This window comes from Vanellus vanellus (genome assembly GCF_965231255.1).
Source record: "Vanellus vanellus genome assembly, chromosome: 8".
Classification (NCBI taxonomy): domain Eukaryota; kingdom Metazoa; phylum Chordata; class Aves; order Charadriiformes; family Charadriidae; genus Vanellus; species Vanellus vanellus.
This window is the reverse complement of record NC_138913.1, coordinates 5,699,531-5,843,353: the sequence shown is the minus strand read 5'-3', so window position 1 is coordinate 5,843,353 and position 143,823 is coordinate 5,699,531. Positions and strand designations below refer to the sequence as shown.

Genomic DNA, 143,823 nt, shown 5'->3' with positions numbered 1-143,823 from the left:
TGTGCATGTCCTCAGTTCAGCGCTTTACTACGTAATCTTTGGTATAATAAGAAGGATCTTTGACATCATACCGTTTGTTTGAACTAGCACTCTACCTCAGCCATTGAATTTCTTAAAAGAATTAGCTGGGCTCAATTAAGTATTCTAATAAATGTTTTTGACATGCCAATTAATCAGTAAACAGCACTAAATGATGTGATAGAACACGTAGCTGCTCAGTCGAGAGAGGACGTGTGTCTGCTCTCGACGTTTGCTTGGTAGGTAATGCTGGAAAATTGGATGTACCTTTTCCAGACTTTGATAATTCATAAATCTGTTGAGCAAGGTATGTTCCATCATTAACCTTTAATCTTTTAGAAACAAGTTGGCTGGAATCTATTTACTTTAACTAGCTCGTTCGCTGATAATGCGTGATTTTTAAATTTCCTTTTGTGCATTCCTTAGCTAAAGAAAAACACAGCTGTGTGTGAGACGAATTCTATTTATTTTCTCGTTAAGAAAAGTACAAGAAGATAGTATCATTGGAAAGCTAATAATAAAGAACTACTAAAGAACGCCCTTCATCTGTTTGCTCTGCCACTTTACGAAGGCTTTCCAAACAATCTTTTCAGATGTATTAGTAAGGAAAGATATCTTAAAAGTCAAGGGAAGACAAAGTTAATGCATTTATAGAAGTACCATTTCAGATAACATTTTACCTGAGTGTTTAGATTAGTTAAATATTAGAAAGGTAGAGATAATAGCGTTGTTTGTATTCATAAATGTGGAAAGTTGCATTTTCGGGGCAGTGAAGTGTAAGACATATCAAAGGTTTATCATCCTGGAATGTGTGGGGAGCTGCGTGCGCATCCGTGCGGGGGGCTGCAAGGTGCTCCCTCACCGGAACCCGGCGAAGAACACCCATGCTTTGGCTTGCATTGTTAAATCGCTCTCCCCCCAGTTTTCTATCCGTAGTTAAATAGTGGGAATTAGGGAAATTAGTTGGTGTCAGTTAGGTGGCTGCCTGGGCCCAGTGAAACTGTGCAGGCGCTGGGGATGTTCTTGGCTGAGGGAGATTCCCCGATGCATCGCGGAAAATGAGACCAGGCAAAAGTCTGGTCATTTCCAGGGCCTTCTGCAAACCCCATTTGTAGGATAACACCTTCTCTCCTGTAAAGAAGATACAAGGTTAACATTCACAAAGCACCCTAGAGCTTGGAAACGGCTCAGCACGTTCTCCTCTAGGTTTGGGCAGTCACGTGTGTGTCCAGCCCACAAATACACAGGTGCGCGTGGTGGCATGAGATGGAGAAGGCATGGCCAGCACCCACCTGCATCCACGTGTGCACGCAAATAAAACTGTGCGTTACCATCCCTTCTGGGCTCACCCAAATGCGAGGAGGAGCCCGCAGCCTGGCAGAGCTTACCGGCGGAAACAGCCGATACGCAAACTTCTTCCAGAGGGGTGCAGCAATCCTGCCAGCACTCCCAGCCCGTCTTTGTAGTCTCGTTACCATCCTCACAGTCAAATCTTCAAATATATGTGTTGAAATGAGCTGACAATAATGGCCCTGGCTAAAATATTATGTTGTTTTGACTGAATGTGGTTTAAACTGCCATCTGCTGGCTTGTACTTTTCAGGGCCAATATTAAAAACAATGTTCCCTCTTACAGTATCCCTCATTCATATGAAAATAAAGCAGGCTGAGTAATACCTTCCCGCAATGTACAGCTGAAAATTGCACCGAGGATTACAAATGTGACCGAGTGCAAAGGTAAATCCTGGTGCTTATAGGTAGATTCCTCAGGGATGTTTTTGTTCAATTTATAGCTAGAAGAGAAGTTTAGTTGCAAATGCATGCGTGCGACTTCCCCCCAAGTCAATGAAAGACGCACATACACATGGCGAGCTGAGGCAGTTGCGTACGGTTTTTTTATGCTTATAAAGGCAGCTTCCTGGAATATTACCCGGGATTTTTGCCAGAGCAAGGACCAAAGATGGCCTAGCTCATTCTATTCAAAGTTACTTAAAAATAATTAAGCTTTTCTTTTTCTTTCCTTTCCCAAACTGCGAGAGGAAACTCCAACTATTTGGCTTGAAATTTGGCAGTTACTTGAGAAGGAGGAGATTAATACCAATAGCTGCTTTGAATTATTTTCCTATTAGACTTCTTTTAAAGCTTTTGAAATATCAGGGCATCACTGTCAGTCGTTACTCAGAGGCATTGGCAGGTTCTCTGGAGGACATGACTAGCGATGGGGCGACGTGCAGGACCGTGACATGAGCTCCGGCTGCCTGTCCCTACCGGGAAAGGAACAGGATGCTCAGCTGGAGGCTGGAAGCACTCAGCGATGGGGAACGTTACTGCCTTGTGTGTCTCTGCTCTCCAGAAATGGAAAAAAAAAAATCCCTGAGCAGAAAAAGGAAAGGGGAAAATCTAGTATTTCTCGCGTTAAAACCAACAGAGCTTTCTTCTGCAGTTTTAGGGAAAGCGGTGTATCCTTGAGAGAAACAGCTAGGGGAGGAATGAGTGTTGGGCTCAGAGGCAGGCCAGGCCAGATCTGCAAACACCACCGAGGACCGCATTTGCAGAGTCCTCTACCAAGCCCACAAGTCTGTGGAACACCTTGCCGTGTTTATTCATGGTGGCAAAGGGAACTCGCAGTATGGTGGGCCACGCAGGTGTGCCGGCATCCTGCAGCCCGGTCAATGTTTGACCCTGGTTCCCATCAGCAAGTGCAGGGTTGTCCCACACCGCCGGCACGCCAACGTGTGCTACATGGGCACCTCTGAGGAGCTCAGGCCGTGAGAAAGCCCCTCCAGGTCCAGCATCGCTGGCTTCTCGCACCTCTTGGTTGACACAGGCTGGGCAAGCCAAGAGGGGATTATAAAACACCTTTCATCTGGGGGATCTCAAGGCGCTTTGCAAATATTGAGTCATTAATTCCCCCGAGTGCCCCTTTGAAGTTGGCAGGTAGTATTGGGGCAGCAGAAGAGAGAGCATCGGTGGCTGCGCAGCGGCCGTGGCAGAGGAATGCAGTGACGACATTGATGACATGACTAATTTATTTAGCAAACTGAGTTTAGCATGGTAATGAGGATGTATTTGCCATCGTCCCATCATTCATCAGATTTATGAGGCTCTTTAAGCAATGAGCGCTGCTGTGACTAAGTTTAGTTTGATTTGTTCAATTAATTCCTCTAATTCATTTTGACTGAAGAAAACCCCGTAAGATTGTTTGGCAGGTTAGAGGGACCCCAGTGTTACAAATGCGTGTGTGCTCCTGCCTATATGCATCTATTTATCTACAGAGAGACACATGGCTAGGGGTGTCTATGGCTATAAAGTGCATTAAGGTTTACTTTAAATCCATTTACTATTTTTATTTCTTGCTTTTGACTCCATAAATACTAGTGTATGTGGTCTAATCTAGACCATTTCAATTCAAGGTAGAGTCTTTTTTATTTTTATTTTTTGGCATAAACAGGCATTACAGCAAGGCTTTGGTAGCACTCCTGTTCTTTCTTTGGGGGTAATTGCCCATCTAGGCTGCTCAGCGCAGTAATATCTAAACACTCAGACTTCTATGTCCCATGAAGAGCAAATGACATCACTGCGCCTGGTACCAGAAACATCATGTGGCAGAGTCATGGCATCACCAATGTGGCTGAGGCTGAAGGGGCCTTTGAAGCCCTTTGGGCCAACCCTCACTCGACACAGGTGCACCACAAATTGGGTTGCTCAGGGTCTTGTCCGGCTGAGGTTGGGGTGTCTCCAAGGACTGGAGATTGCCCCAGGGCAAAGTTTTGAAAACATATCTCCAAATATCTACTTGCTGGTGAGACAAACTGTATCTGTGGCCTCTTGTCCATAGGGCTGCTGGGCAGCCCAGACGAGGATCCTGGTTCCCTGTGCACCCTCCCAGGAGGTAGCTGAAGGCCACAATATGCCTCTTGTCTTGGTGGGTACCGAGGACATGACACATTACAATCATAGCAAACAACAAAAGCGGTGGAGGGTGGATGATGCCCTTCCTGCTGAACCCTTCACACTGATGTCTTTTTCCATTCTTTCTCTGCTTGTTGATCTCTGGGACAACTGGTGTATTAGGGAGCATTGATTTCCCAGCGTGACTACAGCTCCCAGCAGCCTTTTCCTCCAGCTTTGAGTAGTTAATTGGGTGTAAGATGATATTGAAACTAATGGATTTTGGTATTCAAAGGCTGAATGCACACCTGTAGTTGCTTCGGATATTTAGCCAATAGGAAGCTGGTTTTCCAATTTGTGTCCAGGATTTATTTTTCTCTTGTTTTTCCCCCTTCCTTTCTTTTTTTGCCCTTCCCCACTCATTTTTATGCTCAGCCTATGCCTAAACGCAAAATCTGGTGCTCAGGAGCGTCATGTGAACTTACAACAATCCTCCCATGTTGTGGAATCCAGAACCAATGAGTAGATTACACCAATCCATAAATGTCATTTTATTTCAGCTGTGACTAATATTGCTCCTTTGTCTCTGGGGCTTTCGGATACCGCCTGGGAGAGAGCAGGGCTGGGCTGTACCGAGTCCGAGCCAGATGCCAGCACCAGCAGCCTGGGTTTGTGTCACTGCGGGTCGCTGCTCGTGCGGTGGAAGCATCTGTGCTTCCCAGGCAGAAATGAAGGCTCAGCTTGTTGGTTACTGCACAAACCCCAATGCCATTAGAATTTACCAATTCTGCCATGCCTCTTTTTAAAGTCAGTTTAAAAAATTTGCCTGCAGAATATTATTGACTTTATCCCAAGGAAAGGCATACCATGGGAAAAGAAAGTGAAGTCGTGGTGCAAAAGCACCACCTCGACTTTCCTCTGATGCTGAATTTTGAACAGGGACAAGAAGAAAAATTTCCAGCCCTGCTCCCAGTCTCTTGTGCTGGTTTAAATAAATTGTGTGCTTATATACCTTTTGGGTTTGTCGTCTTATGCACCAGCCTCCATCTGCAGCGTGAAGCATTTCACCTGTTCCAAATCAGCCAGATACAACTGGGGAAACGATAGCCAAAAAAGCATGCCAAGACCTGTCCGCAGCCGTGGATTCACCCAGCCGCTGTTTGTGGCAGCGGTGCAGATACGCAATGCTGGTTTTATAGGCAAATCTGTTCCAGAAGATTCAGGGGAACCTAAAAAGCAGATTCTGGTCGGGGGTCTCACCGCTGGAGCTCAGCATGGATAGTCGGCAGCTCCTTAAACGGCAGATTTCTGCCCTGCGTATAGCCTTTAGCTAAGGAAACATATGGAGCCTGATAAAGAAATCGGTCTCCAAGCCGTGCAGGATGCTCTAGCAGGCAGCCAGCAGCGAGGAGTGGAGGTATAATTTTCACAGATTTAACCAAGAACAATGACACTATTTGCAACCAAGGGGCACAGCCAAAAATTATTTGCTGGAGTGCCAATGCGTGTTCCCTGGTGGGTAATTGGAAAATGAGAACAACCTGTCAAAGATTAGTCCAATTTCTAAAGCAAGCACAAGATGGTCTGATTTTGTTTATGAAAAAGGGGCATCTAATTAAAACTCAGATTTGGGTTTCAAAGTTAGTTAGTTAGAGCTTTTGACTTGTATGTACACACTTATTACCGGTGCGGGGTTGCAAAGCACGGCTAGATTCCAGTCAAGGTGGGTTAACCCTGAGAGAGCCGAGCACAGCATCTCCCAGGCTGATGTCTATCTTCCCCTAATATCAACACCAGCTTTACAGAAAGCAGCTGCTAATGCTCGTAGGTTTGAGGGCTTCGGTAAAAACGGTTTTCATTACCATGTTTATTTTATGAGATACATAGTATATTCTGATGAGGGCTTCTGGTAGTAAATCTTCAAGTTTTGGCCTGGGTTGTTTCGTCGCGTGCTGTGATAGGACTTGGGGAGAAAGCGTGCCCCTGGATCTCATGGAAGGATGGGGAAAGAGAAGACAGCGAGGGGAGGGGCAGAGCAGGGGTTGGCCCTTAGCAGCGTTTGCAGCCCAAATCTGACCCCTCCCAGAGATGTTAACATGGATTTACATCCATAAACTCATGTCGGCAGTGGAGTTGTGTGGTTAGGAGCCAAGGGAAAATGCGATCCTGCCCTGGCGAAATGCCCGTTGCCTGCTGCTGAGCGTTGCATGTGTCCGCGGGCGGTGTGAGCTCTCCGCGCCGGGTGTCACTCGCCATCACATTGATTTTGGTGGCTGATGGCAGCACATCACTTCCCACAGTGGAGCAGCAGTGAAGGACAATGCTTTTACACCCCAGAAAATGAAAACATGTTATTTTTGTGCTATTTTATATTCTCCTGTCCATTTAGGGTGACATCCAGTGAAGGGTGTATCTGAAGGGGAACACCCCCATTCACTGATGATATACTTTTTTTTACCTGGTGCCTGTCAGCATGTAGCTACATGGAATATCCATATGTCTGCTCACAGATGCTTCTTTACTAAGTCACTTTCTGTTTTCTTCACAACCCATTGTGGAAAGTGAGAAAGGGATGGTGAAATAGAATCATAGAACCATAGAATGGTTTAGGTTGGAAGGGACCTTAAAGACCATCCAGTTCCAACCTCCTGCCATGTGCAGGGACACCTCCCCCCAGCCCAGGTTGCTCCAAGCCCTGTCCAACCTGGCCTTGAACACCTCCAGGGATGGGGCAGCCACAGCTTCTCTGGGCACCCTGCGCCAGGGGCTCACCACCCTCAGAGTAAAGAATTTCTTCCTAATATCTAATCTAAATCTCTCATCTTCCAGTTTGAAGCCATTCCCCCTCATCCTGTCACTACATGCTCTTGCAAAAAGTCCCTCCCCAGCTTTCTTGCAGGCCCCCTTCAGATACTGGAAAGCTGCTATAAGGTCTTCCCGGAGTCTTCTCTTCTCCAAACTGAACAACCCCAGCAATGTCCACGAGGAACATCTCCTTTGCCGCGGATGTGTTTCTCAGCCAGTTGACGGCAGCTGTCCTCCCTGATGGTCCTATCCTCCCAGGCTCCCAAACTTTTGAGTGAAAAGGAGCTTTTTCTGCAGAACATTTTGCCTTCAGTGGCATTTTTGGTACAGGGCAGGTCACAAACCCTCAGCAAAGGGAGGTGCTGGGGCTGCCAAGTGGGTGCTGCCTCTCACCAGCAGTAGGGGAGTTAGTAAATCATATCACACGCTTAAAAAATGTTGTGAGCAGAAAATGGGGTGACCCTAGGTTGTCAGGGGGACCTAGAAATGTGTCTTATTTCCATTGAAATGGGAGACCGCATTAAAAAAATAAATTGGTAGAGGTATCCATTTTCCCTGTCTAAACCACAAGTTCCTCCTTATATTCATGCGCAGTCTAAAAGACTTAAAATGATTGTAAATGCTGGGGACTGTCCTGGGCAGCAGGTCAGCAGTTTGTGAGGGAATGAAAGCCTTCCCTTGCAGTGACCGCCCTGGAAGGGCAGTGCTGCTGAAACTCCTGGCAGCTGGTAGCGTGCAGACGCAGGATGGCTGTCCCCATCACTGGAGGTGGCCGTGGCTTTGGCTCGAGTTGGCCATGTCGAAGTGGTCTCTCTCTGGAAAGAGAGTGAAATGTTAGAGGGGAAGAGCTAAACGCAAAATACTGGCTCTCATCTTACTAATTTTGTTATTAAAGGCACCCAAAGTGGAACATAAACCTGCCTCCTCAAAGGCTAGTCCAGCACTGGGAATGTCATGCCCGCCCCGCTGTGCCCTTTGAATCACATCAAAGTCCAGTGTGAAGCAGTGCCGGCTTCCACCTTTATAGGACAGGCAACCTCGGCAAATTTTGCAGTGAGACAGAAGCAAAAGGATTTTGCTTTTGCTGCATGTTCCACTTCTGGTGTGGTCTTTATGCCCAAGCTGCGGTGCCCTCAACCTGCCAAGGGGGGTTTGCTCTGCCTCTTCCAGAGCAGCCACCACCCCCAGCTCAGCCAACTCACCCCGTGCACGTGGGAGGAGAACGGACGGCTCAGTCCCCCCATCTGTGGATGGGTGGGAGAAGCCTCCACCAACGTGCCCGTGCCGTGCTGAGCCAGCCCTGCTGCTAGGCTGCTCTCTGCAAAGCTAAACCTATCGTCTCGATGAAACATCTCCTCCTGCCAGCCCCAGCCCCGGCACTTGGAATCTATGTGCTTGTCACCTGAGCTTTTGCACATAACAATACGATGCATTGCAACTGCGTTATAAGAATCATAAAAAATCCCGGCACGCATAACCCATTCACTTCATATAAATATTTCCAAAAAGTTCAGTGATTGAAGACTCAAATCAGATTGCAGTGCAGTCTTGTTTATTCCATAACATTATTTTTATTGCAGGATGACTTATACATAACCTTGAATTCCAAGTTCGGTAGAACAGGCAAAGTATTTGTTTAGAGGGCAGGACGATTAAAACCATTTTTTTCCCTGTTTGAATTGCATAAAATCGTAATATATCCTTTACGTCACAGTAGCACCCTAGTGGTTATCATGTTGCATTAGTTACATGAGTTTTCAGTGAACATTATACAGTATATACTACGTTCAGTAAATAGACCAGTCATGCTTATAGTTACATGGAAAACTCCAGGAAATTTGTGATGACATTCCCTGCAGGTTAGTAATTCTACCCATTATTTATATTGGTTTGATTTGAGCTTTAAAATAATCTGGTGAAACTAGATAAGGCTCAATGTTCTGCAAAAACTTTATTCCATGCAACTCTAGAAATAATTTAGGCTAAATATTTGGGATTTACCAAATTCTACCGTCAAGAATTTTCTCCTCTATACCTTAGACACCACAGATAAAAAATCCCCCCAAACTCTCTGAGTAAACATAATTGCTGATTGTTTTTTACAGCCTTGTGCATCATTAAAAATAACACGACCTTACGTTTAGAGCAAAAATTTGTTTTCCGAGTGGGTTGGAAAGCGCAGTCCCTCCCTGTTACCAAATCATTCCTAATCCCGCACCGCGTGCTCTCTGCATCGCCGGCGTAACGTACAGCAACATTTGTGCTACAGCCCATCTTTAGTGAGCGACCACCTGCCCCAAGTAACCATTACAAATGGTATTGAATAACCACCTCTCCAGCGTGACCAGAGACCACCCAGCGTTTGGGCAGCAACTTCTCAGCATCAGGTTTTATTGCCCCGTGCGGTGCGTGCACGCAGCTCCCTGTGCTCCCCGGGGACCCACCTGCGCGCACCCACGGGTATCAGCCAAAACCTGCCGGGGTCAGAGTTTGTGCACAGGATACGGGCACTTTCCGTTATTCAGCATATTCACCAGAGGTTTTACATGAGGCAACAGTTAAATAACACTGCGCACTTAACACATGTCTGAGCATGTCCATCCTGATTTTGCAGAGCTCTTAAGTATCTGCTTAAATTGATGCATATGCTTAAGCTTATCCCTGTAGAGTTAAGCATGAAAAGTATGTATTTAACCTTAAACATATGCTTAAACGCTTTGCGGAATGGAGACCATAAGGCCTAATCCAGTGATCATTTAAACCAATATCACATTATTTCGGTGGCTGCTGTGTGCGTCCGTTCATCGTATGAGTACTGTAGATAGATGAAAAAAAGGAACAGATGTATCAGTGTTTCGTTGACATGAAGCCCTTTATGTGCAAAACCCTTTTAATTTTAAGTATTCTGCTCAAGCCATTTTTTAATGGACAGACAGTGCCAAAATCTTTTTTTTTTTTCGATAGTGGTAATACCCTAGTATCTTTTTTCAGTTTTTCTGGTCTGTCTTACTCCGCATGGCCTCTGCGTTCCTACACACAGCATCTGAGCTCCTGCTCACCCCTCTGTAATAAAAAACCTGTCTGGCTGTGGAAGAAACTATTTGTTAGTCCTGCGGATGTCTTACGGTGTGTGGTTTACTGACAACTCCAGCTGAAGCAGGTGACTTTCCAACTGGAAAAGAAGGAGAAAACAACCCCCATGGCCACCTCTGCCTCCATGCAAAGCCGAGCCCCTCTCCCTGCCTGGGGCTGCGGCGGGCGCATGTGGGGGTTTCAGTTTGCTGGTTCTTGAGTCTTATTTTTTGCGACCTGTACATTTTTTTAACAGATATACGAAGCTTTCCCTTCCTGCTGGCTGTTTTTGTCTCCCTCATCCCTGCTGCCGTCCCCCCTTAGCCCTGCCAGCAGCCCTGAGCCTGGGGACCGGTCCTGCTCCCCGAGTGCCTCTGCACCTCCCTGCCAGCCCCTTGGGCAGCCCCGGGCAGCCGTGGAGCCCTGCACATGCAAAAAGACATAAGAAAAGCATAAAGGGATAAGAAAAGGCTCAACTCGTGTCTAGCAAAAAAACCACCCATTCCCCTATCTCAGGTAACACCAGTAAAAGATGCTGAGGAACGTGACTTGGATGAGGATGGAGCAACCCTTCCTTTGAGCTACTATTTCGGTTTCCATTGATCCAAGGCGGAGGTGATACCTTTCATTTTAGCCCTGCGTGCACTCTGTGTCCATTAGCTTGTCTAATTGTCTCTCTTTACGGATTTCTACTGAAACTTCACGTTGTGCCCTACTCTATGCTGTAGCTGTGAATGCTCATCCTAATTTATTTGCTGGCAGTGGAGCCGGGTCCGTCGCTGTGCCGGAGCAGTGAGCTGCCCGCCAGCAACCGGGGCAGCGGCACTCAGCCCTCCTTCAAACCTCCTCTCCTCCTACCGAGCAGAGGGTAGAGCAGCCTCAAGGGAACTCGGCCTTCTTGTAAAATAAAGTTACGTATAGATGTGCCCCTTCTCAAGTGCTTTGGGACTTACAGTGGAAAGGAAGTTACGCCGTGTTATTGTTTGTTTATTGAACTGATCGGTCAATATTTGGCTACCAACAGGCTGGGATGCTCAGAACTTGGCTGAGGTACTCCATAAAAACAAACAAACAAAAAGGCTTTTTTGGCTTTTTCCCCTCCCTGTAATTGTCACCAACGGCTGAGTGCCTAACTGAGGCAGGCTGGCGAAATTTCTCTGATTCCTCTAAAATAGCCAGAAGGGGATCATATATCTGTGTGGTTATAATTTAAATTTTAAAAAAAAAAAAAAAATTCAGCAATTTATAACTTGTATGTTGAGGCCATGGAAAACAGGAGGAGAACGTACAGCTCTGTGTCAGTAGAAGCTCCTGCTAATTTTGCAAACCTCCCGGGCTCTTCCCTATGTTAGAACAGAAAGGGACATAAGCCACGTTTTGTTTGGGTTGACGAAGTCGCTCGCTGCCAGCCTGGGAAGCTGTACGCCAGCTTTCGGGCTGAAGTGGCTTTTTTGTGGCTGAGATATAAACCCTTTATAAAGGTTTGCAATGGCAATGCTGACAAACAGCACAAAAAGTGGCGCTAAATGAGCAGCCTTATAATATATTGCAACTTTATAGGAGGTTTATAGATAGCGGGTAGTGAATTAGGCTGGCTGGAAAGAGACTTTTAGCAAACCTGGTTCTCGTATCCCTTTGGTGCGTGTGCATCATTTCCAGTTCAAAAGCAGGAGCGGGAGCTGCGGTCCTGCCCCGGCGCGGAGGCTGGCCCCGTCCCCAGCCTGGGACAAGCACCGCTGGGGTGACTCTGCTGGTGGCTGGAACTAGCAGCTCCGAGACAGGCCGCCGCTCCGGCTCACTCCCCTGACCTATAAAATCAGGTTAATATTTCTCTGTCTCTCACTGGGCTATTGTAAAGCTGAATAGGGCTGCCATAGTATGGTAGCTTTTACACCAGATACCTAAAACTTTCTGATGATGTTGTTTAATACATTGTTTTCTTTCATGAGGTTTCCTTCCGTGGCAAGAAGCATCTTCACGCTCTTAATTTTCCTTGACGTGTTGGATATATTTTAGCACGTGACGTACCTGTTAATTATTTTGTATGTGGATGACCACTGAGCACAGCATTTTATAAACTAAAAAGAGCCTCTAGGTGAGTAATGGGGCTAATCTACCTCCACAGGTAACTAAATATTTAGAGGGGAGGATACTGGGTTGTACAGGACAGGCACTGCTGGTTAGGAAGTGCGCAGCGGGATGCTTTTGCTCCCACTAAAATCAATAGCCGGTCTCACGGGTTTCACCGGGAAGAGAGATGAATTTTTAAAATGCCCCATTAAGAGCCCAATCCTGCCACCCCTGCTCACATGGGAAATCCCATCGATATCAGGGACTCCATTTGCCTGATTAAGGACTAATTCTGCGAATAAGGATTTGCAGGAAACGGCCTTATCTCCTCTGCATACCACAGACCCTGCTCTCTAAATGTGTTTGCTGTAAGCGCTTATCGTTTATGTAAGTGCCCTTCAATGGACATTTATATAATGGGGTAAATATTTAAAAAGTTGTGCGGTGCGTTAGCTATGCGGGGCTGAAGGACGTGAATGCTGCTGGCTGGAGCGTCAGGCACCTTCTCCCCAGGTGCCAGGAGTTATAAAAGGGGAAACCGTGTGACTGCAGCGAGGTTTGGGAAACACGGTGCCGTGCGAGAGAGATCTAGATTTTAGCATTTTTTTTTAAGTGGTATTTATTAGGGTAGAAAATACACCTCTGCTGAAAATGTGAGTAAAACCAGCTCGGAAAGAACGTAGTCGCTTAATAAGAAAAGGTTTGTCGTAACTTTGCTTTCTGGTGAGCCGTCACGTGAAACTTCAGCATTATAAATAATGGTGTTTCAAAAGGAAATCAAGAGGGTAAAACGTCGTGAGGAGATCGCAAAACCCTGAATAGCGTGTCTTTCCCTGGAATATAGATATGCCATTATTTATGAACGTTTCTGGTAAAGGGCGTGCAGTGACTAAGAGAGGTCGGTTGGGGTTTTTTTAAATTTGAGTAAACTCTTTTCATTGTTTGTCAATCAGCAGCAGAAACTACAGTTAACAAATTAATGAAAACCAAGTGATGCCTTTGAAGAATTTTTAAATGGACCTTAACAGCTGCCTACGGCGACTTGCTCAAAGTGAAAAAAAAAAAAAAAAAAATTAAGGTGAACTAGCCACTGTTACTAAGAGTCAATTGACAGAAGGCATGGGTCATTAATTTTGTGTCCTTTGTTTTGTCAGTTTGTTTTCGTGAGGCCTGGTAGAGAAAGTAAAACCAGTCAAGCTGAAAATTGTCTGCTCCGTAGCTTATTTCCCCTCCCAGCGCGGCCTGAGCCCTGGCAGCGGCCTGCGGGGCCGCAGCCCTCCCGCCCCTCCGCGCGCTCCCTGCCCCGCGCCCCCCGGCCCAGGTAGGGGGTTGTTAGGGGGAAGGGTTAATTCTGCCCCAGCTCAGCTTTAATCATCTGCAGGTTGCCGACGTCGGGAGGAATGAAACGTCTTCCCGCATGCGATAATTTTAGCGAGGGAAAAAGATGCCCACGGTGCTTTTGGCCTTAAAGTAAAATCTGACCGAAAGTCAGAAGAAAAAAAAAACAAAAAAAACAACCAAAAAAAGCTGTGACCAAAGGCAAAAATAAATATATTATTAATTTTCAGACATCCTCACAATCATTCCTTGGCCTGTTTCTCCTTCACCTGTATATCCTTCCCACCCAGGATGCCAGCGGGGGGGGTTGTGGGATGCTGCAGCGTAAGGACCGCAGTCCCCAGCCACCGCGTCCCAGTGCCTGGATGGGATTGCTTCTCCAACCAACACCCCGCATAATCCCTGTGAACCTGGACTCTCTTATATTTAGGTAAATCCTGAATACCTCCATTAAAAATAATCACAGCTTGTCCAATTGTATGTAGATAGGTTTGGTTTAGCCCTCTGATTGTGGTGGGATCAGAGGTCCTACAGCTGGCACAGACCGTGTCCCTGCGTGGTCCACGCGCAGAGGAATGCATCCCTCTGCAGACAGTTTTCCCCTTAAACCCCCAAAACGGTTGGTGGGCTTCAAAGAAAGCAAACGTTATGCACTTGCAACCAAATCCCATAAAATTAGCAACGAAAATACTTTCCGTGCTGTACTGGAGATGCGGTAGGTGATAGGTAGGCATCGGCTACGCCAGGCAGATGCTCGTCGTTTTACTTCTCCCCAGCGAGTGCGCCCGCGTGAGACCCAGCAGCCCTCCAACGTGACCAGTCACTTCCGTGGCTGCCGAGCTGAACCCCCGTAATCTCTCCCTAAGATTGAAAAGATAAATGCGACCCTTTGGTACATCGTTATACCAAATTAACTTGTTCCTCCGCGCCTGTGAGGTTTAGGCGGATAATTGAATTCCTCTTCGTTTTTGGTTCGAAACAATCTTTTTCATCATTAGGCTGGTTGCCAGAAGTGGGTGTTTGTGGCCGGGTGTTATTGCTGGGGCTGAGGGCCAGTGTGCTCATAAACAGAGAAGTGACATAATGTCTTTGGTATAATGAGACAGCTTAATGCAAAGCACCGCAGGAATTAGGGGACACGCTTCGGGAATGGAAATAAAGCGTATGGAAAATGTGCGTTTAGTGCTCTGTCAAAAAGACACTAGGAAAAAAGCCCACCTATTTGATTAAATACTCTTGGAATGTAACGTTGGATGTATTACGAAACGCGAGTACTTTAGCTCCATTATCTTAACGTTCATTGGAAATAAATTGCAATTAATCGAGTCGCCTTTAAACCAACAGTTAAAATTGATTTTGACACATGTCAAAACCTCACAGTTTTGGCATTGTCTTCTGGACTCTGAGTGTTGGTGGGAATGTGCTAAAAAGGTCTTTCTTCCTGTTGAGAGATTGCTAAAGTTTTTTTGTTGTATGATTTAGTAGTGCTGTTGCTTAATATTTGTTTTTAAGAGACCAAAACAGTTTGCTGAATCACTTTCATGGTTCATTAAAGCAAGAGCTGCAGCTTCTGTTCTGACTGCCTAGATAACATTTTCAGATAAACACAATTTCCTGGAGTTTGTGCTTTTTTTGTGGTGTTTTTTTTTTTTTTTTTGTTTTGCTTTCTCCTAGGTCAAGCCCAGAACTTTTACCTTTTGAAACAGATTACGCTTTCAAAATATTGTATGCTAAGTGTGTGTTGTTGCTTGTTATCTATAAATCAGATGCAGAATCTTAATGCCTAAGAATGTTCCATTAACTCTAAAGAGAAACATTCACTTTTATATAGGAAAAAAGTCTTGGCAGACAAGTTGGAAGTACCAGATGGAATAGGTTGTGCCACACGGATTATAAGATTTCCCCCCTCCTCCCTTCTTATTGATGTCTTAAATTGAACATGTTCCATCTGTCTGCCCTCAATAATGAATAGTTACTTTTTTTTTTTATTGTAAAGGTAACAAATTCCATATAGAATAAATTAATTCAAGCATGTAATGAAATGTGCTAGGAGTGTGTGTGCGCGTTGGAATTACGTGTAGAAATCTAATCTAGTTCGTGAACTGCAGCAGGTAAGACTGGTGGCAGAATTGACAGCAGCGCAGGGAAGGGCAGCTCAAAATTGCTCTTAAAAATGACGCTAGGAGGAGTTTGCAGCGAGAACCTCGGGATCTCCTAGGAAGAGAAATTCAGTCATGCCACAAGTGTTTATTCTATTTAATGGTACTTGGATGTAGGGCTTTCAGTCGAGTCAGGTCCCCCTCCAGCATGAAGGGGCTGTAAGTGGGCAGAAATGTGGTTTTTACCTATACCGAGACCTCTCCGTGCCGCTGGAAGGAAACGGACCATAATGTCCATTAGGCTCCAGTTCCCTCCGCGTCTTCTGAAGAGGATGCACATTGTGCTGTTAGACCAAAAGCATTTTTAATTTCTCCTCACTGGAACAAGTCCAAAGGATATAAACTTAAACCAAACTCAAGTGCTCCGTACACTGAAGCAAAAACAAAGTAACCTTTTAATGCGGTGATGAGCTGTTGGGTTTCAGAGACTGATATGTTTGGTTTGAGATAATTCCCTGCTCCTGCTCAAGAGTGCGTTTTACTTTCTCTTCTTTACTCTGCAGTGGCTTGAGATAAAGGCGCTGTGCCTTTTTTTGCACGTGTTGCTATAAATAGAGAATTAAACACAGAGTTTTTAATGCTAAAACAGGCACACTTTGCTGTTAAAGTTGACCTTGTTTTCGTACGAACACCCAAATACATGTATTTTTGTTCTCGTATCGATGAATTTCAAAAGGCTGGCTCCTTGAACTGTTGGGAACAGTTGGTTTTGATTTTGGATGTAATAATCTTTTCTTTCTGTGACAAGGGTTTTTATCTGGAATTGGAAATTACTCTTTCTTTACTTACAGATAATTGATGCAGACCGAACTTGTTAAAGTCAAAACAAACAACTCGGTTCTTTATTACATGCTTATGTGCTTACTCACCGACTTTATATTAGATTCTGCAAATGGTACAATTTATGCAGTGACATGTCGGAGACTTAATGCTGTAATTTTCCTGTTCCTAATGGAGAATTAAGAACCTAGAGAAGCTCGGAGGTTCACATGCGCAGAATCCCTACTGCTCGGGTGCAGAGGTCTCGCAAAAATTTAGTAAGTGAGAAGGAGAACAAAGATCCTTAGTTGGGGGAAAAAAAAAACTGGATCGCCTGTGGCTGAGAAGCTGATTGGGACAGGTAGGCACAGTGGGGCGCGGGATAATGAGGCACATGGCAAATGTGATGCACAGATGTGAAGCCAACTGTAGCTTTGGTTCCAGGAGCGGCGCATGCCACAGCGCTGCGCCTCGGGGCTATGTCTACACCAGAACATTTGGAGCAGTAAACGACGGGCAACATTAGGTTCAAATTAATCTATTACTCCAGAGCTGTGAAATGTTGGTTGCTTGTTGCGGAATTACATTGCCTCTGGGTGAAATGTTTTAGGGAGATTTTAATGCATGCTCATGGCTCGCAGAGCAGATTAGGAGGAGAAAGGGAAATTAGAAGGGTTAGGAGGGCTGTTGAGGTGCACATTTCTGGTTAAAGTATATGAAAAGAGTATTACATATTTCGCAAACAGGCCTGCTCTCCTGTTGGCCACCTGCTGGGGCTGAAATATCCTACGCCGTAATGAAGGCAGGTTTACAGAAGCCTTGTAAATAGTTCAGAAAGCAGATAGAGGCGATGCCGGCCTTTCCGGAAAATTTGGGAACATTTCTTCTCTCCCACTTCGGGCTCCCTGTAGGCCTGACTGAGACAAAGCCAAACTTTGACTCCCGGCTATTTACCACTTCAATTTTGACCGTGCCGCTAAATGACAGGTAGTCTCCTAAAGTTTCACAACACGTTATTAGGATTAAGTAATCAGATCCAAGCTGGTTTCCCCTGGTACCTAAGCGGCCCTGGAAGGCCCCTTTAGACAGACCCGCGGTCCAAACGGACGCCTAGTCCAAGCCGTAGCGTAAGATATTCTAAGTCCTCGTCAATTAAATAAACTTTATTCGATCGGCGCAAACTGTTTGGACCCATCTATAAAGAATATATTTCTTTTACTATATTGTTGCTTTTCTTATAAAAACACTTAATTGAAATGCCTAAGAGCTGCCCAGCACAAAAGTCAATAAAAAGCCTAGAATAGAGTTTATAGGGGTTGTCTATGTACATAATTAAATCCTTCAGGCACTTTAAAACTCTGCAAAATAAATGGTTATGCAAGAATGGCCTGCTGAGAGAAGAAATGCTTGTATCAGCTTTAAGCAGCTGCGCTCTGCTCGGTGTTTCTGGGCTGGAATGAGAGAGCTATTAGAAGAGGGGACGACTGCAAGCCCCGTACAAATCATCTTTGTTACTGACACTTCGGGGAGTGCTTTATGGTGGCTGTCAAACCCAATACGGGACTCGGGCTGTGCCTGCAAAATTCACGTGGCGTTATTTAAAAGGCAGACGGTCGTGACAAACCCGACGTCTATGCCCAAATAGCGTTAGGGGCCGGGCTGGAGGGGGCTGAGCGGGAGTCAATGCGGGCCGCGGCGAGGCACCGCCGGGCGAGCGCGCGGCTGAGTCCCGGGTCTGATGGAATAACAGAGGTTAATTGCTTGCAATGGTCTCTTGCTGTAATAGGAGTAAAAGGGGAGGACTGTACTTAGATTTGATTTCACTGTTCTTTAGGGAATACAGATCGAGGGGGTGGGATTGTTATTAGGGGCAAAGGAAGTAGTGCTAAAAAAAGAAGAGTTTAATGAATGTAACCAATAGAAAAATCGTAGGTTTGTTTCTCCCTCTGGCCCTCAAAGTTATGATAAATGATAGCACAAGGAAAAGATAACCTACCATGAGAGTAGGATCACCAAGGCCAAATACTAAAACTCCCAGCTGACCGCCCCATACACTGCAGCCTCTGTTCGTGTTTATTTTTTCTGCTCACTCTTGGTTTCGTCAATCAGTATGATAGACGATAACTCCTGACTAGAGCAGCCTGTGTCCTGCTCTCTCACGGTGGGTAGCATGTTGTGGTTGGCGCCGTGCAGTCGGAGGATCACCCGCATCAGAAGCATCAGGGGATGAGGTAGGGAGCCGTCTTCCAGCAGCCCAGCTCCTGGGAGAATAGCAGGCAGCGGTGTTATCAGCACACAGCCGCGCTGCCAAGAAAATGACCACACATTAGTAGCTTTGTTTGGGTAGAGTCTAGGGGGGGACGTCGCTCGCAAAAATCGCGACGCTCTCTTTTCTGTTAAATCATCCCGGTTGCGAGTGTTAAAAGATAGCTTATTCCAAAAGAAACCATACGCGGCTCGCCCGAGGCGAGGCCGCGACAAGGCTGCAAGCAGCCAGGAATTTGTAATGCTTTATGTCTTGGGAGGCAGACACACACACACACACACACACACACACACACACACACACACCCTTTCTGTCTCGAGACAGCAACAGGTTTGCCACTGGCTCCTGCGAGCCGCAGCATCTTCTGCCCCGGCCCAGGGCAGCCTTGCCTCCCCTTTCCCAGCGCCTTGCCTTGCTTTTCCTTCGCCCCTGCCTTGCCTTTCCTCCTGCCCTTCCAGGAAATCTGTAAAAAGAGAAAACGGGCTTTTGCTGGCCGCTGACATGTGAAAAGCTGCTCATTAAGCCAACAGCTCATCAGATGGATGGAATTTCCTGCGCGCTATCGGCAGATCGCTAGCGTTGTTTATCTCCTCTCTCAGCGCTGATGTTCGCCGTGCGTATTGTCATCGAAGGTTTTGCTCCTATTTCACTAATTAAGGAGAATAGAAAGCATGTTTACTATTGCTGAAACCTCAGCTTTTTGGGGGTTTGGTAGGGCCTCTGGGGCCATTTTCTTTTCGAGCCGAGCACACCCTGCCCCCCCCCCCCAGCGAAGGAAGTAGCCAATGTGAAATTCTTTTGATATCTTGTGATGTAGCAGTGGTCAAACATTTCCTGTTCAACATTTTTTCCAATGTATTTGTGGTTCTTTTCCCAGGAACAAATGTTTCAGGATTTTGGTGGACTGGGCTTTACCAGACACTTCAGGCAAAGCTGATAAAACGCGTCCACCTCGGAGCCGGGCAGCCGATGCGAGCGCACTCCCTCGGAGCATCCGAACGGGCTTGTTAGGAAATAACCCTGTGTGCGCTTTCCCGCTCGGCGTAAATTTCTTAAATGAAACACATCTTTCCTCATTCTCGCTGGTCGCTCCCTAATAACTGCTGCTCTGTGTTGAGGTGAAATTTAACACTAGAATATTAGTTTTATTCCAGGTAATTATGTTACTGCTCATGAACCCTTGGATTTAGGGTTGGTCTGTTTCTAGTTATCCTGCCAAGTTTTTTACTTGACGGAGGGGGTCTGTTTCATACTACTTGGCCTCCCAACCTTTGTAACCCCTGGTTTCCTCTCTTTTCTGAATCTCAAGTTTATGTTCTCCCCTTCTGTGAAAAGATTGAAAGCTTGCTCCAGTACAAACTGACCAAAAAGCAGTAGTAATTTTTAGTAGATCTATTCTTAGCAAAATATTTTTGCTGAAAAATAAGGTAAACGCAGTTGTGACTGCTGATAGAAAGGAATCCAACTATTAATAGAAAGCAGAGAGGGGGTTTGAAACAGGGCTCCCACTGTTACAATGGAGACACTTTCTATTACTTTATTTAGTGCAACACCTGTGGCTGCTCGCATTGCTCGTGGCTGAAATAGTCCAGGTCTAGGCAGAAAAAAATACTGCAGTTTCATTAACTTATTTGTACTTTATGTCAGTGCTGTGGCGAGGGTTGGGCTCACAGGGACCAGGTTTGTGGAGGGGGCCCTGGGAGCCAGAGCCGGTGTGTGACGGATAGGACCTGGTGAACAGGGGTCCCGCGCTGGGACTGCTCAAAGAATGCGTGGATGACCCCAGATCCCGTGTGCCACGCGTGAGTGATTGCTCGTGGGACCTACCTGCCACGAGTGGGGTCCGTGTGCGTGCCCACCCCGAGCATCCGGGCTGGTCCCCGCACTGTGGATGCTCCACTGCATCCGCACGCCTGCGCCCAGGACCTCGCTGCCTCCTGGCATGGCTCTGCCTACAGCTGCAGCTCTGATCGGAGGGCAAAGTGGAGTAAAAAGAACAGCAGATGATAGAAGAGAAAACTGTTAGGTATTTGCGTGCTCAGATCATCCCAGGAAATACCCGTGAATGATTTAACTTCCCTAGTTGAATCACTTTGTGTTCCTGCTTGCTATGAAAGAGATGCTCAGTGCTTTCCAAGTCAGATATTGCTTCTTAAACTGAATCAAGAATATGGTATCTGCGTTTTGACCTCTCTCTGCGTGCACAGACCTCTGCCCTGCTCCTGCCACCATTCCTGGCTCAGGAAATCGTCCGCAGCCTTCTGCGGGCAGCCATGCAATTAACGTCCACCTCCCTCCCAAGGACAGCCACGTTGCCTCAGCGAGGTGTAAGCAAATGGATGTATTTGCTAAATCTCGTGGTTTCTTTCTGCCAACCAACATTCCCATTAGGTTTTAGTAACTGGCTTCCCAATATTCATCCAGACTGTGGCTTCGTGTACTGTGTCAAAAAGCTGTAATTGCCCATTCTACATGAAATACTGCTGCAGAGGATCTGAATGTGACATCTTCGCAGTCGAGGTGCGAGAGGCATATGGCAGCGTTTATGCAACAAGAACGAACACTTTCTTTTAAATACTGGGAGCAAGAGGAATTCAGATGTGTATCATAAACGTTAGATCCTAATTGCTCCGAGCATAGGAGGAACAGCCAATGGTGCTTTATTTGTTTTTGGATGAAAGTGGATTTTGAGCATATTCAGGAAGTTTTAAAAAGGCAAACAGGACTCAGGTGCTTACAGGCTTTAAATGGGCCTCCTTGGACTCTTCTCTTGGTTTCCATAAAAGTTAACTCCTGAGATTTATCTTGGACATAGAATGACGTGTCGAACAAAATAATTTACTTTCTGCTTGATAAATATATAGACAGTAAAACGCTGCTAAGCTGGTCATTGAAATTAGGGGCAGGAAACAGGATTCCAGTCTTTTGACACCGTAGTGAAAGAGCCGCTGAGTCCAAAGCGTGGGAAAAAGTTGCTTCGGCCCTTTACTTCTCCATTTCTATAGGCAAGAAGATTTTTAACAAGCAGGTTTAATCACAAGAAAACAACATAGGCTCACTGAAGCTAAATTAATGTATGTTTAAAAATTACATATATCCAGCACTTAAACTCAATTAATTGCCTTGACCGACCTAATTCTGCGATATGCACTTCTTTTAGCTCATATTTCAATACGAGTTTTATTGGCCTTTTATAGCCCTGCTCAATTCAAACCAGAACGTGCTGGGGCTTTCCCAGCCCTGATTCCTCTGGGTCCAATTCTGTTTTTCTTCTTCAAGATCTGATTCTGCTCCCATTGTATTTCAGGACAAAACCTCCAGTAATGTCAGGAAACCAACAGCCTTTATTCCCACTGAGGCTGGTGGGAAGCAGAGCTGGGTAAGAATTGCCAGGTTCTTCTGTTTTCTTAAACTAAACAATCCAGGCTCCTTTGGTTCCCTCTCACAGACGATCTGTCCGAGCAACCCTATTGTGAACCTGTTCCAGTCTGAATTTTATTCAACGTGGGTGACTCAATTGCGTGTAGTGTCCCTGAGATCCCAGCAATGTGTTGTGCAATAGAGTGAATAATCTCTTGGCTTAATTTGTCGGAGGCACACTTTGGCCCTTATCGAGGTGTGCCTCGTTGATACCGTGTAGTCATCCCTAATCACCGCTCCATGAGCCTTTCTCAATCCTAAAGGGTGAAGGACGAGTTTCGGGTTTGTAACAGATAACTTGTTATTTGTATTATTAAGTGTCAAGCAATTTCTTCCCTTTTGATTTACACACCCCTACTTGCCGCGATAAAATCACAAATGAAAGCGTTTAACAAGCACCGTGAGAAGATTGCCCTATAGGAAAGTCCATTCATAATCCTCCTTCAACCCATACCACTCGTCTTTTCCTTCCAATAACTTCCTGACATTTCTGGACAAGCTGGAAGACAACTGAAAATCACGTAAGAGAAGAGCTGGAATAAATGCAAGTGTTGCATAGTCTTCAGCATCAATTTGCAAAGCCAAGTGTGCAATAAGCTTATACTGCAAGATTTAAAAAGTGAGAAAAGCCCCACCGGATCTGACAGTCTTCCTGAACAAACAAAAAAGCCTTGAGGTTTCCCTAAAAAAGCTAATGAAAAGACTGCATTGCTGGAAAAGCAAAGTATATCTTTTATTACTTTGCAAAGTGACTTTATATTAGAAAGTCACATAAAAACTATTCACCTACAAATGAGGAGCACTTCTCCCTTTGTGCAACAAAACCTTTGTTCCACATGACATGCAAAATTTCAACTTAAACTTTGAAATCTTTTCCTATAACTGAAGGGACACAAAGATTTGACCGTCCTCTCTATTCAGTGGCTTTCTCTGCATAGTCCTTCTTCCCATGAATTTAAAATAGTTTGCTTCCAAAATGTAAAATCACGCTGAATTCAAGTAAAGTGACAGCATGCACTGGTTCATTACGTTATGTGTCAGAGTAAATCAGTGGTCCCCCAGCTCCTTTTTGTTAGAGATCTCCTCTGCGATGGCTTGGCAGATTGGCACTGCTTCTGTCTATCTCCCGTGTCACCTTGTTTCCTACTCATGTACAATTACACTCTACATATGAGCTGCTTTTGCCACTTGCTCTGGTTTAGGTCCCTGCAATACCAAAGAGAAGCTGCTTTGCTTTCAAGGCACCGGCCACGGGCATGTCCTCGAATCTCTTTTACAGCTTTCCTCTGATCTCTGTCTTTCCCTCTACCGAGATGAGGAGGAGAAAATACGCAGTTTGGGGTTTGCTCTGCGTTAGCAGTTCTATGAGTTGTGCATACAATGTCTGCATTTTTCTTCTGAGGATTGCTGAAAAGAATTGGGAGTGCGAGACAAAACAAATGACGAGACTATCTGCACACTTTTAGGTTATTTCTGCATGAAGATGGATGTGCTTGAAGTTTCTCTGAAGACATTACCCTTATGTAAAGCTTTATCTAGCTGTAAGATTTCACCTTTGCTATGGCTTCTTATATGAAATTCATTTATTTTGCAAAAAGTTGCTAACTTCCTTTGGCTGTAATCTTTGCCACTATTTCTGCCATCCAACACGCAAACCCTGCTATGGATTCAGTAAAGACAGACCTGTTCACAGCTGAGAACGTTATCTCACCCAGCTGACTTACCCTGAGTTTCCTTATCGCATGCTCTCCCACTGCATTGAAGGCTGAACGTCGCTTTGCGCCTTTAGGATTAGTATCGACAAGGAGGGGGAAAAGGGCTCAGGGGAGGTTTGTTAGGTTCCTCTTGTGGTGAGGATCCAACGCCTATAGCAACAGGCTTCTACTCATTTTGGTGATTTTATTTGATAAGACCCTCCCCTGAACTTTAGAGATGACGATTAATTCGCATGCATTTGTGGATGAGGATCTGCCGAGTTGAATTTTTTGGTCATAGCAAAGTTGGAGGCGGTGGATCCCTTTCCACTGCCACAACACAACACACCAGCGCTGATGTATGGTCACGGCGGAGTACAATGCTCTTCACACGGATTAGATGCTGGTCCTGGCTGGAACAAAAGGACATGTCCACGGGGAGAGGCAGGATGCCGGGGCTGGGCTCCTGCTCCCCGGCCCCTTGGGCTTCATTCAGCAGCAGCGTCTCGCGGCCGCTTTGTTTATTTGTTCCGCGATTACGTGTATGAGCTTCCAGAATTTATGAGATCAGAGGTCAAGTGAAAGGTCACAGTTCACAGGTCAAGTGAGAGGCTAAAATTTGTGAAACCAAGGAAATGACAGGACAGTGCCAAGTGAAAGGTCAAAAGTCAAGTGAAAGGTTCAGCGTGGATGAAAGTGAGCAGCCTGCACGCCGGCCGGACCACACACCCAAGCGGGTCCATACCAATGTCCTCAGCATCAAAATGCGGCTGAAATTTCATTCCCTGGCATAGACCCGGGACAGGAGATGGGCTGAGCAGGCATCGCTCAGATCAGGCTCCAGCGCTGGCTGTGGTGGTGCAGTTTGAGGTTAATTGAGGTTGATTCAATCTTGGGCTTGAATAGGTATTGACAGCGAAGAATTTTGAGATTTTCTCACAAAATTTCCATCAGATCCTCTCCTCTTGCCAATAGTTCTAGTTTCATCTCTCTAGTATAAGTCAGTGTCGGTTCATCCTCCTCACCTCTTCTGCTTCTGCTGCCCTATTTACATGCAAAATTATTCTTGCATACATATAAAGAAGATCAATCAAGATACTGTTCCAAGTTTGAAAAGCTTTGCATCAGAGAACAATCTGATTTTCATTTCAGCGTGCTTTCCTAACAGCAGCTTGAGCCAGCAGGGCCCATGCTTGCTTCAGGCTCCTGGTTTGTCCCTTTGGGATCTGTAATTGTACGTGCAAAGCTTTCCTATCTGTTGTTGTTTGTTTTTTTTTTAAATAAATAAAAAACAGAACTAAATGCAACGTTGGTAAAAAACATCAGTTTGTCTAATAGCCACTTTTAGCCTTGCCACTGTTTTGAGGTGACTTTTGTCCTGTTTGTGTTTCAGAGTCAAGGAATTCATAGCGTTCTCATGAGCTGAGAGAAAGAAAAAAATCCAAAGAAAAATCATGTCCCCCTTCCTTTCCTCCAGTCATCCCTTTCTACAGAAAGACTTCAAACAAAACAATGAAGTCCAGTTTTTAATGCAAGACACTAACCAATTAGCAGAACAAAGTTAGCATTGGCACACTTTGTAATGGTGTAAAGGACGGTTTCAACGGTTAGGCTCTATATTAAAAAAATGAGAGACCTTCTTTCCCTTCCTAACCTGCTTCCTTGCTTTCATGACAGGCCACAGTACCCGGTGACATGACTCCTGGAATTTGTCTTCCAGTTACTTCGTGTTGAGTTAGGTCTCTGAGAAAGGGACTCATCTCCTGGTCAGAAAAAAAAGAGGAAAAACAACTGTTAATTGAGACAGTAGGGGAACACAAATCAGTGCTTCAGTTCCTCAAGTTGGTAGTCCTCAAAATGCTTTATTTTGCCTATACTATTTGCATCTTTTCTAGATTGAACTTCAGTTTCCCAATGTTTTTCCATCTTTCCACCCTCTCAGAAAAGGTGAAACATGGAGTGAGACATTGCGTGCTTAAAGAGAGAGATGGAGATCTTGATGCCAACCCAGGTCTACTCACAATCTTGCTAGATATTTATGATGATTAAGAACAAAAAGAGGTTCAAAACCGCAAGAGGCCACCAGTGGGTCTTTGATTTAAACCCAGGTCCACAGAATGATTTAGGTGCTGCAGCGCTGAGGTCTTCAACACCTAATCATTAAGCATCTGGCTCCAGCAATAGCTTTCCTGTAGCTACATAGGAGTAATCTGCTCCTTTGAGCAAAGTGGCCCACCTCCCCGAGACCCTCCTAGGTACCCCAAGTTGGGGTTGGCAAAGCCAACATGCTATACCCATCTACATTCACCATCAGGGACCACAATGACATGTATGACATTTTAAATCCCTCTCCTTTGCCGCCCAGTGGAGAATGTGTAGGACGAAATCGGTTTAAAACACTTTGACTATATTAGTTTAATGTTTGTTCCGTGGGGAACGCGGTCATCTGCTGGCTGGTATTCCCCTTCTCCAAATTACATGGAGCGTTACTTAATCTTAAGAGCTGTTGTCTTGTTAGGAATTACCGTGAATCACATCACTGTTCTCATTTGCTGCACATTTGTTATCTGCCTTGCGTGGTTCCCAGCAGCGTGGGGACAGTTTGGTGAGTGGCGTGTTAATACCATTTATTTTTTTAAGCCTAACTAGGGGTATAAAATTCCTAGTCAAAATTCTGTCACGTTCTCTGAGCACTGGTAAATGAGTATCTCCTTACAAATGTTTTCTTTCTAGCAGAAAAGTATAACTTGGTGTATACACGTAGGAGCGTTCAGTGTTCTCTGGGAAATGGGACTGACAAAGAAACCTCTGAAGTCATCTAAGGCCAAATTCTTTCCACAGAAATCTGTATGCATGGGACCCGCTGAACTCGCACATGTATATCTGAGGGCAGATTTTGACCTTAGGTAAGCAAACAGCTACGACCAAAGAGTTGTTTACTTTTCCTAAGTTTTGCCTTTCCTGGGTATTAATATTACTCTCATAAATTTTGTTGAGCTACACTTTCAAAAGTTAAGACTCCAGGCCCCAGAGGATGAAATACAGCAGCCCAATTACACACCACCAGAGCCAGGCTCTAAAAGACAGGAGTTTTTGAAAGACATGAACAATATTTAGAGAGCTGGTTAATATTAATTCCTTTGGGAACTATAAGTCTGGCCATTAATAGGCTTAGAGTGATAAAAATGGCAATATGGTGCGCACGTATAGATGATATTGTCAAAGAGAAGCAATTAGTAGCAGAGAAAGCATATGCACATATGGCGAGCAGGTTGAGATGAGAAATACTGCCAGCAATATGATAACAGAGTTAATGGCAAAAGAAGAATGAAACGGCGGTAGCACAATTTGTTCCTCACCTCAACAGAGCTGGGACTTTTTCATCCAAACAGATTTTCGTTCTCATTCTCTCTGGCTATCGCTAAGGTCCCGAGTCAAGACATCACATAAATGCTTCTTGTCTGCCTTCCTACGCGTATTTGACTGAGACTAGAGAATGTGATTATTTGCCGGGGGATCTCTCAGAAATTGGGGTTGAAAGCCACGATCTGAGTCTCTCCGGAGGCAGTAGAAATACTGGCAACGGCATCCCAATCTGAAACGTCCCCCCCCCGCCCGGGTCTAACTTGTCAAGTGTTTTAAATTGGCCAAATATTATGTTCCCTACCAACTCTTCCAATCTTGGCAGAGGCACCCAGGCTTGCAGACTAATGAGCAATAAAGATCGTGATTTCAGTGGTGTTTCAAGCAGGTACCAAAATACCGGTGGATGCTGCTCACAGGCTGTATAGAGCCCGTTCTGATGTTACAGATAATTGACTGACTTATCTTCCAAGTGCGTTCAATGCCTCGTACGCTTTCATCTTTATCTCATTACGCTCTTTTCAGGTTAAAAACTAGGAGTTTACAGGGCAGCTAAAATGCTCTCTGTATCCTTGAGGGGGGAGGAGGGGAGGGGGGGGCGAAAAAAAGAGTTATCATAAACACAGCCCTGCCAGCCTTTGAGCTGGGTGAGAGCTTTTGCGTTTCGGCTTTGGAAAGGTATACACCTGTCACGCTAAAATGGAGCAGATGTGTTATAATCTTATCTGCTCACTCTAGATTTGTTGTCAGAGGGAAGTGAGGTAAGGGCAAGTGGTAAACGCAGTGCAGTTTATCTGCGATGGGGGCTACGCTTTCCCCTCAATGCATTGACGGAAGAAATTGGTGAATTGGGAACATTTTGACTTCCCCTGAACAATTGCATTCTCAATTCTTATCTTACGTTGTTGAACAAATAATTGATATTACAGAAAGAAAAGACCCTGAAGACAAACTGGCCCGTCATGGTTTCTTGTAAGTTGAAATGTTATTTTGATTACTTTTCTCATTCTTACTAGTATGCTCTGACCTGTTCACTACACTGACTGCTAGTGAAACGCCCTAGAATTTGTTAAATATTTTGGCAAACCTGCTGCCTCAGATAGTGCTACTCTCTTCTTTTGGACATACTTCATGAGAAAAACCTGTACAACCTGTGTCATTTCTGGTAAATAATGACTTTTTATTAGTATTGGCTGCTGCTCTGTCCTCTTCCGTTACTCTCTTTCTTTTCATCCTACTAATTATTTAGAGGTTATTGTGCAGATAGTAGTAATTGAGTAACACGCATAGAATATAAAGAAGCCTCTACAGCAGATATGTGCTCTTGGCGCTTTTGCCCCGGGAATCGTCTGATCACGCATCCGCTATGTGAAAACTACTTGTGCTTTCCTTAAGGTTTTGTCTTCTAAAAATTGCACATAACTTTAGGGATCCAGGTCTGATTATAGGGTCAGCAAAGGAAAGGGTAAGCACTCAAGCTTCAGTGGGCCTAATCACTCCCTGTGGAGTGATAATTATTGTCCTTCACCACGCTTAGACTGCAAGCAGCGTCTGCTCTGTCACATAGCTTTACTTGCTTCCTGCCCTCTATTAGGATATTAAATCCTCCAACTGGCAAACCGTTTTGACTCTCTAGAATGAAAAAAAAAAAACATCGAAAAAAGGTGCTGTCCATTGAAGCAGAAAGACGAGATATTCACGCAATTCACGCGCTGGGAGAAGCATCCGGAAAGCTTCCAGCGTGAAAACTACCGAAAGCTATGTCAAATATGGGCATTTATCATTTATGTTTAGAAAACAGGAAATGATTTGGCCCATCTCCTCCCGGCTGGAATGTGGAAGACAAATCTGGGACCGCAGAGCGTAATTATTTACAACTCAGAATATGAAAACCTGCACAGCACTACTGAAAGCAGGCCAGGAAATAGCTAAAATATCAAAATGATCTGAAAAGGAACAGAAGGTGCCAAAAGGTTGAGAGCTTGTTAAAAATTGACCTGCACTGCAGGGCTTCGTAGAAAATCTAGAAAGGATTGGAATCAGTTTGGGGGAGTTAGAGGAAAATATAAAACCATTTTCCATCTTGGCAATTGGAAAAGACTGGAGTAAGCTGGAATTTGTATTTTTTATCTACTGGAAATATTAGATAGCACGTTGGTATGTTTATTTTCTAATTTCAGTAACACAAGAATGGCAGTAGTCTCCCACAAGCAGGGAATGCCTGCACGCTGGAGGTGATGCTGCTCATATCCCAAGCATTTGCTGCTTCTTAGTTTTGGGGGCTAATCTAAGGGCCACTGGAGTCAACAGGAGTCTTTCACTGGGATTTGGATCAAACTCTTCAGTTCTATGTTCACATAATTGTAAAACTCTTATGTTGGGAACAGTTCAATAATGGGAGAGCACAAGCCAAGGTTTTCATAAATCCTTTCTACTGCCTATTTACAGAAGAGATTTCTCCCTGCCGTCCCAGCTCCACTTTTGGCATTTTGCTCCATCCTACAATTTTTAGGTTGTCTGATGTTTCCAGGTCCTGAAGAATCAGTATCCTAGCTGCTAAAAGCATTTGTTGTGGTTTGCCCGTAGCATGCTTTGGAAAGAGAGCAAACAGCAGACTTGAGGACTGGAGCTGGTGTTTTACAAAAATATCAATTATACTTTCCAAATATCTCATAGATGTGAAAGAGTCTTGGTATGGCACGATAGAAGAGGTGCCACCTTGCTAGGCTGCAGATGTGGTTGCTGATACAAGTAGATGCTGGAGTAATCCCAGGGATTTTCATGCTTGAGTCAGGAACTGAAAACCCGTGAAAAGGTTTAGGGTGGGCTTCGCTTTTGGGGAAAAGGACATGAGAACTGTTAGGAAATGCACCAAAAGTTTTAAAAATGGGTGCCTGAAGTTAGACTCCTACACCTGTATTTAGGTTTCTGAATGGGTTTGGTCTGATTTGCAAAATATGCCGGCACCGGGGATCAACACGCCCAACTAACAACTCTTCCCACTACGTTTTAATGAAAAAGTAAAACCTAAAAACTAGATGATGTCCTTCACAAAGAAGCATCTGTAAGAGAAAGACTTACTCAGCAATGCAACTGCTAGAGCTGCAAAATGACCTTAGGAATACACATACTGCGCGTAAATATTTATCGCCGTTAAAGGGTTGGCCCCCAAAGCAAGCATTCATACTCTGGCCAACCATGTGGACACTGAGTTCATGCACATGTTGTCAGCCATAGGCCCCGCACCACATCGTTAATCTGCGATAAGTATTTGGGAGGAAGAGGCTGGGTGTGCGGGGAGGCTGCGTGCTCGGTCTCGCCGTGTGAAGGGGATCACCTAATTACAGAAAAACAGAGTGGGTGTCACAAAAAACAAGCCGCTTACCTCCAGCAGCAGTTACATTTATAGTAAATTTTCTCTTCTTTCTCTACCCGACATGAAAGGAATGCTGCAATATAGATAAATATTATGTTTTGTACAAATATCTGCTTTCATGGCACCCACCATAACACTTTAATTAGTATGTCCTCCTCTGAAGGACCAGAGCAACACCTCCTAAAACTTCAGTTATGTCCTCACCACCTTTTCCCTCATTATTTACATATTTATGAGATATACTTTTAGTTCTGGCATTAATTGATAAGCTTCACGTACGTATTATCGTAGATGTCTTTAAAATTGTAATAGAATTTTTAAAGTCATTTCATCCGACTGTGAGACTGTTGATTACCACCTTTTCATGAGCAGCTGGAAGAACTAATACCACTGGCAAAATCAATGAGTCCAGATTTTAAAAAAAAAAAAAAAAGTAGTTAAAGAATTGTACTAAAATCACCTTGAACTTTTGGAGTTTCTTTGTACTTTTTAGGAATTTGACTCAAAATTGATTAAATCCGAGGTTAAGGTTTTGCAGAAGCCAAAAAATATATCCCTGAAGTGCTAAATTACCTTTCTTCTGAGTTAAAGCAATTTATTATGTTACCCAGAAAAAAACCCATGCCATTTTGGCAGGAGGCTACGTAGAGTATGCATTTATTGTTTAAGAGATTTTAAAAATGGTGGCTATGGGCTGCAGCCCGAGGAAAATGGAAGAGGACAGTTTTGTATTTGCTCATATGTATCAATACTACCATATTTATGGATTACAACTTACGTTTTATGGAAGTGTTAGGGCTGAACCCAAGTCGACCAGTACAATAAGAACTGAGAGCCGCGCACATAAGCCGCACTCTATATGGTGTCCAAAGCTCTTTGGTATTTATGGTAGACTCAGTTGGGTGAATGAAGGATACAATATTAAATTTAAAGTTGAGTTTTCCTGCACTACTACTGCTTTTCCTTTTCTGGTTGGTATTGTGACCATGTACTAATTTCCGTGGGTATCTGTTCTCTATCATTAGTAAGTCTTTCTGGTGTTTTAAAACCCATTTCCCACGAATTCCTCATCATAATGAGTGCTTTAAAAAATGAATATTTTTTTTGACCAAAAATCATTATTATTTGTTCATACAAAACCTATTAAGGATTCCTTACATGACAGACCACTGCTATGAGAAGAGGGTTTTTTTCTGAGCCACCACAGCAGAAGTATTTGCACAATTGTTAATAATCTATCGGTGTGTGATCTGCCATTTGCAGCAGCTCTTTCCTCCGTCAGCCTGAATTATTAACGCTGCCCGTTGGCCAAGGCAAACACCCTCCCAAACATCTCTGGAGGCCTCATGCAGGCTTTTCTAACCTCTCCATTTTGGAGTTGAGAATTTTAAGTGGTTTAATCCAACACAAAATAAAAACAGTGAAAGGGTTTGCACTCATTTCAGCGAGAGCCGAGTCTGGCCCTAACCCTATACAATAATTATTTCCCAGTTTCTCCCAGCGAGGGCCTTGCAGGTTGCCCCCCATGATCAATACTTGCTACGAAGAATGAGTTCAGGGATGGAAAGTTGCAATCCGAGACGATTTATTCATTGCCATTGTGATTGGTTAGGGATAAAAGCTGGTGGAATACAAAACCCTTCTGAGTCTTAACTACAGTGCTGAACACTATAATTATTTTAAAATATACATATCCTGACTCTGCTTAGAAGCCTGTTTGCTATAATTCACCCCTGTGTTAATAGCCTCCTAACATATATGAATGTATGCTAAAATGGGTTTTAAACTACCAGATTTATGGCTTGGCAGACTGGTAAATGCACAATTATAGTTCATAATAGGTAGGTATCTGCTGTCCATTGATTTTCCTCTTGTTCTATTTCCTTCCAGAGTGATGTCATTAGACATTACGCGGATGACTAATAGTCCTAAAGAACGACATTCACGTGCCAGAATGCCACATGTCGGTGTTCCCGGAGGGGCTCCGGCACAGTCCGCCATAAGATGGCAAAAACACCCGGAGCGCTGCTGCTACAGCAAATCCCTGGCCTCGCCAGATCTGTGGCGGATCGGCAGCGCAGAGGCGATTCAGCCAGGGAATTAAAAAAAAAAAAAAAAAAAAAAGATGAAACCGCAAAAGCTGTTTAGGAGCTCTGGATATCTTTCTAATCAGATTGCTGGGAGTGCGTTTGGACTTGTATCTATTCATTCTGCGGTGACGGAAGTAAAGGAACTATCCAGTGAGCTATCTGGTTTTCCCAGAATTGTTTGTACTGCTGACCTTTATATCTACTCATTTATCCGAATTGTTTTTAGCTGTTTGAGGAAGAATCTCAGATGAGAAAAGCAACTCAATATGTATCAGAGATCCTATCTGCTACGACTTTTGTTTTAATTTAAAGCAGACCCAGCATCATTTTGTGCGCCGGTTGCATAGTACCAAAGGCAGGAATTTGTTGTGGGATTTTTTAATAAAATCGTAGGCTCAAGACAGAGGTCCCTGGACACAGGGAGTGTGATCTGGGGAGGTGGGGTTGCTTAGACGCCTCTTGCCCAAACGCATTTCCTGATGTTCTCCGGCTGGGGCAGCTTTTGATGTGGTACTTTCTTGTGGGAGAGTGGGGAGCACCATTTTAGGGAGGTGGCCAAGCTGGCTCCGACAGCTTCACCTGAGTCCAAGATAGGAGAAATCCACTGCCAGAGTGTTATAGCGGGAAATCTGGCTCTCGACATCCATAAAACTCCCTCTCCAAGTGGAATTTCCCAGATTAAATGAGAATATTGAGTTTTCTCAGTATCCCTCGTTTGAAATTGGAGTTGGGCAAGCTTCGCTTCTTCCGGGGGATGTATTAAATCTATAATAGTCGTGTTTTTCTTCCTCCTTCCATCAAATCCCAGCCTCTTGGAAGGGAGTGGGAGGCTTGTGACATATACAAAGTGTTTGCTGATGGTTACTAGAAAAGAATCTGGGTTATCCAATAAACATGCCCCAAACTTTCAACTCATAGGGAGCTTAGGTTCAAACAGTAGCTCTGACTACTGCAAAGCGGTTATGGAGCAAAATAGCAAAGCGATATGCAAAAGCTCACACTAAGTATATCACTTTGCTGCAGAATTCCTGCATTTACTGCTAATGCAAGAAATAGCCTTTGAACTCTAATCTGGTGTCGCCGGAGTTGTTCATAACCGAAGGCACTTCTTTCATCGTAACGGGGTGACAGTGATCCAGACTTGCAGAGCATTTGGTACGGTCCCAAAGCAAGATAATAAAGAAGATAATACTGTAGGCTTTGCGTTTCTGAGCATACCAGCCTTCTACAAAGACGTTGCAAGGATCCCGCCTCGCAACTTCCATGTGACATAAAGAAGTATTAGTGTCATTGTCCCACGCGAAGAAATATGGATATCATTGTCTCGCGTACAAGGAAAAATGGAAACATGGCATTTTTGTGACTTTCCCTCGGTTTGTGCACTAAGCCACCAGCAGAACTATTTCTGCAGCGTTTTTGAAGACAGAGCAAGACCAGAGAGCAAACTGTATGTTTCCACACCGCTGCAAAGCAATCGCCTGTAAGGAATATTTTACCTGTTTAGACTCTCAAGTTAGCCAGTGGTTATTGTCACCAGGGGTGGTCGTGAAGTAAGATATTGGTCTTAACCACCTAGGACCTAGGAGAGCTGGATGTTTCTAATACTTAGTTGAACTGGCCTTGAAGAATCATAAAATATTATGACACGGCCCATTTGTTCTTTCCAGGACAAATCCATTTCCATCTTCACTTGTAAACTGTTTGGTTGCCTCGGTTCTGGTAGCAGACACCTCATTTTGCTCTTGGCAAGTGTTGGGCTGTCCACTGGAGCCCTTGGCTCGTGGTCCCCAGGCTCTGCTGCCACTGCACACCTACTGTAGAGCTACTGAGAAGCTGCTCAGCTGCACCCCGGCATGACCCTGTGCTGGACATTAAGTAACGGTCCACCTGGAAAAAACACTGAGATTTTAAATAATTATGTGAAAGACCTGAAATTAGTCTTACACAACACCAGCAATGTTTTTCTAGTCCTTTCAACGGGGTGTAGCCTTTCTGTTTTCATGAAAAAGATGTTGTGATCTCACTGTTTAGTTGGGTAAGACAGAGTTCCTCCATAACAGGATTAATTTTTTATTCAGTTTTTATGTGTCCTCAAGTTGATTATGAAGACAATAATTTAATTTGAAAAACCTTCCTTTTTTTTTTCAGCTTTAGCAGTGCTACTAAATGTGGGTGTAGATAAATGACCACACGAAAACTTCACAAAATTAGTGTTTACACTTAATCTGGCAATGAGCTATAATTTGATTGGTAAAAAAATCATTTTGTGTACCTCTGCCCCTATTCTGCCGGATAATGAAAATTTATATCTATGTTTCAGACATCTGGGGAGGATGTGACAGCTTTGGGGCTGAATGAAAGATTATGCCACAGTGACCCCTGTCAGCATTTCCTCACGGACTGGTTACCCGAAACCCAGCAGCAGTTAGACTACTTTTTTCTTTTTTCTTTTTCTTTTTCTTTTTCTTTTTCTTTTTCTTTTTCTTTTTCTTTTTCTTTTTCTTTTTCTTTTTCTTTTTCTTTTTCTTTTTCTTTTTCTTTTTCTTTTTCTTTTTCTTTTTCTTTTTCTTTTTCTTTTTCTTTTTCTTTTTCTTTTTCTTTTTCTTTTTCTTTCTTTTTCTCTTTTTCTCTCTCTTTCTCTTTCCTTTTCTTTTTCTCTTTCTCTTTCCCTTTCCTTTTTCACCAGAGCAGACTCTTATTTTATTTTGGAAGGTTAATGACACTGTAAATCTAATAGGCCATTTTAGTGCCATCATGTGGGTATTAAAAGTCATGTGACTGGTCAGGGTCCCATATGGAGTGTTTTGGGGTTGTCTTGCGTAGGAATGGGAAGGCTCCTATATGGCTGTAAGAGCTGGGTATGTTTTCAATTACTTTCTAGGACAGAGCTCTTGGAAATTAATTTAAAATCTTTGCTTATGGTTGTGTTTGCCACCTCTCAGATTTTTCTCAGTAGAAGGTCGTGTATCTAATTCACCTTTGATTTTCTTTAGAGATAATCTGTGCTGTTTAATTTATTTATGCCTCAGGAATATGAACAAATGTGTCTTTGTGCTCAAGGCGCAGAAATGGATCAGAAAGGAGGGTTTTCCCAAAGTCGGTGTATTCCTCTGTCTGTTCCGGGGCAGAGGTTTCCCTGCTCCTTGTGCTCTCTTTTCTGCGCCCAGACCAGCGTACATCGCATGTACTACTACGCTAACACCCCTTAAAGGCTGTGATGTTTCCCAGTTGCACTGGTAGAGACGTTTAAGGTCTTCTGAGATGTACACAGGCTCTGAAAGCAAGAAGGAAATGAAAGAGATAGGTGGGAAACAAATAGAAACATGGCAGCTAGAGAGTACTAAGAGCATCTTGTGGAGAGAGGTGAGTCCTGAAGACCCTGTGGGGAACCGCTGTGAGTCCTGATTTGGTGCAGATAACCGCAGACCCGGGTTCACTCTTGTGTGCGTGGTTCAGTTGCATAAAACACATCCAGATGTTTTCAAGAAGTGACGGGTTTTAATGAAGGATTTGGGTGCCAAGGCTCACCTTCAAAAATTGTGATTCCCTCCTGCCAACAACAAGATATTGAGACTGTGGACATTTTAAATGTATTACATTCATTTGAATGACACAGGCCTGTTCCAAACTGTAGGGTTTTCTTCCCAAATGCCTATTTTTTTTCAAATCACTTTGTCTGCCACAAAAGATTTCCACTGAGCCCCACCAAAATTTGTTTACTTTGGGAGGAGAATCTCCTAAAGCATAAGGATGATATAGAGTTCAAAAATGCAAATGATGTCGTAACAGAGAGAACTCCCTCGTGCATCGTACATTTGGATATTTCGAAGAGCAGTGACTGTATCGTTTCCCATGGATGCGGCTCCAGGAAATGAATAATGCTCAGGAACAGTCAGAGATGAGCCTGCAAAGATTCACCCATCTCCTTAGCTCCTTTGCTTCTCCTTCCCCTCCACTTTGCTTTGTTCTTCTGAAATATGTTTTTCTATGGGAAAAAGACATCTAAGGAGTTTGGAGCCTGGGGAGTGGGATGGTTTCTGAGATCCCCTGAGTGTTCCCACTCTTATCTCTCTCTCTTTTGTTTCCTATCTACATGTGGGTGCACAACCGATACACTGCAGGTCCAAAAGAAGGCTGATTCCAGAGCTTGAACGCTTCTGACCTGGGGGCTTCTGCACCACCTTTACCCAAAAGATGTGCCAATTTGGGTGGTTATTTAGCAAACATACTGCTTGGAAGAGGCAATTTGTTTTTAACGTGCCAACTCTTCTCTTGGTCACTTGCAGCCTTCTGTGTCCCCAAAGGGAGACAAGCCCAGGCTTGTTCCACCAGCATGTGCTGGGGCTGCTGGTGAGTTCATCCATCAGGGAAGTCAGAATAAATGTCTTGCTTCTCAGGCAGCTTAAGGTGCCTCCTGTAAGGCTGGCCTTACTTTCAGCCAACATCAATGAATGGCAAAGGTCCTTGTCCCGCGGTTATCAGGTCTCCAGTGGAGCGTCCCGTTGCTCCCAGGGGCCCACACAGCCGGATTTCCTTTCCAGAAAAAACAAAGAGCGGAGACATGGGATACGTCCTGTGTCTTCCCTGATATACTGCAGGATCACCCACGTTAGAAACAGCCGAATAGCTCTTCAGCAAAGACACACGCAGTCCGAAATAAGAGACCTGATGGTGTCTCATATGTTGTGGACGAAGGGAGAAAGCTTCCTTCTCCGGCAACCTCTGGGGTGGCTCTGGTTCAGCAAGCCCATCCCTTCGTCTCTTCTGCCTGCTGTCCCAACAGCTCCTGTGCAGCTCTCAGCATCTGCTTTTCATGTTCACTCCTTGTCACCTGCCTGGAGGCTGCTGCCTCTACCTCCAGAAGGCCCAAGAGCTACGGTATGTGCACTGGAAACGAACATCCCAAGGAGACGTCCAGGTCTTCCTGCTCTTTTGCCTTGACCCTACCCACAACTGGTCCTGGATAGTCATATACTGCATTGCTCCAGTGGGTCTGCAGCGCACTTAATTCTGTCTGTCTTTCATTGTGTGTAACATTTAAATCTCGATCCCCGAGTGCAGTTCCAGCCTCATTGAAGTAAATCAGAATTTTGATAGTATTTATGCTAGAAATCCTTGAAATGTTTTTTTTCTGTCAAGTACACGTTATCTATACCTCTCCGGCAGCGAGAGCAATGGTATCTCTTCATTTAGGCATTCCTGAAATCCTTTTAGTGGACTAAAGTTTTCAGAGAAAGGACCAGTGGCAGTGGTAGTCGCTGCCTCCTCACAGACCAAATCTGTGACCTGAAAAAATTAGCAATATCTGTCATAAAACTGCCGTATTTGAATGCTCATTTGTCGTTTTCTTTTTAAGCTTTTATTTCTGCAACCTCTTTCAGAATGAATATCCTTCGCTTTCACATTCACAGCCTGTGGTACCAAATTTCATCTTAGTGTGACTTAAATATTCACAATATCAGGTCCATAAACACTACATCCACATTTTTTTTTTGGGGGGGAGGGGGAGGGGGAGGGGAGAATATCCAAGTTATAAACCATAGAAAAATAGGGTTTGTAATGAAAATGCTGACAGCACCTTAGCTGTGGCTGGGCACTGCTATAAACAAGCATTATGTTTATGTGCACGAGAGAAAATTCATGCAGCGCTGGGCTGTACCAGCTTTAGGTACCAGCAGCGCACACTTATACAACTTTTTTTTTTTGTTTTTCATTAAAAGATACTGAATTGCAGTATTGCATCGCAATATGCCGCTAATTACCCACTGCTCCGCTGATATGGCAACTAACTGGCTCGCTGTATGACTAGATTGGCAAGTTGGAATCTGGAAAGCCACAGATGTGGTTTAATTGCTCTCTTAAACTGCGGAACAATTAATTGTTCTGTAAGCAGTGATCTATTCCTCATTTTCATTTCTAAATCAGCTCTTGCGATGCTTTTTGCACCGGGAACCTGGCATAATAGGCAGTACTTAATGTTTTAACGATGCCCGTGAATTTAAATCTGTCATTTTAAACTTCTCCCGTCGCTAATGTTACGATTGGGAAGGGAGGTTCTGCTCCTCTGCTAAGGTGGTGGAGCCTTAGAAATCCTGGGGTGCTCTGAAGGTGCTTGAAGTCAGCTCCTGCCAAGGTCGGGTCCCCAAACACCCCTCAGCTTTTGGGGAAATCCGCCCGTTCACCGACAGGTATCCCCCCTCCCGCGGTGGTCAGCAGAAGATGGGGTTGGTGCTGGGCTGGGAGCTAATGGGAAGTTCCCCCTGTCCTCCAGCTGTTTCCACAGCTGGGGCTCTGTGAGATGTTTCCAGTGCAGCCAGAACCACCTCCCAGCTGCATATTTTGGGGCAAATATCTCCTGCTGGGAAAGGTGGTGGCTGTGTCCTGGTGCGAGCCTGGCCTGGGAAGGGAAACCGTTCACAGGTCATTGCTATCCTGCGTTGTCAGAACTGGCAGGAGGAGGAGAAATTTTAAAGAATCAAACAACCACACAGAGGAAGAACTCGCATGAAACAGCACAAGGTGCACGGGGCAACTGAATAATTCGGTATTTACATGTACGTTGCAACAAATGCCCCGTAATAACAACATTTTTTTTTTTTTTTTTAGCTCTTTAGGTTTTGTGTTATGAGAAAGTATGAACCATAAATCACAGGGAGCTACTCCTGGCCTTAAGCCTTCAGGATGCATTTGTTTGAAATCAAGAGCCAAATTCCCTGGATCGGAGTAAACTCTTAGGTGCCAACTGGGGCGAAATGCCAGCCTTTGAACTCCGGCACATTATGGCTGATGTGATCCATATGCAAGACTCGCGTCTTTTTCCAAAGTGGTTTCTTTTAATTGATTTAGCAAATTAACAATATTAGGCCTTCTGTAGGATAGAAAGTACATTACTCACCGTGCCCTTATATTACCCTGAAAGGAAATCTATTGTTCTTTTGTAATGAAATGGTATCACAAGGAAGAAAAAAAAAAAAGGTAGCAGTAGCAGGTAAAAGGAATCACATTCAGCTGTCAAGCATGTTTAATGAGGAATTTTAATTATGAGGCTGGAAATCAATGAGCATAACTTTAGCAACGAAGTCTTAAAGGGAAACTAAATTGCTTTCTATCTTGCAAAGTTTACTGAAGCGGCTTGAGTGGCTGCCAACCATCATTGTTCTGCGAAAAGGAACTTGAGGAAATTGCAAGTCACACTGTAGCGTTTATTGTAAGAATATTTAACAACAAAAAAAGGAGGATTTCCATGGATTCATGTTTAATGGGTTCTTCCTAACTGATTCATCTCTGCCTTACGATTCGTAACGGCCTTTGGTTTCGTGTACCAAATAAAATCTGTTCTTCAGAAAGCATGGCTGAAAGGCGATTGGTTGCACTGAAAATGGATAGTTTATGATTCATAAGGGGTAAACATTACCTTATTTGTTCCTTAGTCTTTGAGAACCTGGGCTGTGAGGAACAGCATGGCCTGAATACTCAGTGCAGTGGGAACCTAAACCTCCAAAACCAGAGCTAACGGAAACAAATGATCTTCAGGTCTCTGTAACGTGGGGCTGTGCCTCATGAGCATGAGCTGGAGCGGTTCTTCGGGATGCTACTATGAAGCCACGTTGGCGTTTCCAGTGCAACTGAAACTTTTGGAGATTTGTAGCTGTACCATAATGTTTTGTTAAAGCTACAGCACACCATGGAAGGCCAAATCCAGTGGCTAGTGGAAAATGGTCTCCAACATAGATCTCAGCAGCACCTGTGAGGCTGGGCTCCGCCGTCCCAGCACAAACCCAAGCTCTACAGTCCTACGGTTTGAGGTAAAACAGAACGCTAGCTCTTGCTGGAGAAACTATAGGGCAGAATTAAGCCAAAATGCTTTGCAGTACCTACAGACGTGCCCACCACAAGAGGTAGTTTTGGAAAGCCATTTTTCCATCTCCGTTTTAGGCATATTTTGATTCCTCATTAAGCTCTGAAAGCTGCAATTTATCAGCATTAAATGAGTCATTCCTTCCACTGCTGCTTGTTGCTGCTCTTGTTTGGGGGTGTTGCGTTGCTCCCCGCTGTCGTTTAAATCCAGGCACATCTCTGACCCCCCCCGCTGTCCCTCGGAGCCCCACCGCCACGCGGGCGCCCAGCCTTCCAGTGCCCGTGCTTGGGAATTAATGGTCTGAATTAACATTTGGATATTGCAGCAAAGGGTGTTCGACAAACCCTTAATGCGGGTAGGGGAGAAGTAGTATTGAAACCAATCTAGTTGCCATTCCATAGGAAATCCAAGTCATAGATCACGGTTATTGGTATTTTAAAAGTGGCAGTGCCTGTTAAAGGCTGGCTATTCCCTAGAATATAGAGGTATTTGGGGTTGCAGTGGAGACACATTGGCAGGGGAGTGGAAGCTCTGAACTCACCTGCCAACGCTCTGCCTGGCTTAACTGCTATCAGTCGCTCACTTTCATGAGTCTGAAATTCATGCAGCCCCAAAAGAAAGATAAATAAGAACAAGTCAGTTTTCGCCCTCCAGATACAGGCCGAGGAAATTATTTCAAATAAAATATATCATCTCGAGCAGGGGCAGATGAAATAGTTTTCTACTAAAGTTGTTCTCCCAGTTGACAGACCAAATTACCGAATTTCCTCCGCTGGATATATTAAGTATCTTTTCTAAAATCATAATTACATTCAACTCTTTGGCAAAAGTATCTAATTCTGTGTTTGCGGTAAGCTGTTTAGTGATGCCTAAAAATCTTCCTGGTGAAAGATAAAGGCAACTTGTGACCCAGCGACTGTTAAATACTGTAAATCAGATCTTTACCAGATACCTCATTGATTTAATAATGCTCTTCATGGCCTCAGTGGAGCTATAGTCGGTGATACAGGATGAGGCTTCATCACTGTAGCAAAACTCCTTTGAGCTAAGTGGGAGCAGAGCCAGGCCCACTGTTTGTTCTTTACTACCATCCACTGAAACCTAGGCCAGCTTTATTAAATAAGAAGTACTTTTAAAAGTCCTGTGTAGAACCTATTCCAGGGTCATTCCAATCTGGTTTAAATAATTTCAGGGAAAAAAAGCTCCTATATCTATGCTCCACCAACTTGGCTGCAGCCAAGCTGGAATTGAAGGCGATAAATAAAAGAGCAAAAAGGCATTAAAATCCTTTCACAAAAATTGAAGATATTCCCTAAAATCAAGTACATTAAATAGAAACTATTAGTGGTCTTCTGCACAGCTGAGAAGCTTTGAGTTTTGTCACTCGTGACTGCGGAGCGGTTTCCAGCCCCGGGAGGATCCAGCTCTGCACGGCCTCGGCACGGGGACCACGGGACCCGCTGCGGGGCAAGGGCTGCGGGATGCCCAGGCGCCTGCGGGAGCTGCCGGCTACATGAGCCTGGCATGGTGGGTACCACCTCCCCGGGCTCCCTGCGACACTGATTTTGGAGGGGTATTTTGGTCCGTGCCCTAGGGAACAAGGCGGGCTGCTCCCTTGCCATCAGTAATAAAAGCATCACTTGCAGCAGTCCTCCTGAGGGAACACTGATGAGCAAATTTCCCCAATGAATTGGTTGGTTTAGCCATGGTGTCCATAGCAGGGGACTAATTTTATTGAGATCGGTGGCATAACATGCAGTTCAAACAACACAAGGATTCCTGGGAAGTTCAGAGCTTTCCTCTATCCCTTTTACCTTAAGGCAATTTAGGATCATATGTTTACAGTACACATATTTAGCTTTCTCTGTCTCATGTGGGAACCGCTCACCTTGACTGTCAATATATTTGTGATAAAATTGAGGTAGAGATGAAGCAGACTATATTCTAAGAGAAATCTCACCCACTATATCTATAAATTCTCTCTCTCATCTCCTGTGAGTGTTGAATGAGCCGTCAGGTGTCCAGCGCTATTTCTCTTATGGTGCTCCAAGAGGCCACATGAGATTGAACAGGGGCTGCAAAGCCCAGAAAATTTTACTATGGTCAAAAATAAACTCCTGCTCTCCTCTCCCATGCCTTCACCCTTCAAACGCAAGTGTGTTTTCTCATTACTGATGCATTTTATGCTCTTGGATTTATAGTGAATATAGAAATTCATGTCGCTTCAAAGAAAAGATTTTTCCTTTGAAAAGGTTGAGATAGGTTGTTTTCAAGCATATGCCTTTCTTTTGTCATACTGGGCTGGCAAACCATTGATGTGTACATAGCATACACCCAAGCGAGACCCAAACATCTCCAAGTGAGGAAAGGAAAAGTGAGCTCCTGAGGGAGCTGTAACAGTGGAAATGTATTTTAAAAATATTTTTAATTGCTGAAGGGGTGTTTGTTGCTAAACATTCACATGCTGAGTGATGTGTAACTCTGTACAAATTTCATTCAACGTCAGTTGTGAGGCCTGTTACTACATTTTGGCTGATTCCTTCCATCCTTCTGTGCAACCAGTATCCAGGGGCTGCTGTGGAAATATGGTGGTCAAACATGGTGCACATCCAGAGCCAAACACTAAGTCGTTGGGTTAAGGACAGGTTACTCTAAGGATTTAGTAACTTTGCTATCTTTTCACGGTCTTTCTGAACCTCCCTGTTGCTTGTCCTCCCATAGAAGTATATATTTTATGTGTACAGACCTTTATTTTCCACTATATTCACTTGTTGACAAGTCTGTTCTGTGTCTGTTCTGCCCTTCTTGGCAATTTTGCTGAAATCCACAAAATTCATTCCAGCCCATGCCATCGACCAAAATCCTCATCAATTTTTCAACGAATTTCTAATGCTATCGGAGGGTTAATATATGAGATGATCCCAGTGTTGTGTCAGACGAAAACCTTTTGAGCAGCGGATGGATGTATAGTACGGCATGGCATATAAATCATTTTCAAATTAGTATTCTGTACATCTGGAGAAGAGTACATTTGTGTGCCTGCATAAATTGCCTGTGAACACATTTCAAAACCCTACGCTTAATCTTAGCAATGAACATTTCAAAAAGTAAATTAATATCTCCAAGGAGAAGAAATACAGTATATTAAGCAGAAGCCCACTGGAAACTGTATAGTTAAGAATCTGTCAGCCTTTCCATTATAAGCCCTGGTTTTTGAGGGGTTTATAACTCAGTTATAAAATTTCACACTAGGCTAAAGGTTGGCACGTATCGTCTCAGTTTGGCAGGGTGACATTTTATTAGCTCTGAAGGAGTTTTGGATCCCACGTCAATGGGATATTATTTTAAACCACAGAAATGAAGTTTAAATAACTTGGGGTATGACTTAGCCGTAGGAAGGTGAGATGAGCGAGACTGAAGCCCGAAGCGACGCTGTTGACTCGCGGAGAGGTGACACCGGAGGTGCCACCGGGCTGAGGGTGGGATCACGCGTCAGCCCCAACGCCAAATTTCTTTGCTTTTGTCTGTTCCCCTTAATGTGACTTTAATTCACATCTTTATGGTTAAATGTATATTGTGCTGAGGTTACGGGTCTAGTTGGCAGTTTATAAATTAGGTTAATTAACATTACAATAGTACTTTGTGAGCGTGCGAGTGTGTTTGCGGGTGGATATGTGTGTGTGCAGACAAGAGCGCTCCTTGGGAGCAGAAACAGGATTAAAGTGTCTGCGGGAATTGTAAATTTATTGTGTAAATAGCTTTATGATTTGTTGTGTGTTTGGATTAATGCAATATATATCCATTTTAAACATTGATCTTTAAGCGACTAATGTAATAAATCTGAATATTCCTTCAAATTACTGTTTACACTGGCCATGCTGTAGATTAAAAGAGACAGTTGCCTTTATAAATTTACTTGTAGGGTACACGGGTGCGTATAAATACTTCTGCTTCCAGTTATACCAAACAATGATGATAAACTGTTGTGAGTTGCCCAGACAATTGTACACAGCCTGAGTCACGCCGAGGGATGGTGCTGGGCAGTGACCGATGCGCACGTGGCATGGGGGAGCGAGGGGCGCTATTGTTTCGGCCAGGAAATGTGTAAATAGGCACTTAGAATAAAAATTCTATAAATGTATCGAAACGAAGATATAGTTCCTTCCCAGCTGTCACGCTTCTAAAAGGGGGAACTGTGTAAACTCGTCAAAACATGGAAACACGACTGTTTGTTTCGTATTTACAGCAATTTTAATGGTTTGCAGTAAGGTGCTCATGAAAATGTATCTGTAGGTACCCCTTGGTGTTGGGCTGCTTTTGGTTTTCCACATCCCTTCCAGGGCTGCTGATAGCGCTGGGTTTCGTGCTCCATATTATTAAACAGGTTTAATTTGATAGTTGAGCAGCACCTCAGAAGGGATACTGCCTTATCATTTTGACCCCTTAAAAATGCATTTGCACCAAACACTGCGGCTTTAAACATAGGGCTAAGACATGTCAAACTTCATAGGCATGGAAATGCACTTAAGGAGAAAAATACATGGGCTTCGTTTTAGTGTCAGTCTTTGAAGAGAAATCTCGTGGCCACCAGAAACCTTCTGAAGAGCCGACCGGCGGCAACCTCACCAGCCATGGGAGGCAAAGCCAGCGGCAAGGGTGGTCCATGCTCGAGGAGCAAGTATCTTCCCAAGCAGGCTTCTTCCCTCCCTGATTCACCAGGCAGCCATCCTACAGCTGGGGGACATAGTTCCCTGCCTTGTCCTGGTTTGGAGCAATGCATTTAGAGTGGTACAACTGAGGGTACCACCTGGTCTTTTTGCAGATGTCCTATGGTGACATCTTAGTACGCAGAGTCAGTCAGCTTCCAAACAATGCACCAGAAAGCCAAATCCCTAAAAAATGTTCCTTCTTCAGACATGGTGGGGAACAATTTTGTGCCCTTTGTAAGCAAAAAAGTGAATTACTGAAGTGTTTACATTTTCCACAGTTCAAGGAAAGCATGGTTGGGTTGAGCTCTTACACCGAATCCGCTCCTCCGTATGAAAGCAGGAGAAGAGCTGTTCCCGGCTGGCAGCTCCCGGGGTGGGGATGCCCTCGTCGTACTGACGGGTTGCACTGATGAGAGCTGACCAGACATTACATTAAGCAAATTGTGTGAGTTTAAAACTCAGGAAGGAGAGATGGGGCCCTTACTTGTTCCTTTTGCCCTCTTTGTTATCCCTCCTCTTTCACATGTATTTCTAAGAGCAAGAAAAAAACAGTGATTATGATAAATTATAGGAAGCTGGCAGCAGTAGTAATTAACGGGTAATTATCAATAAACAATTTGACCACAAAAACTTGGATCCCACCTACCACTTGTCAACAATAAAGTCAGGGAGGCTCCACAGGCCACTGGACAAACAGTCCACGGGGAGCACGGCCGGTGCTGTTAGCGTAAATAAACAACGCTGTGCCGAGAAGCTAAACAAAAGCCCAGCGTGGAGGGACCGCGGGGAAGAAAAAGCTTCCTCGGCAGAAAAAACAACACAAACCCTAACAGTGGTTATAGTTCGAAGAGCCAGCCTCAAACCACTCACAGTTTATTGCAGCCCCAAATAAGTATCCCATAAACAGCAGTCAAAGCCTAGTGTTTGGCGTCTTAAAAACATACCTCTTTGAAAGTGGAAAAAGAAAAGGTATTTGGGGGGAGGTAAGGGGAGAGAAAACACCCTTGTGTCAACTGGTCGACTACAACAGATGCCTAATGGTGCCATGCCAATTTGAAATCTCTGTTTTCATGATGCTGAGGCAAAAGGAGATGTGTGGGGCAACCACGAGTGTACCAAAAAGGTCCCCCAGATGTGCATGCAGATGTGCTTGGCCAAACATCCTCCCATCCTCATCCTTGAGAAACAGGAGGTTTATTGGTGACTTCCAATGGGGCAAAGTAGTCCCGGTCTCTCCATTTTTCTTAAATATTGCCATAATGACCTTGGAGGAATGACAGACCTCGTTCACACTGCCGTACTTCCTAATGATCTTCATCTTCCATTCCGACGTTGGGATTAAGGCCAATTTTCTATTGAAGGGAGCCAGATAAGGACAGCAGAATGAAATAAGTATATGCTGAGTGCAGAGTAAGTTTTGTGTGAGTGAATATAACGTTGCAAATTAATGTAATGGAATTAAAGCACTTGGATTTTGTGGTTTTACGAACTAATATCAGAATCTTTTGTAGAAATGAGTTAATTGCGTGTTAACTTTTATGTTGCACAGTTGACACGACTCAATATTTAGATTTGCGCTTAATAAGCGATATGCTGGTATCCTCCTGGAATGTATCTATTCAAAGAAGAGAGTGACGCTAGCTTAATTTGAAGCCTTTGTTGTCTGCCACTCAAAGGAAGCCCCCAGTATGTTTGTCGTGACTACCACGTCTCGCCTGTGCTGGGCAGCTTCCTATCAGCCCTACCGTACCTACCCTACAGATCTGCTTCCCAGCCGTGGCTGAGCCTGCCTTAGATGCTGCAACGGGTCTGCCTGGTTTTTCCTTTAGATTGTCCGTAGCCTGCTGTTTTTTCCCGAGGTTCTTCAGTGGCTGCTGCATTCTCTGAGATTTTCTTAGATTTTCTTAATTCTGATTTTTTTTGGAGAATCCTAGATCTTCTAACAAACCCTCATGCTGTGTCCCCCAGTAACTTGAAAGTAATTAAGCAAAAAGTAACGATTTTCGACATCTATCATTTAATTTGAAATTACATATGGATTTAATGGAGGGGGGAGGAAACAGTGCTTTGAGAGATTAGTTCTTAAATTTTGATTTAAGAACTGAGTTATTAGCTGAAATAATATGAAGCGGGGCTGCTTTTTTGACCTTTCTAAAGTCTAGCCTAGTCAATTATTACAGCAGAGCAGGGAACCAGAGAACAGCTTTGAATCAGTCAGACCCAAACTGATTTAAGTTTGCATGGGGTCGAATAAGACATTAGTTAAAAATAACTAATGTATTCTTTGACCTCCGTAATGAGAAAGGACATTTACAGGTTTTTCACCATACATCTGATCCTGTTTATTTCGTTCTGTGATTTAAAGATGGACTGGATGGTCTCACAGAGGTCTAGAGAATATAATTTTGTGGGGTTTTTTAGGTTTCCTGCATCCAAGTATTCTTTCAGTTATGCATTTTGTCCATCGGTTTATATCACGGCTGTATTTTGGAGGCAAGATTGAATAAGAGAGACAACCACGGATCCCAATGCTGGAAGGAGCAGGATCTCTAGGATCCCACCTCCCTGCAACCTTCTTTAAGAGCAAAACCCAGGTTAGTGCTGATAAACCTGCTTTATCGTTGTTTTCCAGGCAGAATTAGGCAGGCACTGTGGCTGGAAGTCTCCTTCCTCCTAAGACCTTAATTATCTCTCCTCTCCCTGAGCACCTCTGTGTTGAGGTGAAGGGGGGAACCTAACCCACAACCCCATGAGCTGGGGGAAGGCACCTGAAGGCAGCCTAGTTCCCTGTTTGGTGGGGAGAGAAATTTCTCCAAAGGATTGGTTAAAGAGGGAGAAAATAAAGAAGAAAAGAGAGTGAGCGGTGGAGACAAGTGTGTGGGAAAAGGAACTGAGAGGGAAAGAAAGGGGAAAGGAACATTGATGGCAAAGCGGACCCAACCCTACAACAAGTTTTGTGCTAGTCGAAAAGGTCCCAATTTTGGCTCTTCCCGAGGACAAGACAACAGAAGTTATTGTTTCCATTTTTTTTTTTTTTTTTTCTAGCTATCTCTCATTTCTGGCCCCAATTCATCATCATCTTGCTGCCAACTGAGGCTTCTCTGGTTTGGTCCTTTGGTGCGCAAGGGCTTGGTAGCCCTGATTTATGCATCTGCCTTTTTCTGTTGTATAACCTGCGAAGATGCCTTTATAACTAGTATATTTGGTGCTGTAAGGAAAACATTAGTATGTCAAGTTTCCAGAGAGTTTAAAATAGGCCAGCTGGCTTCTTGGAGTGCACAGCTTGAAATGGTCACTTCCATTTTCGACTGAGCAGCGCTGCCGTCAGGAGGAGCGTTGATTAAATTGACCACAGTCCAAGGCTGGTAGACAGCATAACACAAAGTGACTTCTCCCTAGAGCGAGCAGAAGATTTCTGACGTACACGGGGATAGAATACGGTCTTTCCCCCCGTCCCCCCCGTGCTGCAGTATTTACTTTAAAATACTGTGTTTCCTTAATAAAAGAAGCATTAGCTCTTACCATCAAATTTGCTCAACAATTTAGGTTATATTTCATTGCTTGTACCCAGCTTCACACGTAAATGTTTAGCAATATAGACAGCCCACGTTCTCCTAAGCTTTCAGTAATACAGTTTTCAGGAATAAAGGCCGCTCATATGAGTGAGGGTTTGTAAGATTAATAAATATAAGGCTTAGTTTCACTAAAGAAATGGTTCCCCACACTTGTTTCTATTTAATCAAATGGTTTCCGTGATATTTTCTTTCCTGATCTCCAGCGAATCCTTTCACAGGGATGCGTCCCGTCAACGGGAGTGAACGCGTAAGGAATTTATTTGCATGGTCCGTTGCTCCCATTGCCTCTGTGCGGCACCTAGAGCAGCGAGACCCCGATGCAGCCAGGTGTCAGACCCCTCTAGTCCCATTTAAAATCCCTGAGGAATATAGGGTTATCACCACGTTAAAAGAAAACATCAGAAAGGTGTCAGAAGGATATACTACCAAGTGTAACGCTACACAAGGACAGGAGGAACTTTGGGGGGTAAATGCAGTTCTGTGTGCTTCAGGAGCATCCCCGTGAATGGAGGACACCCATCAAAAGCAGGAGCCATCTGGGGATCCTTTCTTTTGATGGTAAAATGTTGACACGATGGTCCCAGAGCTTCCTCCAGCTCCTCGGCAGAACAAAACTGCTGAGTGAGTAAAGATAGCGGCATCCCAGGCTAACGAGCATGTCTTCACGCTTTCCACCGGCGTTGCACTCGAAATACTATGTTACTTCTAATTGTCCCCAAAAATCCAATGAATCCATTGTGTTTCTTCCTATTCCAGTTGTATAAGTCGGGGTTTTTTTTAGTTATGTTTGCAAAGCTTTCTCGCAGCCCCAAACAACTGGGTGTTTTGAGAGCAACACACCTTAGCACTTCTTGCGGATGTAACAGTAATCTTTTATAATCAGAAATAGGCGTAATTGTGTGTCTCTGGCAAAGGAGCTTAACTGTCAAAGGATTAAGCCACATCCTGATCAATGGAAGTGACTTCCTAAAAAACAGGCAGGGAAAGATTTCCTGTAGTTAACAGCAATGAGAGAGAGGAACTTTAAAAACAAGTCTCTATTTGATAACTACAGAAATCTAGCTAAGTCTGAGGGATTTAGCCAGGGAACATATTGGTTCCAGCAGACTATGGTAAAGTTAATTAAGGATGATTAATGGAGCATTTTCCTTCCAATGATATCTGTGACAGAACAAAGCTGTCTGAGGCTTGTCAAGCAGAATTTGAGTTGAATGAGTATTTATGTGATCAAATCTGAAGGGCTGCCTCTTGACAGAGCAAGGATTCATCAATCAATTGCGCCGGCTTGCAGTGGTGGGAAATTGGTCTATCAGCATAGCTCTGCTCCCATCCCCCATTTTTTCATTCAATCATCCCTTAGGCTACAATGCATCTTTAGCTTTTACCTCTGACCACCTTAAGGGCTATCAGAGAAAAGTAAAAGCAAGAGCTAAAACATCTATTATAGTGGTTATTTCTCAGCTGTACTCATGCAATTGATTTCTTTTAAGCAGAGGCCCAGGCACTGTAAAGCGATACAAGCCTGTTCAATGAATTAATTGGTTTTAATAGAAGTTTAGCTTTGAGCCTGAAGAATATATAGTGCTCTCTTGCTAGAAAATCTCCTATTAGGGAAACCACCTGCACAAAAGGCCCCGGTCCTCTCTTAATCCCACTGCCCTCATCATAATCACTTCGTTTAAAAAAGCGAGATCCTTAATTTAGAAGGAAGGGGCACCACGTGTGCTCCAGTTTCTGCGCGTTTAATCGTGCGTCAGTTCCTGGGAGGGAGATATTGGCTGCCTGCGCTTGGCTGTGGGTTGCCCTTGCAGCCCTTCGAGCCCCGGGACGTAAGTCATGCCAGGATTTGGGCAGAGGAACGATGCCGTTGTGCATATACCAATATCTCTGTGTAAGGAATACCGCAGTTGACTTTCACTGCTGCAGGGATTAAATGGAACTAACCAAGAATTATGTAAAATGATGCGTGTCCCATGGAAAACTCAGAAAAAGACAAGTCTTAGTCCTATCCTGAATAAAGTTGGGAACTGTATATTTTTTATTTCAGGAGGTTTAGCTCCATTTTCTAACCGAGTATGTAAATAAATTTTTATTTGACTGCTGAGTGGTCAAGCTTTGTTCTTTCAGGCCCTCCCCGAGCAAAACACACAAATGGTATTTGAAATTGAAACACCAATATAGTCATCAGACATCTCTGTCTTCAGCCACATAAAATGCCATCCTTAGACATCTAGCCCACGTTAGGCATATATTTTTTTAAATTGATTATCAGTTGAAAAAGAGAGGCACCTCTTGGGGGCAGTACACCCACTTTCCTATAAACACCTAGGTGAGGATGATGAGGGTTGCATTCAAGAAGTCTAATCTCTCTCTAAGGGGAGCTTGGACTCGACACCTACCTTTGAAAAGTGTAAAGCTTCCAGTAAAAATAAAATCTGTGAAAAGTGGATTACTTTCTTTGGTGCAGTCGTAAGCTCAGTTGCGTGTCTCCCTCATCGGATTCGCACACTAATCTTCCTTCTAAAGTTACTGGTAGAAATCAGGTTTCTAAGTCTTTTGTGAATTGGAAAACTGAAGTGCTGCCTGGTAATAATTTTGAGGTTTGGTACCTACCTCAGCTAGGCCAGCTATAAATTAGGGAGGATAAAGTCAAGACTTCACTTTTTCCCTAGACTTGCATACTTTTACACAAAGAAGCACAGAGGAGAAAACAACAGCGCTCCAGTGTGCCCTGACCTAAGGAAGGATAGGTCAGTCATGGGTTGTCCTTACTTTTTTATGCGGGTTTCCACACTGGACTATTTCCCTGAGAGCAAATATCTTCCCTGTCTACACAAATTTTATATAAATCCAAAGAGGGCTGTGAACGCAAATAAGTCCCATAGGCTTTGTTGGCCCACTATGATTATTGTTGAGAGCATTTCTTTCTATCAGTAGAGAATACTATTTTGTATGTGCGAGCAAGCTTAGAAACCAAATGTCTAAATATTTAACCAATGTTATTTCAAAGAATTTCATTATTTATCTTCTTTATGATTTATATTATCACATTCTCTGTCTGTGGTTGTGGTTTATCATAAGCAACCCATCTGCTGTAACAGCCAAATTGGAACATTCATATAAGATGCGTTCCGATATCATAAACATGACAAAAGATAGATTACATTTAGTCTTTCTCCATGTTTAACCAGTTTAATTTGTTTCCTATGCAGAAGAGGCTCTAAATTTACTTAATATATGTTAGCACTTAGGAACATGGTTAGGAACATGACTAGGGTCTTAACCTATTCGTAAATAAATGGGAAGCTTCCTGTCTGAGTAAAAGAAAGAGAGAGAATTTATGTCAAACAATCAGGAATTTAATACATAGTGCTCTATTAGGATGTCCAGTTTGTGTACATACTCTTAAGGCGTGATTACGAATAACTTCACTTCTTATAAACAATGTGACTGAAGAAATTACTCACAGATACAACAAAAAGGGAAAGAAAGGTAGGAAGTTTTAGCTGCAGCCAATAAAGGAATTACTTTCCCTGAAAAGGTTAAAAACTCACGCATTTATTTTTGTTGCCATAATATTTGTCTTTGCAGGTTTAGCTTTCTTAAGAATCCCAAAGAAGATGCTGCGTCGGGAAAGATTTTAGTGACCCGGGTTCAAAGTCATATCATAGATCCAACATTTTCTCCGACAGCTTTGGTTTTAAAGTAACCCTAATGCTGGACTAAATCTGTGAAGTGACTGTCCATATTTATAGCGCTCTAGAGAGAGCTTTTAGTGATTACAGGCTCGATCCAGCAAGTTGTTGAATGCCTTCAACTTCTGTCGGCTTTGGTGGAAGCCAAGGGTCCTCAGCACGCGGCCGAGGGTGCTCAGCACCCTCAGGACCCGGCCCCATGTGGTTTTTCACATTGAAAGGTCAAGTAGAGGGCTTTTCATTTCAGGCTAAAGAGTCATTCATTTTTCTCTCTTAAAGTAAAAGTCACATGATTAGAGACTGTGTGATTAACTGTTAAGGAAACAATGTCCATAATGATATATAAAGGTGTTGCTTTCAAAAGTTACGGTTGGGTTTCTTCAGAGGTGTTAAATATATGGTGGTCCAATACCATGCAATTCATGAATACTAAAAATAAATATAAGCTTATTTCTGTGATGGTGATTTACTACTAAGCAATTTTGAGCAAATATATTCACATTATAGGATATGAATACAAATCAAACATAACTGAGCTGGCCTTTATGAGAATGAAGTGTCAGTACATTTGAAAATATGTGTAACACCAAACTTTAATCATTTTACCAGCACGTTAATACTGCAATTGATTATTCTCTGTTCCTGAATGTTTAAGGTTTTGCTATTGATTTGTCTGCTGCAAGGCTTGCACACCTTTCAGGGCCGTCTGGCACTCGGTCCTTCCCAGGCCGGGATGCTGCTGGTCTGATTTGGTTTGATAAAAGAGCTCGTCCTGTTGCAAAGCCCTTGCCTCCAAAGAGCATTGACACAATAGAAGTACAGAGAAAGGGGAAAATAACGGTGGAACTAACAAGTTACACATGTGCCTTCACCACCATCAGATTGGCTTTCATTGCACCTCTTCTCTGCTCATGTCATTTTCTTGGAATGCAGTTCCCAAGGTGGAGACTTCATCTTCATTTCTATATGTGAAGTATTTCATACACTGTCGGCACCAGGAAAAGTAATGGGTAACACTCTGAGGTTCTTGTTATAGTAGCATGACACTTGCTCAGATAGGAAGCTGGCACCGGGCCTGCTCGTATTACCTGAGATCATAACCCTTTTATGTGAGCAAATGGTTAATGAGTGACTTTTTCCAGTCTTTACTCAAAATGATTTGGGGGCTTCACCATTAGGACAGCAGAAGCCAGGAGACCTATGCGATGGGTGGGGAATAAAGGACATGGAGATGCTTCTTGCTTTAGAACCTTACGGTCAGAGAGAGCATTAATGGATGCATGCAAGGGAGGAGGAAACCAAGACTTGTCGTCTTGACAGCAGCTGTAGCATACCACGAGATTAATCCTTATGAATTCGAAGAGGAATTTGAAGGAGAGTTGGGAGGAGCCCGGTGAAATAGCTTTGGGGTGATTGCAGGGAGAGCCTCCTCCACCTGGAGGGCAGAGCTGGAGAAAACGCAGCCTTTCAAGAGTCACCTCGGCGGTCTGTTATTGGAGGGGGAGTTGACAATGCGTTTCTACATGGTGGTGGCGCGCACCATGGGGGGCTAAAGCCCAAAGTGCCCTGAAAGTGAAGACAGAATTTTTTGCTTGAGGGGATGCACAGAAGAGAGGCAACGGAGGGATTCAGAGATGTCGCTGGGCAAAACGGTGGGAATAAGGAAAGAGCAGCAATATTCATCTGTGATCTTGGGCAGTTCACCTCGCAGTCTGGCCGCAATACAACTGCTTAGATTTTTATTTTATTTTTAACACCGTATAGCCAAAAACTGTTGTGTTGGTCATTAAAATGATGATAGCAGTGCTAAAACCAGTTACTTCCTATAGGACCTTTTAAAAGATGGACAGATTGAAACGAAGCAAGAAGAAAGAGGGAACTATCTGGAAAGGCAGGAGTAAATCGTGACCACAAACCCCTGGTTATCTGGTACTGTTTATCCCAGCCTTGCTCTGCTTCCCTCACTGATAACACAGCTTAACATACACCCGGGCATTGTTCTGACACTGAAAGATGAAGCGGCTTTTTATGAGCCATACCCCTCAGCCACGCTTTCCCTCGCAATACCGACTGGCTCGCTCTGGTCCCCTGATCCCATTTTTCTTCCCTTAAAGCCAGTGCATTTATTGGGACCAGTGCAATGGAAATCCCACTTACTGTTTATATCTGAGGTTTCTCTTCCCTTCCTCTATTTCCCTGGGAATCGGGGCAGTATAGATTCTTGCTCCACACCCATGGCTTTGTCTTTGGCTTTTCTTCCGAGTTATTTTCCCCGACTGCATTTCCATGGAGCAGCTGTTTGTGTTTAAAAACCACCTGTGCAAGTAGTTCTGTTTTCAGTGGAGGAAAATGTTACTTGTAAAAGGAAAAAGCCCTAAGGTGTTGGAGTTTGCTGGGAGTTTTAATTTGATGCGTATTTTTTTCTACTGATTGATGAATGTTCGGAGCACAACTTTAGCCCTTGATAACTAATGAAACCGGGTGGTACTAACAGTCTCCGTCTGGCATGGTGATGTGTAGTTAAGCTGACCCCCTGTGAGGAAGGAGATTGGGTTTTGACCCAGCAGGAGAATCCCGGATCCCCTGATTTTAGCAGAGGAGAGAGCGAGATACAGAGAAAAAGAAGAAACCTCTCCATGGAGAGTAAAAGTCCTGTGCAAAAGGTTAGATTCTTGCATGGTTGGGCAAGGACTAAGAACATGTGATGCGTGCAGGATGTAAGACGTCCTAGGAAAGGAGGACGGCCACCAGGGGAAAATCTCACCATCATTTAAAGCCCCTGGGAATTTTGGGGACTTTTCCTGAAGGGCTCCTGGAGTTTAATGGGGAGCGATAACATTATTTCCCAGCCATCGCTAATCTTGAGGAGTCGAGGTTTATATTACACTCGTGTATTGTGCTGGGGTGTTTGCGAAGCCGTCGAGTGCAGCCAGGAGTGGCCCCGAGCCTGGGGAAGCCCAGTTTGCTCTCTCCATGTGCCCTCCTTGACCTTTCTCCTGCTGCTCCTAATGCCCTCCCACCTCCTACTCCTCTTTCACTCTCCCCCGTGTGGCATTATTTTCGTTTAAGTTCTTTCCAAGTTGTATTAATTCTTGTATCAGTTGGATTGAGTACCCAAATCCTCTCCACTCTCCCAAAAAGCGCCGGTGTGCTTGGTGCCGCCTCTGCTTGGCAGCATGGGATGCTCACAGGACAAGAAACCACATCAGGCCAACAGTAAATGGCAGCAAATTCTGGCTTTCAGCCCCTGTTGAGGCCATTAGATGATGATTTCCTGCTGCAAAGCTGGCATCGAATCTCCCTGGACCCGTGCTACAGTTGAAGGTCATTTATGTGTCAGATGATGGGACCAGTAGCAGCAAGAGCGGTAGCAAGCTAAGTAATAAATCATAGCCAAGATTGAAGATATTTACACCATTAATTTTATATATATATTTATCTATATCTTTTCAGTTGTACGAGTTAATGAGTTTAATTGTTTATTCTGCCATCAATCTGATCCAAACGATTTGAAGAAACCATCAGTAGCTCACAACCCACGTCTGTGTGTCTCAGCAAGAAGAGTTCTGAAGTGTAGCAAATATTTTTTATTTTGGTCCTCTCTGCAGACTAGTTTGGTGTCTCCACTGTCTCCTGGGCTTTCCCTCTGTCTGTCTGCAGCTTTGCTGTCCATATGTAGTGGTGGCTGTATCCTCCAGCTGGCGTTTGGGTGGGATGGCCGAGCTTGTCCCTCCTCCATGCCAGCTAGAGTCTGTTGCAGTGAATTGGAAATTGGAGAGGTCTTGGCATACCATGGCTTGTAAAGGCCTTGTAAATGGCTTGTACAAAAAAATTTCCAAATGGAAACAGCACTGCGCCTTAAGTTTAAAGTAGCTTTGGTAGGAAAGAGAGGTAAATATGTGCCGTTCTACCTCTGTGGGTATATTGTAAATGCCAGACAATGGAAAACCAGTAAAGAAAAAGAAAAAAGCGTCTGAAAGGAAAGAAAGCACTTGGGAAGTTAGACTTGCTTGCTTTTTGGCTTGTGTATCAGCTAAACTCAGCAGGATCTTCAGACACAACTGGTTTTAGCATAAAGGCCACTGTTGGGTGTTGTTCGTGAAACCACTTGACGTTGTGCTCTGGCATAAGCCGCTCTCACCATACAAAACCCACTGGAATCACCAGGGACTGGCAGCTGCCGTTGGCATTTTAGGAGGGCTGTCTAAGTGAAAAAGCAAAACGTTCCCTTCCCACTTAGTGCATCTTCTGAGGCCTTAGAAACTGGTGAAGAGTTTGGTGGAAAGCATCTTGCCGGTGTCCTGGTCATTATGGCAAGCTGGAAAACTCCTCAAACTCTTTAGGCAGGAGGGTGGCAGGCATGTCTGGGACATGTGAGAGGGAAGGGAAAGCGTGGCACAAGATGAGCTACTCTTTCGGCAGAGGTTTGATCCCATTATGGATCAATGCCAGGACCATGTCTGTTGGGAGACTCGGCCTCTTCTCTCCCTGCCCTGAAAAGGCAGTTTGCACGGGGCCAAGTAAGGTTTGGAACCACAAGGGGCCAAACGCATGTGAGCGGGCTCAGAAAGGTGTTTGGAGCTGGGCAAGGAGGTGGTGGGCCAGGCAGATGCACGATACGGCCAAACAAGATGGGTGTGTGGATGGATCCACAAGGGAAGGTGCTGCCGTGTCCCCCTCCGGCTCCCCAGGCGCAGCTCGCCCTTGTGCAGCCGCTTACCCCACCACGCGAGAAGCTGACTCGGGGAGAGGAACACTTAAAAAACAAACCTTAAAAAAGTCAATAGTTTCCTGCCAAATTAGCTTCCTGAGCTGGCTTCCCAGGGCTCAAGATAAGCAGCGAGCTGGTCCCACGGAGAGGCCAGGAGACCTCCCCCTGCTTCTCCTGCCCCAGCCTCTCAAAGAGCCCAAGCAGGTCTCCCGTCATCCCCAGATGGTGGGGAGTCTGCAGGTAAGGAAGAAGTGCACTGCAAATAGGAAAACCCCCTCTCCCGTGGGTGGGTAAGAGTTTTATACGCTCCATACAGTAGCCCAGAGAAGAACAAACCCCCGCAAAAAAGCAAAGGTCCCGATCCTGAGACCTGGTGGCAAAGCAACAGAGGGATCCCCAGGAGAGGAGCTCTGACTGTCACTGCTGCCCTCAGGGGAGGTGGCATCGGTGTCCAGGATTGATGAGGACACTGTTGTCATATTTATATAAAAGCACACAGCTGTAAAACCGGAGCTAAATGTTTGCAGGGTAAAGAAGTGACTTCCCTGGGAAGGTTTCCTTAACAAAGCCGAAAGAATAGTGGGCAAATCCATCAATGCTCCTTACTCAGCCTTCGTGTAGGTTATCTTTCTATCAGTATTCTGCTAATCTCCGAGTATCAGGGCTTTGTTTGTGTAGATGTTGGTGCTCAAATAGGTCTGAATACCATTTCAAGCGTTATATTCATTTATAAATGTCACCGTTCACAATCACGTAGCAAAGAGAAGCAGTTCTGCGAAACCTGCACGGCTAAAAGTCAAACAAGTTGCAAGCAACCACAGCAACGTGGGCTGGTTTGCTAAAGGATAGTTATTTGCTGAAGAAATCGCCATGTAGTTTAATAACAACAGCTGACAGTTTGGCTGCATACGTTTCACGAGAGCGGTGGAGAAAGTGCTGCAGACAACTTTTTCATTGCTGTTTTGGAGCATAAATTCAGTTTGTGGCTGCTTGCGAGATTTCTGTTGCCATCTGCTCATGCAGGACTTATCTGCAACACCTCCACAGGCAGGTGCTCTAAGTGTACATGTAAATTCATCTTGGTTGCGGCCACTGGTGCCACAACAAATGTCATTCCAAGCAAACTCTCTGCTACAGGCTGTGTTGGAAATCGTCATTTAACACATCATTTAGAGTGCATCAGAGTGAATCTCCCGCAACCTGACCATAATAATTCCCCACTGAAATCACCTCTATTTTTAGCATTTTGACATTAAGAACAGAATCAAAGTCCTTTAAGCACATGGGTGCTTTGGTTTGGTGCTTAGCGTTGGGAAATGAGGGTTTACAGTGCAATGCCTAATTATTATTTTTCATGTGAACGTCACTAAGGAAATCACAATATATCTACTGATACTGTTACTTCTGTATATGAAAACAAAATGCACGGACGGCTTGTTCGTTCGCTGATTTATTAAAACTCAGCTTGCTGGGCCCAAGAGGGCTGCCCAGAAAGAATCCTCCCTGCTCTCCCAGCCTCTGCAGGAGAAATACGGGAGACAGGATCTCAAACCGCTTGCCGACATTTCCCCGTGGTCAGCGTGGATGCATAACTTTCTTTTTCTTAACACAGCTAAGCTCGGTGGGTCCTTTCAGCCGATTTCCTTCATGCGCTGAAAGGAACCAGCGCAGTCCCGTGTAGCTGCCCGGGTGTTGCATGCAGAGCTGGTGCTCCACGGTGTGTTTTTAGAAGGGCTTCACGTCCTACCAGGAAAGTAAAGAGACGCTTGTGGGATGAGAGACAACCTTCATCCTGACTCACGTTGTAAGTTAAGATTTTAAGCAGTATTTTCAGCCAGGCAGGATGAGCTATGTCTGTCCTTTGTTTCCAGTCCATGCATTCAAGGCGGTTGTTTTCTATCTTGTCTTGCTGTCTGCTCTCGTCCACCCCACACAGCACTCTAAGGTGTAAAATGACAGAGCAATAACTCTTTGTAGCACCTGTTATCCATCTAATCTACATTTTCACTCTTACTTTGGAGTCAGTGCTGCTTTAGCTATAAATCAGTGCTTTTGGTTCAGTATGTTCCTGTTCCAGCAGTTTTGAAAGGGTGTGGACAGTCACATATTTATTCAGACTTGTGCCTTACAAAGTACATGGCTGCGGTGACAAACTCTTCGGGGTTGTTTGTTTTACAGTGCTATTAAATAGGGCGACACTGGCTAATGCCAGCTGATGAGTTCAACTGTAAAATTATGGTAACGCGAGAGAAGGAAGAGCAGAGCAGACAGCAAAATGCAGAATGCTGAGCCAGGAGAGCAGAACTGCCACCATCCTCCAGCCTGTCCTCTTCTGTGGCACATAAAAATACCCCACCTTGCCCCGTGATTCTCCCGTTGTGAGCAACAGGAGTTCTGTGCAAATAGCTGTTTTATAACGTGTTTATCACAAAGCAGCGTGGGCTGTACACCAGGTAATGTTCCTTCTCTGACTGCTAGGCAAACACTTGAACCGCTGCCCTCTCTGTCTAAAGGCAATCAGGGTTTTTCTGTTGCCCTCAATAGGGTCAGGATTTCACGATGGGAATATTTTATGCCTCTGCTCTGCACTTTGAGCATTTGTTTCTGATGACTTTACAGTGGATCTCTCTGTCTGTGTCACTCTGGTTGTCTCCTTTGGTCAAACTGCCCTGCCCGGTATGCTAGAGGTACCTTTTCTACTTCCAGAGATTTACCAGACATATCCCTTAGTCGCTTATTATTATGATTGCCGGCTGCCTTCAATTTTCAGTAAAGATATCTCAGAATGAAAACTCATCAAAGTTCAAAAACTCAATTTTTATATTGCATTCTTCCAAAATGCCCTTCATTTTCCGTCTCTTAAAAGTGCCGTATTCCACACACCAGCTCTCAATTTCCCCTTGGGAATTTAGCATCAAAACACAGCTGTTGCCTTTGCCTCTGCATTGTCTCTGCGCCACAAACCCTCTTCCAGGTGTCTCTCTCTTTATTTCCTATTAGTGGGCTTGTCCCTGTGACACGGCTTTATGGAGAAAAAATATGTCACAGACTTCCCTTTCCTGAAGTGATGAAAAGAGGTCCTACTGACCTCAAGGAACCAAGTCCTCCAATGCGTAGCCAAGGGCCCCCCCCCAGTAAAAGTGTGCGCTCAGTGGAGCCCTGAATATGGACTTATGCTTCATGTCCTGTTCTTCCAACTACACATTAAAACATGAAGTGTCCAGAAAAGTACATTTTTCAATTAATTGGCTGCTTTTCTCTTGAGTGGTGGTCTAAAAAGATGTTTCAACCCAAATCTTTCAAAGAAAAATATAATTATGGCAGTTTATGTTTCTAAGGCTGCATTCCTAGGGAAGAGGATGCCGACTCCAGGTGGAGGTGGTAACCATGGCCACGCTGGGTTTGCATCAGTGGTGCTCCACTGACTGCAGTGAAATGGCATCAGCCATCAGCAAACCCAATCCTACACCTGATGCCGGGAAGCTTCAGAGAAGCCGATTTGACTCTAATGTTTAAACTATAGTTAGAGTACTTCTTTTTAGAAATTATTTTCTAAATGAGAAGCCGGCAAAAACCCACTCCCCCAGTATGTGACAAGGTATATGTAGAAAATGAGGGAGAGGGAAGCAGGCCTGGAGGAGATCCCAGGGAAGGCCATGAGTGTAGGACCACGGAGCACTCCCATCCCAGGGGTGATCCCAAGGCCCCCGCGGTGGGGCTCTGACTCCCTCCCACCCCTGCCCTCTTCCCGGAACACGGCTTTTCCTTTTACACGAAGAAAATAATTGGGCACAAGTAGGCTTAAGTAGCTCTGTTGATTAATTAAGTACAATATCTACCGGCGTGGTGGTTTGCTGCTGCTGCGGGGGCTCAGGGGGCCATGCTGTCCCCTGCAGCCCCCAAACACCCCCATGTCCCAAACCAAGCCACAGCCATCGGTAGCTGTCCTGCGTCACTCTCCGCTTGGCCGGGGGGGTCCCGCAGGGGAGTAGAGGGTCTGGTTTTGGCTGTCCCCCCCCAAAATCCGTTGTGTTTTGGAGGGAGGGACTGGCTTGGCAGCATTTGGCACATCCCCAGCTGTGCAAACAGCATCGCCCCCCCCCTTCCCACGGCGCTCCCGGGGGTTCACCCTTGCACGGGGCCCGAGTCTCTCTCCGAGCCTCTTCAGGACGCGGCCGCGAGGGTCTCGCGCGGTGCTTTGGGGCAGGCGAACAAGGCGATGCCGGTATCCGACCGGCTCCGTAGCCTCCTGGGGACTCTGCCCAGAAACAGCTAAATATATTCTTCCTAGTATATGACTTCACTGCACCAGCAGCGAGATACCATCTTGCCCTTTGTGTTGGGGCTGGATGACATTTTCTTCTTTCCCAAGGGGCAGGCAGCACGGCCCCGTCCCGGCTGGCAGGGAGGAGCGGCGCAGCCCTCGGCCCCTGCCCGGCAGCTTGCCCAGATCTCCCCCTGATAAGGAACAGGGAGCTGGGAAACACTGGTTCCCTGTTTTCGCTGCCCGAGCCTGGCGACGTAGGTGCGATGTTCTGGATTCGAGCTGGAAAGGGATTATTTTTGAGTACCGAGCGTACTGTTTATGGAATAGCACTTGGCGTTGCTTTTCTTCCCTGGGAGCGTTGGGTAACAGGCATTTCTGTCAATACTCATTTTTGTTTATTTGACTCGTTATTAAATGTGAGCAAACATTCGGGTTCGGGGATGTGTGTGGATATATACACGCGCTGCGCTCATGCCTACGGCGGCAGGCACGGACTGTCGCTGGATTTAGTTTGCCACTTGGGAGCCGGGAGGGCTCGAGAAGAGAGGCAGGAGGACGGGCGAGCAGCTGGGCGACCTCCCCGGCCCCGCGTCAGGAAGGGGTTCAAGAAGGTCGCTTACGTCCTTCCAAATGCACCTCGCATCGCCAGCTGATTTGCTAAGAGGCTAATTTGAAAAGAATATCACTTCGGGTAATTGCAAGGTTTTCACTTTACCGTCTTCACCCCAGCTGAATCCGAGGTCCGCAGCCAGGTCAGGACTAGCAACTGGGTTTACATCTGTACAGGCTCGGTCTTTTCGGTGGCAGGTTGGGCCTCCCACGTGCAACCCGGGCGTAAAGTTTCCCTCATCTGAAGGTTCCGTTGGTTGCTTAAATGGTTATTTTTCACAGCGAACATCACCGAATGTAGTATATTGAGTTAGTATATTTAGTATATAGAGTTGGCATCTCACAACCCTTAAATTCTGGAGGGTCGAATATCCACGGATTGTAACTGTGAGCTCCCCAAAGATTTGACATACCTTGGCACAGTACTTTTTGTAGGTGTTGATAATATTAAATTAATGAAATTAAACAAACAAGGCGCTATCTGAAGCAACGATATACCCCAGAAAAGAAGGGGCATAAAATGCCTCAAAGCATTAATTATTGCCAAATGGACGTGAAAGGGGTACGGCTGGCGTTCGTGCAGAGGCACTCTTAAAACTGAAGGGCATCATTTTAGGATTGGACCAAGTCGTTTATTTTGCGGGAAGTCTTAAGCAGAATCTACCCATTTGTGGGGTTTAAAGAGTTCGGTTCACTTATTTACTTTGGATTTCTGTGTTCGCTTTCATCCCCTTTTGTACTTCCTTGGACAAAATCCAAACAGGCAGAGTAACTACAGAAAAGCTGTTCTCACCACAGGGAAATAATGTATTATGCTAATTCCAATTAAAGGAAATTTCTTAAACTGCAAATATAGCCTTCAAGAGAGAAATGAAAAGTGTGGAAATTAACATTCTTGCCAGATTTCCAGCTCAATTCTGCACACTCAGGGGGTTTGGGTCAGGCTCAGATAAGCATCCAAAATTTGGGGATGTTTATCCAAACCTTATTTCTGAACCTTCTAAGTTCACTCCTGACTAATCATAATGGAGTTAGTGGTAGCAGGATATGAATGTACAACGTTTAGCTTAGAAATTGGCAGCTCCTCATCATTTCACAGCTAGGAGCCTTTGACCAAATATCAACTCTGCTAACCAAAACAAAATAAAATAATGCCTTGACTTGGTCTCCAGCCATACCACCTTGTGCTACAGCCCTGGAAGATCTTCCAAGCAGGGCTGGGCCAAGGCAGGCTTTGGCTGGGGGACCTCCCAGGAAAATATTGATGTTACTGGAAGCATCCCTTGTGATTTGGGAGGGGACACTTTCTCCGGGTCGGTGTTGAACCCACGTAACTGTTACATGTACGGAGGTGTTCTTTCACATTTGGGAAATTTCAGAGGGCTAGTGGGTCATTAAAGATCTTTTCTGAAAGGCTCAGATGGTACCTCCATGTTTTCCTGGAATGCTAATGCAGTAACCAACTCCATTACATGGCCAGTGAGTTCCCAGCTGGAGGAGGTGCTCTTCGCTTCCCTGGCTCCCTGTTCCATCCCCAAGCTGTTTGCCCGTCCAAGTCATGAAGGATGTGAGCTCCATGCAGAATTTAATGTTTTAAAGTGTTTGGAATATTTTTTCAATGAAACGAGCGGAAGACTACCGAGGGTCATGAATTAGCTTGTGAAGAAGCAGGCCTTTTTCTCTGTTCGTCGCTGCTTTTGCCATCATACCCTTTGCTTTAAACATACGAGGGGGGAACTGTGTCTTGCTGCCCTGCTGTAGGCACCCCCCAGCTTATTGTACGCTTTACCATAACGTAGCAAGTCATAATATTAGCTAAGGAGGTGCCATAGATTGATCCTGCATGGCTATCACCCTTCAAAACACCACCAGGCTACCCGTCCCCCAGCCGCTCTCCTATCTTTTTTCCCCTGTAAATCTTACTTTAGTCAAGGGGTATCACTCTAAGTAGCTGTATCTGATTTTTATTCTGGCATTGAAATTCATGCCAGGAATAAATCCATCCAAGTGCAAATTCTTCCCAAGTAAAAAAGCACCGAAATGTTCGGTGAAGCTATACCAGAAGTGAATTTGACCACATGAACTTGGATTGCAGGTACATACTCTGTCACCTAAAATCCTTTCGGATTTGCTTAGACTTGCCTCTGAGTTACAGATTTTAAATCTGCAGGATTGTAATAGAAGACATCCCGCTGAAACTTCTGTTTTAAAGAGAAATAAAACCTGTCAATTGAGAGTAGCAACAGACATCGTAAAAGCATATTAAGAAATGTTCAAAATATATTTGAATATCATCCTTATGGCTACAGAAAATATTAGGATTTTTAAAAGTTCAATGATTATTCATTCGAGATATTTTGTGAAATACATTTTTTTAAAACATTGCTTATATTCTTGCCATTTCTCTTGCATCTTCCTCCTGAAATTACCAGAAATAATTGCTTACTCTCTACCAGACCCTCTGTTTACCAGCAGCATAGATGTACAATGGTGGAAGATTTTTATAGTAGCAGTGTGACGGTTTAAACTAAGCACCTGTTTCCATCTCATGTAGATTTGGCAAGATGCTAGCTTCAATGTAGCTTATGCCACTCAGACGTCAATTTTTTCTTCATTAGGCCAATATATTAGCAAACTACACCATGCTCTAAAATTTGCATCGATCTCCCATCACGATTACTCTTTTTTTTTTGCTGTTGCCTTCTCCTTTCAAGGGAAATGAGCAACTCATACATTGCTTTTTTGTCTTGCCTACACGAATCGATGCATAGCTCCTGTTTGAAGTGGGTATTCCGGTTGGAAACTGGATTTTTTGTGTGTGTGTGTGCTATAGCATTGATGCCCCGTAGCAGCTGCATCACAAACATTTTGGCATCCTGCAGGATGGAAGCTTGTGGCGGGCCACTGCCCAATATATTCAGTAATTATTGCGATCAGTGTCGTGGGGAGGTCTGCAATGATACGAGTAAGGATGCCTAGAAGGAACAGAGAGAAAGTCTGAATTGCCAGACGCTTGTAGAAATAGTTCTTGCAAGTCATAGCTGTAGCCGATTTTCGTTTTAGAAAAAGCTGAAAGAGCAGAAAAACCGTTCTAAACGGTTGTGAAGACGTAACGGGCTTCTGTATTTTCAGGGAGAAAAATATGAACATCATGTAACATATGACTGTTGATAACTGCAGGAGGAACAAATGCTTTCCATCCCCAAACACATTATACCATCAGTGTTTCAACAGCTCCTATTAAGACATTAAAAAGAAGACATTTTTTATTATGATATCTGCCTTGGGCTCCGATCAGCAATGTAGAGAAAGCAAACAGGAGTGTATGGTTGCTTATCCTTCCCTTTTGTTTCCTTTAACTCTAAGTTCTTGAAAGGTCATAAAATAGAGAAATAAAAAAGCCACTGAAGTGTCATGTTGTTAACTTTATCTTCTGAACATTAAACATCGCTTTAAATTTCTTACGGTACATAAAATGTTTTGCCTTGCTGTATCAGTATACAGAACTTCAAAAAGTAAATGAGACAGCTCAGAAAATGTAATGGATGTGTAAGAACAGCTCTTTAGATCTCCCGTTTTTAGCATAGCATCTTTTTGTTCCTAAAGGTGCTTTTAACATGATATCCAAAGCTATTTACGAAGTCATTTAGTTTTGCATGGTGATAGGCCTTACTTTGTAATTAGCCCACGCTTTCTATCTTGCTCTCCAGTGTGTGAGCCCCCTGAAATGTTGTTTAGTCTTCATCAACCCTTTTTGTTTTCCTTCCAGAAAGCATTTACCCTAATAACTTCCATTTCACCCATGCAGTACATCCTAGCTCCCTTCGGCGCCTTCCGCACAGCGTGTCGAAATGGTCGCGTTGCAACAGGGTTCCGTTCTTTTTGTTGGGCATTTTCAACATAAAGAAGTTTTCCTGCCTGCCTTAAATTCATTCATCACACGAATTTCAGCTGATGGTTTTTAACCACTTTCGCTCCACATCCTGTCGCGGCGGGCGGCAGCGGGGCTGCGCGAGGGCTGGCAGCAGGGCAGGCGCGCCGGTACCGACCGGGTTTGCCCCATCCACCGAACCGCTACAGCGGGATTCAGTCTAGCTGGGGCATCCCTGGTGCGCCCAGACGCAAACTGGCGTGAGCTGGGTGGGAACGGCGGCCTCGCTAACGCTCTCTAATCTGCTATCATTTGCATATATGCAATCCAGCGAAGTTAACAGGATTTCCCTGACGTGCTTGCCAGCGGTAGCAATGGCATCGGTTTCCTCTAATGTGTCAAGCGGGTCGCTGTTAATCAGTCACCGTCGGGCTTTTCGTGCCAACTACTCTGCTCGTTCTGCCGTTGCGTGCGGGAGCAGCCGCAGTGGGGACGGTCTTTGGGTGCCAGCACGGGTCCCAAAAGCTCCAGGGGTGAAGCAGAAGACATTTTAATGTTCAGTGGGAAATTTTGTCCACCTCTTACAAGCCAGCACGGAGGGAAGTCGGAGGGCATGGCCGCTGGGTGAGAAATACCCGGGTGCGTTGGCTGCGCTCAGTCTCCCGGGGTGGCAAAACCTCCTTGGAAAGCTGGGGGGTGGCTCCACACCCAGCAGGGACAGTGGGGTCGTGGCTTTACCGAAGGAGGTTTATGAACTTTATCCTCATGTATTAATGACCCTGGGTATCCTGTGGAGGCTCTTTGCATGCAAAACTCCTCGGGATGCGACCAAGCACGTGCCCAGTGGAACGTGTGTGCAGGGATCAAAGGGGGTGATCATGGTGGGACCCTGCTTCAGTGGCCTGGAAGCGCTGGGAAGCTTGGAAGGAAAGGTCCAGAGAAGAGCGTGATGAATAAGATGATGTGAAACTGAATCACTGCATAGAGATGAATCAAAATTATAAAATCGATAGGTATTGATCTGTATATATCACACAAATAACTGTGCCTGAAGAGGTGCCCAGATTTAACACGCTGATTATACGGCAGTCAGTAGAAATAACTTGAGATCTGAAGAGCTATTACATTTTAGTTGTTCAGCGCTGCAGCTGAAGCTGATAATATCTCGGTGAAGTCTCTTTTAAATTTTTTCCTGCTTGAAGTTCTTGGTAACAAGTATATTTAATCAACAAACCAAAACCGAAGAACAGATTTTTGGCTTACAAAATACTCTTGAGCCACCCAAAGCTGGAGTCCAAACACTACAAATTCTTCTCAAAATATACACCTTTCATTTTAACTTCCATTTGCTTTTACTACTGGCTTTGCTCACGTGAGCCAAGGCCACTGCCCTTCACATGTGTCCGATGGCCACTTGGCTACTGACAGGAGTTGCAGTGAATCACCTGGAACACCATCTGTGGTCACCGAACCCTTCGTGTGGCTGGTTGGAAATCAGGACAGCACAGCCTTTGTTATATTCCATTTCTATATATCCCATTATATATCATATTCTTTTTGTACCCCTTAAACCAGTGGAGCTGTACTGTTTCAAAAAGAGCAAGGATTTACTGGAGTTTTGGGGGTTTTGGTCTGTCTTTGCTTCTGGTGTTGACTTTCCTCCTTCTTTCCCAGCAGCAGATGTGTTAATGGAGGAAGGATGTGCTTAACTCTCAACATGGCCACTACCCGTCATTATTACTGCTTTCTTCAAGATTATCACAGTGTTCTTTATCCCCACATTTTGCCCACCAAACCCAGGGTAAATGCAAACCTAATAGATGTGTAAAACGGTCTTCAGACTGGTTACTTGTCATACATGGGCAAGCACAGTCTGAAACTGCTGCGGAATTACTTCCCATCTTTATTCATGGATTGATAATGTCCATTTTCCTTTGCTGGATTAGATTTGCTGAGTAGATTTCTAGGCATATAAATGATATTTTGGAATGAAACCCTCACATTTTATAAATCATTTAAGCCAATACAGTTTCTTCTTTCTGTGGAAGTATTTCCTGGTCCGCAATAACCTCGTTTTAAACCTACTCTTTTCTGTTCGAGACAAAATTCATGAATTAACTTAGAGAGTTAAATAAGAATTAAGTAATTCTGAAGAGCTAATGAGCACTCGCAACCCCCGCTTTCATCTTGTATAGCATTGTTAAGTATGCCACAAGCACTAGGGAAAATCGTCCAAGGGCTACAGCCCTGATGTGCTCCAGCACACCACGTACCAGCATCGTGCCCCAGCGCCCCCGGTCCTGGAGCTGAAGGCGGTGGGGAGATCTAGGACTGGCTTTCCTTCAGAGACGGAGCAGGTCCTCCATCTACAGCCACGGCACAGCCCAGGTCTGGGCTGAGAGTCCTGTCCGATCCTGGGATGACACAGTAATTTTGAGTGGAAATTGCACTCTGTCTGAGCTGGATCAACAATTCTGGCCCACCAGTTCATCTCCGAGGTAGCCAGCTGCCTTATGTCAGTGCTGCCTTCAGCGTTTTGAGCTGCTGGTGCTTCCCTGGGGAGTGTATGACCACCTTCCCAGGCCCCGATCTCACTATAACTCTTTAAAAAGCCAATAGAGATGACCACCTCCCCCAGTTTATACATCCTATGACAGCTCCCTTGACCTCAGCTTTGCCCCATGTGAGGATCTGACCTGAAAGATGCAGTTTTATAAAGGGAAAGAAATGATCTGAAGTGCCATCTTGACTGTACTGGATTCTCAGCACTACATATCATCCAGTCTCTGAAATCCTTCCTGGTGGAAAGACACCTATTCTTAACATGTTGTCTCATTTTGCTTACACAGACCCCCAAAATTGCGACCTATCTTGAGCATGTGCCTATGAGCTGCTGCTTTTTGCGGGCACTTGGTGAGGTGTAGCAGCCGCCGGTGTTGTGGTCGGGGCAGTCTCTCCCGGGCTTTGCCTGGTGGGGATCGTGATCCATCTTATGTTCTGTGCTTGCACGATTGCTAGGTGACTCCTAGCAACAAGACTTGACATCATGAGCTCCGTTTCACGTTTCTCCCACAAAAGTCGAAGGCAGAGTTTTATGTATCCTCCCCAAAACTGTTTCTATAGGAGGAGCTCTCATTTATGGTACCAATCATCACAACGTGCTTATGTTTAAAGATCTGTTCCAAAGCATCAACTGTTCATTTCCAAAGCTAAAATATTTTCCTAGCTCAAAAACGGCGATAAAGTACAATTTTTGCTACAGATGAGCCATATTAAAGCATGCAGAGGTGTTTTAACTGGCAGAGACCAAACAGACTTCCCCTATTTCTCCATGAGAAGCCGTGAACACCAGCGGGCAGACTGGGCTTTCTCTTCATTGCAATCAAAAAAAAAAGAAGTACAAAGCAACTTCTTGGTGAATTAAAGTTATGGGAAAATATTGCACGAGGTTCTTTCCCAGTCTGCCACCGATTTTCTCCATGAGCAAATCTCCGTATTCCATCTGTCAAAACAAAATTATAATCTTCCCATCCAGCACAGTTTTCATCCCGTCCACGCCAACTGTAAGCTTTTCAGGGCAGAGACTCGTGTTTATTATTTTTCTACCCACAAAGGCTCCCAGTTTCAACTGGGGCCTCTAGGTGCTGCTGTAATACTAATAATACTAATACTCATAATTCTGCTACTGGCAAATTTAGCCCGACGTCTTAGGCTTAAATAAGTTATATGGAAAAATGGTTATGAAACAGTCTCCATCCTCCTTCAAATTCTGCAGGTCATTTTGCATCTGCAAAACTCCGTTTATGGATTGATATGCATCTTGTGTATTGTATCTTGGGAATGTTTTCTCTATGAATCTCACACAAAATCTGCAGCGTGACTTGTGGATAAAAAGGCCACAGGAAAAAAATGCCCGAAGCCGTACCGCTTACCTCCCTCCTCCTTCACACGCACACATGCCCAACTGCTCCCCCCCCCCCCTCCTTTATTTTATCAGTATGGTTCTAAATTACCAAGTTTGAAATTTCTTCAGCAAATAAGGGATGCATGCCAGAACACAAGTGCCCCGAGGGATCTGAGTCTCAGGGGAAAAAGCCCTTAATTTCCAAGTTTATAGGCAGCAGCACTTTCTCGAAATTGGAAAATGTTCAACTCATTTATGAAAGAAATCTGCCACAAGGATATGCTGATATTCACAGCTATTTCATTAATAAGCCATTGTGATCAACACACATTTTTTTGGTTATAGGACAGGTTTATTTTGACACCTGTATCAAATATATTCTGCCCCCCCCCCCCCTTCCCCTCCCCTAGAGGTTCTCCCGGTGAGCAAAATTTCCTTGTTGTGCAAAATCTCGTTAGTGCAAACCAGGTAGCTCTCGGAGTTAAGATTTTTCAAAATTAATCAGACACCTTTACCCATGTGTGACTAATTTATGGGGAGAAGCACTTCAAACGCAGGCGCAGGCGGGCTGCTGCGCAGGCACAGGGCCAGTTAAGCCTTTACCGCTCGGGACCCTGATTCCCCCCCCGCCCCCCGCCCCCCTCCGGTGGGTGCCCACAAACAGCTCTGCCCCACCGATGGGGGGGGGGGGGGGGGGAGGGAACCCGACCCAGACCCACTCACAGGGCACCTGTGGTCCAAATACTCCACGACTTAATCCTGGGGACATTGCCCCCGCACAGCATAAGGGTCGACCTTGCACGTTCCTCCGCCGCCTTAAAATAGGATTTTAACCTATTTATAGTTTCCTAGCGAGCCTGTAACAAAGAATCCTCCTTCTCCAACCCACACGTAAATAATATCTAACGCCACCGCCGGGGCTCGGCAGGGCAGCGATGTTTCTGGGGCGGTGTGGATCCTCAGCCTGCCTTCAGCGGGGTGTCTCGCCGCCGGTAGGCAAGCGCCTTGCAATAGGAGGAGGATTAATCGTGGCTATTAGAGCCCTCGCTTTCCTCGGCAACCTTCTCTTCCCAGGGATGATGAGTTAATTCAGCTGGAACAATGTTAGTTCATCAAGTTTTGCGGTTTATCTGAAAATCGAATAGCAGTAATTTTACACGCCAGCTGACTTAATGCCTGTTTAGTTCAAGTTTTAGACAACTCCGGTCGATGATCGCAACGGGTTTAATATCAAACGTAGGTGGGATGAAACCGTAACACCGATATTTCCAGGCGGGTTTTCCTTCCCCCGCTGCGGGAGCTGGTTCTGTGGGCCCCGTGCACGCGTGTTTCTGCGCGTAGGATGTGTATCCGCCTCTCCTGAACCTCCCCTAGAACCGTCCACACGTGGACGTTTCAAACAGCAAATGCAAACCTGAAAATTTTAAAATGAGTGTTTGACTTTTTATTGGGTGATAAATTGCTTCTTACTCTTATAAAGTCCGCAGGTGTTTATGTCCACTCTTGTACGCCTAGTTAAAACTTTGGCTACAATAGGAATGCTTTGAAAATAGCCAGTCACTCCTAAAATTGATTATTAAAATAGAATTACCTGTTATGCATCACATTAATTCTTGTAGTGCAAAGTTCTGTTGTTTAACCCTTCCAATCCCTTTCAGCCCGGCATTTTCCCTGCTTTGGTATTCTATTTTCTGTCCTTTTGCTTTGCGAATTCTGTTGCCAGACTCCGCATGGTGCCAAGACCCCAACGGTGCCCCAGAGCTTGCTGTCACGCACCCTTCCCACCCGGCTCTTCCCGATGCCGTGACGGGCTCTGCGGCTGGAAAAGGTCTTCCAAAGCAGGCCCTCAGACTACTTGGCAAATTAAAAGGCTTGAAAATTAAAAATTTGGAGGAAGTGAAGAATTAATGGTTCCCTGTTGAATTCTTATGCACATACATACATAGGACACCTGCAAACCCCTTTTACTGTGCTTTCTCCCACTTACGGTGTCTTCTCAGGGAGCGGATTTTTTAGAGTTCTTCCATTTTTAGAGCAGCTTCTGTGAAAAAGTTGTGTTTCCAGGCAGAGAAGCAGTGACTACATCAGGTGGGAGCCGCCGGCCACCCCACGCACAGCTTCTGCCTGCGGGGTCCCACTGCTCCATCTCCAGATGAGCAAATCGTGGGAAGCAGGAGTGGGCACAAACCTGGTATAGATTTATTCAGTTGTATTTCACCAAGGATGAATGAGAGAGTACTAAAAAAAAAAAAAAAAATAAATAAAAATCAGACTTTTTTGGTCATGTTGGTAGGTTTTAGAGGGCTGTGCTCAAGGTCTTTTACGCTTTGGGTGATTAAGAGGGAAAAGAGCCTTTCCAGGCTGCCCAGCACATGGGGAGAGAGGCGGAATAAGGGCATCGCCGATGGAGTTTCCCAGATTGTCAAGAATTTTGGCTTTCTTTCAAAACATGCGAAAGGTAAAGCACAGGAAAACACACAGCTTCTGGGTGGACGGGAGGCCAGTGCCCACATCAATCAGGCGCTGCCTTAGATTGCCCCGTCTCTAGTAGGTGTTAAAACGAGCCAGCTCAGGCGGGTTTCTCCCCCGACTTTTTTCTTTGCACATATTTGTGCCAAACTCGCCCGGCGGGGACTGACTCGCCCTGTGGGGTGCAGTAACCCCGAGCGTGAGAAGGGCCCGGGCTGGATTTGGAGGCTTCCAGACTCTTCCGTAATGGAAGTAATGAAGGCTGCGAAGGAAAACAGCAGCGGTCCTCAGCGTCCAGCGCCAGAGCACGCGCCTTGGCAGGGAAACCTGGGGGAAGATTTGGAGGAGGAAAATGAGGAGATTTTATCCCGTTGCGAGGAGCTTGCTCACAGCGGGGGGTGGGCAAGCAGCATCACATCCCTCAGCATCAAATTTTGGCATTGGCTGGGAGGGCCATGGTTTGTTTGCAATAAGGCGTTATAACTTCTCTTCCTGCCGCGAGGAAGGGCAGTTTCTACAGGGTCTCCAAGCCTTCCTCCCCAAGGCAGGAGCCAGTTCACCCAGGCAGCTGGATACTAGTCACTGGCCCATTTTTACATCACCCTTATTGATGGAGAAGGGAAATCTGCTGCGATTTCCCTTCTCCTGGTATGCAGGAACACCTGAGATCCCAAAAGAGCCAGGCTCCAAGCCCGGCAGCACAGCTCGGTGCTTGCTAGAAACCTCCTTCCCACCAGGCAGCCCCTGCTCGGGAAGATTCCCCACATCGGTCAGCCGTGACGGCACCCACACCTGCAGGGAGACCCTCACCGGTGGGATGCCATGGACCCGCCGGCACATGTGGGTGCCCGGACACGGCGGTGCTCGCCCCGGTGCCCAGCACATCAGTGGGTTTGCACGTGTGACAGATGGGCAGGACATGAGGGTAGAGGATCTGCTGGGACCTCGCTCAGGCCAGGATAATGGGAGGCGAGAGAGTGAGGTTGGGCTGTCAAGCTCAGCTTGGGGTAAGAAGGAACGTGCTGTGTCAGAGCACGGGTTTGAATAGAAGAGAAAAAGCGGAACCTTTCTGCTCAGTACTTGGGGAGTTGTTTGCCTCCTGCCAGTACCACAGAATCACAGAATGGTCAGGGTTGGAAGGGACCTTTGGAGATCATCCAGTCCAACCCCCCTGCCAGAGCAGGGTCACCTACAGCAGGTTGCACAGGATCACATCCAGATGAGTTTTGAATATCTCCAGAGAAAGAGACCCCACAACCCCCCTGGGCAGCCTGTTCCAGTGCTCTGTCACCCTCAAAGTGAAGAAGTTTTTCCTCATGTTCAGGTGGAACTCCTGTGTTCCAGTTTGTGCCTGTTGCCCCTTGTCCTGTCGCTGGGCACCACTGAAAAGAGTCTGGCCCCATCCTCTTGCCACCCGCCCTTTAGATATTGATCAGCACTGATGAGAGCCCCTCTCAGTCTTCTCTTCTCCAGGCTGAACAGCCCCAGGGCTCTCAGCCTTTCCTCAGCAGAGAGATGCTCCAGTCCCTGATCATCTTCATAGCCCTCCGCTGGACTCTCTCCAGTAGTTCCTTGTCTTTCTTGAACTGGGGAGCCCAGAACTGGACACAGTACTCCAGATGTGGCCTCACCAGGTCTACTAGGAGTAAAGAGGGAGGATGACCTCCCTCGACGTGCTGGCCACACTCCTTTTAAAGCACCCCAGGGTACCATTGGCCTTATTTAGCCATTGCTGGCTCATGGTCCACTTGTCCAACTTGCTGTCCAGTAGCATCATCGCGGCTGCTCCAGACCGTACAAGGAGGTGTGAGGGGGGAGCAGCACCCATGGGAGCGTGGAGCCAGTTTCACCCACACCGGGGTCCTACCAGCGTGACGGCACCACGCACGTGCGCTGCCGTGCATCTGCTCCGCGTGGGCGCCGCACATTCGCTTTACATATTTATTTATCCCAGCCATAACGTGCCGTGCTGGGGCGGAAGGGGGGGAGGTCACAGAGCAGCAGGAGGAGAGCAGACCTAACCACACGCTGCCTCTGTGCCCCACAGCTCCCTGAGCACAGCCCCGTCCTCACGGGAGTCGCAGAGGTCCTTCAACTTTTTTATCGCCTGCCTGTGCACCACTCTAATTTTTTTTTGTTGTTGTTTTGGAAGGATACGGTGGTGTTTAATTTTTTTCCCCGAAGGCAGTCGGTATTTTCAGCAGGGGGTGTGCGCCCTTTCTGCATACTCCTCATTTCAGACCGGTAAATGCCCCTCACTGCCTGGCTGGGGGGGGACAGCCCAGCTGGCTGCCCCCGACGCAACTGGAGGTTTCGGGCTTCGCACCCCGCAGCTGCCGAAAGGGGACCCGCTCCCCCGGCGGGGTGAGCCCCGGGGGTCCCCGGAGCCCCGCACTGCCCTGGGGAGGGGGGTGCCGGGTAGCGACAGAGCGCCGATCCCCCCGCGTCCCGCAGCCGGGCCGGGGGGAGGAAACCCACCCTCCAGCAGCGCCGGCAAAGCCAGCCTGACCCGAGCAAATGAAAATAATCAAAAGTAATTAGAAGCGTGCTGGACTGCTCCTCGGAGATCTGTGCGAGAGAATAAACATGCCGGAGCCCTCCGAGCCACTGCAAAGGCCCATGTCTGAGCTGTTAGGTGCCCTGACCTTGTCCACATAAAGACGTGATTTATGAAGTGCAGGGCACAGCAGCAGGGCTTCTGTCTTCTCCAGAAGAACCAAATTACTGAGGTGGAGATTAACATGCTTTCAGTTGGGCCCATTTCCAGACCAAGGGAAATTTTTTATTTACATTTTTTTACCTTTAATTTCCTCCTCCTCTCCCTCGCTCGAAAACTGCCTTTTGGCCGGGAGGGCCGAGCCCGGCAGTGTGTGAGGGCAGGAGGGACGGCCGGGACGGGGGGCACCGTGATGCCCACCACCACTGCTCCTTCGCGCGAGGGCTGGGAGAGGTCTGCCTCGTCCCCTTGAAATAAGCAGCGACGCTTTTTGGGTTTGTTTGATTTCTTTTTTTTTTTTTTTAAGTCGCTATCTGGAACGCGGGGCGGGAGGAATTAACGCGCAGAAATTGCGTCGCCTTTCCTGCTTGTCGCTGTTTTCCCGGGTCTGTCCCGGAGCGTTCGGGTATGTTGGAGGGCAGTTTTTTTCTGCGTGTTTGTTTTGCTTCGCTTTTCCTTTCTCCCTCCCCGCTCAATACGCTCGCCCAGTATTTTAAACACTCACCGCAGTGTTAGTCAGGATGCTCAATGTTGTGTTTAGTCACCTTGAGAAATATAACATTAAACCCCACTTAAAAATGCGGTTATGAAGTGGCTTGCTCTATAAACGTAAGGATAATATTAAGCCTAATATGAACATTTACGGTATTTTAAAAAATCGCCAGTGACTTGTCTGATTTTTCGCCATTGTCCTCCGCAGCGTTTGTCCCCGGGAAGCCCATTAAAAGTGGACAGTGCAGTTATTTCATCTGGCTTTGGCTGAGCTGCTTTGCTTTGCTTTAATGATGTGCTGGAATGCACGATGCCCATAGGGTCTCCATTATGAGAACTTTTACTTCTGGGACGACCATGAAGTTAAAGGCTTAAAAGAGGCATCAGTTTACAGCCTGGTGGGAATTACTAGCAGACTCGAGTACTAACTCCTTACTGCCTCCACTAATATAGCAACTTATTTTAAATAAACAATTGCAAAAGGGACCCTGTGGAAATATTGGGGCCTCTTGAAGCGCCTACCAAACTGTCCAAGGGGAGAGAGAAAAAGGCTACAGATGTGTTTAAAAGATTCTTGAAAGAAAAATACATGTGTGTGTGTGTGTGTGTGTGTGTGTAGCTCCAACATCCCTTTACACGACCGGCAGCCAGGCCAGCCTCACCCCCAACACCCCCTCCGCGTTGCCCAGTGCCTCTTGCAAACTGGGGGTCATGTGCCTTCCTCCTCTTCCTCCTCCTCCTCCACCATCTCCTCCTCATCTTCCTCCTCGTCTTCCTCCTCTTCCTCCTCGTCTTTCTCCTCTTCCTCCTCCACCTTCTCCTTCTCTTCCACCTTCTCCTCCTCCTCCACCTCCTCCTCCTCCACCTTCTCCTCCTCCTCCACCTTCTCCTCCTCCTCCACCTTCTCCTCCTCCTCCTCTTCCTCGTCTTCCTTCTCCACCTTCTCCTTCTCCTCCGGGAGCGCTCTCCTTCTCCTCCGGGAGCGCTCCCCTCCTCCCGGCTGGGGCAAAGCGGGACATAAAGGGGAATTACTAAAAATGAGGTCTTTTTCCCCCCAAAAAACGGGCAGCGGCGGGGCCGCAGTTGCGCGCCGCCCTCCCTTGCCCCGCTCTTGCTCCCGCTCCCGCTCCCGCTCCCGCTCCCGGCTCCGTTCCCGCTCCCGCTCCCGCTCCCGGCGCGTCCCGCGGCGGCCCCGGTCCGTGTCCCGGCGGCTATCGCCACCTAGCGGCCGCGGACGGCACCTCGGCGGCGGCGGAACCCCGGTGCCGGCCGGTCCCGCTTCGCCGGTACCGAGAGGCCCTTTTGTTTATCCACCGGCGTTTCCTCCTTTTGTGGCAAAGCGATGGGGGGGGGGGGGGAGGGAAGAGGGGGGGCTCCGGCTCCTATCGGGGCCTCTGATCAGGCCTATGGGCTCGAGCAATCAGTTTCCCAGATTACTTGTATTTAATACACAATGCATCATAAAACAAATCCCTCATCCTGACAGGAAGAAAATAGAACAGCTCATAGCTCGAGCCGGTCCAATTTATGGCTAAATTAAAAAAAAAAAAAAAAAAAAGAGAGAGAGAAGAGAAGAAGAAGGAAAAAAAGAAGAAGAGAGAGAGAGAAAAAAAATAATAATAAGAAAAAAAAAAAAGCTCCAACAATGGGCGAGCGGAGGGAGGGCAGGAAATCAATGGCCCGGCAAAGCGGGCGGGCGGCGCGGTTCTCAGGCCCGGGTGCTATGGGAATCTCCCACCAGGTTTTTTGAGGTTATTGACAAAGGATTTTTTTTTATTATTATTATTATTTTTCCTGTCCTACCTACCACCACTGCGTGAGGATTTTTTTTTTTTCCCCTTCTCTCTCCCCTCCCCGCCTCGAACAATAGCTATTATCTGAAATAACAGTTCAATGTCACAGATAACAGGCCGCTGAGACGAATTAATCATCATCTCTTGTCACCCGGTTTCTCGCCCTCCCCCTGCCCTCCTTCCCCGGCCCCCTCCCCGGCCTCCCGGGAAAGAAAAATCGACTTTTAGTCTGAGAAATATATATGCACTTAAAAAAAAAAAAAAAAAGTGGGTGGCACTTCTAGATCGTGCAATAAAAGATACAGTTCGGCCCTCTTTTTTTTTTTTTTTCCTTTTTTTTTCTCTGCTCTCTTCCCTAAAATACACACATAGACATGTATTTTGCCGTAGTTAGCCCGGCCGGTGCCAAACTTTGCGGGACCGGTTTATGGCTTTCGCGTGGCGGGGGGATTTCGGGGCCGTTCGGCGAAACCGGGAGAAGAATCCCGCGGAGCCGGTGGGGCAGAACCCAACCTCCCGCCGGCTCCATTCATGGGATTCGTTACCAAATAAATAAAAAAATTAAAATAAAATACAATATTTTTTAAAAATAAAATTGTTTAGGAAGCGCCGGCAAACGCCGCGGTGGTTCCGCGGCACCGACCCGGGGCCGTCGGAAAGTTTTTTTTTGGGAGGGTGGGGGGGATAATAAAAAGTTGCGTTTCATTAAATGAAAAAAATATTATTGAGGGCCACAGTGATGACGAGGATAACGAGCCGGCAGCGCTCCGTTCCTGCAGCGCCGGGAGAAGCCGTCGGGGAGAGCTCTGCGGGGGCCGCCGCGACGGCGCTCCCGGGAGCGGGGGGAGAGCGGTCCGAGGTACCGCGGAGGCGCACCGGCGGTCCGCGGGGGCGGATCCCCCCACTTTGAGGGGGGGGGGGCGCGCCCCCGCGGACCGCCGGTGCGCCCCCGCGGCGGGACCGCTCCTCCGCGACCCGGCGCTGACCCCCCGTCCGCGGGGCCGCTGTCGCTTTAAGGGCACCGGGAGCGCCGCCACCGCCGCCGCCCGGGACGGGGAGGGAGGGAAGGGGGGGGCCCCGCCGTCGCGACCGGGGCTGCCCCGCTTTAAAGAGACAGTGGCCGAATAGGGGAACAGCGGGGCTGGCGGGACCCGACGGGGTGGGCGGGGAGGGGGGTGGGGGGGGTGGGAAGGGGGGTGGGGGTGGGGGGGCCGGGCCGGGCGCTGCCCGGGGGTGCGGCGGGGAAGAAGCGCCGCGGGCAGAGCCGCGGGGGTGGGGAGGGGGAGAGCCTCCCGCCCGCCCGCCCACGCACACTTTTCTCCCATCCCCGGCGGAGAAGTGAAAGAAGTTTGTTTTGTTGAGCGGTGTGCGGTGGGGTTTGGTTTTGGGTTTTTTTTTGTTGTTGTTTTTCTTTTTTTTTTTTTTTTTCCCTCTTAAAGAGGGCTGTGTGGTTTTTTGGGTTTTCTTTTTTTTTTTTTTTCCTCTTTTCTCCCCCCCCCCCCCCCCCCCCCCCCCCCCCCTTCTCCCGATAACTTTCTTCGCGCACATACACACCGATAAGGGGCCGAAAGGGGAAGGTGATGCCGAGCCGGCAGAAACCCGCCGAGCCCCGCCGCCGCTGAGCCCTCCGGGGCCGGCAGTCACCCGTCCCCCCCCCCCCCCCCCCCGCCTCAGGCCCCCCCTCCCTCCCCGCCCGGTGCCCCGGGCCCCCGACAAATGCCGGAGCGCACCGCCCGCCGCAGCCCGGGACCCCGACGGCCGCGGCCTCCGCCCGCCTTTGACGCCAAGATGTTGCTTCCAGCCGCCTGAAGGATATTTTTTTTTTTTCACCTTCCCCCCTTCCCCCCCCCCTCCTCCGCCCCCGCGGGCTCCGGGCGACACAAGGTAAGAGCGGGCGAGCGCTGCCCACGGCCCCGCGGGACGGGGCCGCCCTGCCCCGTCGGTGCCCGCCGCGCCGCCGGGCAGACCCTCCTCCGCCAACCCGGGGGGTGGGGGGTGAGTAGTCGTGTCGTGTGTCCCACACCCCCCCCCCCCCCTCTTCTTTTTGGGGCAGAGCGGGATTTGCTTTAAAAAGGAAAATTAACACCCCCCTCCAAAAAATAATCGGAGGTGCGGGTAGCGTGCGCGCCCGCGGGGGATGGGACGCGCTGTGCGCGGTCGCGGGGCGCTCGCCGGGCCCCGCCGGGATTTGGGGTGGCGGGGGAGGGTGGGTGAGGGGTGTGAGGGGGTTGGGGGTTTCCCCCGTGTTGTGTTTTTTTGGGGGGGGAGGGGGGGTGAGCGGAGAGGAGAAAGCCGGCGGCCCCGAGCGGGCAGGCACGAACTCACCTCCCTCCCCCCTCCCCGCCCCCCCCCGCCGGGCCCGATCCTGGCACCGGGGGTTGGGGGGGGGGGGGGGGGCGGCGGGGATAGGTTGGGGGGGGGGGGGGGGCAGACAGTGACCCGGGGGCAGCCCCCGCCGTACCTGGGGTTGCCCCCCCCCCCCCCCGGCCGCCCCCTCGGGGCGAGCAGCTTTCGGCGGGGCTGGTTTAATTACTGAACGTGGAGCGGGGGCTGAGGCGATATTGTGAGCCCTTGATAGGAAACTTCCGTGGGTTTTCATTAACTAAGTGGCACACAATGCCGCCGCTCCCGGCCATTCAGCCCCGAGGCCAAAAGTGCGCCGGGGCTGGACGTGAATACAAACGTTTCCCATCGGGGGGAAGAGCCTTCCCTCTCTCCCTTTGCTTTTCGGCTGGGGCGGGTGTCTTTAAGGTTTGGGGGTTGTTTTGGATTTTTTTTTTTTTTTTTTTTTTTTTTTTTCCTCTCCTAAAAGTCGGGTGGTTCGGCGGCGGTGCCCCGCCGGAGAAGTTACAAATGTAGCAGGGAGCTTTCCCTGGGATGCTGCGGGATGTGGAGGATAGGCCGGTGGCAAAGCTTGCTATAAATAAATCATGATATTCAGCTGTATGTAATGATTAGTAATTTGTCATAATATTAGAGTAGAACATCCTCTTTAGCTTGTCCACAAGCAATCTCATTATATTTGTTTATTGTCTGCATAATTGGAACCATTTATTGGTATGTATTGAATACTGCCATGTTTTGCATGAGTGTTTACATTGTTTTTCATTTATTTTCCTTAGTTTGGCATAGGGAGTTCTATTATTTGCTTCAATTAAGGGGAGTGATTTAAGTGTTGCACAGAAGGGCTGTTTGGGAAGCGTAATATTAAAACAAGATAAATAACTCTGCCTACTAAATAAAGTTTGGTTCAGAGCAACAAATACGAAAAGACTAAATGGGTGCTGCAAACAGCATAAATCCTGAAACACAAACGGAAACCTCAAATGAAGCCAACACCACCTATTTTAAGAATTTTTGTTATATTCCCTGACAGAATCGTGTTTAATTAAAATCACAGTTTCAAACATAGTCACTGATGGATGCATAGGAAATAAATTCCTCTGAAATTAACATAGCATTTCTTAGCAGTAATTAGACAACATCTCAATCACATGTAAATATTTGCCAGGATATTTTTCAATACATTTATTGTTCTTTTATTATTATGTACGTATTCTGACTGTTCCTAAAAAAAATATCTCAACAGAGAAGTGTATTTCTCAATGAACATGTCTATATTACTATTATTATTATTGTTATTATTATTATTATTATCTGTTTGTTTATCTGGAAACCTATGATATATCTTTTGATTAGTATGCTCAGACAGCGACAGAAAGATTCACTCTTTCATATTCTTCCTTTTAGATCTTGGATGAGTTTTGCAATGTGAAGTTCTGCATAGATGCCAGTCAACCAGATGTAGGAAACTGGCTCAAATATATCAAGTTTGCTGGATGCTACAATCAGCACAACCTTGTCGCATGTCAGATAAGTGATCAGGTACGTGGTGTTCACTTTCTGGACTTATTTTTTTTAAACAACTTTAAGGTGTCAATGGGAAAAAAATAACAGCGATTCACAACAGATTTTTGGCCTGTTTGCTGTTATGGTAAAAGATAAGGCACGGATGTGAGATGCAGAATAGCATAATTTTGATTATGGGTTATGGATAATATGAATTTTCTATTTTCCCACATTGTTGTTCGATTCATAAATAATAATTTATTTTTTATCTTATACCTGGTAAAAAATTTGGACTGCTTTCTTAGGAATACAAAGCCAGTATTTGCTGATTTTGAATTAGCAGCATTTTCTGGCTCCTCTTCCAGTCCACTCGGATTGCTACGTTAAACCGTTGAGTTGATGAGAAGCTGTAATGGGAAGTTAATGGAAAGAGCGGAGGGGAAGACGCAAACCTGAGAATGCTACTGTGTAGTTGCATGTATGGGGCTGTGGATTTGAATGCACACGTGCGTGAATATTATTATGCCTTCCCGCACACTCTGCTGGAACTCGTAATGCTTGTGATACGCTGAACCAGGGTCTTCAGTGGTTTTCTTTTTCTTTTCGTTTATTGCACTTAAATCCACTCTTTGTTGGGCTGAAACATTATTTATCCTTGTGCGTTGGAAAGAAGGCTGGGAGAGGCAGAGGGAGGACACAGTGAAGCATTTTGTTTTCAATTATGCTGATGAGTTATTAGGTGTTTCTTAAATCAGGGTTCGCTTTAGTCTGCGGATAATGTATGCCATTATGAAATATTTTAATGGGTGAAGTTAGGTTAAGAAAGCTATGCTTCTTTAAAGTAAAATATCTGAAAAAGCACTGCAACAACTGGTTGTGAATTCTTGTTTCCAATTTAAACTTTGCTACCTGCAAAGGTAGGATTTGATTCATTTTGTCAGTGTTTCATTTTTCACCACTTAATTAACTGCATCAGGTGAATGTTAAAGATTATCTTTAGCGGATTTAATTGCCTTGACAGTATTGAAAAAAGAATCACAACCAGACACAAAGCTTCAATTAGAAATCGTTCTTTCTAATCAAATTCCTTACGTATAGGAAACGAATGTGAGACAGCCTGCTATTTCCAGCACAGCATTAGGTATTTTGCTCGTGCGAGGTAGTTCGTTAAAACCGGTTTAAATAACTTTTTCAGAAACTACGCGAGAAGGTTTTTTTTTAAATTTTCAACTTTTGCAGTTCAGCCCCGAGCATATCTAGGGCAGAACGAGCCAGCCGACTGAGACAGAGTTTCTTGTTGGTGGGGCAGCTGGTTTAACTAAAGAAACCATAAAGATTATTAGTGAATGCAAAATACATTTTCCAAGTTGAAATACGCTTTACACTGAGAAATGATCAATTCTCTCAAAGCTCAGCATTTACGGAACAGTGATACGGAAAGGAAACTATATAGATGAACCGAAGCAGCAAATTCAAGTATTTTATGTTTAATAAGAGCTGGCATAGATGGGAAGGATTAGAAGCGGAATCACGTGCGTTGGTCAAAGCAACTTACTGTCTTTGCGTCAGTATTGGGATCTGCGACCGAAACGCCACGCTGGGCTGCAACATCAGCATCTACCTCTGCGGCGCAGACACGCACCCGCCTTTTGACGTTTTTGGAAGGAAAGTTATGGCGCTCGTAACTTTCCCTTTTTTTTGTGTGTTTACATTTCTGAGATTTGGTAATGGTGGCTGTACTGCTGCCAATAATTTCTTTCATTCACTGGAGACTTGTTATTTATTTTGCACAGTATCGTGCTGTTCATAATTCCATATTTTTATAGCTTATTGTTGCTGAGATTTGCAAATTAAGAATTGGTTGCCTTTCAAGTAGCGTGTTGCGAGCTGGGCGCTGTCAGCAAGAGATTGTTGTTCATTTGGCCCTCTGAAAACGCTGCAAATTTAACCCACAAAATCGTACGCGCGCTCCAACGTTTTATGACCAGAGCCTAAAAAGTTAATGCTAAAAATGTGCTCTCGAATCTTAAAGCGAAAAAGCCTTTCTAACAGCTCCTCCTTCTGCTTTCTTCTGGCACAAGCTCACCAGAGGTAATATAAAATATAATGGGAAGGCAAACTGGGAAATGGACATTACATGGCCAAACGTGTGCGTGTACGAGGAGTGACAAATGGGAGTCAGGACGGAGCGTGCGTGTGTGCCCGGGTGTAGGCTGTGCGGGGCTGCCCTGGGGCGCTCTGCTGATGTAGGTCCTAGAAAAAGAAGGGGAGGAAAAAAAAAGGAAAAAGAAAAAAAAAAAAAAAAGAAGAAGAAAAAAATAATGAGAAGAAAAAAAAAAAGCGAAGCCTGAGGATGTGTATGAGCGGTTGCAGCTTCAGCTGGAGGGCAGAGGCGACGCAGCCCAGCTGGGACAGGAGGCCCCAGCTCAGCTGGAGCCGCAGCCAGTGCTGGGCTGGGGGGGTACCCCGCTTCCCCCCCCAGTTCCCCCGGGAATAAGAAGCACCTCAACAGCCCTCATCCCACAGGGAGCATCCCCTCTGCGGGAGACGCTGCTTGCTCCGGAGGCACAGACACTCGATCAGCAGTAATTGTTCACCTCTAATTGCTTCAACTCATCTGTAAAATTCCCAAGCAAACATTGGGCTGTACCTGAAACGGTAAAAGATCCCGCCAGCGCTCCCAGCCTCGCGCTGCCCGCAAGTTTATGCTACTAAATTCAAGCTTGACTGACAGACAGGTATGATTCCCAGACTGCTCGAGGCAGGATTTGGATGAATCTCAGGGCGACGTGTAATCCAGTCGCTCTGCTGAGCTCTGCCTTCTGTATTTAACAAAAAGAGTGAAAGAAAAACATTTTTTTGTTGTTTTCTGTCTCTCTACTGGACTTTTTTTTTTTTTTTTTTTTCTGAGACATACCACCCCACCCCTCGACTCACGGTTGAGGTTAGGTTTCATCACTTGGGATCAACTTCACAAAGGGCCTGGGCTCTTTCTTACGGCTGTATAAGTGAGCTTTGCTGAGATGAACAGCTCGATAATGGTGGGATGCAGTCAAAACATGCACGCTGGATGCAACTCGTGTTTCATTTGATTGGAGGTGGAGTAGGGTTTAAAAGCTGCATTTTTTCATTTTTTTGTTGGTTTTCCTTTTTTTTTTTTTTTTAATTTTAAATGAGGTCGATCTAGGATTTCTCTTTGCTGTCTTCCTATTATCTCCTGTCATACCCAATCTAACCTGTACGTATGTAATTCAAGATGTATATGAATAATAAAATTCCACAAACAGGGCACTCTCATTTTTTCCTTTCCCCAAAGAGACTACAGTGTGTGCAGAGCTGCAGAGAGTCTTGTCGCTGTTATTGCCCTGGAATGCGTTTTTTCAGCTCAGAGTCAGGATTCAATACCAGTTTCTGCTAACTTGGACGATTCCCCTCTTGTTATCATTAAACGTCTATTAGTTCAACTTTTTAATGACTTCAGAATGATTAGCTCCGTTAGGCTTTCTGGCAGCGCTGTCACCCCGGCAAAAGCATTCTTTTTAAATATATACGTTAATGAAAGCGCAGTTGCAAATCCAGCAGTGACTGTAGCAATGGCGTGTCAGGGGCTGTCACACGTTCCAGGCACGTTTTCAGGCTGGGATCACGGTCACCTTCAAGCTATAAAAAAAAATCCCCCCCTTTTTTTTTTGTTTTTTTTTTTTTCTTCTTTTCTTTTAAGGCACATAGATGGTAGCAGTTGGAGTTAAAACGGCGGAATATTGTTTTTATCTTGCTTATAGCTCGCAGAGCTCTGACAGCGATACAGCCACAAACCGCTGTGAAACTGCTCTGCGTTTCCAGGTCTCTTCCCCCCTCCCCTCCCCCCGACAAAGCAGCTCCTGAAGGTTACCTTTGGTTTATCCATGGAAAACTCCAAGCGGCTCAAGATCAGTTTACGGAGGTTTTGGGTTGCTGGGTGCGCTGAAATAGGTTTCAGGGGTTCTTTTTTTTTTTTTTTATGCGTTTTGTTTTGTTGCCTTATACTCAGGTATACGCTATTGCAACGGGAGAAAAACCAGTAGTGTTCTGCTCTTAACAACGTGCCCGCTGTCAGGGGTATAAACTCGCACGAGTGAACCTACTGCTGTAGGTTTCACCCGATCTGCTCACACCTTATGCGTTTTACAAACTTTTTTAACCTGCAGGCGCAGCTTCGTGTTTCGGGTTTTACTGCTGCCGCCCCCCCCAACCCCCGCCCCGTCCCTGCGGCGGGCAGAGAAGGGCAGAGATTCCCCCGGCACCCCGAGCCACGTGGCCACCTGCGAAACTTGGGTATTTAAGGACCAGTTTTGAGGCTTTGTCCGTCAGAGAGTGAAATTTAGGTTTCGGCTCTTGTGGGTCAGGAGGGCAGGCGCACGCCGAGCTCATTCGGGGCCCTATTCCGCCATGAGTCTTCCTATGAGTTATTAGTTTATTAAGCAACTAAAGCTCAATCCAGCTCCCAGTGAAAATCTGTCTCTGGCGGAGCGGGGTCGTGGTAGCGTAGGGCTGGTGGAACGAGGAGCTCGGCGGCAGTGATTTTCCACTTATCGCAGTCAGAGCTGAGGCTGTGGGTGAAACTCCTGCCCTGGTCTTTACGTCCCCCCGGCTTATCCGGAGCTTAACGCGTTGGTGGCGTCACCGCTTTTGGCGTTGGCCTGTCCTGACGTGACCTAAAAGAAATTGTTTAGAACCAAAACCGGCAACCAGTTGTTGCCATTTCTGCCCAGCGATAAGCTTTTTATTGACAATTCACGGTTAATAAAAGCGGCAAGGCCCATCATCTCTAAGCAAAAATGCTTAAATGCTTTTTTTTTTTTTTTTTTTTTTGCAATGGGAGCTGTCAGATCATACTGGTCCGTTTGCCAGAAGGGGTATAGAGGGTTATAGATGTCCACAGAGCCAGGACAAGGCTGCAGCTCACTTGACGCTTCGTGTGGTTCATGAACGAAGGTGGGATGTTAGAAGGCAACTGCATGGTGAGGTCACCTCAGGAGAGGAGAATGAGTGGACACGCAGAAGTTGGTGTCGGTGGTCGGTGACCCCTGAGCAGGAGATTGTGCAGGGCTGGATGTGGCAGCCCCTCACCCGGAGCCGGGGCTCTCACAGAGCTTAAAATTCACCTACGATGGAAGAAGACATCAGCGTCACCGGGGAGGTGGCCTGCAGCCCCCAAGATGCTGAAGAGAGTGCCCAGCGGAGGGACACCCTGCAGCTCCCTCCCTCGCTTCAGGGGAGCGGGAGGCACCTTTTACCTCCGAAGGTGGAAAAATGGGGATTCCCGGTGCCATTTCAGGAGAACATCCTCGCTCCAGCCCCTCCTGCTTCATCCACTTGGGCAGTTTCGGGGCATTTTGGAAACGAAGAAGGAAAAAGGCTTCACAGTCCTGGTGCCGAGGCACTGTGGTGCTCCCCCACCATCTGGGCAGGGTGAAGGGGAGGGTCCCCTCCTGTCCCGTCCCGTCCCGTCCCCCCGCGCCCCCGCGCTCGCTCGTACGCAGGCACTTGCTGAGTTTCGCCTGCGGATTTTTGCTGAAGTTTTCTTTGGGCCCGATACAGCGCTCGGGAAGGACTCCTCTCCGTTAGCCCTTGAAAAAACTCCAGTTCGTTTCAATTTATCATTTGCCTGAGCATGGCAAGAAGAACCTGGCTCGGGTTTCATCACACAGTTCTCCAGCTGCAAAAGTTGTTCATCACAGGAGCTAAAATTGAAGCTTCGCCGGTTGGACCTTTTTCTTTCTTCTTTTTTTCTCCCCCCTCAAAACGCTTAATTGCCGCTCGCTGTGAGGTTATGTATCCGTTCATCCTTCTCGTTTTTCTGGTGGGCATAAATCCTGATTTTGTTCGAGCTCCTTGAACATAACGCTTATTATTAGTTTTGGATGTTTAATTTGTTTTGCTTTTCAGGCAAGTTCCACTCTTGCTCCGGAGCAGCGCGGGGGCGAATGCCAGTTGGCAATGTGCGCGCCGCCTCTCTCGCTTTCCTGCCCCGGCTCGGGGCACGCTCCCCTCCGGTGCTCCAGAGCCCCCAAATGTGGCCGGGAGCCCCCAGAGGTGCCATGCTCGGGGTGCGCGTCCCCGTGGCGGAGGCCAGGAGCCCGTCAGGCGCCGGATGTTGGCACAGGAGCAGCAGCGTAGGGCTCTGGTGGGCTTCAGCAGGCTTTCCCCAGGGTGTGCTCCACCATGGGTATCTTCTCTTCCTTCCCACCATCCCATCCGGTGGGTCTTCTGCTCGGTCCTGCCGTTCGCACCAGCGTGGCGCAGGACGATGTCACTCGGTGCCATCCCCCCGTGGCGCTGGCTGCCAGTTCACCACATCGCCTGGGGCGTCAGAGGACGGAGAGCGCCAACTCTGAGCGGCGGCATCCCTAAAATCTGAATTTCCCAGACAGCGCTGGGGCACGTGCAGTGCTTCCCGAAGCTCTCGCGTGCACGGGGATAAAGGCTTTAGTTGGATGCAGCGGAATACGGCTCCTCTTCAGGGCTGAGCGCGGCAGATGCCTGCGTCGCAGCTGGTGCCTTTGCTCGCACGCGGCGGCTGAAATGTCACTTCCCCCCCCCCCAAAGCGGCATCCTTTGGTTAAACCCTCCCGGGGGAGGGGGGGGGGGGGGCAGAGAGGGGGTTCAGAGCGAGCGGTGCGGCTCTCGCCGGGGCAGGCGGGATGGCCGGGGCACTTCAAAGCGCGCAGGCGGTGACGGCGGCGGCCGAGCGCGCGGCCCCGGCCCGAGCTCGCGGGGAGCGCGTTTTCGCTATTATTTCAATTATTACAACTTCCTGAATAGGTTGAAGGTCGTTCATAATTCACGCTTCTGTCATCTTTACACATGCCAAATGCAGTCTATTAAGCATAAATAAAATTTCAAGTGCCTGACCAGGAAAAGTAAACTGGGATTCATAACAATGAGGCCTTATTCATCCATTTAAAAGTAAATTGTGTGTGTTCCTTTTCTTTTTGCCCCCCCCCCCCCCCGGTTTTGCAGGTTTCCCTTTACGGTTTTGCAGTTTGGGAGCTTTTTATTTCTGCTCGGTAGCATAAATATATGACCTGCGGTGTAGGCAGGCACAGAGGACTGATGAGTTTGGCCTCCCCCAACTTCTCCCCACCCCAGACCCCCTGAACTTTGAAAGTGTTTCCAGATCTGGATCCGATTTTGCTCTTCCTATATAAACTGCAGTCACACACCGCTGATCCCAGGGCATGTGAAATGTGCATCTGGACTTTGCTTTTATTTTTTTTCTCCCCCCCCCCCACTCCATCCCGCTCCGCTCTAGGTCGTTTCTCTACCGTGCAGCAGCTCTTCCAGTACTCCTGGAGGCAGACCGGTGCCTGCTCGCACGTGCGTGCAGGTGAACCCCAGATAGGTAACGAAACGGGCTCGGGGAGGGGGCGGGGGGGGGGGGGGCTGAAGGGGTGATAGTCAGAAAATTCCAACTTTTCATTAATTACAGCTGTCAGGACCGCATCCAAGAAATCTTCAAGCTTTGCAATTGAAAAGTCCGTTTATTTTACATTAGCGTTTCCCAATACAAAAAAACCCGCCTGCGGTCGAGGTTGGTGTTGCTGCCGAACAAGGGCAGCCGGGAGGGGACCTGCGGGGCTGAAGGGGGGTCATTTATGAGCTTTCCTATCCTTACAGAACCCCCACGCCGTCTCCCCGCAGTAGGATGCTGCTGCCTAAAAACTCGGGCAACGTGGTTCATTTCCCCAGTTGGCTTCTCGCTTTTTCTCAGGCGGGATATTTCCAGGAGGTTTTAGGTGGGAAAAGTGAGGAAAAAAGCTTTTCACACGAAGTAATAAGGACAGCTCTTAAAATCAGATTAAATTTACCTGCACGATCGTTTTGGTTTAAGGTTCAGGATGTTTTATTTTAGATCCTCACTGGAATGCAATCTGGTATGTAAACTGTTAGTGCAGATGGGAGGGGGTTGTACATTCAGCAATTTAAAAAACTATTTTTAATAATAATTAAAGTTAGTATTTTAATGATGATGATGATGATAATGTGAAAAAGCCAGAGCTGGAAATCTGTCACTTGGGCCTTGTTTTGGAGGGCGTTAGTTCTGAGATGAAAAAACAAAGAAACATCACTCGATCTAAACCGTGGAGTTTTTTTCTGGATCCTCCGTCTCGTCTCCCCGCTGAGGCACAGAGAGGCCGGCCAGGTAGTTTCTGATGGGCATCTTAAGCATCTCTGATATTTTGGAACAGCAAGGCAGATGGGACAATTGGCTGCAGAGTTTACACCTTGGTCAGGGATTTGTGCCACAGCTGCAGGAAAGATGCCGCTTCGTACCGGGGCTTCCCAAAGAGAAGTGATGCACCCCAGCACAACGCTTCGCGAACAAGACCCTCTTTATGCCCGTGTACGGTCCAGGTGTCCTCCCTTTGCGATGCGAGGTGAAAAGGTCTATCAAAATACCTTTGATGGGACAGAAAAAATACTGGAGAAGGCTTCACTGTGGTTTGTCTTCGCTCCTTGGTGTGGACACACCGCTGACCTCAGAAGAAGAGCTGAGCTTACCCAACCGTGACACAAAACCTGGGAGCACCCAGGTCCTGGGCAGAGCTGTCCTGGGCAGAGCAGGAGCTTTGGCACGGCCCCCCTGAGACGGTGGAGGTCCTGCCTGGCCTCGTGGTGGGCCTGATCCTGCTTCCACCCCAAGCGGGAGGTGGGTGCTGTTGCAGCAGGAAGGTTTGCAGATGTCTCTCGGGTTGGTCCGCAATGGAAACCTGTTATTTCCACCCAAAGCCAGCCAGGGACCAGGCTTATCTTCCACGGATTGGGCTGCAGCTTCACTTTCACATACGTGGAGGCCATTATACTTCTGGAAGAAAAAAAGCCAGTTTTCGATACATTTATCTTAATAAATGGAAAACCGGGTATCGCTTAAAGCAAGTATTCACTGGATGCGGTGCCGACATCAGATTTATTTGCGGGATTTAAAAGCTGCCTTCGCTTAAATGTGGTTCGGCCCTTGATCGAATGAGCTGCGTTGCCCCAGCCGCGTCCCCAGCACGCCGAAGCCCACGCAGCAGCCCCACGGCCTCCGGCACCGATGGCGACATCAGCTCCAGAGGGGATTGCGGTGCCGGGCGTCCACCTGGCTGCGTGAAGAGACACGCGTGGGACCCTGCCCTGGCTCTCTTGGCTCCCAAAATACTTGGTGGAGTTCGAAATCCCCTCGGCACGGGGTGAAAATGGCAAGCCCGAGCAGACCCAGCGGACAGTTCAACCAGGGTGGTGTGGAAGAGGAGGGAGGAGGTGCAGCCTGGGCAGGTCGGGCTGCCCATAAACTCCTTTTCATGGCTTTTAGGGGGGAAATTGGCCATAAGCAGGGGGTTGCGGCACGGGTACCGTGTGCCTGATGTATTTTGCCAGCGCTTCTGGCACCTGGGGAAGGGAGAGCAGCGGGGCGGTGGGACGAGCAGCATTCACCGCCGCTGCCCTGCGCCCCTCCTCCAGAGCGGCTTTTGGGACAAGGCGAAGAAAAGAAAACAACTGCGGGGAAACGCATCTTAATTCGTTCTTTTGAGATCTTTAGCCCATATCCATGGGCTAAAGGCGGGTTGTGTGGAACGAAACGATTAGGCTATACGGCCACCTCCTGGAGGACATCGGTATGTGCTCGGCTGCCGGGGCCACCCGATGGGTGACGGTTCACGTGTGACCCGGCAGAGAGAATGCCCACGCGTCTCTAGGTACCCGTTCCAATGTTGGGACAAACGCATCGGTCTGACTTTAAACAGTGACGGTGATTTTCTGCCTTTCTCCCCATGCTCTGCATTGAGTATCGAGAGTTAAGAGTTTGAGAGAGAAACTTTTAAAAATACATAACTCTGAGAAAACGCAAAAGCATCGTTTATTTTTTTTTTTCGCGTAGGAAACATAGCTGTCATGTGTTTTTGTTTAAAAAGGCCCGAGGAAGTTACTAATATTTATTTGAGCTGCTTCGTGGAGCTTTTTAGTGCTCTTCACATTTCCTGCTGAGACAGAAAGCAGCCAGATGGATTTTGGGAATTTCCTTTCGGCAGAGCCTCGCGGTGCCGGTGCGCGCTGGCTCTGGGTGCGCGGGCCCAAGGCAGCAGCCCCCTGCTTCTCCGCCGGGCACCTTCCCAACGACAAGCGCAGAGCCCCGTGTCACCGGTGCAGGGGGACCAGGTGCCATCGGCTGGCCAAAAGCTGCTGGTGGCATTTCTTCATCCAGGACTGATTTTTCCTTTGATTCCCCTTTGAAGCTAAGGCATAACCAGGCGCGCTGGTTTGTATAAGCCTCTCGCCTCGCGGCTCTCTGGACTGCGTAGATGATTGAAACGGGAGGGCTGGATGCCTAAGGTTTAATCGGCAGCATCTTTTCAGGACGGTTTTAGTACCTTTTCCCAGTGCAACAGGAGTTGCCTCCCTTACATGGATCGCTCAGAGATGCGTTTTATGGCTACTTTGTACACGGGTTTGGTACGACTAAGCATGCCAATTGCCGGTGATATTTGCAGTCCTCGGGCAGCTCATTTTGCAGCAGAGGCTGTTGAAAGCAGTCGTCCTTTTTATCTTCCCGAAGCCCCAGCGGCTCTGGGGCTGGAAGGAGCAGAGCTGCCACAGTCAAAGTCAGCAACTCCCCAGCAAACAGCAGCAGCACCCGCGCCGGGACAGGGTCCGGCCATGCGGTTTTGATCCTGTAATACTCACCGGCGGTGGTATATGCCTCTTTGCCTGTTGCGGTAGTCACATTGCTTTCTCCTTTGTTCTTTTTTTTTTTTTTCCGCAGATATTCTACAGAGTGGTAGCAGATATTGAACCAGGAGAGGAGCTCTTACTGTTCATGAAGAGTGAAGATTATTCACATGAAACAATGGCTCCGGACATTCACGGTTAGCTGCTTCTTACTCTCTGATCTAATAGAAAGTATCACTGAAATTAAGCAAAAAAAAAATAGGGAGATTTCTACTCTGTTGGAATCCTTTTGAAATCCAGGATGGCATCACTTTAGCCAGGGAGGAGACCTGGACCACGGCTGTATTTGTCTTTTTTCTGCTCTCCTGTTTCCCTGAAAGCTGTTCAGTGGATAAACTATTTTAGTGTTACAATGACTCCTTCAGTCCTTCTGAAGGGTGAGCCTGCTCTCAAAAGCAATGTCAACACTGGTGCTGGGGATTCTCTGCTTATTTTCTTCGTCGCTCCAACCTGGTCCAACCAGGAGCGTAGCTTCATTCAGTGTGGCATTTTGTACCTGTTAATCTGACGAGCTCCAGTTTGCACAGTCGGCATTTCTTAGCATTGCATCCTTGCAACTCCTAATGTTGTTCAGGTTTTACCCTCACTTACTCGAACCTCCCTGGCAGAAACAGAGGTCTACAGATGGAACTGAGAGCAGTAATAAGGCTTCAAGGCTGAAACTCAATCATTTTGCGGGTATTGCAAAAGGCAAACAGGAGTCCCTGTCCTTATGGGCTCATGGAGCTGTGCTGCTCCTGCAGGACCCGTATGGACCCCAGTCGCAGGTTACTTTTTGTCACCTCGCCAAACAGCCGCTCTTTTGTCCTCTTGAAAAGAGAAAATCTCAGGTTGTTAATATTGCTGTCACTCGTGCGAATGTTTGAGCCATTATTTCCCCTCGCGCTCATTCGTTACTTGTCCGGCACACACGTTCTGGGTCTGAAGCTCCTGAGTGGTTGCTCAGATTTGTCTCCCACCTCCAGAAGCTCCTTTTGCTCCGCTGCCCGTCGGGCAGTGGGTTGTACAGCCGCAGCAGGACTGGGTGTAGGACATCTGCCTGATGCCCATTAGGCTGCAGTTTATGCCGATATGGACATTTTACAAATCCTCAAGGATTCAGGGACTGTACACAGGGGTTTTCCCACGGCTGTGCTTTTTTACAACTGCCTGTACATTTAGAGCAGTGTCTTTTGTTCTCTTAAGAAAAAGGTGGGGATTATTCATTCACTCTAATTTGGTTTCGTGTTTGGTGTTTTTTTTTTCCATAGTGGTAACTTAGTTTAGTTATTGCTAAAGATGTCCCCGTTTTCAAGCATAGCGTTTTCCATGCCTATGGTCAAGTAGCTGTTGTGTAAATGACACCATAGGAAACCTCTGCATTCACACGTCCCGCAGGGCTAATTTGGAAGCTGATAGAGCCAAAGTATTGCTCATGGACAGCGTACAACAGAGCCCTATGATGCTTTCTCTGGATCGACCCAACTGTCAAGTAGGAACCAACTACATACATCTGAGGTTTCAGCCAGACCCTCAGTGCCTGCCTGACTCGGAGCCCTTGGGCATTTATATCTGCAGGGCAGGTAACGCTGGAACCAAACCAGGGCGTCTGTCTCCTCGTATGGAGAGTAGAAAATCCAGCAGAAACAAATATCATGGGATGCTCTTCTCCAACTTTGCTTTTTTGGGTTGTCTTCAGCTAATCTATTCTTTTGCAGGAATTACTAATTAATGGAATGCAGTATTCACTCCAAAGTGACACTGTAGTGATCTTCTGCACTCATTTTCAGAAAGAAATAGGTTGTGACTGATTTTTTGCAATTTAAAGCAAGCCCCCCCTGTCTTCATTACCTGAGCTGCGCGTGTCTCTGGCTTACTTTGAACAGGGCTGGGTGCTGCAAAAGGACTGTGATGGAAACGAAGAGACTTTGAAAAACTCTATAAACACCCTTTTGCCTATTTTAGATGCTGATGTTTGTGTCTAAGTCGGTCTCCTTCATTCAGAAAGGCAGAGACTGGCAGCCTCCACCGGATATCCGCCTTAGACGCTGTATATCCCCATTTAGGATGCTATATAAGCGCACTGACTTTTGTCCTAAGCCAGTGTTAGGGATCCCTATTGGTTGTCACCCAGGCAGTTAACAGGTACTACTGCACTGTCATATCTTGTGGAATCAAAGCATTATTATAAAGCTTTCTAAGACATCCTTGTTTCTTTCGAGGTTCTTCTCTTTCTCACTGAATAGCCGTTTATTTAACCACGTTGTCATGGAACTCCTGATGGAGTGGTAGTAAAAATGACTGAAAACTGATGTGATCTCCCCGTCCCCAACCCGTTTGTCTTCCAGAGGAGCGGCAGTACCGCTGCGAGGACTGCGACCAGCTCTTTGAGTCCAAGGCTGAGCTTGTAGACCACCAGAAGTTCCCCTGCAGCACACCTCACTCCGCCTTCTCCATGGTGGAGGAGGACTTCCAGAAAAAGCTTGAGAATGAGAATGACCTTCAGGACGTGCATGAAATCCAGGAGTGTAAGGAGTGCGATCAAGTCTTCCCAGACTTACAAAGGTAGGAGCAGATGCTTAAAAGGTGATTGAATAAGGCAGATTCTATTTTATCTTTGCAAATAAGCCATACTAGCTAAAGGCAGGTTCTAGATGTTAATATATATATGTCTGTATGTTAATATATATTCATAGCTGTACTGTCTTGAAACACTGGGGTTCATCTTTTTCGTAGCTATATCTGGCTGTTTAAACAGACAAACCCAAGTGCGTACGCACCTGAAATACGCATAGAATGTAAGAAGAAAATACAACTTTTGTATGCTGAAGGTCGTTAACATATCCTCTGTCGCTATAGTTTTTGTGGCTACTTAAAATACTGTTTTGCGGTGCAGATCATGGCAAATTTTGCAAACTACTGAAAGATACTGAGTGTGCACAGGAGCTTCTGCAGCACATCCCTTGCAGATTGACATCTTAATGCTTTCAGGACATTTGATAGTAATGCTGAGATATCTCAGTAGCAAAATCCTGGACCAGATCCTCCACTGTGATGAGGCAGCGCGTCTCTTAGGGAGGTGGTTTACAGCAGCAGCAGACCCAGGCGGTACCTCTTGCTTTCCGCCGGAGTCTGTAGCACAGCTCCCACACTCCCACCGTGTCTTCTTTCCTCTCCATGTTGCGTGGGCACAACCTAAGTGACTATTAACTGCCCTTTTAGGCACAGCAGTGCATTTATTTGCGTTGCTTAATAATCAGATGCCCCTTAAATATTGATCTGTCAATTTAGAGTATGTTGTGGATTCATATTTTTCATAGAAATCTTTACTAGTCCACGATTCAGGATGTCGTGGTGTCTGTCGGAGGTTAGCATGGATTTGTTTAGGGTTATCCCCTTTGGACAACTGCTCCTGGATGCTTCAGGTGCTGGTTCTGCAAGATGCAGCCTGCTTTCCCCAAATGCAGATGCTCCTTGGCCCCTCTCAATGGAGTGGAGGTGGCTCAGCATCATGCAGGGGGATTCAGGTCAGCGTGTCGTATGACCTGATCCTTACGCTTCCACAAAATTAATGACACTGTAATTAAAACATCACGCGCCAAACATTGCTCCCCGCGTACTAGGTCAACCCCGCTGAGTGGGAATTTGTGCAGGCACGAGGTCATATTCACCGGTTGATGTTGAGCAGTATGCAGCTCCGCGTGTCTAATTTTCAATCTGAGCGATTGACTCGAGGGGGCTGATGTAGGTAGATCACGTCGGAAGGGTTGCAGCAGTGTGGGCGAGGCAGGAATCTGGACTGTAGCATTTTTCCACATCATAAGCGATTCGGTGTTAAAGTTCTTTTCTGCCTGCGAACCAGAGGACAATATCTAACATATGGGAATCATTGAGGAAATGTAAATTTAGCTTAAAATATTAAATATTGAAGAGAAAGGGCAGAAAACAAAGAACGAGTCATCATAAATAGATGGGCAGCACTGTGAGAAAGAGTGAAAAATGAGGGAGAATGCAGTTATTCTCCGAACTCTTGAATTATTGAAAGGCTAATACACCACAAAGACAGTTCGCAGCAAAAAAGTACCGAAGTGTGCTATATCCAGATTATATAAAACAAAAGGCTCGAACGAGCCGTGCTTGAGGGTGTGCGTAATTAAACGAGGAAGGAGCCGAGGAGGAAGATGGAGATCTGGGGGGCCAGGACTGCCGGTGCTGAGGGCAGATCACATCGCTGTGACAGGCGTCTGGGACCTGGTGCCAGTGCCGGGGACGAGAGTCTCTCTAGGTCTGGTGGTAAATTTGTTTACCAGTGCATGATGGAGAGTCAATCATTACAGAAGTATTAGGAGGGGAAGCCAGAATTAATTTTTCCCCCAAAAGGAAGGAGTCTGAGAGGGGTAGAAGTAAAGAGCATCCGCAGGGTGAAAGCATTTCTGTAACCTGTGGCTGAGAATGAAGGTTGCTGTTTGGGCTGCCCAACCCAAACCAGACTGTAAACGCGGCAGGTTTTGTCCACTGCTTCAGCAGAGATCAGTGGGAGCTTCATGTGAGGAAGGACTGATCCGGTTTGGCATCCCCGGCCAAAGTTCCCAGTTCCTAGTGCCTTTTTTTGAATCCACTCTTACCTTGCGTAGTGGTCTGTCCTCAAGCAATACTGAGAGTTACGACTTTGTATGTGACCAAGAAATACACGTGTTTAAAAAATATATTTGCTGCAAATGAATAATAAAACAGGAATTCAGAAAATTCAGAGGCAAAAATGAATTCAAAGATGTGCAGCAGTAATTGGGTGGGGGATTAAATACCCTACTAATAGACTGAATAAACTACTAAGTAATGAGTGAATAAACAGCCACGCAATTGAACACAGTTAATAATAATAAAGTGTAACTCCAATTGTAGTGTACCATATTTAGAGGCTTGTGATGCTGATTTTGTCTTACTCCAGTGGAGTTGTTCCTCATCTATTCCCGCTGAGAGAAAAATTCACTCCCATCAAAGGACTGGAGTTATGTCAGGTGGTGGGATCCAAGGTGTGTTTAGAGGGGGAGGCATAAGGTAGAAATAAGTCAGGCTGCAGGGAAGAATGACCAGAGTGAAATACTGAGAAGGGTATGAAATAATCTCCTTCGGGAGCGATGGCAGCAGCATCTCCTGGAACATTTGCGAGTGGCCTGGCAAAACACCAGAGGGGGTGTTATTCTGCTGGGGAGGAGGATGTTCTGCCTCCTGGCCGGGGTGAGCCTGGTACTCAGAGGACTTGGGTCTGTCGGGATTGGGCCTTTGGGGCTTTTAAAATATTTTTTTTTTTCTGTAATTGTGTGCTGTCTCTGCTGACTCCTCTTCCTCTCCTGCTCTGTAAATCTCTGATAAACCCGTGTGCGTGTGTGGGACCTCACTGAGCCCTGTTCCTGTTTCCGCAGCCTGGAGAAGCACATGCTGTCGCACAGCGAGGAGAGGGAGTACAAGTGCGACCAGTGCCCCAAAGCTTTTAACTGGAAGTCCAACTTGATACGTCACCAAATGTCACACGACAGCGGGAAGCACTACGAGTGTGAAAACTGTGCCAAGGTACAGTGAATTTGTAGGCTGCCTGGTGCTTCTTGTGCTTCTGGATGCGCGAGAGCATGGAAGCGGGGATGCCCGGGGCTGGGATGCAGGAGGGTGTAAGGCTTCTGCCACGCTCCAGACGGCTTCTCAAGGGTTTACACTTCTACTTTATTAATATGTTATTTTTCTGCCCTCTTTGATTTGGAAATGGCTGGGGGGTGTGAACTGAGTGCTGATGCGGGCTGCCGAGCATCCCCGAGCTCAGGGCTCGGCGCCTTGCGAGCAGTGGTGGGGTGTAAGAGGGCCACAGAGGGGCAAGGAACCCTGGGGAAATGCAGGCTGGACGCGTCCCCAGGCTGTGTGCCGGGCGTTGGGACCAGCAACTTCGGGACACTACTGCAATATCAATCAAAATAAGAAGTAGCGATGGGCCCCAGCTGTGCTAAGGGAGCACAGCTATCTCACCTCCAGAGCATCTCTGTCACTTCCCAGCACCGGGCTTGCTCCGCAGGTTATTTGTGTAGGATGTGGTGCTCTGCAGTGCTTTTTACCACATTCCCATGCCTTTTGCATGAGGACTTTGTTGTCACTTTTAAGTAGAATTGCGGCAATAATGGGAACTTTATATTGAGTTGACACTCGTAAGATGCAGCCAAGCCCTGGGTGCTAGAACTGTGTCATGTACAGGATTTCTCGCAGTCACGCACTCAGGTGTTGCTATGAAGTATTTCTCTTGCAGTAACGCTTAGAGGTTTCAAGCAGCCGCGTTTTGACTCGTTTTCTGTGAAGTCCCTGACCTCAAAAGCACAGTTTCTAATGGCAGGGGCAAATGCATCTGCTGCAGTGGCTGCAAAGGGGTTAACAGGTCCACCAAATACTTGGCTGATCATGGGAAACTGAGGCCCCGTCCCATTGCCGCCCGTTAGCGGGGCTGTGATGCAGCACGCAGCCACGGTTTTTAATCTTAAAGACTCCCAAATAGCTCCAAGGTTTGAATTTTAAAAGACTCTTGTAATAACTGGCTTCTTCCGCAGTCAAGTTTCTTGGTTAATCAGTACTCATTTCCTAGCAGGTTTTCACGGACCCCAGCAACCTTCAGAGGCATATTCGTTCCCAGCATGTTGGGGCTCGTGCTCACGCTTGTCCAGAGTGTGGCAAAACCTTTGCCACTTCTTCAGGCCTCAAACAGCATAAACACATCCACAGCAGTGTCAAACCTTTTATATGTAAGTCTTCAACTAAACGTCTTTGGTTAAGTGTTGTTTCTTTTGTCGAAAAGCGGCGTGATCCGGACGCAGGAGGTTGCGTTGTGCTCCCTTTGAATTTCCCGCTGGCTTCACGGGGGCTGCGAGTTACGCAGTGAGCACTTGGGTCATTCGTAGGCCGATGCAAGGCATTATTTTCATATCGATTTTCCTTTTCAGGCAGACACCGAGTGCTGCGTAAACGTACTTGTTGCCCCCAGGATGTTTTTCCACGCACGTGGCAGAGAGCAAAGATGCAAAGAGCGAGTGGGGGGCGAGATGGAGCGAGAAGGAGCCGTGCAGCGGTGCCCTGCACCGTGCCGAGCTGGCTGCCCTCCTTCCCGCTCCTCCGCACCAGCGGCAGCTCCCCGTGCTGCGCCCTGTGCTGGATCCGACCCCGCTGCTCCGGGGAGGGGGTGGCAGTGCCAGGGCGGGCAGGGGGAGGGTGGCAGAGGCTGCCACCACGGTCGGGACGCGTTGGGAATTAGGCAAAACCTGCAGTACCTGGAAGGCGGCTTTGCTTTAGGAGTTCATTTGGGGCCACTGAGTCTCCGCAGCAGATGCTGTGACTTTTGCTGAAGTTGGAAAATAAACTTCAGAGGTGGTGAATTTCAGCCGGAGGAGCTCGCCGCCCTCCTGGAGGCTCTTTTGCGTGCCCCGAATATAAGTATTGAGTTGAGCAATTAGATCTTTGCCAACAGCGGCTCCAGCAATAAGACTTGCCTCCTATGTGGGTCTGACTCCGTACCGGGCTGTAAATCGCATCGTCAGAGTCTCATGGGTTGTGTTTACTGCTGAGAGAGATCCTGCTAGGAGAGGGGGAAGCTGGAGGGTGCAGGTTGCTGTCTCTCCCTTTCACCAGGGAAGCAGAGGCAGAAAATATTCGACAATATTGTTCTTGGTAGCGCTAGTCTCCACCACGGTCTTTTCAGGCATCTGCTGTGGCTTGAAAGGCACCTTGTTACCACCTCCCCTAATTGGCTGCGAAACTTCTTAATCTTTTGCTGCTCTCACCAAAATATCAACACTACACCTGGACAAAGTGACCACCGTGCGCTAAGATATTTCCTCAAGGAGAGTAGTATTGGCTTGAAAGACTCATTTATGCACAATCTGTATATCTGCCATTGGGTTAGATAATACTTTTCGCTTGGGCTTCTTTAATGAGAAAATAACTAGATCCAACAATAAATATTTTTAGACCTGATTACAGGTTAAGTAATTACACTTAAAGATTACACTTTTTAGAAAACACTAACTTCTGGCTAGGTAGGGCGTCTTCAGATGGTCCTGTTGCAATGACCTGCGTAAAAATCTGTAAGTGGCATCTCTCATAAATGAAATGATGCTCTCCAAAATGAAATGATGCTCTCCAATGCTCTCTGTTAGTATTTATTCTGGGAAATCAAAGCAGCAACGGTATTCTTCATATGTACAGTGTGAGGGACGAAAACCCATTGGGCAACCTATGAATAACAGCCATGTAATTGCAGAACAAAAGGGTTTGGAGACCACATGTTTGGTAGGTTTTGCTGAGCCATGGGAGGGAGGTAGGGTCACCTAAAGGAGATATCTGTTTTCCACCAGAAGGCCACACACCATGATTTACTCGTACCACTCTGTTTATGGCAACTGTCTCTTATTACAGTACACCGCCCAAGCTTGAGTGAAAACTCACCAACACGAAGGTAATTACTCACTGCCTTCGCAAAATCTCCAGCCTCTCCAAATAGAAACCACATGCCATAATAGACTGAACATATTCAAAATAGTCCTTACAGTAATTTTTTTAATAAGCAGAAAATATGCAAACTTAACTGCTGGCTAATTTGGGGTCCAGAGACAATCACGGGACGGAGTGTGCGTAGGCATGAGATGAATTTTTGCAATTTGGGAGCCAGCTCTGGAGTTTGTGTTAAACCTGGGGCCTGTAGAGCAATAAAAGCTGCGAGGAGGGAAGCTTGCCTTACAAGTTAGTTGCTTAAAAGTATGGCGCTGAGATTTAAAGGGTATAATAAGGTGTAACAGGAGAAATCAAACCCAGCTTCTGTTGCTTTGATACGTGGAAGCAATTAAAGTTGATAACTGCCCCCCGTCTACTAAAGTTTAAGCAAAGCTTTACTTGGAAATACAATTCCTTTGACGAAAAAGAGGTAGATCTTATAACATGAACTTATCTGAGGAGTGCTGGCTCCTGGGAATATCCGAGGCGGTTGAAGTGGCGCAATCGATTTAGACACAGAGTCCCCTCCAAAATCAGCGGGGCATTGGATGTGCGCCGCACTGATGCCCTGTTCCACCCGGGCTTTAGGGGACGGTCCCCAAGAGTAAGACCGCTCTGGGGAGTACAGGCTTCGGACCTGGGCCCCAAATTTCTTTGCCAGCCTTGAGAGCCCGTGGATTGAATAGAGTGCCTGTCAAATGCAAGAGGGACCTTGAGCGAGCAGCACCTCATTAAATAGTTTGAAATAACTCTTCTGCTGAAAAAGGTGAAGTTCTCAGTACGACTATTAATTTTTTGATTGAGATTATAATAATAAATATTTACATATTTTAATGGTATTGCCATTATTGGTTTAATTTAGTCCCAAAACTGAGATAAAATATATTTAGTCAAATGATTAGTTTGTGTCTTCCTTAATAATTGGTAAGGATGTCTCTCGATTTTAAGTATGTATTTTTGCTTTTCTCTGGAGTAGAATATTTCTCAGTTCTGTTGAGTTTTGAATATATTAATGGAGAATAATAATTTAATAATGTATCGATGCTCTTTAAGGGAGAACTTCCCAAACTTTAGGGAGACCGAATCCCTGCCAATGCACCCCTTCTCACCCGCTCGCCACTCCAGCCGCCCTGAGTGCAGCGGTCTATTTAATGCAGTCCTGTGAGTAAGAAGCAGGCCCTCAGCAATACCTGGTAGAAGATCAAAAGTTCACCAAACATGATTTGTTTTTAATCATACATTAGCCTAGCCTTGGAAATATATGCATTGGAGATTTTTTTTCTGGAAAAATATATATGGTCTGATGCTCTGCTGCTATACGTTGAGCATAACTCTGTCAGCGTTGATAGCGTTATCCTGCTTTACGTAAGGAGAGGAGTTGGCCCATAATATCCAAGACGAAGCTTGTGCAAACCTATGGATGTGTCACTCGAGTTGTACCATTTTTGGTCAGTATAATTTTGGTTTCTCTGGTCAACCTGATGAGAGCAGGGGGAGCTTTTTGTGTAAGGCCTCAACAGGGGCCCGATTCTGTACTTTGAAGTATGGAGGTGACTTCGTTTGTGGGAGCAGAAACCTTATGCCTGCAATTAGGCTAAAAATAGGAAAATCAGAGCTTCAGGCTGCAAAAAATAAATGACAGGTAGTTCTATATTAAATAAAAATTAGTTCTATGTTAAATAGACAAATAAAATATTTTCCCAAAAAAGAAACAAAAGTACTTATCCAGAGCAAATCAGTCAAGGAACTAGAATTTTCTTTTCCTCTCCTCTCCTCTCCTCTCCTCTCCTCTCCTCTCCTCTCCTCTCCTCTCCTCTCCTCTCCTCTCCTCTCCTCTCCTCTCCTCTCCTCTCCTCTCCTCTCCTCTCCTCTCCTCTCCTCTCCTCTCCTCTCCCTTCTTGTCTCTCTCTCTCCTTTCTCTTCCATCTTTTGTCTTCTTTCTTTATAATTTTATTTTTTATTTTCTCTCTTTTCTTTCTCGTCTTTCCTTGCGAATGAAGATTTCCAGCAGGAACAATAACTGATACACAGCAACAAACGTTCTTCCTGAATTACCGCATTGCAAATTTCCTGTGTTTGGGCCCAATTCTGCACACTTTACCCCACAAATTGTCCCGGGGATGTCAAAGGGAATGTGAGCAGGGAAAACGGGTGGATCAGGCAGGATCAGGCCCTCGAACAATAGGAGCATTGTTGCTGAGATATGAAGCTGCCTGCTGAAGAGGTAAACAGTTAGGAGATGACAACAAGTGGTCAAGTTTCTCAAGGGCAGAGATTTAGAGGAGCAGGAAGGTTAGCGCGGGCCCCGGTGCGAGTGGAAGTTAGAGGACGTGATTGCAGTTCATGGGAACCAAGAGTGCAGGATGGGATACATTCAATTCAGTTTCCTTTGCAGGCTTAAAATAGAGCCATTGTAAATTATGTCAGTCTGTCTCAAATCATGAAAATGATTGTTAAAAAGGCCTCAGAATACACAATGTGCATTGTTGTGTGGCTTTGATGTGTGAAAGATGAGAGCTTATGATATAACACAAATTAAATAAAAATAAAGTGGCCACATGCTTTTTCCTGGCTGGGGAAAAAAAAAAAAAAAGGATTTATTACAGAGGGATAACACTGCTTACTGATAACTCTGCTGCCTTGGTTTTAAACGAGGCTGGAGTTGATACTGTTAGAAGCAAAGTAGTGCGGAGGTACGGACAGATTTTAGCATAAAGAAGAGCCCAAGGCAGAGCGCAGCCTTGGGGACTTGCCCGACGTCCCTGCTCATCCAAAGGATGCCAAAAGGGGACATAAAAAGGCACCGAGGAGCTGAGTCTTATCCTCTTCCAAACCGCATTTTAACTCGCAGACCCATAACTTGGTTGCCGCCCCAAGGTGCTCCCTAAGGTTTGTAGCAGCCAGCCAGCCAGGGCCCTGCAAAATCCCCTGCGCTTCAACGACATGATTTACTCTCTGTAGCGTCTCGTTCTGTACCACCGGGGCCCCTTCCAGCCTCCTGCTGCTGAATATGGTTGCTGGAAGGCCGGCTGCGACGTGCCCAGTGTCGCAGGCCGGGCCCGGCCCATGAGCTCGAGGTAGATCTTCTCCCCTCCATGGCTTCGGGCTTTCTCCGAGGCCGCTCTCGTGAGGCTGAAGCTGTTCTCATCCCAGAGGAGGCCGAAAGGAAATCCATCGAGCTGTTTTGAGCATCGGACACGCAAATAAATACACCTGCATTCTTAAAGGAAATTGTTGAAATATAGTGTATTTTTTCACGTGCAAGAGGCAAATAAGGAACAGTAAGCCTAGTCAAGTTATTAAGATGTGGAATTTAGAATTGCAGCGTCCCGGGCACCTGTAGGGACCGTATGCATTACATGAAGAGATATGCTTTGGACGTATAAGAGTACTAGACTGAGGTTGCTCAGCCACCAGATTAAATTCCTAATTGTAAGTGGGAAAAAATGTTGTTTGTTAATAAGGTTACGCACTTGGAAATACCTGGTTGTCTCCTCCCTCACCTCTTTCACATCCTTGTGGTCTTGCAGACTGAAAGCTCTGTGAGGCGACTCTGTCTATCTCCTGTCTGGTCCTGCAAATATTTATTTGAATGACTAACTTTCCACATGTGAATAGTGACATAAATGGATGTCATTTGAAGACACGAGTGCTCGCTGGCTGGCCCAGGGGCACCGAGGGTTCGGACGGTGGTACAGCACCGAGCCGCGGCTCTTGGCGGGGCTCTGGGTGCTAATGCAATACGGAATGACGGTACCGAATATGCAACGCTGTGCAAAACAAAGAGCAAACAAGGAAAATTTGTCATTTAGTGATTTCAGCCCTTTTCTGCTTTGTCGAAGCGGGTTTTGGTGCTGTCTTTAGACATTTGTCTGCTTGGATGCCTTGCTTTGGAAGAGTACGGTAGCTTTTTGTACATGTGTGCACCCAGACTTCTCCTTACAGCTTCCTAATTGACATTTGGCGGGTAAAAAAATGGTGTTATTTGCAAAATTTTTTTTTTTGGGGGGGGGGGGGGGGGGCGGGGGCAATTACCACAAAGCCTGAGATGTGTTGTTGTTGTTGTTTACATACAGGTGAGGTCTGCCATAAATCCTATACTCAGTTTTCAAACCTTTGTCGTCATAAGCGCATGCATGCTGATTGCAGAACCCAAATCAAGTGCAAAGACTGTGGACAAATGTTCAGCACTACGTCTTCCTTAAATAAACACAGGAGATTTTGTGAGGGCAAGAACCATTTTGCAGCAGGAGGATTTTTTGGCCAAGGCATTTCACTTCCTGGAACCCCAGCTATGGATAAAACGTCCATGGTTAATATGAATCATGCAAATCCGGGCCTTGCTGACTATTTTGGAGCCAATAGGCATCCTGCTGGTCTTACCTTTCCAACAGCTCCTGGATTTTCTTTTAGCTTCCCCGGTCTGTTTCCTTCAGGCTTGTACCACAGGCCACCTTTGCTACCTACTGGTTCTCCTGTTAAAGGACTACCGAGCGCAGATCAGACAAACAAAAGTCAAAGTCCCCTCATGACAAATCCTCAGATACTGCCAGCCACCCAGGATATTTTGAAGGCACTAAATAAGCAACCATCAGTAGGGGAGAATAAGCCAGTGGAGCTTCAACCAGAGAGGTCCTCTGAAGAGAGGCCGCATGAGAAACTCAGTGACCAGTCAGAGAGTAGTGACCTTGACCTTGACGATGTCAGTACCCCCAGTGGCAGTGACCTGGAAACCACCTCGGGCTCTGATCTGGAAAGTGACATTGAAAGTGAGAAAGAGAAATTTAAAGAAAATGGTAAAATGTTCAAAGACAAAGTAAGCTCTCTGCAGAGCCTGGCTTCAATAAATAATAAGAAAGACCACAGCAATCATTCCATTTTCTCACCATCCTTAGAGGAGCAGACTGCGGTGTCAGGAGCGGTGAATGATTCTATAAAGGCTATTGCTTCTATTGCTGAAAAGTACTTTGGTTCAACAGGACTTGTGGGGCTGCAAGACAAAAAAGTCGGAGCCTTACCTTACCCTTCCATGTTTCCCCTCCCATTTTTTCCAGCATTCTCTCAATCAATGTATCCATTTCCTGATAGAGACTTGAGACCGTTACCCCTGAAAGTGGAACCCCAATCACCCAGTGAAATAAAGAAGATCCCAAAGGGAAGCTCTGAGTCTCCCTTTGACCTCACCATAAAGCGTAAGGAGGAGAAGCCGCTTACTCCCATACCCTCAAAGCCAGCGGCCCCCTCCGCGGCCAGCCAGGACCAGCCTCTGGACCTCAGCATGGGCAGCAGAAGTCGAGCCAGCGGCACAAAACAAGCCGAGCCTCGGAAAAACCACGTCTTTGGAGAAAAGAAAGGAGGCGACCTCGAGCAAAGGAAAGCTTCGGAGTCCTTGCAGCATGCCAGGCCCACCCCGTTCTTTATGGACCCTATTTACAGGTAACGGACTATCCTGCTGCCTTTCGGCATCCTTTGGGACAGGCAGCTAGGTCTGCCAGGGCCACCCGCCCGCGGATGTGGGATGGCCCCGTCCCCCTCCCACCACCCCTGGAGGCGTCATCCCACCGTCCCATCCCATCCCATGGGGTGGCCCAGGCTGCATGCTGACCTGTGCCCCCCCCCCCCCCCCAAACCTGGGCTGCAATGAACCCCAGGTCCCGTAATGCTGCAATTAGCAAGTCTTCATGACTGCCCTCATTGCGGTGAGTCATTACTTTAACCTGCGCAGCTTAACGTGCAGAAGTTGAGTATATTCTCTTACCCATAAACAAATTGGCATCGGTGTCGAGTATTTGTATATTTAGGGTGTATTTGTCAACATTGGCGTGCCCCAAATTCCCTTTTCTTCCAAAACGCTGCCCGCTCACCTTGACTGCCCTCTGCCTTCCCTGGAAGTTAGAGAACATCTCACCAGGGTGCCAGTTGTACACCACCATTTTAGTTCCTCCTGAATTAAACGGGAGTATCTCGTAAGTACAGCAAAGAGGCAGATGTGTCTGAAGGTGTATAAAAAAGTGTGGAAATTGAGAGGGATTTCTGCCTTTTTTTTCACTGATTTGAGCAATGGGTTGATTTCTCCGGGCATTTCATTAATATAACTGAAGACGCGCTGCCCGTGTGTGTACAAAGGCTAACCAGTGGGCTAATTAGTCAGATTTACCTTATGAAACCAGTGGTGGTCTTGTTGGCTTTGATGGGTGCACAAGCAGACGCTGTCGGTGAGCTGAGGTTTTAAAAACGGGTGGTAAAATCCTGACCCCTCGGTGTTTCCCAGTAGTGCCCAGATGGACCTCAATGGGGCACCTCTGTCCTGTGAACGTCAGCCCCTCTTTGCCCTTTGCCTTTCTGCTCATATGTCTGTAACCAGCCGGAGTCATGCATCTAAATTAGTTTAGAGAAATATTAGCCATACAAATATTTGTCTGTAATATAAAATATAAATGACTGATTTTACAGCCTATTGTTAAAAAAAAAAAAAAGTTACTGCCATGTAAATGATGTTAATTTATTACTTTATCTGAAAAAGAAATGCTGTGGGCAAAGTTATTGGAGAATGCTCTCGCATAAGACAACAGGTATGCATTATGAAGAAACAGGATATGACGCTATTTACTGAGACGGTTTTATTCATGCCAGATTGATATCTGTATTAGACCATAGGTTTTCTGTGCATCATATTCATTTTAAATGCCCGAAGCGGTGGAAATAATGATCCGTGTTTTATGGTCCTGCATTGCAAACTAATGAGATCTGTACAAATTCTGGCAGCGTAGCACGAGGCCGGTTGTTACCGAGCCTTCCTTTGCCGAGAGTTACATCTACATACAGGCAACAGGATCTGTCCCTTAAACCATACACGTCGGTAACAGAAAAAGCAAAACCCTCGAATTTCCACCCTGCTGCTGAATTTTCCGCGCTGCCTAAACGCCCATATGAGTTGATCGCAATCTGTGCTGCGGTCGGATTCGGTGTGCTCCTGCAAGCCCGCCTTTCTCGCCCTGCTTGTGCACGGCCGCGCACCAGGAGAGGTTTCCAGGAGGGTGGCTGCGATGTCTCGCACGGGCGGCCCGAGAAGGGACCCATTGCTCAATGCTCCTCTCGCCTTGAATTCCTCTCCTCTGAGTGGAGAGCACACTCGGTTGCCTAATTTCTTCATAAAAGCTCTCGGTAGTTAGTCATCGGTTCTTACTATAATTATTACCGGTCTTTTGCCATGGGATTATTTCCTATGTAAATGGTATAATTGCCCTTTAATGGTGATTCACAGCCCTCACCCGCCGTAATGAGTCGTATGCGGGAATCGAGGGTCGACCGTACTTCCTTATCTTTTACCATTATCTCTGGGAAACAAATTACTTGATGTATATAATTGACTATTTTAGACATGAGTAGCTGTGTAATTGTTAATATCTGAGACTGATTCATCACAAGCAAATCTAATTTTAACGTTTACAGAGTAGAAAAAAGAAAGTTAACCGACCCACTGGAAGCTTTAAAAGAGAAATACTTGAGACCTTCCCCGGGATTCTTGTTTCATCCACAAGTAAGTATTTTGGGAATTTTGATGTTGTAAACAAGCCTGTTGATGCTTCAAAGCAGGTGCAGAGAAATGAATGCAGTCTTAGTCATTTTTGGATTTCCTAAAACACACAGATTTTGCTGTACCATTGTGGTGGAAAAGCGTAAGCATTGTTCTGAGCTTCTTGATGTTTTTCAGATGAAACAACATGTTTTGATTATAGAGGAAGCCAGATTCAAACTACATGTATGTTTTAGAACCGTGTTCCTCCAAAACCGTAGTGTAGCCACCAACACTTGCAGCTACCCGTGTCCTCTTCAGCGCTCTCCCATGCTCTGGGCTGTTGTGGTGGAGTCCATATTGACTACAAGGAGGCATTAGAGATTCAAAGTCGGGCCAGCGCAGCTGAGCGTCCCGGTTGTCAATATTTAAGGACTCCTAGAAAAGAGATAAAACCTTCCAGCCAATGCTTTCAAGTCTCATAGTGCAAATGCTCCATCTCTTTTAGGGAGGAGTTGTGGGCTGTAGTGTGTGCAGTGACTGTGTAGGATCCCTGCTCCTCCGTGCCTGCAATCATGCTCTATGAGAGGGCTGCTCTCTTGTTCATAGGCCATAATCCTTCTGGTTAATTGCTGAATAACAAAAATTGAGGAGGGTGTCCCTAAAATGGTGTAACAACTGCAATGTGTATGAAGAAAGAGGACCCGTATGCAAACTGTACGTTGCTTTTCTTCAACAGCACTGCACCCTCATTTTGTCCTCCTCCTCCTTGCTTAAGGAGGTTTTGCTAAAAATTTGGGTTAAGTCTCGTGCCTAAAGTAAAATGCTCTGTGGTATTTGCAAATTTGAACCCCTTGCTGACTATGGGCTGTTTCATCCTAATAATGAAACCCCATACAGGTCTTGTGTTTTAAGCACACAAGCAGGAGCTGCTGTCTTTGGTTCATCTTCCTTTGATTCCTGGGCAAACCCTGCCACTAATCCGATACAATTTGGGTCGGTATGGGTTGGGTTTTTTTTTTCCAATGAAGGCAAAGGTTGTTATGTCCTAAGTTGTATGGAATTTCTTCTGAAATATGGGACTTCTGGAGAACTGGGAGGAGCAGCTGGTGGCACGCACAGTTGCCGATGCACAAACATAATGCTATTGCTTGGGTGGAGAGTGCAGAAAACCACCCCGTTCCAGTTCCAGTGCCTGTAGGAAGTGAAGGGTCTATTAAGTATTAAAATTATGGAGTATTTATGTAAAGGATTTAATAGCAGCTCAGCATGTCTCGCTGAGTTACCTTATTTGCCCAAGTTACAAAGCAACGAGTAAAAATTCCCGTTCCATAGCAGAGAGCACTAATGCACAAATACGCAAACAGGAGTTCAATCCGCTTTGTGTCCCCTGGTGTAAAACCAAGCTGGTTCCTCTCCGTCAAATGAGTGATTCTGTTAGAGCAGCTAAGGGGCTGTAAATTCATAGTAAATTATTTCAGGAAGGGCATTTTAGGTGCTGCATGGATGGAAGAAATGGTACTATTTTGCTTAGTGCTAGCTGGCTTTTCAGGAGGTGTAAATCGATGTTGTTAGTGAAGTTGGGTCAAGGGGCTCTGAAGGTTTTGGTCTGATGGTTGGTCTGATGACGGCAGTAGGTAGTGTGGTGGGCGGGTGGGAAAGGAGGCTCTTTGGGTAAAATGCACTGTCAGGAGTTTGGCCGTGGTGGGCAGGGAAGGAGTTGGACACTCTTCTAGGTAGCGTTGTATGACCGAGTTACGTGGGGAACTGGAGGAGGGTTAATGGGAGGGTGGTGGAGGCGTGCAGGTGGAATGGAGACATTGGGTGTTTTGCCATTAGCAGGTGGGATGTCGGGATTTCAACCTTCGTGGATTTTTATAAAGAGTTGGTTAAATCTATTGTTGATACCTGAGGAAGGTCCCGTGGTCCATCACGGAAGGTCCCATGGTCACTAGGTCCCATCAGCGTGATCAGGAGGTGCCGGGTGCCACCTCCGTGCTGCGGTACCAGCCGAGGTGGGGCAGAGCCAGCACCCTCTGGCAGGAGGGAGGATAGTTGTGCACCCGCGTGGCTGAACACATGCACGGGGGCCCACGAATACGCACGTTATGCCTTTTTGCCCATTCCTCCGCATTTCTCATTGTGCAATGGAAAAAAAAATAAATCCACGGTAAAGATTGGCTTTCGTTTTATGACTTACCGAAGGGTAATGTCTTTAGCTTGGTGTGAGACGGATGGATGCAAAGGTCATGAGTGTAACACGCACGCTTAATAGGTTGTAAAAAAATATTAAACCGCCATCAGATGTCCCGTCAAAAGAGTAAATGCCAAAATCTGCTTTCTTGCTGACTTTAATAGAAAGGGGTCTCCTGTTTGCAAAGGCAGAATCTGGCTCCGTATTTATAGAGGACTGGGGAACGGCTTGCAGAAAAGCTATTTTTCTTTTATAGTTCTGTTCACCCCTGTAAAAGTGCAGGTGTGGAGTGCACTGCGAGTTTTCATTTTCTGCTGGCAGGATTCATCCGTGTAAAATATGAACAAAAGTATTGTTTGTGTCCTACAAGTTTGTGTTTCTGTAGGTAAATTTATTTCTGAGTCTTGCCATCTGATGAAGCAAGAATTTATTTATTTCTTTTTTAACCGGGTAATACGACAGCTAACAGATGGATCTTTAAAATAGGTTTTTGAAGTAGAGATTAAAGACCTGAACGCCGCAGCCCTTACCCCGTCCCCGCCTGGGCAAGATTCCTCCCAGTGGCGGTGGCCCGAAAGCTATGAAAATTAGATCGTTTAACAGTATTTCACGACAATTTGCCGTTACAAGGATTGCATTTTTAGGGAGAGAATACCCCGATGCAACAAATCATTCAGAATAACATTTTAATTAGTATCTTTAAATAAAATCTTAATTAGTAGATTGATTGCAATGAGGGTTCCAACGCAGGAATAATGTGTTGTTTTTGTTTCAATTTTGCTCCCAGTTCCAATTGCCTGATCAAAGAATTTGGGTAAGTTCATTGCTTATATTTTTGATTTAATCATTGTGAAATAAATTGCATAAGAAAAATATAATATGAAAGATAACTTACCACTCAATTACGGAGCATGCCACGCTTTCCTACAGAATGTTGTAGCCGTAGTGGATAAATATCCTCTAATGTCAAATTGGCTTTATTTTTATTTACCTAATCTTGCTGGTTTTATTTGGTGAAGGCAATGGGAGCTTTACCTGAGTGAGGGTTTCAAAATGCAGTCTTTGTTTATAATTAACTGAAATTGTTCCAAGCCGTTTCCTTCAGAGATTGCAGTGAAATTTTCAGGCTGAAATCTTGTTAGATTGCAATAGTTATAAATATTTAATCTGCATCCGAGACATTAAAATACAGAGCCTCAGAGGACTTCACGTTTCTATCTCGCTTTGACTTCAGTGGGAGTTAGTGGCTTTAATAGCTTTGAAGTTTGGGGCTTAATTGCTCATTGCTGTACTTAAAGCACAAATAAAACACCCATTTATTTGCCGTGTTTGGGTCAAATTTGTCCTGTGTGTATACTTACATTGTCCCCCTTATGCCAACAGGAGTTGTGCTTTTAGTACTGTGGGATAAATTTGAGCTTGCTCTTCTATTTTTATAAAACGTTATTTTTAATACATCTAAATTGTTCATAAAAAAAAAAAAAAAGAGACACAGCAACTGCTTTTGCAGATGCAAGTCAAATAACACCGTGTTTTGCTCTTGCGGTGCTGGCTCCTCAGCTGCACCACTGAACCCATAAATACTTGTCCCAGATTTTTCCCAACCTTGGGGCTTCGGAGGGGAGAGCCGGAGCCAGCCGGCTGCCGCTCAGGTCCTGACTCACTCCCGCTCATCGCTCGCAGTGCGACGTGGACTAATTTCACAAGACGAAGCCAGAATTTCGCAAAATGAGATCGGGAGATCTTCACATACTCTTTCCCGTGTGTGTCTCTACGGGACTAGTGCAGGAGCCCCCAGAGGTGCTGTCCCTGCAGAGAGGGGCTCAGCCCTGCTCTCCTCTGCGTGTCTCCGTGGCACGCTTCGAAAGCAGCGACAGACCTTTGCTTTGCGTACATGTGGCTTTTAATCCCAGTTTCTGCCCGTCAAGAGATGGTTTGCGCAGCTGCAAAAGATGCAGTAGGATCCTGAGGTGAAAGGAGCTAAGCAGGCACCGAAGGACTCCTGCGAGCACCCGTAGACGCTCAATGAGCTCAACAGATAGGAGGTAGGGTTAGATGCCAGACTTGGAGAGCGCGAGAGGTGGTTCCCAAACATTTGCTTTGCAGTAGAGGGAATCCAGTGTAGCGCACGAAGGGGCCCTGGTAGGATTTGTGATTGATTTGGCCCAGGCACCCTAAATCCTCTGCGCTCAGAAAAGTGGCTCTGTTTGGGCATATTTGGGAGGTTGAAAAACCCAATGCGGTCTGTTTCTTCTGTCTGCTTTCCTTGACGTTGGCTTGGTCCTCAAATTCCCATCATCCTGCTTTTTTTGTGAGCGTACGTCTCCTGGCCATGGTAGTGCTTTGAGCAGCTGCAGCAGAAATAGGTATTTAAAACGTAAAGTGCCTGGAGCAGGATGCTGATTCACGGATGAATCTTCATCTTGAGAGATTTGAATATGTCGCACGAGCCTTTCCATCTCCATTCACAGTTGCATGTGCCATATATTTCAAGATTATTTCGGATTGTTTTTTTTTTTTGGCAGAAACCCTATAGTGCAACTCGGTGGGCAGCACCCTCTCTTGAATGGATCACAATTTATTTAGTCTGTAGACTCTTTCATCCCCGTCTGGTCCCATCAAGAGAAGGTTACTATAAAGAGGTTCTGTAATTATAGTCAAGACTTTATTTGCAATAGCTTTCTGGAGAATCATTGTAAATAATTAAAATAATTTTACAAATAAAAGAAAATAACTTTGGTGAGCGCACTAAAAAAGCTTTTATTTTACTGGGCTTATTTTAGGACCCGATCCGTTCTGTTAGGTCAGCTAAATCCCCACCAACTGCATGAATACAAATAGAGTTGTTCTGGAACTATACTGCGGGTCAGCAGGAGTTTCTCGCTACTGCTTCATAAAGCTCAGCCAGGTGTGATGGCTCTCTTGGACGTGACTGTAGCTCAGCCAAGTTCTGTGCCTGGATAGCCAAATACACACAGTTTCAAGACAACAAATTCACAAGTCGTAGTTTTTGGAGAAAGCGTTGTAACTTGAACTGGGGAGGAAGAAATCCTGAGCTTTCGCAGTTGGGTTTTCAAGATTTCTCTAAATAACACTAGTAAAAATAGAAAGCAAACATTTGAACAATTTTTTTTTCCCATGAGTTACAGCCATAAAGTCAGTTGTTTTTGCGATAATGGCAATGAAGGAGTCGCGTTTGTAAAACATGAGGTCACGTAATTCATGACATTGTCTGCTAGATTATTTCATATCGTCAGGTTATTCTTAAAAAGCAGCACCAACAAACCTTTGCTTTATTTATGCCACTTTTTCTTCTGTTGGTTAATAAATTTTAAGACAAATATTCAAGGCCCCTGCTGATGATATCTTGCCCATTGAAATGTTTATAAATACTTGTTTTAGCCGATTATGGTAATGTCTGCATTTTTGAGTCGGAGCTGGGGAATTGCGACTGCATATTAGTTTGCGTCAGTAGGAGGTTAATAGCCTCTCAGGGAGCGGGAGGGAGGTGGGGGAAAGCTGCTTCCTTTTCCAGACATCTGGACGCAGATAGAATCAACAGCTCTTACATATGTAAATCAAAAGTTACTGTTCTATATAAAATACTGTCATTCACTGATCTCAGATTAGGAGCAGACATGACTTGTCCATAAGGCAATGGCTGTATGTAAAACATGTAATAGGATCTTCTCGCTCTCCTACCTCCTCGGAGAGCTTTCTCCGCGGACATGGCAATTACACTAATCCCATCCTCGGGGTCAAGCGGGGCCTTCCTCCCCGTGCCCTCTTCAGGGATCGCCACGGCCCTTGGGCGCTCGGCTGGGGTGCAGACCTGTCCTGAAAGTGCTGCCCAGTGGCTTGAGCCACCCGCCTGCCTCCCTGGAGGTCCCTTGGAGAGCTGAGGTGGCCACGAGAACCCACCTAAACCTCCCAGAACAGATGCTATCATTAACGGCTTGCTCCAGGAGTTTAGCGGATCGGTGACCAGTAACATCTCCATGGTCAATGCGACTCGTGTGGAGGCAAGTCTTGCTTTGCAGTCGGCCGTAACGGTGTTTTGAAGGAATAAGAGCTACTTTGGTTGTGTTTCGGCTGAAAGAGGGAGTTTCATTGCGGAAGATGGAAAGTCACCTCCTGGGTTAATAATTAGTCAAAAAAAACCCACCAAACCAAACCTGGGGGAAGCAAGGGTAAGAATAAATTAGTGATTTTTACAATCGTTGAAGATTATCGGTGAGTCCACCTCAGGGTGTCACTGGGCTCTGAACTGTGGCACATACCTGTAAATGACATAGGAAGAAGGGTGACCAGGCAAAGAGCAGAGTTTGCGACTGTTTGTTGAGAATAGCTAAACGCAGAGCTGACTATGAAGATTTTTGCAGAAGTTTCACAGAAAGCTGAGTCACTGGGGATTAAAAGGGCAATAAAACTCAGTGGCAGTAAGTACCCAGTCATACCGAGGGGAAAGTGTGACTCTCAACTCGTGTCATTCGGGAAAAAGACCTTGGAAGTCCGTAGTTTTATGAAAATACCGTCCGAGTGCTTAGCAGAAAGGAACTGAAAACATCACTATGTTATACTGCCTTCAGGTCTTGAATGCAGCTGAAGTCCCTCTCAAAAAGGACAGAGTAGAATTAGAAAAGACGCAGAAAAGTGCAACAATGATGACTGGAGGTAGGGAACAGCTTCCATACAAAAAGAGCCTAAGTAGATTTTGATTTTTTCAGCTTGGAAAAGAAATGCCCGAGGGAGCTGTGCCCCAGCAGTATGAGACCATGAATGGTGAGCAGAACCTGAATGAGAAATGGTTATTCATTAGTTTTTACAATACACACGCACAAAAAAAAAAAAATAAATGAGGGGCACCCAGCTGAATTATCAAGCAAAAGGCTTAGAAGGAACAAAAGCCGGTATCTTTTCATATGCACCTAATTAAATTGGCAGACTCTCCTTGACAAAAATATAAATGGATTCGAAAAGGGTTTAGCCAAATGAATGGGAGCTGCAGCCACCAGTGGCCGTTCAACACCGCAATCGAGACGTAACCTCCAATTAAGGCTCTTGCACCTCTCATTGCTGGCGCGTGACAGAAGACACCGGGGAGAAGGTCTGTCCCTTGCCCGTCCTCCTGCGCATCCCCTGGGGCCGCTGCTTGGAAGCAGGGTACCGGCTTCCCGAAAGCCTGCATCGCAGATTTGGGATTCCCGCTTGGCTGTGGTGCCCGAGTTAGCGCTCGGCGGGACAAACCCCACGTTTCGTGTCATGCAGTTAAGATTTGGCAAGTGGGCTGATGAGCGGGGGCTGTCTACCTGCATATAAAGTCACGGAGAGTGTGTTGTGGGTCGGGGCCGGCAGGATATTATGGGCTGTAACAAGCCCAGGCACCCATCTCGCGGTAGGGAATTGCATCCTGAAGGTCCTGAGCACCACCAGGCTCCGGGACTTCTGAAGAAAATGCCCGGATTGTTGTTCTTGTGAGCCCTATCTCCAGCAGATAGTAACTGCTATAATTATCCTGACAGCAGTGGAGTGCCACCGCCTCATATCAGCAATGGCTTGGGGCCGAGCGCTTCCCGGTGTGGCTGATGCGTTTCTTGAAAAATATAAATCATACCAGGTAACTCCATGGATCGGTCGTTAAAAAAAAAAAAAAAACAACCAACGAACACCATAGTCATTCCTACAGTGAGAAACGTAGTTTTGGAAAGCGAGTAATATTTAAAAATAATTGGAAGTGCTCGTGTTTCCTCTGAATGAGGGATTTAAGATTAGATGCTGATTTCATACCTATTTTAGGACTGATGTAATCCTGGAGGCGGTGTTGGAGGTAGCGCTGATCTGCATCGCCGTACATTAGAGAAGAATCCGTCTCAATTTCTCCTCTGGAAGTCCTTTTTCCTATCCTGGAAATAAGAATTAAAAAAAAAAATTAGCATGACTAAGCCATTTTAAATGTAAAGGGGAAAATAGTTGCTTTAATATATTACTGCAGGGGACCATGTACATGAGAAATGGTGATCCAAAAATGATTTAAACCCACTAGATAATGAAACTGACTTGAATATTAAATATACATAAATAAAACATTTATTATACTTCTCAATGCCCTTATTATTCTTCACCGTAAATATGTGCTATCATAACCCATGGACTGTCTTGTCACCGCTAATCAGCCCGAAGGCCAAAGGTCATTTTTCATTCAAACCGTGTATTTTCCGCAATGGCAAAATAGACAAACGGTTTCTTGTGGGGAACAATTAGAAGGAATTAAAGGCAGTGGAAAGGCTATCGTAAAAGCTTTAAGAATCAATTCTGATTAAAGAAAAAGATGAAGTCATATGAAAAGAAATATATGGTAATGTTGAGTTGTATGGGTTGATAATGACATCTCGGTACCGCGGTAGAATTACCTCCTCTCCCAGCAGCATCATCATTACATATCTCACGCCTGTGATCAGTACATGTCAAAATCCTTCATATTGACAAATGTGCTGTCCACTTGCATCTGTGGAGAATGTTTTAGCAGCTGAGTGATTATGAATCAAACCCCAGAGCTTACAGCCCCTACTGCCTTGCAATGCTTTCACATTTGTTGCCTGACAAGTAAATGTATCTTGACTTCCCTCTGAGATTTTTTTTTTTTTCTTTGCACCGTGTTTGATGAAAGACATTTGGCAAATTGGCAGTGGTACCCTGTACATTGCAATTTGTCCTCAGCATTAGGAATCTGAGCATGAAATGAGAGGGCAGGCTACAGGCTAAAGGGAAAAAAAAAAAAAAAACCACAACCCAAAGCTGGAGCTAACTGGTAAGTGAATGGTCATTTCAGGAGACAAACGTGCAATTCTGCCCATTAAAATAACATTAAAAAAACCCAACAAATGTGCAATTCTTCCCATTAAAAGAAAATTTTAAAATCCTGACAATTGGAGCAGTCTTATGGATTTTGAAGAATGGGCTGGAAAAGTGTGCTCAGCTGAGGAGCATCTTCTCTTTCATATCATTTCCTCCTTCGTTAAGAGCAAGGTATTGCACCAGGGCTCATGCTGCGGGTTTTGTGCTCTGTAGGGGAGGTCTTGAGATCTTGGGTTTGTTTGAGAGATCTTGGGTTTCTTTTTGTTTGTTTGTTTGTGGTGTTACGAGGAGGCAGGCGGTTACTCTCACCTGTCAGTAGGCACAGCAGCAGTCTTGAGCGCTCCAAGTGACAATGTTTGAGGTTTTGGAGCAGTTTTTCATGCTCAGTTCCAGACACCTTAAAGGACATCGTTCTCCAGAAATTATTTAGTGCCCACTCCCTGAAAATTAAAGACCTTTATGACAGCTGACCAAGAGAGGAGGCATCTCAAGGTGCGTAGGGTTTACATACAACTAAAGGTAGAGCAGGAATATCATGACCTGGCAGAAAAACAGGATGGGCATCTAGCAGGAAAGGTAAACACATAGCACCGAACCCACCAAAGCGTCATTTCTTGTGGATTTATCTCATGGTCTTCGACCGTCATTGGCGAGAAGACTGGACTGAATGGTTGGGACATTCACAGAGCCTCTCTGGATCTGGCTTGTTGCAGCCCGTGGTTGAGCTAGAGCGTTCATAAGGTTTCCTCTGTAATATTTGTCCTCTGCAAGTCCTTTAAGAAAATGTAGGAATTTGTTTATTGTTGGGATCTCTATTCTTTCTGTTGATTTGGTCAACAACGGCCAATGGTTTCAGTAGCTGGGATGCATAGACTCATAGGCACACACCCACAGAACATGACTGCATAAACTGGAATTTTATAGAAGCTGAGGCTTAAAAATAAGAAGTGAACACTGGCTAATTTAGATTTTGTAGGAATGCGACTTTCCATTATAGCAATGAGGGCAGGCGTCCTGCTGTGCGCTGGCCTTGCAGGGAGCCAGCACCCTGCTGTAGCAGTTCCGGCCGTTATTCCAAGTGGGACAACATCATGGCCACCACATTGCCTTAACGTACCCCATGAGTTTTGAGACTGCAACTTTACATTTGCTTCCCCCCCCCCCCCCCCGGCCTTTTTTTTTTTCCTTTTGGCAGCGTATGTTCGTTGTATTTTGGGTTTCCAGTGAGGGCGGAGAGTTGAAGCAGTATTCATCGTGACGGGTTCTGTCCTATCTTCTGTTGCAGATGTCCGCTATAGAAAACATGGCCGAAAAGCTGGAGAGCTTTAGCGCCCTGAAACCGGAGGCCAACGAGCTGATCCAGTCGGTGCCGTCCATGTTCAACTTCCGCGCGCCGCCGAGCGCCCTGCCCGAGACCCTGCTGCGGAAGGGCAAGGAGCGCTACACCTGCAGGTAGCCCCCAAACCCTCCCGGGCTCCCCAGATTCCCCCTGCCAGGACAGTTGATGGGGGCCGCCGTGGGTCTTTCAGGGCCCTCTGTGCCCAACGAAACATGGAAAGCGTTTCGCTTTGGGGTTCATATTTATTAAATGACTGCTGTTATTAAACAAAGAGTTTGCCCTGTATCATAGCAGTTTGATAAATGAGGTGGAAACTATTATATAAACAATTCTTTTTTCCAAATTTTCTCATCACTTTCATATGCACAAGCGTGCTTTCATTATTGATTTTTTTGATCATAAACTACAGCCGTGTTTTTTTCTCAGGCTTCTGGTTTTAATATCCAAAGGGATCAGTGATAAAATACATGACTTATTAGGACTTATGTGTACAGAGCTTAAAAAAAACACAATGAAGATAGTCATGGTACGTGCAACCAAAATGAATGGGAGCTTTGTCAAGGAACGTAGAATTAGCTGTGTGGGTATTTTGAAGGCTTATACATCACGTTGTGAAAAAATAAATGAGATGCTAAAAGTGAAGGGATGCAATCTTCAAAGTCATCATTGGAGCAACCGCCACCCTCGTGCCCTTCAGAGAGCGCTGTGCGTGCTCTGTCCCCGTGCAAAAATGGGCTCAACGCCATCAATAGAACCGGGCCAATTATGAACTGAATATTAATATGTTACTTGAACGAAGAGGGAGGGCGCACAATAACGTTTTTTTTTTGCCATTATTGCTCCTGTGACATATTATCAAGTTTGGAGAATGGTTTTTAAATTGCATTATTTAGGTGTCTCTGTCATCTCCAGAGTGCGCAGGCGTTTGACACTGGCATATCGGTTTATCTGATCTTTTTGAAAACATGTCACTTTCTTTCAAGACACGTTGTTATAGAAACATACCTTGATGGATTAGGTCTTTGAGTCTTGTCTGCTCTGATCCTATTCAATGCACAGAGTGATGTCACGTTTGCTGACACGTAGAATTGGTTGAAAGGTTTGAAATTTGCTTACAAAGAGGCAGAAATTCCAGGCTTTAGTAACATATTCTCTTGATTCCAAATCTGAACGTGACAGTTAATCACCTGGTGAGCTTAGAAATTTGGGGTGAACTTTAAAACTGGCAAGTTTTCATATATCCCCTGCTTATGCCCAAGAAAAGCTGGTCGGTGCCAGCTAGTCCAGTCCCATTCTTGTGTGTGTGCGTCTCAATCACTTATATTTGCTGAATGCTTTTGCTGGAATGGCGTTACACATATGCCAATAGTACCATATATTAATGGTTCGGCTTGAGCCACGCATCCACTGCCGCCCAGATTGAGACGAAGCCGTTGAAGGTTGTGTTGTCTTATCAAACCTTTTCTTATCACAGGTACTGTGGCAAGATTTTCCCGAGATCTGCAAACCTAACACGTCACCTGAGGACGCACACTGGAGAGCAGCCCTATAGGTACCGCGACCCCTTACCCGTGTCCGTGGTGTGGTCGAGTGACTAAAGCAAGGGAGCGAGTGCTCGACAGCCTTGCTCGGCCAGCTCCAGCCCTCGCTCCTTCAGCGTTGATCACCCACCGTTGCGTTTTGGTCTCAAAAAGGGCTTTTTGTGCTCGTCTAGACAAGGGCGGCGGCATTCGATGCTACGCCAATGGAGCTGCGGAGCGGGGGGAAGGTTTTGGTCCTAATTAGTGAAATTATCTTGGTTTAGGGAGCTGCCCAGGCACCATCCACAAGCCCTGCCTTTGCCTGGCGGGATAGCTGGTGCTTCTGAACCAGCGCAGTTGAAGTGATTTTCGACAGGGCTCATGGTCGTGTTTTCCCTTGCAAAAATGTTTTGGGCTTTTTTTTTGTTGGTTTTTTTTTTTTTTTTGTAAGAGCTCTGCGGTGTTATTTGCAACCTAAAGTTGGCTGTTTCGTCAATCATCTGATTTCTGAAAGGTCCCAGTTGCAAAGGCATTGCTGTATTTATTTGTTTCCTGCCTAATCTGGATCCTTTCTGAGGTCTGCTGAACCAAACCCCATGTGGGCGTACTCTCCCGTTGATAAGAATACGAATGTGATATTTTATCCAGGACAGTCACATGCAGAAACGTGTATAGAAGCTTCACCTTATTGAAAATGAAAGACTAATTTAAATCGACTGGAAAGAAGCCAGTTCACGTCCCAGTAAAACAAATGCACCAATTTCTGCATTTTACGAGCTGTAAAGAGCAGAGTAAGCTCATTGTTTGTGAGGAAACAATGTGTTTTTTGCCGCTAGTCTCTTTGGGAAATGACATTCACATCTAATTTTATTGAAGGAAGGTCTTGATGCGTGTTATACCCGTCCACTACATAAAAGCCATGAGCAATTAGTAGCATAATGGACGATTTCGGCACTAAAAAAATTTTGACAGCATCGACAAGCGTAAGAGAGGCACGGGAGAAGTAAAAGATTGAAAAACTAAAGTGGTGAAGACTGCTGGCTAGTTGCCAGCCAGAGAATTTGGAATAGTTATGGTATGACTTAGTAATGGCTTAAAGAGCAATACAGTAAAGGCTTTAGGGACTCCAAATCGCTACAGAGTATGAAAATTGATGCCTCTGGTACCAGAGTGATAGACTAAACTACTCACATTGGCACAGTATTAAAGGTTGGGATTGTTTATTGCTGGTTTTTGCAAGATAACCAAATTTCCTCTGGGATTAGCAATCGAGCAAGCTAATTCCTCAAGAAAAGATTTAATCACACAGTATAATTTAGAATAGGAAAAGAAATAGCCCTTTTTACCTTATTTGAGCATTAGAAGAGATCTGTTTCATGTTTTTTCCAAAAATGTTTAATTGTATTGTATTGGCAGCACATAAAACAATAGAGTTATTGCTCTACTGTTTTCAAACTTCCCAACTTTGCGTGCAACAGTTTGAAAAACATGGGAATCAATTACCCCGGCTAATTTGATGCCATTATCTCTGAAATATTATGCTTATTCCTAAAGGTGGTATTTAAAATATAAAGCCTAATGTGAATTAAAGCTAAAAAACCCACCGTAGAAGTGACATCTCCATTCCAAGAGCGCAGCGCTGCAGCTATTCAGCCCAAACTCGTCTTTGTTTCATGGGGAGTTTTGCCTCGATAGGGACCAAGGAACTGCAGTTGGGTAATGAGGCTGAGCCCAGAAGGTGCTTTGTGTCTCTTAGGACAAATTTTATGTTTCCAGCTACTAACAAACCCTTTTCTACCCACCTGTTTTTCTTTTTTTTTTTTTAGATGCAAATACTGTGACAGGTCCTTTAGTATATCTTCTAACCTGCAGAGACATGTCCGTAACATCCACAATAAAGAGAAGCCATTCAAGTGTCACTTGTGTGACAGGTGTTTTGGTCAACAAACCAATCTTGACAGACATCTAAAAAAGCACGAGAATGGGAACATGTCTGGTATGTATGCCTTTTCCCTCTCCAACGTGCCCCACGTACCGCCAGCGGTCGTATACGGGGACCTCACATTCACTTTCAATACTCCCGAGCGTCAATAGGCACACGTTGCTCCGCGCCGTCTGCTCCAATGAGTGGGTTTTTGGAAAATATGTAAGTGCCTAAGCTCTGCTGACATTTAAAGTGCTTTGAAAATCCCAGCATAAACTCTACCCTTGTATAACTTAATACCACTGGATGATGTCTTTTCTTTTGGTTTTAATTAAGCCGACCATAGCGTTTTGAGAACAGACTGGGAAAATTGGTTTAATCCCATCTCCGCAATCACTTGGCTCTCAATAGGACTCCTAGATTTAGAGTCTCGGGGGGCACTCTAAAAGATTTTCTTGGCACCCTCTAAAATATTCCAACTGTCAGGAGCTGAAAAGCACAAGCTATTACGGAGGTAATGGTGCCTCCCGAGCGCCAAAGCAAATCGGTCACCGCACGGCAGCAGCGAAGGCAGCGGCAGGTAGCGGATGTCATTGGTCTGGTTTAGGTATCTGCAGGGTTTAATAAAACCCTCTCTGCGGTCTTTTGAGTCCGTGTTTTGCTCCGCTGGAAATAAGCAGGTACACGTAGTGAATGCAGAGCTGTCTTTTCCCCAATGCCCAGAGAAAGGCGTCTGTCACTGGTCTCTCGGTGCTAATGAACCCGAGCGATTATGTCGATGGCTGCTCCGTATTTTAAGCAAATCTGCGTAATTCATAGCTAAAATGAAGCTCTATTTGCTCCGTTCAGCCATTGGTCTAACCCAGTTATTGACTGACAGTCTTGGAGTCGCAAGGGGACAGGAGGGAGATGTTGAAACAGATACTGGGCAAAAGCAATTATAAACCCTGGGAATGGCACCCAGCACGCAAGCAGTCATTTTGTCTGGAAACCACCTTCGCCCATGGATAGTGCTTCCTTTCTAATTAGTGGTTTTATGCCGAAAGCTGATGGATCACTGTGACCAACTTTTCTGGGTCTCACCCATTTTAACCGTCGTTTCAATGGCAATTTGATTTAAGTGGTTATATATAGAAGACATAAAGGAACAGCAACAGAAGTCCTCTGTTTTGCTTTAAGGTACTGCAACATCTTCACCTCACTCAGAACTGGAAAGCACGGGGGCAATCCTAGATGACAAGGAAGACTCTTACTTCACAGAAATTAGGAATTTTATTGGAAACAGCAACCACAACAATCAATCTCCCCGAAACTCAGAGGAGAGGTAAGTTGCCACTCTTCCTTTTCCAGATTAAACCTGATTTTTCACTTTTGATGAGTTATTTTAACAATCTGGTTGCTTCAGTGTTCACGTTGGTGTCTTATGAAAAGAAACGTGTTGATGCCCTCCCCGTTGTGCATGAACATATTCCCAGTGCCGGATACTGGACAGAAGGTTATCTATGAACACATTTCTCCTTCTGTCAGGAGTTCTCGGTTTCAAGTTCCCATCGTTGATTTAAGTCTGTTGAAAAAATTCTACATCCTGTGGCTAAATCACAGAATCATAGAATGGTTTGGGTTGGAAAGGACTTTAAAGATCTCATTCCAACCCCCCTGCCCTGGGCAGGGACACCTCCCACTAGACCAGGTTGCTGGTAGAGAGCCTTACGATTTAAATGCATTTTAAATGTGTAATTAATAAAGTAGGCTAAGCTCAATTCTTGGGTCAAATGAAAGATTCTAACTGAAAGTCTTTTCCCCTAAGTAACTCAATCCCAAGGAAGATGCTGGCTAGCAAAAAGCCCACGAGGCTGTGGGTAGGCATTGGTCGTCCACCAGTGCTTTAGCACGTGAGAGACTTTTTCCTACTAAGATTTATTAAGTATATGAGTGTTTCAGCTCTTCTGAACAATAGAGACCACTTCTAAATATTTTCAGCTAATAAAAATAGGGCTAAGCAGAAAAGGCTGTAACATGGGCACGCACATCAGCTGTACACATTTCTTCGAGATCGGTGTTGCATTGTGCATTGTTTGCGCTTTTGAATTGGCATTACATTATCGGCATCAAAAACGTCTTCCTCTTGGTGACAAACTTCACTGTCTTCTCCATTTCCAGAAGCCTTTGTGAAGGGCTGGAAATGGTGGACATAACACAATTTCCACGAAAGTATTGGATTAAGTGATTACATGCATATTCAAATTTCATTCCGTCTTGATTGGCAATGAGGGCTTGGGATTTTTCTCTTTGCACATCTGGTCTCAACATGTCCTCCGACAGGAAGTCAGCAAAGTGAAAAGGTTGCTGGGTTGTGCGGTGTTTCCTTTCTAAATTTGGCACTTCAGACTGCTCTTGATGGATATTTTATCCCTGGCAAATTGCTGCATTTGAAAGCATAATTAGAGAATCTGTTTTCTTAATCACATGGCTTTTGTTACTTTGGTTGTAGTCCATCTCCCTTTCATTTCTAGCAGCCTCAATTGAGCATAACAAGCAAGTTGGCAGCCCAAACTGCGCTCAACATTTTCTTATTTCTGCCTATTTAAATAAAAGATGATAAAGAGATATTGCTCTGATTATCTTAGAGGGGGGTGGCTGCTTCAGCTCTCCCGGCTCTGCACAGCCTCAGGTTTTTTGATACTGCGATGCAAACAGAGCATTCCCTAGGTGGGTTTCTTTTAATGCAACACTAAACTCATGGCAATCAGCTGGAATTTGCTCAGAAAATAGATGAAACTATTAGGTTTAGGCAAATGATGCTATTGTATAAGAAACTGGCTTTCACTTGTCTGTGCTGCATAAGAAAGTATATCTGTCAACACCAGCAAGTCAGACATTGAATACCAAATACGCTGCTCGGACTCATCCTTATCTTGCTCCAACTTTTGGTATATTCCATATTGTCCCGCACAGTTTGAAGTGCACGGAGTCTAAAGCAAACTGCGGCCGGACAATAAAGTTTCCATTTTTGTAACTGTATTCCTGGAAGAGTGAGGACCTTTTGCACAATGAGAACAATAGATGAATCAAGGCCTCTGAGCTACGTAACGCAGCAGAGCAGATCCGCTGGTAGTGTGAATTTGTGCGGCTCCGCCGAGTTCAGCCCTTCTACGCCGCTAGGACCTCTGGCCATGCATCTATCCGCACGGCGGTACCGAATTTCTTTAGCTGTCCATCAATGCGGCGGACGCGAGGCAGCTGCGGGAGCTCGGAATCCTGCAGGATTGAGGCCGTTCGCAAACGAGCCCCTTCTTCAGCGTGGATATTTTGTCCTTGATAAAATCCCGTAGGAAGTAGTTAAGAGAAGCCGTTGCCTGAAAGCGAAGGAGAACGTAATATCAGCGGGTAGGCCAAATGGTTTTCCGTGTGCGTATTGCTGTAATTACCCATTTAATAAGAATAAATGCACTTAAATTGCTATATGACCTTTCTTTGCATTACTTCTTACCCTTCAAATCAGTTGATAATGTCGTTCAGCATGGAGACAATATCGCAGACCGCTCTTCAGGTCTTCGGCTGACGTCCCTTAGGTTCCCATGTATGTAATCCATACGTTCAGTGAAGTAGTATGGCTTCCAAATGGGTGGTAGTGTGCAAAATTAATTATGCGTGTAATTTTGACTTTAAAACTCTGAATGCAGTATTGGATGTCATTTTTGAAAATGCCGGATCTGATTTTCAGAGTTTCTTGGCCCCTACAGCTTCTATTAAAAGGCAACGAGTAGTTTTGCCCAGACTACGTATATGATTAGAAACATGAGATGAAATAATGCGTGAGAAAATTTGGAATGGATATCTGAACATACCTCCGCTTGAACAGAAGTTTTAGCAGGGTAATAGGAAAATCCCATGCTGATGGCACTGTCACGTCCCACTGATTTTCGAGTGGAATTTTCTCCAATACTGCCTAAACGTCTGAAGCTAAACAAGATATAAAATACAGAAATCACTTTATTCTACTGGGACAGATCCTTTTCAGATCTGCCTCCAACAATCTGCTGGTGAGGAGCTTTTGTAACTGATTTGTGATTATTGCTTGGGTTTGTTTTGGTACTTTCAGAATGAATGGCAGCCACTTTAAGGATGAAAAAGCCATGGTAGCCAGCCAGAACTCGGATTTGCTGGATGACGAAGAGGCAGAAGATGAAGTAATGATGGACGAAGAAGATGAAGAGAGCGAAATTGCAGGGAAGGCGGTCAAAGAGCCTGTCACGAGTGACATGCACGAGGGGACCCCGGAGGAGGATTACGAGGAAACGAGTACTTTGGACATGAACTGCAAAGCTTCCCCTGGCAGGTTGGTTCCTTCCGAGTATTGGTGTGCCCGATACGTGAAATAAAAACAATAAACCATACAAGAGTGCCAGCACCAAACTGTTTGCTGTGGGAACCGGTCCGAAGTAGCCAGTTCCCCGGTTACGATAGCAACGTGCCTCTGTGTTTGGGTCAATACCAGCCCTGTTTTCAGTCTCTTCATGCAATCTGTAGCCCTTAAGAGGAAAAAGAAGTCTGCTCGGGGAGCTATTGTCAGGTTCTGGGTGAGACAGGAAACGTTCGTGGGAGAGACGTTATCTGCTCCATAAAGTGACCGGGGTCTCCCATAATGGCCTCGTGAAGGGCTGTTGGAATCACCAGGGGAGAGACGACCTCTCCTCTGTAGAAAAGAAAGGGAAAAAACGGGGAATTTCTTTTATTTCAGCATCATGGTTTCACAGGGCAAGGTGGTTTGTGAGGGTAAAAAAGGGGAAATTGCTCAGATGTGTAAATCCGAGAGGAAGAGGGAACGCAGAGAGGATTGTTTAAACGACATTACAACCTCTGCGGTGTTTTTGTAGGTATAAAGAGGAGGAGTATAATAAGACTGGACTTTCGGCTTTGGACCACATAAGGCACTTCACAGATAGCCTCAAAATGAGGAAAATGGAAGAAAATCAATACAGTGAAGCCGAATTGGCAGCTTTCAATACTTCCCAGCTGCCAGAGGACCTAAAACAACCGTTGTACCGGAAATCCAAATCCCAGGTAAAAGCTTAACTCGGTTAAAATGTTATTGTCGCCAAACACCCGAAGGATTAAACGGTTAGTGTGTGGCAGGCGAGGTCGTTCCAGCCTCGTCAGACGGAGCTGCGCTCCACCTCCGCAAACCTCAGCCGGCCCCGACCTCCCCCTGCGCTCCCACCGCGCCCCGGAGGCATCACGGGGCCCTCTGGTCCCTGACAACGGAGGATTTTCTTACTTTTTTTCCCCATTTTTGTTCCTGTCCGCCACCCGCAGAAACGCCACGATAAGAAAGAGTCGCCCTCTGCTTTCAGACGGCCGGCGCGGTCGCACTGATGCCGCGGGGTTTAGCTGCAGCCTCGCGGGGATGTGACTCGATCTTCCGGAGGCTGGTTTGGCTTTTTGGGGTGGTTTTTTCTTTTTTTTTTTTTTTTAAAGCCTGTTGGATGTTACCGCCTCTCGGTCCTCAGCGTGTTTTTAAAACAGCAGTAACTAGACTGATATCCTACTGCTATTTCTTGACTTTTTTTTTAAACATTAATTAAAGTGGGTCTTTGTAGCCCCCTTTAAAAGATTCCTGTTTTGAAAACTGCAGAACGTACCTGTAGAAAAGCTCAGGAAAGGAGACTGTGGTATTTGGTGAAATACAGGACCAGCCAGGGGATAATGTGGTTCCTCAGGCTCTTGAAAAGATCCTCCTGCGCCAAGAAGCTGAAGGCAAAGGAGACTCTGAGACCTTGTCTGCTATCAAAGGCTTCGCAGGGCTTCCTGAAGCCAGATGAAAGCAGAAATTATTATTATTATTATTATTATTATTATTATTATTATTATTATTATTGAGTCAAAAGTGTCAGTGAAAAGGTTGAGAGTGGTTTTACCTAACGCATTTTGATTTATCTTTTTTATTAATTTCGGAATAGCTGTTGTAGCCTAAATGATGCCCGAACCGCGTCAGGGTGGCACGGGTCCAAGCTCAGATCCGGCCACGGGATCGTGACCTCTTTGTCCTTCTTCTTTCCCCGTCCAGGCGTACGCGATGATGCTCTCTCTCTCCGACAAGGACTCCCTTCATTCTGCACCCCACAATTCTCCCAATATGTGGCACAGTATGGCGAGAGCCGCTGCGGAATCCAGCGCCATTCAATCCATCAGTCACGTATGACATTGTGAAGTCTTACCGAGAATGGGACCAAGTCCAAACCAGTAGCATGGCTCTTTCATATATGACTATTTAAAAGACTGCTGAGCAGAATGCCTTATAAATCTGCAGGGTCACTCATTTAAAGTCCGGTGACCTTAAACTGAATAATTTTAAAAAGAAAGAAACTATTTATTCTCAATATTTTGTTTTGCACAGCAAAGGCAGCTGCTGACTTCTGGAGGATCAATGCGACTTAAAAAAAAAAAAAAAAAAAAAAAAATGTTTCAGTGGATTATGTAAACCGGGGCCGGGAAAAAGTGTCTTCCAGTTCCCCCGGCTTTGAGGGGCAGGGGCAAAAGGGTTAAGACTGCATTGATACACACATGGGCACTCCTTTAAAGTAGGAACTGAATTGATTTTCTTTTTGTATAAGATAGTTTGACACAGGATTGGGAACAGTTGCTTTTATGTACAAATCTCTTCATTAAAGCTTTATGCATTTTAGCCCTTCAAAGACAGAAAATAGTTCTATCAAATGCACACTATCCATCGTAAATGTAGAAAGAAATAACAGGGAATATTTTGTTCTCTCCGTAATTCTTTTGCCTTCTCAACTGCATTGTTAAAAAAAAAAAGGAAAAACAAGAAAAAAAAAAAAACCAAGAAAGAAAAAAAAAAGAACTCTGAGAAACAATACATAAGAGGCTTGTGTATATTGTAAACTATGAATGTTCACTACTTCAAGAAGCTAAATCATCCAGATAATTCCGTGAAAGCACCGCGTTCATCGACAGCACCACTAGTTCAAATCATTGTAAGGAGATTTTAATTTTCGACAATCATGTCACTATTTTGTTGTATTGTTTCCTTCCCCCCCCTACCCTCTAATTTCTTCTTTGTGTTGTGTGTACCATGTATTTATTTGTTGGCAAACGATTGTTTGTTGATTAAAATAGCACTGTTCCTATAACAAACAGCACTGCTCCAGTCCCCCACTGCGTTACGATGTAAGGCACCCATGTACTTCAAAAAAAAGTGAGGTGAACTGATCTGTGTATATGGGAGTGCAAAACAGTGTTTGAAATTTTCTTACATTCCTCTTTTATTTTATTTTTGCCTTTTAATGAACTAAATAACTAATAGATGCGACTTAGTTTTTTTTTTTCGTAATACAGTAAATTGATTCAATTGTATAAACAGTTATAATTTCTTCATGAAAGCATGATTCTTCTGATTAAAAAAAAAACTGTACCCAATATTTTATGCTGGTTGTCTGCGAGCTTGTGTGATGTTATGTTCATGTTAATCCTATTTGTAAGATGAAGTGTTCCAAATTTATGTTTAAAAAAATAAATAAATAACGGAAGGTATTCAGTTATTTTTTTGGGGTTTTTTTTGGCCTTTAGTGAGGGACCAGATTTATTTTTCCTTTTTGTTTATAATCTCATTTTGAAATAATCGGCAAGTTGAGGTACTTTCTTTAAATGCTTTGTACAATGTAACTGTTACGCATTTCAGTACATTACTATGGGAGGATCAACTTAAAAAAAAAAAAAATAAAGGACTACAAAACTGAAGGGATCTTTTTCCTTATTGTCTTGTTTTTCTGTGGGTCAGGGCCAAAATGGCATATTTCGTCTGCAGTCTGGGGAGGAAAGACTGAGTCTGTGGGGCCATTAGTGTCAGGGAACCAAAGGATGGGGCGCCACGAAGCGTCTTGGACTTGGTCGTGCATTTTAGGACCCACTCTGGAGTCTCTCAATAGACCGTTGGAGGGTTTTAGATCAGTCCTTTAAGCTTCTAAACACTAGAAAAGAGAAATTTTGCACTCATTTTACAGGAGGGATTGGTGCAAGGTCACCTTTCACCGCTGTTGTGGAGCTTTGAGCTTGGGCTGGTGGTGCCCCTGCCTGCTGCTCGTGGGGACGACGTCGGGACGCAGCGGCCTGGCTGGCTACTAGCAAAACATTCACTCACCGGGACAATAAAAATCCATAGCTGAGGAGCTAAATAGGCCTCTAATTGAATGAAATGAGCCCTTAGGGTCTAAAAGGGGAAAAGAAAGAGAATGTTTTAGTTTGAACATTCCCTTTGAAATCAGGTCCAAAGCTCTGCTTCTTCTGGACAACCTGCAGAGAGGTGGGGGTGGGATGTCCAGGAAAAGCCAGCGTTGGCCCAGGCACCGCACGTTTTCCTGCTCTCCCCACTAGCAGAGAGAGGACTGAGACAGCTCCGTAGGACACCACGGGGCTGTCCCTGCTTGCCACCCCCGGCCAAGCTTGGTCTTTGTAGCTACTGCACAGGGCTGTCCTTCACGTCTAAGTGACTCAAAAGAGTGAATGTGGCACACTGCGGAGTCTTTTGTGCAGTGGGACCGAGGATTGCTGTCACCAGATGCGAGCGAGCGGCCTGAGCAGGCAAGGAGGGAGCACAGCGCTGGGTATCGGTGACCCGGGGCAGTCGGCACCAAACTGCATGTTAAATGCAGTGCTGTCCCAGCAGGAAAGACACTTCTGGAGAATATGATTTGCAGGAGGTTTGGTTAAATCTGGCTTCACCGAAGCCAAAAGTACCTCCAAAGATGGACACCTTGTCTCCAGGCCGAAGACAAGGGGTGGTCCTCTCCCAGCCTGTTTCAATACCCGAAGACCTCTCGTAGCTCACCAGATCCTTAAGTTACGTTCAGAAGAACCTATATGGGTCATTCTTGTCTTCACCCCAGCTGTGGTTTGACGGTTTGACTTGTTTTATAACCATGACGGAGCACCGGGGGCATCGGCAGGGCTGAACCCAAACCCGGCGAGGACAGGTGTGGGCTGCCCTTGGTTTGCTCTTACAGCTCCTCAGCCTCATGCACAGGTTGATGGCAAGTTGAGACCTACAGAATGGTGGTTTTCATGCAGGAAACCTAAACCACACCTGGAAAAAAAACAATAAAAAAAAAAAAAAATAGTCCTCTGTGCCTGTTCTTGTACTCACTTCATTGGCCTGAGCCAATGGTCAGGTACATGCAGATAATTGCATAAATAGGCTATTATTTTTAGTGCAGTTAAAGTCACCGTGAAACTTGGTTTTAGGTTTCTGCCAAATAAAGAGAACAAATAGATTAATCAAGTCAAGTTTTATCTGCAAACAACTTTCCAGATCGTTTTTCCCCTTTAATTCGATGCAATGACAGTCCTTATCAGCTCTGCCCTCACCTGCCCTAGATGAAAGGGGTTTGGGGAGGTGGAGAAAGGGTGGGACAGTTTCCCTTGAGTTTAGTGTTCTGGGTTATGGTAGCACACTCCCACCGTATAACTGTCAGGGAAAGTACTCCTTGAGCTGAGCCATAGGGTTAGTTTAACCTGCGCATAACCAGGTCTGTTGACCATCAGGGAGCGGCTGCCTCCGCCTCATCGAATCCCCGGGCTGATGTTCCCATGGAAAGCATGGAGCTTTGTATGTTCATATCAAAGTATCCCACCCAGCGGCACTGCCTATGGGGTGCGATGAGCAGAGGGGGGAAAGATGTCACAAGGGGTCCTCCAACTCCATGTCGATACTTTGGTACCTTACCATGACCTTGATTTTCATTGCCCTTTCTCAGTGGCAGGGTTATTCACCCAGAGGAATAGCTGAAAAGCAAACCCAGATTTGATTAACCATCTCATCCCCCAAATAAACAAAGAGAACTGGATAATTTTTGTCTTTGTGTCATACCCTCCCTGACAGACCACACAGATGCATTTGTCCAAATGCATACGGATTGCTAAGCAGGGACCAATGTTTATGGCTTTTTGCTCCTGTGACTTTTTTTTTAGAAAAAAAAAATAATTCAATACTTTTTAAAAAAAAAAACCCTCAGCTTATTTCAGCACCATCCTACTGTTCACCCCACTGTAGTAGTTTTCCATAAGTCAACAAATCATTCCCATGTGATACAGCAGCCTTCCTAGATGAAGGAACAGCATATTACCACCTCAGTTCCCATCTACAGAGTCTAACAAAGCACCAGCGTGACAAGATGATTAATCAATGTTTCACCCTGGCCCAGATCCTCAATACCACTGCGGGTCCGAGTCGCTGTTCCCGTGTCAGCCCTGCTGCTTTACTGCATTAATAGCCACATTTGCGGAGTAATGGGAGGGGAAGTTATTATAAAAACATTTGTGAGGCTGCTTTTGCTCAGCGATTCACTTTGGCCCGTTGCTCCGTGCGCGTCTTGAACTTTAAAACTTTCTGTCAGGTCCCTCTTGCTCAGACGGACGGAGAATTGCTGCAAGCTCCTGGATCGTTTCGCCGCACTCTGCTGCTTTCCAGCTACGTTAAGTCTCATTTGCGGTTTTGCTGGTCAGTCGTAGAGCGGCACAGAAAAGCTAGTTCGTTTTAAAGCTTCTTCCAGTAACGATTTCAACAAAACAAAGGCATCCAGCACCAAACAGAAGACCCTTTCTCCATGTCGAAGACCACGTACCTTGCCAGGACTGCAGTTATAAGAAAAACGCGTTCTGCAGCCTGGCCCAAACCATCTTCTCTCCCATCCCATCGAGAGGCTGTGTGGGTTTGTGAGCGTACCCAGCCCGTGGCTTCCAATAGCCCGATTAATTCCTCTTTTGTTTCTAGACAGAAAATGGTGCCAGCTGTAGGAAAGACTCAGCTTTCCAATTCAGAGTCACTTAATGAAGCCTGGGGAGAGGGTGAAGGGTACAACATCAAATAGAAAGTAAAAAAAAAAAAACCAAACTATATTCCATTTCTTTTCCTTTTTTTTTTTTTCCTCCCCCAATTCAGATTCATTTGTTGCTGAAGGAAAACAATTTTCAGCCAAATTTACTGTTTTCCCAGAACTGAGATTTTAATCAGACTAACATTTAAAGAATCCCTGAAGAGAGGCCCCACCGCCACGCTGCGATTCAGGAACTCGTGGTACGCCTTGCAAGACTGAAGCCTTTTTCCCAAAAACTACCGGCTAAATTTTGCTTGGGACCAGCTGCCCCCCTGGGAACGGCCATAAACCAGACTGAACACAGATCCCTTTGCCACCGCGTGCTGGAAGCAGAGACTCCTTTTCTTTTTTTTTGATCCAGGAATGACCATATTTTAATGGCAACTGAAGCTATGTATATCTATAAATCCATTTGGGGAAGTTTTGGGAACTTTTTATTATGAAAGGCGCGGTGGAAATACGAAAGTAGTCTGGTATAACTTGCTGCGTAGGAGCTTCAGCAGTATCTGCTCTGTCTGTCTGTCTGAGCGGAGGGTCTGAAAGAAGGCACCTCCAGAAGGCACCCTCCTTTTTCCTGCTTTATTTTAATACTAATTAATTCCAGAAAGGCTAAAGAAATGGGATGAAACGCTACACTTCTAAGAAAAAGCTTTGCCCAAGAGTCTTAAAGCAAGGCCTCCCAGCTTGGGAGGGTCTGGTGGGAGAAGTGGGTTAGTGGTCATTTTGATGCTTAAATTATCAGTAATTAAGAAGTTGATTTTCTGGGATTGAGGAAAATTTTAAACAGCTGCTCCTTTCGGGCCTTTACTCCTCATTTTCATTAGCATGTGCTAAGGCAATCTGGAAAATATATTTAGATCTATATTATGCTATGTCAAGACCTCAGCATCTGTACCTTGGGGCAGATACATGTGAGATAGCCGGGGGTAGATGTGCCAGCACGCACATGTGGAAGTGTTCAATTTGTAATATGATTATAGCCCCAAAACAAAGCCTGCTTGATACCTGTGGCATATTTGTTTCATGGTAAGCGTGGAAAATTCTCAAAAATCGTGTCATGTTTCGCATCACCAGCCAACTCAAACTAGAGAAGTAGCGCTTTAATTCCCCGGGAATCTCTTTCAACAGGCGCGTGTCAGGCCCAATTAAGGTCCAGGCGGCCCCGCGCTAATTGGGTTGAGGTATGCAGCAGCCTAACGTGGTCATTTAGCAAAGCAGCTCCCTTGTCCAGGCCAGCGCCCGCCCTCGCGCCAGCACGTCTCTCTTCCCGAGGGCGGCCGATGGAGAAACTCCTGCTAGAAAATCACCTGGAAAAAGTTAACGAGTGGAGTGAGAGTTTTTAGTGGCGGTGGCTAAGACCGCTCGGGGTGCTCAGCCGGCAGCTCACCACGTCCCCTCCTGCATTAAAGCTACACAGGACACAAAGGTGGGGAGCTGCATCCTCCGCGCACGTAACACCAGACATGGCTTTGACATCCTCCATGGATGCTCTCTTGTCTCGTCTGCAGGTCTTTTTCTATGCTCAAAATAAAGAGTTTTCTTCTTGCTCTTGAAGTGCTAATAGAGGAAAAAAAAAAAATGAAGGCATGACCCGAGACATGGAGATGAATTTAAGCGTTCAACCCCTCCTGAATTTCAGCAGGATTTGTGCGAAAATCCCAGCTATGGACTCAGTTTCAGGTCATGCATGATCCAAATTAAAGTGAAGTGCTGGAGGACAGAGACTAATGGTCTTCACTCCAAACTGATTCTTGTAAACATGTTAATGATTTAGATCTGCCTCATTATGGAAGCGTGTGTTTTACTGCACTAAACTCTTTCATAGAGTCACAGAATGGTTTGGGTTGGAAGGGGTCTTTAAAGACCACCTACCCCAAACCCCCGGCAACGAGCAGGGACATCTTCAACCAGGTCAGGTTTCTCACAGCCCCGTCCAACCTGACCATGAATGTTTCCAGGGATGGGGCATCTACCACCTCTCTGGGCAACCTGGGCCAGTGTCTCACCACCCTCATTGTAACAAATTTCTTCCTTATATCTAACCTGAATCTTCCCTCTTTCAGTTTAAAACCATTACCCCTTGTCCTGTCGCAACAGGCCCTACTAAAAAGTATGTTCCTGTGCCTCTGTTGCTGCTAGGCCTGTTGGGCACGTCTGGTGTGTCTTCTCTTGGATTTATCTATAGTCTGTAGAGATCTTTCTAGCACCCAGCCTCTCCTGGCTCATGTCTTAAAAGAGGATAAGCTCTGCCACCCTCGGACCGACGTGAAGTCCCGGCACGCTGACACATGCCTACTGTGTCTCAGGAGGGGACTCCAGAGACACGAAGTCCAGTCAGCTGCAATCACAACCGTGTAATAAAAATTTAGCTCAGAAGGATCCACAGACCCTCTGCTCTGTGTAACCACAAGCCACAAAACACTTTGCAATCCACTGTAACGAAGTAAAGACGTTTATTACATTTAGACTTGATTCCCTGGTACTCTTCTTGGAAGCAGTTCTGCTGTTTTTATTGCTTAGGAGCTATTAAAACCTTAACCACTGCATGGAGCAACTCCCTCCAGCTTTACACTCGTCCATAAAAACTTTGAATGGGAGATCAAGAACTACTTTTTGGACCTAACACCCCGTCAACTGAGGAACGCCAGAATCAGGTCTGAGTTTGTCCCTGTCCCAGCTGGGTGTGCGGACCAGGTCGAGGGATGCTGAAGGGCAGGAACAGGACTTGTAAATGGATTTTTTTCCCTGTGCTTTTCTTCGCTGCTTGTAAGGAAGGACAAGGAGCAGGAAGCCACGGTGACCTCTCCTTCCCCCTTGTGTCGGTCATGAGCCAAGTTCTGCGTGTGCCACCTCCTATTAGCTTGGAAGGAAAGTCGTTGTGTGAAGAACTGAGGAGAGCAGGAGCAGGGACTGGGGTCAATCAAAAAAAAAAAAACCCCAAACCCCACAACAAAAATCTTGAACCCGCCTAAATTTGGCGTGGTGCTGGGGGAGAAGAAGCGTGCACAGGTAATCAGCAGCCTGGCACAGCAGCATTGGACCAGCTCAGTTACCCCTCCCAAAAAAACCCATCTGAAGCATGAGTATAAAACCACGACAACCTGACGTGGTGTAATGGAAATGGCACCGACCAAAGACTTCATGAGGGAGCTCCCCATGTCGCTCTTTACGGTGCTCAGACACTGGTGGTGCGTGAAATACAGAAGTTAGCTCAAAGCCTCTCATTATTTGCACTTTTTTTTTTTTTTCTTTTTTTTTATATTATAGAGTCGAAAAATCTGGCTTTCTCAGCTCACCACTAGTTCCAAAGCAAAACTTCCTCCTTCTCCACTCTGCCACTGAATTTTTAATATTTCCTCTTTGGAAAATGTCAGGAGTCTCGGCGGGGTGGGGGTTTCTGCTCTAATACAGTTCTGCGGGGGGTCAGCGAGGCTGGGGTGTCTCAGGGCAGCACTTTGCCCTTGGAAAATATATTCTAGCTACCCTCCCCACAGAAAAAAAAAAGCTTTTTGCCTTTTTTTTTTTTTTTTTTTTTTTTTTTTCAAAACCTGAGGAACCTGCCTCAGGAACCTGCCTCATAAATTATCCATTTATAATGTTTCTTCGTTTCAGCTTAAACAATGATCCCGGTACATTTTCTTTTAAACTTTGTCTCCCAGTCCAAGTGGCCACCTACTTTGTTGTCCAAATTTCTCGCGCAGTTCGAATCCTACAATGCGTAATCTCAGTAGGGTTATCAGTTATGTCATGCATTATACAGCCTCCAATCAGCGTAGTGGGAAACAACATTTTCATTTAATACCAGGAGAAACAGTGGAAGTCAGCGATTGATACCAACACAATGATGGGAAAAAGTGTCCAGAGGTGCTACTCACATAATCTCACTTTACAACATCTTGAAAATTCAATAGAAAGGACTTTGCTAACAATACCAGAATGACATACCACTGATTATTGTTCCTAAGACTCTTAACAATAAGAAAGCTCTCTAAATATATCTCAACAAAAAACATATAACAGTTTGTTTCTTTTTTTTTTTTTTTTTTTGCAAAACACATAGTATTAGTCAACAATGCTGTGCGGTGTGAGCCCATTAGGGCTGTTGGCTGGTAATGTTCTGGGAAATGAGCTCTTGAAAGATCTTTTTTTTTTTTTTTTTTTTTTTCTTTTTTAAACATGCCTAACAATTGTATCTTAAAACAATCCTGGAAGCACTAAGTATCTGCAAACTGCAAGGACCCACTCTAACCTATTAAGACTGAAGAAAGAACTAACCACGGCGGCCGCGTTTTATTCACTCCCTTCGAAATTCGGCCGTGGGAAGTGATTTTTAGCTCAGAGCAGAAACGCGAACCTTTTTAAGGCCCAACTGTTTCTTGTTAAGGCTCTGAGTGAGGGTCGGGTGAGTTCTCCGAACGACGCCTGAGCACTTTCCCCCTTAATCTCTGCCCAGCAGCCTGTCCCCAGCTGAAGGGGACTTTCAGAAAGGGTTAAAGTGCATTTAAAGCGAACATTAAATACGCCGTGACATTTCCCTCAGAAGGAAAGTTGAAATAGGCATATTTACTGCCAACCCCGCGCTTTAGCGGTTGAGCTAGCGGCCATTTAGTACACAGTGTCCCCGACAGAAGAGCCCTGAAAGTAATTAATTGCTCAGCACCCACTGAGAGCGGCACCCACTTTTGGGGCCGTCCCTGCCAGCACCGAAGCGCACAAATTCAGCCGCCTATGGCAGTAAAATCTTTCACTCGCTTTGCAGCATCAGCCCCGTAGCTACTTTTCATTATTACTCTGTTGTACAGCACTTTGGGTGCGTATGGCCATCCAGAAACTTGTTGGTGAAGATTAAATGATAATTTAAATTCCTTTGATATTGTTTACATTTCAAAAGCAAACCGAACCCTTCGACATGGCGCAAATCTTCACTGCGTTTATAGCATTAAAAGGCCAATGAAAGATCCCTAAAAAATCATTAACTGAAGTAAACATTGAATCACGTTACAGAGTCAATAACTGAGAATTTTTGAATGAAATAAATGTGTCGTGCTTGAGGATACCGAGCGAAATATCCACTGGATTTTCTTTTATTACATGCTTTTAATCTCTCTGTTTATTATTGAAGTGGTTAATAAGCAATTCCTAAAACAGATCCAGAAGGTGTCTTTAGCAGCCCGACTGTCAGCCCACACCATCAAAATATGTTTCCCCCCAGCCCTTTGCAATCCGAGCTTCATTTCACCTTAAACACTTTTTGCAGTGATTATTTTTGTTCTCTGAACTTAGACATTACTTGTATAGATCCAGTTAAGATTTGTTTGCCATCGATATAAACAGCACTTACTGGGTACAAGATATATCAGAAGGAATAATTTTCATTTCTGAAGACATTTTAGGATGATCAAATGAGCAGAGTGAGAAAACATTGTGAGAATCTGATTTGAGCACTGGCCGCTTGGCACTGCTTTCCCCACGGCATCACCGCACAGTGTCCATTATTGTCCAATTAACAAACCCAAATTTATTTAGAGAAATAGACCCATCATGTACTTCACTTGGAGCTTTTTTTTTTTTTCCTTCCCCACTAAACACTATGGGAGTCCTTCAAAGTGCCTTCTGGGTCACTTTTTGGCACCTGATAGCGAACCAACCGTCTGATCTCTGCCAGTTGAATATATTTACATAAACCTTTTTATTAAGTACTAAATATTAAGTATTAAGCAAGATTTTGTTTTCTTATCCTTTCTCTAATATTTAAGTATAGACTTAATTAGCGGTACTACTCCACATGGTAACCTGAATGAAGCATCAACTAAATTAGGGGCTGACGCTCCCAAAGGCAGGACTGGATATAACCCCGGACTTGGTGTGGTTTCCAATGCAGCTTTGCACATTTTGCTGCTTTTCACTCCTCCCTGATTTTACATACTTACAATACTTCTCTATATAAGTATGACGTATAATAATAAACACTTAGATATAAGTATTGCTCATAATCGCATATACGCTTAGGCAATTTGGAGACAGCGTTTATCGCTCACCAAAGGGACGGCGGCAACCGCAACGGCTGTGATTAACCCTGGGAATAAGGCGATGCCTTCAAATTACCCCTGGGGGAACGGTGTGGGGTCCAGGTGCCTGTGCCCGGTTGGGGTGCGCTGCTCCTGCACCGGGGTCGGCGCAGGCCAACGCGCGGCAGGGCTGGTGGTGGTGGTGGTGGTGGTTGTTGTGGGTCGGTTTGTGAAGTCGAGTGGTCGGAAACCGCTTGAATGGCTGGAGCCAGAGCGTCTCTGCGAGGGCCAGCCAAACACAAGAAAGCACACAGGGCTCTATCGGCGTTAAATGACTTTGCTGTTTTTAAAAATGTTTTGTTTTGTTTTTTTTTTTATCCCTGTTGAAAGGCTCCAACCTGACAGTAACGGGGAGCGGGGCTGCTGTTGCCAGGGACTCCTCGCGGGGAGCCAGGTGCCTTTGAGGAGGTGGGCCAAACCCACCAAATTCCCTTTACAAACCCTTTGGCCGTAGGCACCTTCTCCCTCCTCCTCCCAAGGGAAAACTTTCCCAAATCCAGACCTGGGGGCAAAAAGTCCCCCCATCAAGAGCCGGATCCCTGACTCAGAGACACCCCAAAGCTGAAACCAAAGAGCCAAAGCACTTTCGTTGGGGGTATTTACACGCCGTGGGGGGCATCACCCGTGCCCCTGCCCGCCGGGCAGGACCCGGGCCCCGACCTGGCTGCAGCCCAGCAGGGACACGTGCCCAGAGGTGTGCGAGTCACCGACAGCGCTGGCAGCAGGAGGGGGTCGAGCCTCCGTGCTCACAGCTCTCGGCCGGGCACACCGCCTCCGACCCGCGCTGCAGCCCCAGGGCCGCTCTCACGTGCCTGCGAAAATATGTACCCCAGTGACCACGCAAGTAAACGTGTGCCTCGTGAACTACATGATTCATATGTGATCCGAGGTTTCGGGAGCAGAGGGTTTTGCATTTTAATGCTATCCGGCATGTTTGAAAGCACTGTCCAGGAACACGAAGCCTCTATCTAAATGATTTTTCCATTATTTAGTATATTTATGTCTTCTTTTTATAGCTCGCCCCAAACCTTACAGTGAAAACTGGCGTGAGCGCTTTTTGAACACAAAGGTAAAACCCTAAACGAGGCTTAAAACTTCTGCTGGGAGCGCTGCAATCCTCCACGGGAGCATCAGAGAGGTGCCCCGGCGGGGACGGCGGCGGGCGATGGACGGGCTGCCCCTGCCTCCCCGCAGACCCCCTCCCCGCGCCCGCTTGTACGCACAACATTTCTTGTCTGTATCGATGTATCTAACATGTGAGAAATAAAGTGTGGAAAACTTATTTCAGCTGCGTTTCACGGGCGGGCTCTTTGATCAGCCGATGCCTGAGTATTTTCCAGCACGCAGGGAAACGGACAACTTAGGTAAAGAGCTAGCCGCTGCTAAACGGCCGTCGACGTTGCCAGCAGTCGTTAGGCAGCCTTTGGCTTTGAACAAGAATATCATAAGCCGGGGGACGAACTCCCCCTTCCTCTGCACCGGAGCAATATTTCACAGCTACCGCCCCGACGCACCAATCCACGGCTAAACCCGCAGCAACTCGCGACTCGAAACGAGTAGGTTTGGTTAACCCTGGGCTTGCGTTCCCGCCTGCGATTTTGTTTGAAGAGCGTAAGGCGAGGCGGGGGGTGGGGGGGGGGATGAGGGGGGGGAATCCTGCGAAGGGTTTCTCGTAGCGTCGTCGGTGATTTATTTTCCTTCGCGGAGCGGCGCGAAGGCCTCCCAGCCCTAATTGCCGGCTGCTCTCTCGTGGCTGCTCGGGGAAGTGCTCGCGGTCCCTCCGCCAGCTCCGACCAGACTTTCTTCAAAACAAATTAAAGAACGGGGCCCGTCGCCAGCTGGAAATAACTCTGGACGACTGTAAAGTCCCCAGTAAGAGGACTTTTTACAGCCCAGTACCCAAGCGTTGGGCTACCGCAGCTCCTCGCTGGGCTGGTGTTGGGGAGAAAATTCATTTTTTTCTCTAATTATTGCCTGTTTGAGTAGCCAAGAAACAAGCAGGGGCTGAACCAGGTCTCGCTGGGCAGAGGTACCAGTGATGACCTCCTTGTGCTGGCAGCAAGTTTCTCTCCATTAGCTGGTAGCTACGACAGCGCTTTTGAAATTCTGCTTTATCTTTTTTTCAGTTATCCGAGTACAAACCCCAGAGTATGCGTTAGTGTGCCGCGTGTGCTACATGAGCCAGACCTGAGCAGTGCGGAAAGGCTGTCTTGATTCATTGCACTCATATGATTTTGGCTGCAGTAAATTCACTCTCCTGCTACAGCATGCAATTTGAGGGTTTATTGAATACTGGCACAAACAGAGGGAATCATCAAAGTCTAGATAATTGTAGGGCTTTTTTTTTTCGCTTCCGCTGTCATTGCTTTACCAGCTATTGTCTCGCTGCTCGGGAAAGCACAGCCAAATACCTCTCATAAGAAATAAAATATTAAAAAAGTAAATTTTATTCCTTCTTCTATTTCTTTTCCTTGTGGTAGGACTTATTCTTATGTATGATTCTTTACAGTCTGCAGGAAGTTTCAGTTTCTTCTCCTATTTCAGCATCCTTTTATTCAGCATTGTCTCTGAAAAATATTATACAAGATCCTGTCCCTTTTTTTGCGTTAGCACCCAAACTCTTGGCCCCTTTGTGTTCGACATGGAAACCCAACACCTCTTCTTCAGCAGAAGGAGTTTGGGCTGTGCAGTCCCCGGAGGTGCTTTCTGTTCACCTCAGCGAGCACCAGACCGACCGCCAGGAGAGCGCCTTCCCTCCTCAGCCTTCGCCTCCCATTTGTCTTCCCTGCTATCCCCACGTTTCAGTTCCTCTAAAAATCTCCCGGAGATCATTGGCCGTTTCAGAAAAGACAACTGCTCCATTGCAGCCGAAATCTGAGCTTGCACATATGGTTGAAGTTAAGCTAAGGTCTTCTTCCCAGAAATGCTGTGTGAAGTTCTTCTCCAGGCAAGTCTTTTCCAGTAAGATAGTGTCTCCTTGCCTGCTATTTTGCTTAGTCTCGCTTTCTTTTATCTTCCTTGTCGAACTTAAATGTCGCCATTCACTGCTAGCAGATGTGGTTTGGGATTCCTACATTCTTTTATGCCTTTATTTCAGTGCTTTCATCACAGCTTCTCTTTCAGCTAGGTGAATCAAAGGCCTTTCCATAGTCCAGTCAATGCAAGCTATACATGATGGCTTGTTTTATTTGGCAATCTTCTCCAGTATGTGATTCATTGTCTGCAGGTGATTCATAGTTAGGAAATTACTTCTGAACCCTGCCAGTGCTTGTGGTTGATTAAAGTTCAGAAGTCCCTGTAGTCTGTTCACCAGCGCTTTTTTGTCAACTCAAATATTTGTGTGCAGTAAAGAACAGTAAAAAGTGGATGTGCTATTGACATGAGCAATTTACTTGAATGTTTGCATCTTTAGAAAGTTCTACCAAAATTTTTAGAACTGGCATGAAGCTGTTTCACAATGTCTGACTAAATGAATCACGTTTTACAAATAAATATCCGTCAAATTGTTCAATTACTCGAGATCCAGTCATTAAGCAATAAAATAAAGCAGTAAATAGGAGACATCTGCTGCAAAGTGCTACAGAAACATAAGCATCTTTCTCAAGTTACCTTCTTTGCATTTCGGTATAATGATTCACCAAAAACGTCTTACCCAAGGCAATCAAACATCAGAAAATTGTCCCCCGCAAAACAATATTGGCATGGCATGGTATCTCACCCAAAGCAAATACAGTTTAACGTCTCGGTGGAGGCTACCTAGGAACAAAGAGGAGAAGACTGATCAGTTGACGTGCCGCTGCGTTATTAGGTGAGCTCAGATGGTGCAGGATACTGAAACCTGGAAAGAAAAATGGTATTGGAAGTCATTGCTTCTGATCTTGAATTAATTTTTTAAAGATGTAAATGCCGCCCTTGCTTTGAAAGATAATATTTCCCATAATGACTGAGAAAGAACCCAACTTTCTCTTTACATCAGAGGTGCTTGTAGGAATAACATTAAAACTCAAGCCATGGATGGTCGAAGGGTTTGAACACCGAGTCTCTAAGGACCGCCTGGGCAGATCCACTGCGGCAGCAACTGAACACCAAAGGTTGGTAACTTCGAGGTAGCGGCTGTCAGACCGAAGGGGGGATAACAGCTCATTTCGGTCAGGCACATCTCCACAGCAGGGCTGCTACATTCCCCAGAAAGATGAGGGGCTTTTTGGCAGCATCAGCCTACAGTGTTGACCCAGAAAACGCTCTTTCCAAGAATACAAATTAATTAAAATACCTTTTGGAGAGGCACTCAGATAACAGAAAATTTAAGGAGCTGTAGCCTCTTCCCTCTGCTTTCGGGCAGCTCAGGCTCATTGCTTCATCTAGAGTGTCAGTTTGCAGAGCAGCACTTGATTCACATTTCTTTGAAAAAGAAAATATTTTCAAAACTTATCTTGATAGTTATAGAATTTCCAGTGAAAGATACTTTTTTCCTGCCAAAAGATTCCTACAATGCTCAAGTAGCACTTCAAAAACGGTAAAGCTGGAATGACACTTGCATATTTTACTGGTAATGGAGCACAGTAAAAACACAAATGGAAAGAATACTCAAGTATCCAAAGCTGTATTATCACAGAAGTATCAGCTTCTTTCAGACCTTTCTCTGTCTAACATTTCAGCACCAGCAGCTCTACCTATACCTTGGCTCACGGCTTATGTTTAAAATTGGAGTTATACGTATTAAACCCATACCGTATGAAGGTTTCTGCGTGTAATTCAAAATTCTTGTCTAAACAGAAACCCTGTAACTTCTCCATGCTTCAGGTTGCAAAAGTTTCTCTGTACATATCTCCACTTACAGGATTGGGTGTTTTTTTGCCAAAAGCAGGTTTCAAGTACCTATTTAGTGATTTCAGTTACTTGCCACGGCTCTTACAAGCCTGAGAAGCTCCAGCAAGTGCAGTTTGTGTTTTAAACTTTCTCCCAATACACTTGCTTAGACAAATGTTTTTGCTGAGTTCAATTTCTCCCAGGGGAATTTACTTTGGAGAAGAACTGGTTAAAAAAAAACCCTCCCCAGGGATTTGACTGAATATAATTGGCAACAATTTCGCAAGAACCTTGGGACATCATGAAATGCAAAATTGGATTGAAAAAAAACCAAACAAACCAACAACAAACATCCCTAAAACAGGAGGTTAAGACCTCAGTTTTCCATCTCATCCAAGAAATTGCATCCAGCGCAGTTTAAATGAAGACACTGAAGCACTAGGAGCTGAACACTTGACCCATAGCCACCCTTTAAACCTGTCTCAGAAGACATAGCAATGCTCCCGCTTTTTTTCCAAAAGCCGTCAGCTCCTTTCTGCCGGCTGCCACGCGCGTTCGCGAGTCTCGCTGGCTCAGCAAACCTCCAGGTTGGATTTGCCCACTGAGATTAACCTACGACGCTC

General features: G+C 45.8%; 1 protein-coding gene across 1 annotated transcript; it reads left to right on the top strand.

The window, feature by feature from the left end:
• Positions 1-78,838: 78,838 nt before the first annotated feature.
• On the top strand, positions 78,839-128,989 carry MECOM (MDS1 and EVI1 complex locus). Its single transcript, XM_082487424.1, has 15 exons — positions 78,839-78,873; positions 80,740-80,874; positions 91,625-91,727; positions 93,918-94,134; positions 96,993-97,140; positions 98,192-98,345; positions 104,163-105,522; positions 107,539-107,626; positions 117,937-118,103; positions 119,465-119,542; positions 121,337-121,506; positions 122,614-122,758; positions 125,537-125,773; positions 126,312-126,498; positions 127,502-128,989. The coding sequence occupies exons 3-15, from the start codon at positions 91,679-91,681 to the stop codon at positions 127,634-127,636; spliced, it is 3,135 nt and encodes a 1,044-aa protein (XP_082343550.1). The 5' UTR covers positions 78,839-78,873; positions 80,740-80,874; positions 91,625-91,678; the 3' UTR covers positions 127,637-128,989.
• The last annotated feature ends 14,834 nt before the right edge of the window (positions 128,990-143,823 follow it).

What these genes read in the sequence shown, in the direction of transcription:
- MECOM (XM_082487424.1), top strand. Translation starts at nt 91,679, where the DNA reads ATGAAGAGTGAAGATTATTCACATGAAACAATGGCTCCGGACATTCAC. An exon ending in CAGTGTCAAACCTTTTATAT is followed by an intron (nt 98,346 to 104,162) that starts GTAAGTCTTCAA and finishes GTTTACATACAG; the next exon opens with GTGAGGTCTGCCATAAATCC. An exon ending in TGCAAAGCTTCCCCTGGCAG is followed by an intron (nt 125,774 to 126,311) that starts GTTGGTTCCTTC and finishes GTGTTTTTGTAG; the next exon opens with GTATAAAGAGGAGGAGTATA.